General features: G+C 38.9%; 7 protein-coding genes across 16 annotated transcripts; 4 read left to right on the forward strand and 3 right to left on the reverse strand.

Moving 5' to 3' along the window:
* Window positions 1-17,425: 17,425 nt before the first annotated feature.
* mdh1 (malate dehydrogenase 1) lies at window positions 17,426-32,368 on the forward strand. Of its 2 annotated transcripts, none has more exons than XM_011492737.1 (9): window positions 17,426-17,787; window positions 26,772-26,870; window positions 28,122-28,218; window positions 28,902-29,077; window positions 30,554-30,676; window positions 30,993-31,169; window positions 31,254-31,367; window positions 31,471-31,560; window positions 31,933-32,368. In XM_011492737.1, exons 1-9 carry the CDS (start codon window positions 17,734-17,736, stop codon window positions 32,053-32,055), a joined length of 1,053 nt encoding a protein of 350 aa, XP_011491039.1. In that variant the 5' UTR covers window positions 17,426-17,733; the 3' UTR covers window positions 32,056-32,368.
* A 1,748-nt stretch (window positions 32,369-34,116) lies between these two features.
* On the forward strand, window positions 34,117-45,589 carry LOC101169415 (UTP--glucose-1-phosphate uridylyltransferase). Of its 2 annotated transcripts, none has more exons than XM_011473219.3 (10): window positions 34,117-34,350; window positions 36,837-36,952; window positions 37,891-37,998; window positions 40,673-40,858; window positions 40,933-41,066; window positions 42,468-42,765; window positions 42,843-43,040; window positions 44,129-44,371; window positions 44,509-44,613; window positions 45,278-45,589. In XM_011473219.3, the coding sequence occupies exons 2-10, from the start codon at window positions 36,854-36,856 to the stop codon at window positions 45,383-45,385; spliced, it is 1,479 nt and encodes a 492-aa protein (XP_011471521.1). In that variant the 5' UTR covers window positions 34,117-34,350; window positions 36,837-36,853; the 3' UTR covers window positions 45,386-45,589. The 2 variants fall into 2 exon arrangements, with proteins under 2 accessions (XP_011471521.1, XP_004065721.1); XM_004065673.2 differs by lacking the exon at window positions 34,117-34,350 and adding an exon at window positions 36,297-36,474.
* Window positions 45,590-45,744: 155 nt separating this feature from the next.
* On the reverse strand, window positions 45,745-72,496 carry vps54 (VPS54, GARP complex subunit). 3 transcript variants are annotated; one of them, XM_011473287.3, is made up of 24 exons: window positions 72,299-72,496; window positions 68,201-68,375; window positions 64,342-64,583; window positions 61,854-61,932; window positions 60,282-60,316; window positions 59,972-60,103; window positions 59,462-59,847; window positions 59,189-59,315; window positions 58,551-58,580; window positions 57,548-57,655; window positions 57,414-57,469; window positions 55,793-55,889; window positions 55,317-55,645; window positions 52,318-52,447; window positions 52,059-52,240; window positions 51,836-51,948; window positions 51,419-51,482; window positions 51,238-51,343; window positions 51,036-51,123; window positions 50,840-50,961; window positions 48,358-48,438; window positions 47,436-47,543; window positions 47,246-47,340; window positions 45,745-46,799 (listed from the first exon to the last, which is right to left on the reverse strand). In XM_011473287.3, exons 2-24 carry the CDS (start codon window positions 68,343-68,345, stop codon window positions 46,694-46,696), a joined length of 2,961 nt encoding a protein of 986 aa, XP_011471589.1. In that variant the 5' UTR covers window positions 68,346-68,375; window positions 72,299-72,496; the 3' UTR covers window positions 45,745-46,693. The 3 variants fall into 3 exon arrangements, with proteins under 3 accessions (XP_011471589.1, XP_023810988.1, XP_004065822.1); XM_023955220.1 differs by lacking the exon at window positions 72,299-72,496 and adding an exon at window positions 71,124-71,250; XM_004065774.4 differs by lacking the exon at window positions 58,551-58,580 and having other exon boundaries at window positions 72,299-72,495.
* Window positions 72,497-73,196: 700 nt separating this feature from the next.
* LOC101169661 (E3 ubiquitin-protein ligase pellino homolog 1) lies at window positions 73,197-84,981 on the reverse strand. Of its 2 annotated transcripts, none has more exons than XM_011473463.3 (7): window positions 84,758-84,981; window positions 80,219-80,396; window positions 76,645-76,774; window positions 76,321-76,422; window positions 75,471-75,668; window positions 75,183-75,371; window positions 73,197-74,578 (listed from the first exon to the last, which is right to left on the reverse strand). In XM_011473463.3, the coding sequence occupies exons 2-7, from the start codon at window positions 80,356-80,358 to the stop codon at window positions 74,012-74,014; spliced, it is 1,326 nt and encodes a 441-aa protein (XP_011471765.1). In that variant the 5' UTR covers window positions 80,359-80,396; window positions 84,758-84,981; the 3' UTR covers window positions 73,197-74,011. The 2 variants fall into 2 exon arrangements, with proteins under 2 accessions (XP_011471765.1, XP_004065722.1); XM_004065674.4 differs by having other exon boundaries at window positions 84,754-84,981.
* A 2,520-nt stretch (window positions 84,982-87,501) lies between these two features.
* On the forward strand, window positions 87,502-104,267 carry LOC101174399 (equilibrative nucleoside transporter 2). 5 transcript variants are annotated; one of them, XR_002293176.2, is made up of 16 exons: window positions 87,502-87,713; window positions 90,270-90,327; window positions 90,401-90,482; window positions 90,561-90,721; window positions 90,975-91,114; window positions 91,231-91,365; window positions 92,110-92,207; window positions 92,334-92,406; window positions 92,493-92,602; window positions 93,243-93,348; window positions 97,879-97,964; window positions 98,035-98,231; window positions 100,373-100,499; window positions 102,121-102,233; window positions 102,336-102,390; window positions 104,155-104,209. XR_002293176.2 is itself a non-coding variant. In XM_011473530.3 (13 exons), exons 2-13 carry the CDS (start codon window positions 90,287-90,289, stop codon window positions 100,482-100,484), a joined length of 1,341 nt encoding a protein of 446 aa, XP_011471832.3. In that variant the 5' UTR covers window positions 87,503-87,713; window positions 90,270-90,286; the 3' UTR covers window positions 100,485-101,438. The 5 variants fall into 5 exon arrangements, 1 of the variants encoding a protein (XP_011471832.3); XR_002293172.2 differs by lacking the exon at window positions 102,336-102,390 and having other exon boundaries at window positions 104,155-104,267; XR_002293169.2 differs by lacking the exon at window positions 102,336-102,390 and having other exon boundaries at window positions 104,128-104,234.
* On the forward strand, window positions 104,203-110,636 carry LOC101169908 (galectin-related protein). The gene is made up of 5 exons (XM_004065675.3): window positions 104,203-104,419; window positions 105,615-105,701; window positions 106,840-106,928; window positions 107,567-107,750; window positions 109,936-110,636. Exons 1-5 carry the CDS (start codon window positions 104,381-104,383, stop codon window positions 110,077-110,079), a joined length of 543 nt encoding a protein of 180 aa, XP_004065723.1. The 5' UTR covers window positions 104,203-104,380; the 3' UTR covers window positions 110,080-110,636.
* A 4,194-nt stretch (window positions 110,637-114,830) lies between these two features.
* LOC101170152 (myelin and lymphocyte protein) lies at window positions 114,831-120,584 on the reverse strand. Its single transcript, XM_004065676.4, has 4 exons — window positions 120,328-120,584; window positions 118,119-118,286; window positions 116,471-116,605; window positions 114,831-115,593 (listed from the first exon to the last, which is right to left on the reverse strand). Exons 1-4 carry the CDS (start codon window positions 120,415-120,417, stop codon window positions 115,519-115,521), a joined length of 468 nt encoding a protein of 155 aa, XP_004065724.1. The 5' UTR covers window positions 120,418-120,584; the 3' UTR covers window positions 114,831-115,518.
* Between the last annotated feature and the right edge of the window lie 4,947 nt (window positions 120,585-125,531).

Genomic DNA, 125,531 nt, shown 5'->3' on the forward strand with positions numbered 1-125,531 from the left:
AAATATTTCAATTTTTTTGCTGTAATATTATTTAAAAAGGGGGTAAAGGCCAAATTGGAAATGTATGCAGAAGGAGGAAGGAAAAAAAAAAAAAGGCTCGCTTTGTCCAAAATAAAGACAATATAGGAGATGGGAAGCAGATTTAGCAAAAGGCTGTTTAGAGCACTAAACAAATTTACCTTGGGCTTCTTAGACGTTTTGAACACTTTTTTTTTACTTTCTATTTGCTTCCATTCATTTTATTTTTGATTAAAATGTAAAGCTGCTTTTAAAGTTACTTTAACTGATCAAAACCATAATGGCTAGAGCTGTGATTCTCTGGATTATCTGCAGAACGTTTGCTGCAGCAGCATTTTTGATGGACGTGACGTCGGTTTAGCTCTGGAACAGAATGATCTGCAGCCACTTTAAGAAATGGATGACGACTTTGCATGAGGCTGTTCAACTTAAAAATCCTACTATTCATATGGTTTACAAACAGTTAAATAAAGATCATGAAGCTTCTTTCACCAGGCCACATTGATGCTAGTTAACCAGTTGGTTCTGAGATGTTGGATCATCGCCTTCTTTAAGTGATTTTGCAGTATTGCTCAAAACAAGCTCTAACTCTAGCTCTGACTGAAAAGCAAAAGGATGAAAACCAGCCAATCCCTGCAGAACAATAACTATTACTCATGATAGCACCTGAACCACATTAAATGATAAAACATTTTCCAACTTTCATGACTGACATGAAATAGATGTTTTTCTTTTCTTTCCCTGCTTATCTCCATGTTTTTAGTCGATAGAAGTCTTTCTGCTTTCTGTTTCTTTGGAAGTCAAAGAGAGATCTTTGGCCTCCAGGGTTCTCTTGAGGTTCTCTTCTGCACCAGAGTTAAGGTGAGTTTTCAAGTCCGGACAAACTATCAGATTGTCCAAAGAAATGAGCTCATGTGTAAAGTATGGTGTTGTTTGACAACATTGTTCATGCATTATTAAAAGAAACATCTTCTGTTTCAAACGTGTTGGCAAAGATAGAATCAAGGAATACTCAAATAATTGTCATCAAGGAACATGAACTTGTTAAGCAAATATGTAACATAAAAACTTTATTTCCTTTTTTAAAGGTTGGGTCAAAAATGCCAAACTTACATGTTTTGACCCCGGTTGACACAGGGATGTGACCTGAAGTAAAAGACTGAGAATTCCTTACATTGTTGTGCTTGTTGAAGATGAAACTTTTCTTTTCTGACAGACTTTAAGAAGCAGGGCTTAGATAAGCAAAGAGGTGAATAATTAACACTTTTATTTGTCTGTTTTAACCATTAATCAGCAGACAGAGAGGCAGCATTGGCTTCGGACCAATACTTTAGGGCTGTTTGTCTATCAGTGCCATTACAGGCAGATGGTTTGAGAAAGCGTGATTGGCCGGAAAACCGAGGGGTGAAAAGAGAGAGGATACTGTTGCCAGGAAGCGTTGGGATGAGGGATAAGAGGGTGTGGTGAATGGGGAGTTGCAGGGCATGACTAGTCTTAATTATCCCAAAGGTTTGCCAAGTACTGAAGCTCTTACGAGGTTTCAAAGATGAGCAACGCATTTCCAGCTCCACCTAGCCCGCAGAATGTGAAAACAATCCTTGTTTGTTTTGCTCAGCCCATTTTATAGCATTTCCCATGATATGCAGGAGAAGAATAACCCGAAGGAGCCAGCAGTCGCTATCTCTGAGTTTTAATCCTCGGTTTAGATGAGTTTGTGCGATCCACTCTGCAAATCCCCGTTGGAATGTGACAGCACACACACACACTGCCCTCGCTAAGATACGGATCTATTGATTTGGCCTGCAGAGTGGCCCGAAGGAGCCCACGAACAAAGCCAGCTTGGATATCGCAGGTGCGGTGTAACTGACTGGAATGGCACCAAAATGGTGGACGGGTGTTGTATTTATACGGGCAAAAGGCATGAAATCGCCATGCTGTATGGAGTCACGCAAGGGGAGGAGATAACTAACCATCGCGGGTCAGATCGTGAACATTGAGTTCAGTCTGAGATCAGGTAAAGCTCCCTTATTTCTACAACACAGAAGAATTGGTGCTCCGATGCAATCGCTTCTGTCGTTTTTGTCTGTGTTTTTGTTGTGGCGCTCCAAAGTCTGTCAATATTTCTAATCCCCACACAAGACGCAACAAACAGGACAAGATATTGTGGCGACGCCAGCCTTAGACAGCCTCGATTGTGTGAGATCGTCCAGTGGACACGTACTGTACGTCCTTGAAGTTTGGCATGAGAAATATGGCAGCAGGCGTTCATGTCCACCTCAGAATTCCCTACATTCCTCATCCAGAGTGACAAACTGAGGTGCCGAGAGACGTCCTCAGCGAGGAGTGCAATCATGGGAAAGGCAGTCATCACCAAGTCTGTGTACCCAACATGTCTTTCTGCTCACAAGCCCTTTGGTAAGCCTTGTGGTCAGGTATCACATGTGTTTGGTCATCCAATAATACAAACATAATCTCTTGTGAGTTTTTAATATTCAAACTGAATGTAAATTTTTCCAGAAGGGTTGCTGGTGAATAACTTCTTGAGTTTCTGAGAGATTCCTTATTTTTATTAATTTTCTTTTTATTTAGGTGCTACTGTTTAGATGTTAAAGTTTTAATGTCTTCAGATGATTACTCATTTTATGAGTTAAACTTTTTATGAGCAAGTGAAGTGTCAAAAGCAAACAGCTGTTCTCCAGTACACTTTGAAGAACTTCAGGCTGCTTTTTTACCTGGGATTGTCCCGTTAACTTGGATCCAATAGGTTGTGAATGCTAATTAACCCCTGTGCTATCCTATGACCCCACCCTTGCATTGACGTGTTCTCCCTACCATGACAAAGGTGGATAAAGGTGAAGAGGATTTCATGTAATCCATGGACACCAGTGAAGATCACAATTCATTGAAGAAAAAAGGTTCAGGGCACTGTCTTGTGGGTCTAAATGACCCAACTCCCAATGTTAAAGTGCCTAGGATAGCACATATGGATCATTTTTTATTATTTTTTATTTTATTCCCAACTAATAAATCTGCATTGTTTTAGGACCTAAAATGGAAATAACTCTTTACGAGTTAACAAGGAAGCACAGAAACATTTTAGTAATGAACTTGTTATACTTGTGTTTCTATCTGCACATGTCCTGTGTGTGTTTGTGTGTGTGTGAAAGAGTCTGCCACTTCCTAAGGCATTTGCCAATGACTGACAGTTAAAGCGGAGGGCAGAGATGACAGACAATATGGGGTAATGAGAAATGTGGCAAACAGGCTGAGCCATGCCTCCATCGCACAGGTTACAGCTAACGTGTCATGTCAGCTCCCCACTATTGTGTTTTGTCTCCTCGTCAGATGTCAAAGATGGAGTAGGAGCATGAAGAGGAAAAAACGACACTCATTATGATTGGCTCATCATTACTGTACCTAACACAGACTCGAGTTAGTCTTAAAGGGCCACTTTCAATTGGAATTTGGAGACCATTAATGTGAGCTACAGCTGAGTCCTCTTTTTACATCAAAAACCATGAGAGTGCAACTTTTTGTAAATGCAATGCTCAGGTAAGATGAGAAGGTTTTACTACACAACAACCAAACGTCTGTCACAACCGTAGAAATCCTTTCCTCCTGAAGCGGTTTTAAATAATTAAAGAAGAGGGGAAGTGAAGAAAAATACATAAATTTAGTTACTTTGGCATAAATGTTCAGATGTGCACAACTTTCTCTACAAAACTCATTAAAGTGAACTAATTGGTTTATGGACAAGCTGCAGAGTGGTTGACCAGCGATTGGAGGCAGGTTTGGTTCCCACCTTGCCTCCCCATGTGTTGAAGTGTTTTTGATCAAGACTGAACCCCACATTGTTCAACGTGGTTATAGGTTGGTGCCATGTATGGCATTGGAGTGTGTGAATGTGTGTGAGAGTGGGACTGTGACTATAAAGTGCTTTGGGCCTCAATGAAGGTAAAAAGGCACTATGCTAGTATACACCATTTACAAAGAAATCAATAGAAACTCTACAGTATAAAGACACTCTGGGTTTAACTCTTTAACGTCTTACATTCTTTCAGCTACCATAAGTATTCAACCATTTACACAGTTAACGCACAATATTTTTTTCAGTGTAAGTCGCGTTTTTTGCATGGTTTGGCTGGGGGTGTGACTTAAAAAAACGCTCATATGATTGTTGTTTTCCCAGTAACAACCACTAGAGGGCACTGTAGCTGTGTATCAGTAATTGCTACTCACAGCAACGCAGAACAAATAGCGCCGCTCAGTTTGATCAGTAGATGGATCTAAATGTTCTCCTCATAAACCTTAAGATATTTTTCTTATTTGTAGACTACAATAGTAGACTACAATAAAAAAATTCCTCTAATTTTGTTATTTTCACATGTTTACTGATGCTTTTGTAGAGCTCTTTAAAATAAATAAACGTGTAAATAAATAAATGGATGAATAAAAGTGTAGGCTACGGTCAACGTTTCCATATAGCAATAAGGTTAAAAGCTTTTGACAGTAACTTCTCTGACACGTGACACCAGCGTCTAGTTTATGAACACATTTTTTGAACAAGCGTTAAGCAGCGGATTTGACACACAAATTGCCTTTGGTGTGAACGCACAGTTATGGTGGGCTTAGCTGAGTTGTTGAGTCAACCAAGTTGAGTCGCAGTTTCTCCCCAAACTGTGACTTAGAGTTGATGCTTTGGCTGCTGCTACTGATACTGCTGAACGACTTATAGACCAAAAAATACTGTTCTGAAGAGGAGAAAAGCAACTTTATGCAACACTTTACAGTAGTGAAGTGTTTAAACAGTGAATGTAAATCAGCTTATTCTGTTGCAGAAAAAAGCGGCTTTGCGATGTTATGCAACAGTTTAGGTTAGCAATGTGTATCATATCGGCGCAAAACCAACATGAAAAGCTGCTTTTCTCCACCTCAGAATGCGCTGATTCAGGTTGATTGCATGAACGTTCGAGGAGTTTTGGTTGGTCAGGGAGTGAGTGTTTCTTTGGCGACATCTATGATGTCAGACCTCAGATCGTTGTTCCTACAGTGCATTTCCCCAACTAGCCTGTTCTGCCAGATGGTAGTGAGATGGCAAAAGCCACCTTAAAGATTTCAGAGGGAGAGAAGGAGGTTTTCAGTGAAAAGAACTGAAACAATAACTGGTATAAACTGGGTTTTCCCAAAAACATACATTTCACTGCATATTACATGTATTTATGCATATATGTATATGTATGTACAAATAAAATTTGAATTTAAATTTAAAATCATTTCAGGGGAGGCAAGTCACGTTTGTTAGGTATAGGAAAGAGTAAACCCAAAAGACCCCAAACCCAATCCCAGAACCCCTTAAAATGATGACACATGAATGGAACTGTCAAAAATTAAAAACAAATCCTAAAAAAAAACATTTATTAAGTAAACAATGGTAAATTAACAATTTTAGGTGAAAACAAGGAAGTATTGGCCAAACCTATTCAGTGTTAAACAATGTAGAAAGCCCCTAAATGACCTCAATTAAGGTCTGGACCAAAAATCAGGAAAAACTTAAGACCAGCGTTCCACCAAATAGAGACGCAGAAGTGGGCATGAAGCTGCACATTCAAAGAGTGGACTAGATGCATTCTGCAAGGTCACATTTAAATAGTGTTTGAGGCGGAGCTTCTTACAGCTCAGCTTGACCTACTTTTTTGATTCTGGGAGAACCATAAAACTTGCAGGAAATGTGTTTATGAAGAAAACAAAACAGACGAAGGAGAAAAACTTTAATATATTCATTAATATTTGTGCTGTTGTTTACTTAGAGAGTACATATGGTTGTTAATATGTTCACTTATTTGTATTTATGATTCTTATACAGGGTATGTAACAAAGTATTGAGTATTGAGCTGAACTTTTTTTGTTATTGCAATCTTCTTTCCTCATTTTGTCCATCATACCTATGATGAAAAATACAGGCCTCTCATCTTTTTAAGTGGGAGAACTTAAACTGTCACTGTATTATTTTCAATGTTGTTCACCTTTTGGCATTTCCCTTCAGGGTTCGCCACAGCGAAACATTCTACACTGATTCGCACAGGTGGGACACACGTCACTCCGGATGCCCTTCATGACACAACCCTGTATATTATCCAGGCTGGGGACCGCACAGGGAGACCCAGACTTGGGCCCCATTGTGGCTTCATAGTTAAGCAGTAGTAGGAAGGGTCTTGCCAACTACCCAAAATGAATGAAGCTCATTGCGCATTCTGGGGATTTAACCCTGGTTTCCCATGTTCCACTCTTATGCTTAACCATCTGAGCCATCCAGCTGCATATTATATTTAGTATACTTATACCTTTTCCTTACATATTCATTCATTTTTACTGCTTCTTGTTATATTTGGGGAAGGGAACAAATGCTTCAGTTTAGATTAGAAAGATATACTATTTATCCATGGAAAACATTTATAGTCTACAGTAAGGTGTAAACTAAATATATACATGGAAATGTGCATTTTTTATATTTAATCCAAAGGTTATTTATCAGAAAAGCACATTATCCATCAACTTTCTACATATTTTGGTGTTTGCTAACTTTATGCTTCTGTTTGAGGTTTTAATGTTTTTGTTATTTTGAATTTCAATTTTAAACTGCTTTTATTTATTTAAATTTTTTGTTTTCATAGAAAACTAGATCGTAAAAAGGGTGCAGGACTGTTACAAGCTTGTAGTTTCATTCAGTTTATTCTCATATACTGCCGTAGTATTTTTTACGTCACAGCTGGAAGTTTTTGTAAGCTGCATTTTTTCGTCTGCTCCTAATTCACCACATTTTGAATAAGGAAATACTCAGAAATGAAAATTTTAACTTGTTTTTTTTTCATATATGTCCTCCATCATCAGGAAAAATGCCACAAGAACATAGTTAAAAAAACATTATCGGCGTCGGAGTGGGCCTTTAAATAATGATAAAAGTTGATTTATCAATGAAAAATTTGAGTAGATCTTGTGCAAGGCGAAACAACTCACTTGTGGCTTATTAAAAAACTACGACTGGTCAGGCTAAAGTATGATGTGTTCTAACAGGTGGACTAATCTGACTGTGGAGGTTTTAATTTAAACCAACAACAATTTTCTTCTGCCCTATTAAAGTTCATTAAACAATTTTGTTTTTTGTTTGTTCATTTTGGGAAGCAGCAATTATCAGCAGCCAAAACATTAAAAATAAAATCATAAAAATAACGAAAAGAAAAGATTACATAGACATGAATAAATAATAATAGTGGGAAGCAGTATTTTGTTATGAAAAATGACTTTGAAAACTTTTTTTAAATTTAGTAAACATAAAATTAAAGGTCTTTTCTGTTATTTATATTTTTCAAATGTTCATCCTCAAGTAATTATTATCAGTGAGATCTGAACATTACATTTATTCGGGTAAATTCAACTATGTGGATGAGTTTAGTATGAAAAATCTGTTTTCCTTTTGATGTTCATCGTCGTGAAGTCAAAAAAACTAGAATGCTTTTTTTAAAGTGCTGTTAAAAGTGGGCGGAACCACGTTAAACTGGTACCAGCAAATAAGAAGGTACCTTTAAGACCCACCCATGAAGAAGTAATGAGTGTGAAATTTGTTTTCCCAACAAAAGCACCTTTGGGTTTTGTTAATTACAAAAGAGTCAAGCCTGGCAGACATTTCTTGGTACTAACAACTGACTTCTGACTATGTCACCGTTAAATCTGTTGTTTTACAACATGGGTGGTCAGAGTGGAACCTGCAAACACCTCATTGTGTTGATAATCTGGTTTAAACAGCAAACAAAAACTCATTTAAGGAAAGAAAAGTCTGTTTATGACAAAAAATTATGTTTGACTTCTGCGCCCGTGTCCCTCAGCGACCCAGCAGCCTGTCCCTGCTTGAAACCCGCCGGTGACTCGTCTGACCGCGAGGTGAATTCTGGCATTCCTGGCACAGACAATGCATGATTAGGCAGCCTTGAGTGATTTGCACAGCAGGTCCTAACCTGCTAAATAACAGCCAGTCAGTCAGTCGGTCAATTAGAGCGTGCAACCCAGACTGTGAAAACTGAACACGATCACACACTGCAAAGCGATTCGGTTGAAAGGTTGAACTAAGAAGCTCTCATGGTACTGTCAAGTCCTTTTAGATTACAGATAATGTGATACATTTCAGTAAAATTATAAAGCAATTTCTACCATTTTTGAAAATCTTTTCTATTTCTCAAATGTGAACTGGATTTCACTTGACTGCAGATGTTTTTCAATCACTTACATTCCTCCCATTCTTGCTTCTGATCATTCTGGAATCAATCCAGTGAACTTCTCACCCCTTTTTGTTTATTTCATTAAGGTTTTTGGTGCATAGTGAGTTTCAGGTCACTCCTGGGCCTGAGAGAGAGTCCTGGTTCCACTGAACACGAAAGCCTTAAGGCTAAAACAGCGGTGTCAAACTCATTTTCACCAAGGACCACATCAGCATAGTGGTTGTCCTCAAAGGGCCAGATATAACTTATACAGGTAACTAAATGTAATGAAAAATAAATGTAACTCCTCCTTACTGTTAAATAACTATTTAGTTATTTATTTATTCTAACTTTTTAAAGTGACAATAACAGTTGCATAGAAAACATATGTTTGCTTGTTACTCTAGCATAAATCCTTTTAAATTCTTATTAAAACCCACATAACTCCATAAATGAAGGATCAAACTGTCCAAGTGAATAAAGAAAAATAACATAAAACTGAGCTAGAAAGAGCATGTATTACACGTGTAACATTTTACAAAAAAAGGCTGCACACAACCTTGCATCCAACTGATGGTTTAATGACAACAATTTGTATGCATACGCACATAAGACCTGCAAACATTGCATAATTACAACTGCAGCTACACATAAAAATATGTAATCAACTAAAAAAAAAAACATTTTAAGAAATTAAAAACTTTAATGCTCTCACGGGCCATGTAAAGTGACATGGCGGACATGGGCTAAAACGTCAGACGTCACCATAGATGGAAAATGAAATGAATGAATTTAAAATTGATAAAAGGTCTTAAATTATATTATAATGGGACACAGAGAAACAATAAAAATAATGTTTTTTTAAAACTAATTATTATAGGATGAATAAAAACAGTACTGCTGTCATTCAACTTTACAGACTTTTATAATTTGTTGGTATTTTTTATTTTTTTATGCATTAAATGATCAACATTCTGAAACTCTTTTGTGTCTGTAGGTTCGAAAATCTGTCATGATCAAAATCAAGATTTTTTTTTAAATACTTAAAGAAAACTGATTGAGTTTCATGCATTAATGACTTTAAAAGTTATGTTTGCTAAATCATTTATTTATTTATTGCCATGACTGCCTTTTGGTGGAGTTTTCCATTGACACTTGAAGAAGTGGAAAAAATATAAATGAGGTGCATTAAAAATACTTGCATTGTGTGGAGCTGCAATGAGAAGAATGATCCTCAACAGAGCTGGGTTTTACTCTGACTATTTGTGGGGAATGCCCACAGCAAACCATGCAGAGTCTCTGGGCTTAATAAACCTAGAAGAGCAGTTGTAAATCAGTCTGAACAAAGACATGTTTGAGGAAGAACCGAAGCACAAAAGGCCAAAAGGCATTCAGCATTAATGCGCACAGGATTGGAGACATCGTGTCGAAGCACAAACTAAAACCAGTTCCGCAAGACTGTGTCTGACATGCAGAAGTTTTTTCTGCTCTCAACTTCCTTTCAACCACCTGCAAGAAAACTGAGGTTCTCAGACCAATTAAATGTGCATCTGGTGACCTCTACTGGCCGGTGTCAGTATATCTGTTGTTCATAAAACTGCTTCAAGTGTGTTTTACGAGTTATTTTACTGTTTTTGTCTTTTCTTTTACTCCTCATATTTTGGTAAAATGTTATCAGATTTATTGAATGGATTCTTGTCTTTCATTCTGATCAACAATCATAATTTTTAAAAGTAACAGAGGAATAAAAAGCTAAAAAAGACCGAATTGGACAAATTGTGCCTATTCCTGACTTAGAAAAGTAGAATAAGACAAACATTGCCAGATTTTGGGATATTCTGGGTTTTTCTAAGCAAAATACTTTGAAGTAAACTACAAGCATACCTATATGCTATATTGCAGAAATGTATACATTTAAAAATGTTTAAACATGTTTATTTTTTTAATTATAAATATATATTAAAAAAAAAATGCCCCTCTCACCCTCCGCGGGTGGTTTCTCCTCCAAGCTCGGGTCCTCTACCAGAGGCCTGGGAGCTTGAGGGTCCTGCGCAGTATCTTAGCTGTTCCTAGCACTGCGCTTTTCTGGACTGAGAGGTCTGAGGTCTTTCCAGGTATCTGTTGTAGCCACTCCTCCAGCTTGGGGGTTACTGCCCCGAGTGCTCCAATTACCACAGGCACCACTGTCACCTTCACTTTCCATGCTTTCTCCAGTTCTTCTCTGAGTCCCTGGTATTTCTCCAGTTTCTCATGTTCCTTCTTCCTTCCTGATGTTCCCATCGCTTGGCACTGCCACATCCACCACAACAGCTTTCCTCTGTTCTTTATCCACCACTACAATGTCTGGTTGGTTCACCATTACCATCCTATCAGTCTGGATCTGGAAGTCCCACAGGATCTTTGCCCTCTCATTCTCTACCACCTTCGGAGGTGTGTCCCATTTTGACCTTGGGGTTTCCAGTTCATATTCTGCACACATGTTCCTGTATATTATTCCAGCCACTTGATTGTGGCGCTCCATGTATGCTTTCCCTGCCAGCATCTTACACCCTGCAGTTATGTGCTGGATTGTTTCAGGGGCCTCTTTGCACAGCCTACACCTTGGGTCTTGTCTGGTGTGGTAGATCTGAGCCTCTATTGCTCTGGTGCTCAGGGCTTGTTCCTGGGCTGCCAGGATGAGCGCTTCGGTGCTGTCCTGTAGGCCAGCCCTTTCTAGCCATTGGTAGGACTTCTTGATATCAGCCACTTCAGGCATGGTCCGGTGGTACATCCCATGCAGGGGTTTGTCCTCCCATGAGGATCTGTCCTCCAGCACTGTATCCTCTGCTCTCCATTGCCTGAGACATTCACTGAGCACACTGTCATTTGGGGCCTTGAGCTTGATGTACTCATGGATCTTGGATGTTTCATCCTGGATAGTGGCTTCTACGCTCACTAGTCCTCGGCCTCCTTCCTTGCGGCTAGCATACAGTCTCAGGGTGCTGGATTTGGGATGGAACCCTCCATGCATGGTGAGGAGCTTTCGTGTTTTAACATCCGTGGTCTGTCTCTCTTCCTTTGGCCATCTTATTATTCCTGCAGGGTATCTGATAACTGGCAGTGCGTAGCTGTTAATTGCCCGGGTCTTATTTTTGCCATTGAGCTGGCTTCTCAGGACTTGCCTTACTCGTTGGAGGTATTTAGCTGTTGCAGCTTTCCTTGTTGCCTGCTCCAGGTTGCCATTTGCCTGTGGAATTCCAAGGTACTTGTAACTGTCCTCGATGTCTGCTATTGTTCCTTCTGGGAGTGAGACCCCCCCTGTGTGGACTACCTTGCCTCTCTTTGTCACCATCCGGCTGCATTTCTCGAGCCCGAATGACATCCCAATGTCAGTACTGTAGATCCTGGTGGTGTGGATCAGGGAGTCAATGTCACGCTCACTCTTAGCATATAGCTTGATGTCATCCATGTAGAGGAGGTGACTGATGTTGGCCCCATTTCTGAGTCGGTATCCATAGCCAGTCTTGTTGATTATTTGACTGAGGGGGTTGAGACCTATGCAGAACAGCAGTGGGGACAGAGCATCACCTTGGTATATCCCACATTTGATGGACACTTGTGCAAGTGGCTTCCCATTGGCTTCAAGGGTGGTTTTCCACAGCTTCATTGAGTTTCCTATGAAGGCTCTTAGAGTCCTGTTGATGTTGTACAGCTCCAAGCATTCAGTGATCCATGTGTGTGGCATCGAGTCATAGGCCTTCTTTTAATCAATCCAGGCTGTGCACAGGTTGGTGTGTCGTGACTTGCAGTCTTGAGCGACTGTTCTGTCGACCAGGAGTTGGTGTTTGGCTCCTCTGGAGTCTCTACCAATGCCCTTCTGTGTGTTACTCATGAATTGATCCATGTGCCTATTTATCTTGGTTGCAATGATGCCTGACATGAGCTTCCATGTTGTGGACAGACAGGTTATTGGCCGGTAGTTGGATGGGACTGCACCCTTTGAGGGATCCTTCTGGATCAGGATCGTTCGCCCTTCCGTTAGCCATTCGGGGTGAGTCCCATCTCTTAGCAGCTGGTTCATTTGTGCTGCCAGGCGCTCGTGGAGTGCGGTAAGCTTCTTTAGCCAGTAGGCATGTATCATGTCAGGGCCCGGTGCTGTCCAGTTCTTCATACCTGAGACTCTTTCTTGGATGTCTGCCACTGTGATGGTTACTGGATTCTGTTCAGGGAGGTTGCTATGTTCTTTTCTTAGAGAGACCAGCCACTGGGCATTGCTGTTATGTGCTGTCTGTTTCTCCCATATACTTTTCCAGTACTGTTCAGTTTCTAGCCTTGGTGGGTCTGCTCGGCTGTTTTGACCCTGCCACTGAGCGTACACTTTTGCAGGTTGAGTTGCGAATAGCCTGTTTATTCGTCTGGCTTCATTGTCTCTTGTGTACCTCTTTAGGCGGCTGCTCAAGGCTAGGAGCCTTTGTTTGGCAGTTTCCAGTGCCTCAGGTATGGGCATCTGGCTGTATCTCTTAGGTACTTGCTTTCTCATTGTACCTCTTTGAGCCTCTGTCAGCTTACTCACATCCTTCCGAGTTGCCTTGATTTTGGCCTCTAACCGTTGCTTCCATGGTGGCTACTGTTTTCTTCCATGGTTGCTCTTGTAGCCAAGCATTTCAAGGATCACTGCTGCTGAAGTGTAAACCAGTTCATTGGTTTCTGAGATGGTTGTGGTAGGAATTGCCCTCAATGCTTCATTCACAGTTTCCAGTAGACTTTCAGGTACGTCACTTAACCGTTGTAGTTGGTGTCGGGGTTGCCTAGTGTTCATTGTAGACATGATCTTGTCTTTCAGGTCAGTTGCTGCCTCGCTCAGCGTAATTGTGGTTGTTGGGGCTGTGTACCCAATCTCAGGGTGGGAGTGTGGTATAATCTCCTCTCTGACCTGTTGTTCTGGCTCTCCCGTGGCATTGTATTGTATCGCTTCAATTTCAAGTTGTGATAGGAGTTGCCGTTTGTGGATGTTAGAGCACTGAGCTACCAGTTGTTTGGCAGTTAGCCTTGATTGTGGGTTTCGAAGCATCCATTCATTCCACATTCTCTGCATGTAACCCCTCTGGGTGGGATTACTTGAGTAGTAGCATTCTAACAGAACCTTGTTCTCACATCTAGTCCATTTCCGTCTTGTTCCAGTAGCCCACTTTCCATCAGGGTGCTCTGGTTCCTCAGCACCTGACGCAGACCTTGTTTGGCCGGGCGACGTCTGAGCCGGCATGACATGTGGTTCATTGTCTCTCATGTTGTGAGGTAGGCATTAACGTTAAGGGTCTTGCCCAAGGACCCTCACTGGGTGATGTAATTGCCCGTCTTTGTTATGGTAATTGCCCCATTTCCATGGTAATTGCCCCATTTCCATTACCATTAATTGTTCGTTCCGCCCTGGGAATCGAACCCGGGTTTCCTGCATGACAGTCCTGCACCTTACCAACCGAGCTACCCTTTTGTTTTTGTTGATTTTCGGAAATTTAAATCTATACAGATTAAAGTTTGCACTTTGTTCTTTTTTTTTTGGTTTGTTTTGATGAATTTTCTGTCTTTTTTGTGATTTTTGTTCTTATTTATAATCTGGTTTTAGATTTAGCTTATATTTTGGTAAATAAACTTTTCTCTCATTGTTTTTTTGGCTTTACACGTCTTTACAGGTTTTACAAGTAGTGATTTTTGAATGACTATTTAAGGATTAATTCAAAGGTCAGTTGAAAATTTAAGTAGTACAACTTGGAAAGAAAATGGATCCTTTTAAAGTATCTATTAAATCTTTACACCAACAATTATTTTTACAGTTAATTCAACAAGCCCATAATATTTTTCTCCCTCCGATAATATGAGCAGTGTACTGTAAAGTGATTCCTTGCTTTTGCTGAGATCAAGTTTCTTTTAATTTGTCAACGTTACTTGTAGGACTAACGCAAACACTTGCACTGCAGCGTTTTAATTGGCTTATTGTTTTAAGGTGGGAGCTATGACCTTGTTTGTGCTCAGGTGCACGGGCAGATGGTTGGAGATTTGAAAGTAAAGGACTGGCGCTACAAAGTATTCTGCTTTTTCAGGTAAAACTATTTCACCATGAGTCCATTGTCACATCTCAATGAATTTCATGGTTAATAAAATGATGTGGAAAAGAACTGATCATATTTTTTATTACTGTACTGAACTTTGCTTGTGCTGTTTGTAACAAACGCTATTTTTTTTTCAGTAGAATGCTGGTCAGATCAAGTGTTTACTTTTTTAAGAAGCAGTTTTGTGACAAATCCAGACTCAAAAGTATGCTAGTTGATCAAGGTTGCAGCTGCTTTTCTGTCCAGAAAAAATAAACTGCATCCACTGCTGCTGCAGCAAAAAACTCATTTGACAACCAGAATTGGTCGTCTTCAATCTCTTGAGCATTTCAATAAATCAAAACACTTAGAAGATAAACGAAGCACTGATAATAATCAAATAATCTTAGAAAACTAGGTGACATATGCAAACAAATAGAATGACCAAAATAAAAACTTAAATAAAAAAAAAAACGCTATTCTAAACAGTTAACCTTTAAGATTTATTTTTAAAACATGAGTCAAATCAAATGTCCTTTTAAAGTGACAGCTAAAAATAATTATGTTTTAATGTAAGACGTGTTAAAATATGCGATGAGTAACAGCAAAAGAAGATCAAAAAGACTTGCTGTGTTTTTAGTGATGTACAACAGAAGGATGGTCTGCTCTGAGGCCATTTTCACTCTTTTTCTTTTCTATCAGGTTACTTTTGAGTAAACTTTATTGATCTGTTTTCTGACATTTGACAGATAGACAAAGGACCATCATTTGGGAACCAAATCTTTGCTCCAGACAGTATCTGAATGTTAAACTAAAAAAACAAAGAACATTACTTCACTGCAAAATACTATGTTCAGTAACTGATGTCTGGCTTACCACCATTACTGTCTCATTCATTAAGAAATCATAAAAGGGTTTTGAGAACAGCAAGCCTCGTGCATCCAGCTTCGTGCCAGTATTTTTTATGTCCTTCTACACTGAATCATGCTGGCCCCTAATGACAAAATAAACAGGGATCTGTGGATTAATCCACAACATAAACACAGGCTGTGCACACAGCATCTGCAGGCATCAGCGCATCAGAGTACTGGGACTTGCAGGAATGTATTTTCAATGTATAGCTTCACTTCAGACATGAAATAAATCTCTTAACCAAACAATTATTTTGTTATTCCCTTTAAATATAAAAAAAGATAGATTTTTCACAGCTGAACTAATTTTACTGAAAATGCCAAATTGTGCCTAAAGGGAAAAAAAGAGAGTTTTAAAATCTAAAATACTGCTTTTATTTCTTCTCGTCTTGATTTTTGCAACTCCATCCTTACATGTCTAAGTAAAAAATCTCTCGACCGGCTCCTGGTTGTCCAGAATGCTGCTGCAAGGCTTTTAATCAAATCTTCTAAGTTTTTTTTCACACGTCACCCCGTTACTAATCCAGCTGCACTGGCTCCCCATCCATTTCCGTGTGCATTTCAAAATTTTGGTTTTAACATACAGAGCACCGGTCTATATAAAATACCGTGTCCAGCCGTACACTACCAGCAGGTCCCTGAGATCATGTGACCTTGGGTCTGCTTGCTGTTAAGAGAACTCAGCTAAAAACTAGAGGTGACAAAGCTGTTGCAGCGATGGCTTCATCCTAGAACTCCCTTCTTCTCAGCCTCAGATCTGTAGACTCAGTGTTTTCTTTTAAAAAGAAGCTGAAGCTTTTCAATTAGATTTTTCCTAATTCTGTTTATTTTCTGTATTTTACTTTCTTTTTCATTGTGAAGTCTTTTGTGATTTTTGTCTTGAAAGGTGCTATATATATATATAAAGTTTATTATTATTATTGCTAATTTTAACCTTTTGTAGAGATTTTTTTTGTTAAATGTTAAATAAGGACCAGTGACAAATAAAACATAGATCTTGATTGATCACTCAGTTGTTTTAAAAGTTAAAAGTGACACAATTTTAAAATTGTATTTTTAATATCCCAAATTAAAAAAAACAAATCTAACAGCAAATATCCATGAATCAATACAGTCATACCCACCTAAAGCTACGGACACACCAAAAATGTGATGTGTGTTCAAGAACATGCTGTTCACACTGGTCAAGCAGGGAGGGGCTTTCTTCTTTTTCTACTGTTTACTAGCGAATGTCCGTCACCTACAGTTGGTGGGGCTTGGTACAAAATATCAAAGCGATGCAAATCTCCCAAATCTAGCTCCGGCCTTTTTCTTTTACAGCTCTATTTATTGTAGGAACGACTTGATGTCAAATAATTCCGCCCGGGAACAAACCAGAGATATTAATTTCTCCTTCATGATGAATTTTAAAACACTTGACACTTCTGTGAATTAAAAGGGACGTCATCCATATATCGCTACCAAATCTGAGTCCTTCAACCTGGTTCAACCTGGTTTAACTTTAAGCATGCGTTCAATGGCCACACGTTCAGAACATAGAGCCTAAAAACGGTCATAGCAACTTACGTGGCTTTGTGTGATTTCGAGTTTGGAATGCGGAAGCTCGAAATGCGTATTTATGTCCGTTTACTTGGCTTTTCATTTAAAGTGGCCGCTTGACCGCACAATGCCGAGGGTGGTGTGCACGTAGCTTTAGTTGTACATCCTAATGCTTGTAATGTAGGGCAGGCAGAATGCAATACCAGCAAGAAGCCAAACAGAAGCCCTTTTAGTTGAAAATTGCTCTTGTTATTTAAGTTTCTTTGTTTCATGGACACTAATTAAAGAAAGCCAGACTTTTTATTGCAACCTTAAGAAGCTTTTTATGACACAAAATTTAAATGCCTCTTTCACTTAAAAAAGATTTATAAATGTATTTATTCATCCTATATAGGAATTATTCTGACCCAAAGTAATAAAAAAATAGATTTGTTTTGCCCGCCTGTTAGTTACTGGTTCATTTGAGGCATTTCCAGATCGTCAACCCTGCATCACCATCCTTCCAAAATAAAAGACATGAAATTGTTTGGTGACGTCATACATGCCTACCCCCCCCCCCTCCCCATTTATTTATCTATTTTTTTCTCGCAATTCTTCCGTTTTCCTCCATCAAGTTCACCTGTGTCACACCTGAATAGCTTTAGCCGCCGCTCAGAAGCTATTTGCGTCTGCACAATCTTATTAAGGGACTAGACTGACTGCAGCAGGGTGCGTTTGTGTGTGGAGGTGTGACTTGACTAGAGGACAGGAGGCACCTGACGCCGTGGAGGTGGGACTGCGGCGCGGTGACAGTCGCATTTTGCTCCACGGCGATTACGCGTCCACCCCGCCTGTCTTTTGGTGGTGTCCTGACTCGCCTTCAGTCCGCCCGTCTCTGCATTCGTTGGGTTAACCCACTATTTCTGCACCAGAGGTCGCCGGTTTTGAGGACAACAAACTCCCCGCGGGACCATGCTGACGCTGCTGACGTCCATGTACATGGTGGTGCGGGCCATTTCACCGCAGGTGAGCTAAAAGTGGCTCATCCGGCGGCGGCTATGTTTGACCGCCGTGGCGGACGGAGCTCATCGCACGTCCTTGAACGCACCATCTCAGAGGAATCATTGGGGCTGTTATGAGTTTTGAGTTTAGAGTTACGTTCGTGTTATTATGGCGTGTTTAGGGGTAACACTGCTAAACGGTGTCTTTTATTCTCATTAACTTCGTTTTTAAAAATGACTACCGAGAACCAGCGAAGTAAACTAACAGGTTGCGTACTCTTCTTAAACCTCTAGTTATTATTTCACTAAAAGGCTGCAGGTCTGATTAGAGTTTGAAGATTCCTTGACATCTAAACAGCAATGGATTATCAGCTTCCGCTAAGTTTCTTTCAAAATAAAAGATTCCATGGCGTACTCCCTGTGTTTTTGTGCTTCTTATTATTAAACGTTTGTTGATTAAACTGATCGCAATTATACAAGTTAAAACTGTAAATTATTTTTTTCAAGAATAAACATATGTAGAAAACCTAGCTGGCTGAATATCTCAATGTGTTTAAGCAGAAAGTTTTTAGTAATAGATTAAACACAAACAACGACAGAAATCATGAACTGTTGAATAAATCAAGGAAAAATGTTAAAAGCAGTTAAATAAGCAGCAATTCTTAAAAAGTGGGCCTTTCTTATTTTTTTTTATAAATCAAAACAAACAAAAAGCTAACATGTCCTAAATTTGGCCATTTAAAAATATTTTACAACATTCTACTTTAATTTATTTGATTTTTTTTCTTCTAGCATTTTTCTTATGTTACCATTCAGTTATATACTATATTTCTAATATACTTTTCAAAATGACACTCTTACTTCTAATTTGCTATAAATATTTTTTATTGAGACATTTTCTGTTGATTTTTTAAGTCTTGATCGGGTTTTTTTAATTCATTTTTATTTTACTTTTAAATAATACAGATGTTTTATCCTTTTGATTTTTAGCTATCTAAATATCTTACCTATTTAACCTATTGTATATCTATTATCTATAACTGTTAAATATACATTTTCTATCAGTTTTGGAAGTTTTTTGTTCAATTACTGATTTTTTTTCCCTCTTTTACAACAACACGTAAGCAGCATCCAAACAAAGTGTAAAAATGTTCATTACGATTTAAAACTATAAGGAAAAATCTGTAAAGTATAACTCAAAGAATAAGAGTTATTTTATTTATTTCTAATGATTGATAGGTTTGATGAATCTCGGTGTCTGATTATGTTGATGTTTCTTGAAGCTATCCTTTGCTCAAAAAATGTTTTATTTGGGATTCCATCTAGTCAGTTTTATAGGTCAGTGGGTTAAAACCCATTTTTTTTAGGAAACTGTTTTTCTGAATGAAGACAAAGCCCCATATTGAAACTGACAATATTCACTGTCTTTCAACCCTGCAGTTGGTACCTCAGTGCCTCATGAACAATGACGCCATGGCAACTGTCTGTCAAATCAGTTGTGGAAAAAATATGTCCTTCCACCCACAGAGTAAAAACTGATTCACATTTGTGTAAAAAAAACAAACAAAACCTCTGACCCTCAGGAGGAATGAACCAAGAACCACCGTTTTTTTCTTTTGCATTTTATAGGATTAAATCCGCAATTTGTCCAGATTATTCTTTAGGTTTCGTCCATCAATAATAATAATAGTAAACAATCAGAATCCTCTAGCTGTATTTGCAGGTTTTGATAAAATGGCGGTCCTTCAGTTAGATGAGAGACCTTCACAACGCACAGCTGCTTTGTCTGATCTGCAGACTGTAAAAGATAAAAAAATCGTCTCTAACTGAATTTAAACATCTATCAGGTTGTACAATCTGCACATTTCTGTGGCTTAAAAAAATTGTTGATTAGCTAAAACTGAATTGCAGTATATTTCCTTCAAGCCTAAATTTCTTTTCAATTATATAAAAAATGTTCTTTCATGTTTTTTTCCTTAGAATTGCAGAAAAAAACATAGATGTTGGTTAACATCTGAATGTGACTTCTCTAGCATTTTAGCTCTACTGCCTAGTCTGATGATGGAACTGATTGACATGGGGGGGGGTCGTTTTCTTGAGCTGCTAAGTAGAAAGCCTCTCAACTGTACTGTTTAATTTGGGGTCAAACTCCAACTTGAATCTTTACAACATTCTATTAAGCTTCCTGTAGGTGATGCGTTTGTTCTGTTATTTCTTTAGATTCGTGTGTAATAACTGTTCCAGCTGCATAAGAACAGGTGTTGTGTCTGCATAGACACCAGTGGAGTGGGGTTTCAGTTCATTCCAAAGGTGCTCTAAAACATATCTAACTATTTAAGGGCTTCTCGTTAAAGAACCACTCCAATGAAATTCATGTTTTGGTGTTTTTAAAAAAAAACATTTTTCATGCATTTTTTTGATGACTGAGGACGTATATTTAAAAAATTAAGCTCAAAATTGCATTTCAAAGTATTTTGTGTATTCGGATTATGAATCGAGCAGAAAAAAAGTCGTTTGTAAAAAGGATATTTGTGTTGTAGAAAAATTCACTGGACGGACCACAAGCTTCCTTCTCTGCTACGTTCTGAGGTGTCAACTTGTAGATGACTAGATCCATGTATGTCTTCTTTTTCCTTGTCTGAGCTAGACTTTGGCCCAAAACTGCATGGCTGGATAGCTCAGATTGTTTGCCATTTTTGTAGCACTGGCGAGGGGCTGTAAGATGTAAACAGAGGTCCCTCAGTTATTGGTGATAGAAAGGGGGTGAGATGGCAATAGTCCAGCCCACAACTCAGTTTTTTACTTTGCCTAAAGATCTGCATGATCATAATTAAAAAAACACTTTTACAAAAGGTCCAAAGATGATCTGAGTGGATCATTATTAGTTTTTACAACTTTGAAAACATGTTATGGTTCTGAATGTCTTCGATTGTTGATTTTTTGCTCTTTTGTGGACATAAATAAAAAAAATCCCATATTTTGCCCTCCTCTACCAAACCTTACAGCAATGCTGTCAGTCATCTGACTGCCATTGTTTTATTTTCTTTATTGGTCACTTTTGTTCACCAGCTTCTGAATTAGCATGTTTTTTACACACCACAATGCAAAGTTCGCATTTTTTTCTTTGCCAGCTTACTCTTAAACAGGGCTCTCCAACTCTGGTACCACTTTGTTTTCCAGACATTTCTGCTACTGATTCTGTAGATTTCTCGGTCACAGCCTGGAATCGCCAAATCCAGCTGGTCAGCAGCAAGTAAAGCAGGAATACCTGGAAAACCATTGATAGATTTTGAGGACCAGAATCAGTTTGCAGTAAAACAGCTAAGAAGTTTGGTTTTTACCAAACTTTTCAAAAGAAGGCTTTTACCAAAGTGTGGGTGATGACAATGTTTAAACATCAATTATAACTGATGCTGACTGATTTGACTGGCTGCTCATTTGGAACAAGGTTCACTTTCTTATTGCGTCGTCTCTTATTTTTTTCCTTCTTTCGTTTCCAACTCCAAACTAATTAAGAGCTAAAAAGGCAACAAAAGTGATGTAGCTCCACAATCTTGCTTTAAAACGGGTTAAAATGTCCACATTTATGAAACCTCTTCTTTCTAGAATCAACCTAACATTACCATAAGATTCAGCTTTTTTCTTGCCAGAAAACACAAATCTGCATTTTATCCGTCACTGCTATTCTGGCTAATGGCTTGTGCATGTTTTGACTTTTATTCTGAAGGCTGGAGCGACTGGCTTCCTGCTGTGTTGCTGGAGTTTGCTGCAGCAGAATGTGCAGCAGATTATCAGCACCACGGTCAGTTCCTGTCAGGGTTCCAGCTCTGTTGAACTCTGCAAACGGCACGAAGATCAACATGGCTGCCGGTGTCCTTGACAGGTGACTGTAACTGAAAACCTCACCTGCCTGAAACTAACCCCCCCGCCCCCACATGTCTTTTCCATTCAAAAGGACATGAATTCATTCATGAACCTTTTCTGTGTACCTTTAGCCCCTCTGTAAACTTGGCATTGGAAGCAAAATTCAAAAGTTTTTTTCATTTTGGTCTCAGGGTTCGACAAAATTGACAACATATGAAAAAATTATCCACCTCTTTTTACCCCCCCCCCCCAAAAAAAAAAAAAAAACAAACAATAAAGAAAACCAACAATTGGTTCCTCGTGTGACATCCTGACTGTTGAATGCAATTAAGGTGCTGTTCTACTATATAACCTTAATCAGATCAGACAGCTCTAAGGAGATTAACCTCCCCCCATACTGCAGATAACAAGCTAAACACTTAAACAAGCTAGCAGCTGAATTGTGCAAAGACAAGTGAACTTTGTTCTAAATTACCTTTCAAACTTAGTTAAAAAGAGCGGTCTATAACTGTTAAAGATATATAAATATCACTATTATTACACATTATTAATTACTCATATTATTATTCTCTATATATTATATTATCTCACTAGTGGCTCTTTTTGATTGGTCATGCTGTAAAAAAACGCTGATTTTTGACAAATCTTACTCTATATTTAAATTCTGATGCTAATCTAGTTTTAAAAAGTTGATATAAACTTCAGTTTCTGTGAATAGAAAAAAAAAACTAATAAAAAGAAACTATTTTTGCAATTAAGTTACAAAAAAGGTTTTTCTAAGGTTACAAAAGTTTAATTTTGGTGTAAAAGTGGGGTTTTCAACATGGAACTAAACGGGAAATTCTTCTTTTCTGAAACCAGCCCCCAGTGGTCATTTCAGGAACTGTAACCTGCGGTATTTCCGAGGTGGGTTAAACCTAAGATTTTTGTGATTTACAGTCAATTAAGTTAACTTCAGGCCTCAAATGGCTGACTTGGGACATCTTTTTACTTTATCTTCTGGGTTGTTTGTAAGCAGTTTTTGCTTGTTCCCTTCTCAATATAATACAACCACATATGCTTAGGAACCACAAGAAAACTGTTGGTGCAAATATGTTGTATACCTTTTAATGCATCATCCTAAAACAGCCCACCCCCCAGACAAATGTTTAGCACGGCAAAAATGTGCCCGTTAGGTCACCCGGCCATATCTTTTTCACCTCACAACCTGGTCAAAGCAACATTTGTGGAGTTCTGTCGCAGTTTTAATCATGTTTTTGCTCTCATACTACTACTAATTTGTTATCATAGCTTCTTGGGAAGTTAGATTGTGCGTTTGAAGATAGCATACTGGGTGTGAGGGACTGATGCCTCGTTCACATTCCCCTGTTTGTCAGTTCTTAGACATAATTCGAATAAATCTGCTGATCATTATAGACTCAAGCCAGCTGCAAGAACATTTAAGTTACTGCAGACCATAGGATACATCTGATCTACTCCTAGATTGCGTTTCATGTAAGTTGACAGACCTCATGAGTTAATTTGGGGTTTTGAGTGATTAAAAAAAAAGGTAAGCTGTTTGCATAATGCAAAGTTACCTGTTCTGTCTCGTGCTCGATTATTTGTTCAGCTGCCGTGATGTGATGTGATGTGTTCGGACACAGTGAAGTGAATGTGTTGAAGCCGGACTGCAAACTTGGTTTAGAGCACGGTGCAGTTGACTGGTAAAGTAGAAATCAGCTGTGATCTCTGAATGGATGGGATTCTCCAGATATAATCCGTCATGCAAATGGCATTGTCCTCTACAAGACAAATCATAGTGGCACATATAAATTGCAGTTATAGCTCTAAAATAAATTACAAGCTATGAAACCTCTTTAATAATTTATAGTCAATGAAAATGGCACAGATTGCCACGCACTGAATGGGGTGAAACGGCTGCACCCGTGCTCAGCCCCAAATCAGCAACAATGTAAGACGGAACAGTTTGGTATAAAACGAGTAATCACTAACTGCTTTACAGACCACTGTTAGGAGGGTTTTTATTTAGTATGAAGTACTTTTGTGTCTTCTCTTGATTTGTGTGCTTGATTCAGGTCCCATTTTACTGTTCTCACACAACTGAAGGCATTTATTCTCAAACATTTTTAAACTTCTTCTCTTCTTTTTTTTTTTTTTTTGCATATTTCCTCTCCAAAAGACTGAACATTTCTTTACAACATATATGATATGAATAATTCTGATCAAAAAACAAGAAAACAAATGTAAATCTCAAATTAAATATACCTTAAACATACATTTTTGTTGATTACAGTTTAATTAAAACTGTTGGGAAAAGGAAAACCAATCATTATTTGATGGAAAATAATGAATAAATCATGCATGTGCTCTTCTTGGATTTGTTTATTTACTACAGTCATTGTCGCGACCTGTCCAGGGTGAACCCTGCCTTCATCCTAAAGTGGACAGGTTAAGCTCCGGCACCCCTGTGACCCCGTAATGGACAAAAGGGGTTCAGATAATGGATGGAATAGAGTTTGCAGTCTGAAAACTGTTGTTGTGTGGGTTGGGATACTTTTATTATTCTTTTAATATGATGTCTCCCTGTCATTTTGGTATTCTGGATGATGGGGTTGGATTTAAAGACATAGGAATGTAAAAAGTAATTGAATCAAAATGCCTCATCCCTGTGGGTTCTTATGAAGACCCCCCCCCCCCCCCCAAAAAAAAAAGACATTTGTGAATGTTGTAGAGATTATACATATGTTGTACAGCAATGAAAGGTAGATTATTCTAAACATATTTCTAAAGAAGACAAATCCCTGGAATTGTGCATGTTAAACAAAAACTTACAAATTTCCGATAGTTTTAGTTTGGGAATTCATTTGAATTTATTGAGCTGCATACAGAGATTTCTGGGGTGTGGGAAGGTGCATAATTATGTTTTCCAACAATGTGGAAAAAATCCAATAATCTATAGATAGAAACGTGGGGTGTTGTGGTTTTTTTCATAGATTTCTTTTAATAAACTGTCTCTTTTTATGCAATTATTTGCAATTGTATCAGTCATTAAAATGAGTTGAAAAAGTCTGTGTTAAGTAATCGTATAACTTTTTCCATTGATGTTATTGTAACTTTTGTTTATGATTTCTTCTCATTTTCCAAAATATACAGTACAGACCAAAAGTTTGAACACATAACTTCTCATTCAAAGAGTTTTCTTTGTTTTCATGACTATGAAAATTGTAGAGTGACACTGAAGGCATCAAAACTGTGAATTAACACGTGAAATTATATACATAACAAAAAGTGTGAAACAACTGAAAATATGTCATATTCTAGGTTCTTCAAAGTAGCCACTTTTTGCTTTGATTACTGCTTTGCACACTCTTTGGATTCTCTTGATGAGCTTCTAGAGGTAGTCTCCTGAAATGGTCTTCCAACAGTCTTGAAGGAGTTCCCAGAGATGCTTAGCACTTGTTGGCCCTTTTGCCTTCACTCATCGGTCCAGCTCATCCCAAACCAGCTCGATTGGGTTCAGGTCCGGTGACTGCTGAGGCCAGGTCATCTGGCTCAGCACCCCATCACTCTCCTTCTTGGTCAAATAGCCCTTACACAGCCTGGAGGTGTGTTTGGGGTCATTGTCCTGTTGAAAAATAAACGATGGTCCAACTAAACGCAAACCGGATGGAATAGCATGCCGCTGCAAGATGCTGTGGTGGCCTTGCAAAGCAGTAATCAAAGCAAAAGGTGGCTACTGTAAAGAACCTAGAATATGACATATTTTCAGTTGTTTCACACTTTTTTGTTAGGTATATAATTCCACATGTTAATTCATAGTTTTGATGCTTTCATTTGAATCTAAAATTTTCATAGTCATAACTCTTTGAATGAGAAGATGTGTCCAAACTTTTGGTCTGTACTGTATGTACGTTTCATTTGTTAGATAGTTGATAGTAAAAGAGAGGGGAAATCCCTCCTAATTGTTGTTACATCGTGGATAATAATTTTTGGAGAAATGTTAAAAAATAAATGATTTGTAATTCAAGTTGTGCTCGAGCAGCGCAGTTTTTCTACCAACCACTAGGTGTCGCAAGCGTTGAGCTTTCTGAGACAATAGCGGGGAAAAGGTTCCTTTTTTTTTTTTTTTTTTTTTTTAGAAAAGCGTCGTCAACATGTGGGCGGTTGGAACCAGAGCGATGCATTCTGGGAGAAAGAGTTACTTTAAAAGCAATCAATTTGCCTATCCTGCTACATCAGCGTGTTTTAGGACTACAAATCCCAAGCGTTATGGGGCGGGTCTATTCACCGCCTAATTTCACAAAACACGGATAGAGGTGACCCCCGCCGTCCAGTCCGACTCTGAGCAGGGAGCACAGCCGCATCCGAAACAACCTCCTCCTTCTACTAGCAAAAAATGGTAACGACGACGACATTAGGCTTTATTTCTTGCACTTTATATTTAGATAACCTCCTAAATGTTTATCTGAACAATGGGAATGCAGAGTTTTATAGTGCATTACCGGATGACATTGAGGCGACAACGTCACCATTGCATCTTTTTTAATGCTAAAAATGCTAATATTTGTTTTGGTTGCTAAACACGCAACAGCGTTCAACCCGCGGTGTGAACTTTAAAAATGAACTGAAACGAGACGATGCAACGTTTAGTGAAAGTGCACAGAAGTTCAACGTTCAACTGCTCCTTCTTACTTTTAATTCATCCATTTTTTTAAAGTAGCAGGCGGCGTGGCAGCGACGTCAGATGACGTCGACATCCATTTTCTTGATACTTTCTCGGTCAGCCAATCAGAGCGAGTCTCTGAGGTGGAATCCTGTTTAAATTAAGAAAAAGTCACCTGACGAGCTAGCTTATATTGGCCTTAAAAAAGGTGTATGCCATTGTTTTTCTTAAAAGGTTGAACTTAATTTATTTGAAATAGTTTTGTAGAGTTGATCTGATCATTGATGGCAGAAAATTACTTGATATTTGTCCAAAAATAAAGGCCATGCCACGTGCTCTGGCAGTGACGTGCAAGGTCATTCTGCCTGTTACTGATTGGAGTGGTGGGGAATCTCCTTTCAGAGAAGACTGACCTGCAATTCCTGGTGTTGACCTTTAGTGTTCAGTTTAAATCAGTGACCTTGGGTTTGCTTCCTCTGCAGGCCGAACCAATCCGTGTTGTGGTGACCGGGGCTGCCGGACAGATCGCCTACTCCCTGCTGTTCAGCATCGCAAAGGGGGATGTGTTCGGGAAGGACCAGGTAGGCGATCGGCTGATGTGTTCGTGTCGTGGTGCAGCTGCAGAAGGAGACCCTGTCCTCCTGTTCATGTCAGCTGCACACAGCTGTTACGTAACGGCATTACCACTGGTAGGATGCCCTCAGCTTCCAACCATCCAGCTTTTTGATGCAGGGAAAATCCAGGGAAAGCCCCATTATCTTAAAGCACTTGATCTTTGTATTTTCCTTAAAAGATTATAATCTATTTTGGTTCAATTTGAAGTGAATTGCAGGATTCTCACACATAATGGCACAAGTATCTTTTTAGTGCAGGTGTTAAAACAATTAAAATAAAGATTTAGTCAAATCTGAATATGCCCTGACCCCATTTAAATAAAAGACAAAAACTTCAAATAAAATAAAAAATCGGAACAATTTTGACCTGTTTTATAGGTTTTTTTAATTCTCAAAAAGCCGGCAAAATTTGTATTTAAAACCACATGTATTTGTTTCAAATAAATGGTAAAAAGAAAAAAAAACTTTTTAAAAAGCTTGATTTTATGTTTTGACATTAATCTAAATTTGCACTTGTGTGTAAAACTTTAAAGTTAACATTGCTGTCTTTAAAATTGTGGCTCCTAAAAAAATTAAATCTGACAACAGAGGCTCTAAAAATGTAAAACCCGTGCATAAAGTATTTATGCAGGGCATTAAAATATTGAATTGTTGCATGTATTTTTGCAAAAACTGCAGTGTCACTAATATAATAAAGCAGATTGGATGTGGAATTTATAATTATGATTTTTTTTTTTTTTTTTTTTTTTTTAGAAAATTACTTGTTTAAATTCCTTGTTCATGTCTTATCCAGAGATGGAAACATTTGATTGTTTATTGTTTTTTGACATATGAATCCTAACCAAGCATGCAGAGCTGTTGCTCCTAATTGAGAATAATTTGCAATAATTATTCAAATTATTCCAAAGTCAAAGTTGGAATTCAATATTTAAATTAAGCTAAATCCATATTTTTTTGTATAATGTATACGGTACTTTCTTTGCATTGAATTTTTATGGCATTAAAGATGATTTAAGAAAAAAAAACATGAAATCAGATTGGCTTGTTTCTGAAGAAATTCTGATTTACATTTTTTGGTTTTTGGTTGAAGCTATTTGTGTGAAAGTTTGGTCATTTAGGAAAAACTACTCACTGAATTTGAATGTGTTTTATAAAAAAATAAAATAAAAAACCCATCAGAAAATGACTTCTTTCCTTGTCTTATTTGCTTTTCTTCAGCCAATCATCTTGATCCTGCTGGACATCCCCCCCATGCTGCCGGTGCTGGACGGAGTGGTCATGGAGCTGCAGGACTGCGCCCTCCCTCTGCTGAGGGGTGAGTGAATTCTTATTTTTAAAAGTTTATCTTGAAAAAGAAAAAAGACTTTACATGTTTTAGTTTTTAGACTCGGTTTGCAAACACAAATATTTATGAGCTGTTGAGTTACATGTTACTGTGACATTACAAAACTACATATGAACAGTCTTTTCCCATCTTTATTTACATTATTTAGCATCTGTTGACTGACAGATTTAAAAAAAAGCCTCCTTTTTTGTTGCCTCTTCCCCCTTAAAACCATCAGCTGTTGTAAAAACAACATTAAGTGGTTTACTGTGAATATTACACCTCTGAACAAGAAATATTCTGTTCAGTGCAGTAAAATAAGAATAGCATCTTGCCCTGAAACATAAATACATTAAAATTGTGTTTGATTGTTTCTCCTTCTGAAGCTCCTTCAGCCTTCCTCCTCCTCATCCTCTGCCACTGCATGCAGGAGGAAGGAGTGTCTGAAACAAACCTCCCGATTGGCTGCTGGTTCAGACACCCCAGCAGCCAATCAGATGAGTGCACGAGCAGAACTGAACTCTGACTGAAGTCCAGTCTGATAGCAGCAGCTTCTCTCTAACAAGCAAACGGTTCACCTTTTTCGTCAGCATCTGCTGAGGCGGCAGGAATTGATCATGAAGACGGACTCGTTTCAAACATGAACGATGAACACCTCCCTCTTCTCCACACAGAGGTCATCCCCACCGACAAGGTGGAGGTGGGCTTCAAGGACATCGATGCTGCCATCTTGGTGGGCTCCATGCCCAGGAAGGAGGGAATGGAGAGGAAGGACCTGCTGAAAGCCAATGTGGCCATCTTTAAGACGCAGGGACAAGCCCTGGATAAGTACGCCAAGAAGACCGTGAAGGTGACGCCTCCAAACATCCCACTGTTTTAGTTTTGGAAGGAAATCACGCGACGGTCACTGCAGTCAGGAACCGCTTCCTCCTTGCTGATCGATTAAAAACAAGAAGTGAAGTTGCTTATGTAGCATCCACACACAAACGGCAGGTTTTCAGCTTTCCTACAAGCTCTCCACAATTCAACAGCTTTATTATATCTTATTTGATGGAACTAAAATGACCACAACAGTCACAAAAAATCTGTTTATTTTATCTTTCTGACAAAAGTAAAACTGAATAGATGCAGAGAAAAGGGGATTTTATTGACCAAATGTATAAACTTTTCTATTACCATTTTGAATAGCTTAAGAGCGTAGTTAAAATGAAAAACGTCCAATTTTTTAGCAGCATATTTTCATTTGAATATAAAATCATTTCCTGTAAATCTGCGATGTTTTTATATCAGAAGTTGATCAAAGTGTGTGGAGATGTTTGGCATTTTTTTCTAGCAGTGTTTTAAGGAGATGTGTTCCTCTTCTCTCCTTGAAAAATATTAAGAAAGAAATGAAAGTGTCTTTATACTCCTAGACTCTAGATGGCGCCGTTTGTGAACTTAATTTTTTAAACAAAAGTTTTTTTGTCCTTTTATAAAAACAGTTGACTAGTATTGTTTTATTTCAAGTGATCAATATATTTTTAAGTGTTTCATTTTGCTGCAATTACCTTAAGTTACTGTCGCTACGGTTACATGAAGAAACATATTTTGTTCATTAAGGTTTTAAGATTTGTTGTTTTTACTTGGTTATGCTTTGATGTTGTTTTGTTTTTGAGGTTGTTTTTTTTTTAAATACGATTGTGTAAATTTGTAAAGTTTGTTAAATGTCAGCCTTCAGCTTGAGGCTCTAATCTCTCCTGAGGTCAAAGTTCATGCGCAGATGCACTGTGGAGACTTTGGCTCCAAACATGGCTCAGAAGATAATTTAATCTAAAACATTTTTGTCACTTTTATTTTTTAATTAGATTTTACTTGAATATTTGAGCTGGTTTTAAAATTCTTCAGACAAAAATGGAATCAAGGTTTGGCATAGAAAATGGTTCAATGGTGTGGACCTGCACAGTGCAGTTCCACCTACATGACGGCCCAAAGAGCTTTAGTCACAATCACATTTACTCACATTTACAGCTGCCATGCAAAGGTGCAAGCCAGCTCACTACTGTTGTGTTTAGTGCTCAAGGGCATTGGGCAGCAGAACAGGAAACACCTGGGACTTGAAGGTCAGAGGTCAACTGACCTCTGGCTGACCCTGCATTTTTTTTTTTTCTTTCAAACAAAAAATATATGTTTTTAATGTAAGAATTCAGAATATGTATTAGTGAAAGTTTAAAGAAACAAAACAGTTTTGTGTCTGACTATTAAATTAATCAAAACCACAAATCCCAGCCAAATAGTCGCTCATGTTAAAGCAGTGCAGTGACCGACACCTCCATTTTATCTTCATCAGGTCTTGGTGGTTGGAAACCCAGCAAACACAAACTGTCTGATTGCCTCCAAGTCGGCTCCATCCATTCCCAAGGAGAACTTTTCCTGCCTGACCCGGCTGGACCACAACCGAGCCTGCTCCCAGGTACGCCCAGGTTCCCCTTGACTGCAGCAAACGCTGGAGCGGTGGGCTCTAGAGGATGCGGAAGGTTGGGTCATAGTTTTCACACTTGGAGGGCAAAAAGCTTTTGGACATTCTCAACAAACTTGTGCATACATTTAATCTATATTTAGTTTATTTAATCAGGTAGGCGAATGTGGTTTTAGATTTCTGGTTTCTCTGTATTCTGACTGACTTGATAAATTCCCCCGAAACAAGAGAAAAATTGTTTTGGAGAAAAAGTTGTCCAAGAATACGACCAGAATTGTTTCTTGCTGCCGTGTCTGCGTCTGTCCTGCAGGTGGCGATGCGCTGCGGTGTTTCCTCCGACAAGGTCAAGAACGTCATCATCTGGGGGAACCACTCCTCCACTCAGTACCCCGACGTCCATCACGCCAAGGTGAACGTCAGTGGCTCGGAGGTGAGCGCCTACGACGCCGTGAAGAACGACGCCTGGCTCAGAGGGGACTTCATCTCTGTGAGTGCGCCACCTGCTGGTAGAAAACGTTAAGGCGAAACTCGTCTCCACAGAGTGTGAAGTTTGTTTTTGTCGGTTCTGCAGACCGTGCAGCTGCGAGGCGCCGCTGTCATCAAGGCCAGGAAGCTGTCCAGCGCGATGTCCGCGGCCAAAGCCATCTGTGACCACATGAGGGACATCTGGTTCGGCACGAAGGAGGTCTGTGCAGAATTTAGGAGCTATTTTCAAAGAACAGATTCTGTTGAGTCCTTTCACCTTTTCGGCATTATCCGAAAAACTGATGTTTCATTGACTTAAACAGGGGGAGTTCATCTCCATGGGAGTTTACGCTGCAGGAAACTCTTACGGCATCCCAGAAGACCTCATCTACTCCTTCCCCATCCAGATCAAGGTGAGAGATGTCTGAGGGCTTTTCTGCTTTAAATGAACGAGAAGAAATGTGAAAATGAAGCAAACAAGATCATTTTGTGGCCATTTTCACCTGTAAAGAAGAAAAAAAGCCCATCATGTCAAGAGTTTTATTCTTTAGGATCATTAACAAAAATAACTGCTTACAGGTCCAAGTCCAAATCCCAAAACAAAGAACTGTTTTTTTCAGATCAGCAACACATGATCTGATTTAACTTTGTTTACATCAGAGAAGCTGCTTTTAAAAGTGAGCTTTTATTCCACTGTTTTGTTCATTATTTTCTTTCCATATATTTTGTTTGTTTATTCTGTTACAAAATAGTTACAAAATGCCACAAATTTTTTGTTTTAATAGAACAAGACCTGGAAAGTTGTTGATGGACTCCCTATCAACGACTTTTCACGGGCCAAGATGGACGCCACAGCGGCAGAGCTGGTGGAGGAGCGGGACACCGCCATGGACTTCCTTTCTCAGTGACTATCGCCCCCTGCTGGCCAGCAGAAGCTCCCAGATCCGCTGCAGACGCACTGCTCTCGGCTCTGAAGTCAAAGCCCTCCACTGTTCTAACTGTTGGAGCTGTGTGTGTGTGTGCGTTAGTTTGTGTGTGTGTGCATGCGTGAATGTGTGTGTGTCACCAGGCCACTTCTTCAGATTCACTGAGAATCTGTCAAAATTTCCACACCTGGCCTCCTCTGTTTGCGGGACAAGAGTCTCCGGTAGATGAAAACAGTAGTTGTGCAGAAACTGTAACAGATCATTTTATCTGCAATAAAACAAACACGAAACTTCATTTGTGAGTCTTCAACTTTTATTTATGGTGTTTAATATTGAGTCTTTAAAATGGAAATCACTGTCAGATCAGCTGTGCTCTCTTTAAAGTTCTAAGATGAAATGGGGAAAAAAGCATCCGAAGCAGCTGCTTCAGGCCCTTCACTCTGCCACACTGGTCAGAGCTCTACAAGACACATTTATGAAATAACATACTTTTCTTTTGTGATTGGATCAACATGGCAACCAATTCATGTTTTGGCTGCCTGTGGGTGACAAACAGCTCTATGTAAATGTTAGAAGAATTGTCAGAAGTTAATTTTTGGCTTTCCTTTGCAACTGAGGTTTTTGGTTGACCACGCCCACATTCCTAATATGTCTGCCAAATGTCTTATCGTTTTATTCACTTTGAGCCAGGGATTCACAAGTTACATTTTCACAATGTTTCCAGTAAAAATGTGAAAGCAACAAGTGCCATTCAAAATCTACAACTACTAAAACTTAACTGATGCATCCACTTAGACGACTAGATCCATGAACGTCTTTGTTTTCCCCGTCTGAGCTGGTATCTGGATCAAAACTGTACAGCTGGATAGCTCCAATATTGCTCGCCATTTTTGTAGCACTGCTAATGTTAGGTTGGGGTTGTGAGGGACTGTAAGCTAGCTGGCGAACGTGCAAACAGATGGATGACGGGAAGTAGGGAGGGGGTTACTCCACATCGACTGACATGTTAAACATAAAACTAAATGTTATGTTCACATCTTTCTGCAAAGTTGTGCACAAAGTATTAATTTGTGCACAAAACTTTGTCTTTATGGCAGATTCCTTACTCCATACTCTTCCGAGAAAGGTATTTATTTATTTTATTTCTGGAGACGCTTTAGAACCAAAAAGATTCTGTGTTAAGGATTGATTTAGAAGTTTTGCTGCACATCTGATTTTGGCCAAAAACGCCACAAAACCAGTGAAGATCACAAATCATTGAAGAAAGAAGTTCAGGGCACTGTCTTGTGGGGGTCTAGATGACCTCAGTCCCAATGTCAAAGTGCCTAGGATAGCACAAGGGTTACACAGACTTAGCTGTCAGTCTTTACCAAATTTTAGTTCCATATTACAGAATTATTACAGTTCTTGTATTGATATGTGGGCCAAATATAATTGAATAGTATCATAGTTTATTTTATCGAATTTGTTTAGCTTTTTTTATTTTTCATCCTAACCCTTGTGCTATCCTAGGCACTTTAACATTGGGAGTTGGGTCATCTAGACCCACTAGACAGTGCGCTGAACCTTTTTTCTTCAATGATTTGTGATCTTCACTGGTGTCCATGGATTACATGAACTTTTTCCACCTTTATCCACCTTTGTCATGGTAGGAATAACACGACATATTAAGGGTGGGGTAATCTAAGATAGCATAAGGGTTAAAAATGGGAAAATGTTTGAGTTATTAGTTATTTGAGCCGATCTGTGTCTTGTAGTGTCAGCTTTTGACCACAAGGAGGAAACATTGAGCCAAGTTACCCTAACCAGGTCTGTTTTTAATAAAAATCCTTTTAAAATTTTAGCGATAATATTTTGATTTTTACACAATTTAGTTCAACCCAAACCACAGCCTGTACTTTCTCATTTAATTATTTATTCTAGTGTTGAAGATTTGATCAAAACACAGGGCTCGTGCGTAACAGGTGGATCAGGCAAACTGCTGGGTGATTGACAGGTTTCTTAGCCAATCAGCTGCTTGTGTCGAGTGAGCTCCTTAGCGTCACTTGCCTGCGGGAGGTGGGGGTCTCGGTTGACCGGACCTACGTGCCCTCTGCCGCGGGGGGGTCAGGGATGATGTTTCAGTGCGTTTCCTCCGTTTAGGTTCACTTTATTTCCCGGTTTCGTTCCGTAGCTGAGTCCACCGGGAGTGAGCGGCACGCTGCCCCGTCCCAGGTTGTCGGTGGGGTCCTGAGGCGGGTTCTTTAGGCTGTCCCGTTATTTTGCCTGTGTGTTCAGGTGGGTAAAACTGGTGGAAGTTTGTCCTGTAAAGCTCTATCAATCATTTTTGTTTGTTTACGTCTTAATGGAGTAAAAAAACAAGATTATTTGGGATATTTCTGACATTAATGGTTGAAGCTTCCTCAGCTCAGCGCGTGTCTCTGTGCACTTTGCAAACAGTCATTAAGCATGAAAGCTAATTACTTCTCAAAAAGGCTTTTGAGTTACAATATTTATACAATCTCAAATTTGCCTAAAAATATTAGATAAACTGCTTATTTTGATTGCAGTTTAGGAGTTTTTGTATTTTCAAAACTGCATTTTGTTTTTATTTTAGTGGAACATGTTTACTATAAAAACAGTGCAGATAAAATGTATACAACTACATTTTTTATAAGAATTTGTTCGCAAAAGTTGCTAGAATTTCAGTTTTTAGAAGTAATATTTATTTTCTCCAAATATTTCAAAACAAGAAATGCAAAATTAGAAGTACACAGGACCTCACCCATGTTTAAAGTTTACACAGGTTTGCCCAAAATACAAGACCTTCCCTTAACATAAACACACCAAATATTGAACTTTCACCCAGAATCTAAAAACTTCTTAAAAGATGATGAGTTTTAACCATGTAAAAACAAAAATAACACAAATAAACCATGTTCAGTAGAAGAATTCATATGATGGTATAGTTTTATTGTCAATTAAGGTTAAAATTAAGGTTAAAAACTAACATCAGCCAATTTTCCAGACAGATATAGCTTTCAATTTATTTTTATTGTAATACCATAGTTATTTACATTGTTTGTGTGTTTTATTTTATGTAAATAATAATCTCTCTTTGAGCATTCTCTGTCCCAATAATGTGTCCTAAAATATTAACCCTTGTGCCATCCTATGACCCCACCCTTACCTTGACCTGTTCTCCCTACCATGACAAAGGTGGATAAAGGTGGAAAGATTTCATGTAATCCATGGACACTAGTGAAGATCACAAATCATTGAAGAAAAAAGGTTCAGAGCACTGTCTAGTGGGTCTAGATGACCCAACTCCCAATGCTAAAGTGCCTAGGATAGCACAAGGGTTCAAAGTAAACTCTGTTTGAGGTATATATTTTTTTGGTCTTCTTAATTTTTATTATCTTTTTAAATCACATCAAACTGTCCAAACTAAAAACAAGAAACTTTGTTTTTTACTTTATTTATCTCCTTCTTAGCCTCTTTCACTGTTTTCACACATTTAACTCTTAATTTTACATTTTAACACACCGTTTTCTTAAGCAGTCTGCCTTTTAACTTCACATTAAATGTGTCATTATTTTTTTGGCATCGTTTGGCTCTTTTCAGCTTTTCTGCACTTAAAAAAATCTTTTTTTTTTGTACTTGATTTTGAATCTTTTACCACGATTAAATATTTCTCTGCATTTTGCCATTTTAAATAGTTTTAGGTGACTTACTTCAGAATATTTGTATTTGTTAATGCATTATTTAGAATTCCTCATCCTCTTGTTACTTTTTGGTGCTGCTCTATCCTTTTATTTTTTCTGTTTTTATTGCTCATTTGGCATGTTTAGCTCTACATAACATGACTAAGGGAGCACTGAGGAGCCAGTCAGACACTTAAACATCTCACCCACTTTATTTTTTTAGGTGTATTTTTAGAGTCATTTATAATCTGCTGTTTTTAATAGATCTATGGTAACAAGGTCATTTCCTCTTTGTGGGTTCCCTAAAGTTCTTTTCTGTTCTATTCTAAAACAATGTACAGCATTTTTGTCATAGTTTAGGTTTTTTTTTTCTTTTGTCGTTCCCCCATTTGTCCCTAGCTAATTAGTATGTAGCGTTGAATTTTTAAAAATCTTTTTATGCTTCATTGCATTGTTCTAATGTAGTTTTTGTGACTGAAACAAACACACACACGTGCTCCATGGGATTGGTTTGTCTGTTTGTGGGCGGGTCCACATTGCGGCTCAGGGCTGAAGCCGCATTCTCACGGGCTTCCTCTGAGCTGAGGATGAGGAGGACGAGTGTTGTTCAGTGAGTGACAAGTCTGGAATCTGCTTTGGGACCATCGTTGCTCTTTGTAACCCGAGTTTGAGCTTTTGAAACCGCAGATCTTTGACAAAATGTCTCTGACTGTAGCAGGTGAGTTTCACCTTCAGCGTTGATCTGTGACCAAATATCTGAGTTTGAATTATTGCAGGAAAGATGAGTTTGCGTTTAAAAGGTTAAATGGTCGTGTAACCATTATTTTAAACGCTGAAATGACTCTAGGCTCATCTGATTTTCACGTGTTGTAATTGATACGGAGCTGCATTGTCCTGCAGTTCTCAGATTCCATCAGACCTTGCAAAAAAAAAGAATAGAAACCCAGCGTTCGAGCGCCTAACACCTGTTCTTTCTCTCTCTGTTCCAGTCACTGATGTGCATCAACAGCGTGGAGATTATACTTGTCTTTCCTCCAACATGTCGCTCAGGACTCTGACCTTACATCTGTGTGCTTCCAGATCTCGCCAGAGGAGCCATGACAGAGTTCCAGGAGAAGCTCCGCCAGCAGCACGAGGAGTCGATGCATCGTGAGCTGGAGGCGCTGCTCGCCACCGCCAACAAGGAGGAAGCGGAGGTGAGGGGGAGCCGTCTCCGAAACCGGCTGAGAAAGTCCCAGCCGGGAGAATAAACTCATGAATTGAGCTTTCAGCACTTTTGGAATAAAGTCTAAGCCTTAATTGTTTCCTTAAAGCAAATGAATAAATGCTTTAAAAATAACCTGCAGCTTTCATCAAGGCCACACTGTTTTTCATCCGTTTGGAGACTCTGGACTCACTGGGACAAATGCCACTGGCCTGCTTGTCTGTCGTTTGTGCTGAGTAAATATTTGAGTGGCTGATTTCTCCGAAAACTGGAGATCAACCTTTACATGCAGCAAATCAGTGCACAAAGCTAGGAAGCACAAATAGGGTTTTTTTAAGAGCAAAACAAAAAGAAATAAAAACAATTAAAAGGACAAGCAGAATCTCGACATCTTTGGATACATTAAATATTATTTTTTTAATAATTTAGAGAAATATTTGCTCAAAATATCCAGAAAGACAACTTTTTCAGCCACAATATTTGTTTTATGCTCTAAAAATATAAAAATAATACTTTTCAAATAAAATAATATAGTAAATCATTTTAAAATAGTATTTTAATTGTTTGCTTTTGGCTGTCTGTTTTGCTTTTTGTTGATGTCTGCGATTATCATGTTTTCTGCTCCAGATTTTTACATCATTGGATCAAAGAAGTCTGATGAGTTAAAGTCCAGTCATTATTTATTTAGGAAAATTTTACTGATTCAATTTACCCTCAGCAAAAAGGAGTAAATAAATGTACTACACTTATACTTAGTCTATACTAAAGGTGATGGAGTATACTTGAAGATTATATTTGATATATTGATTTTTCAAGCCTTCCCTGATGTTCTGTCACCTGAAATGTAGTTAATGGATTTTTTGGGCTTTTATGGTTCCATTTATTTGCTCAACATCAGCAACTAGTGATGGCCGACTCCTTCTCTTTCAGATCTCCAGGAAAGACTTTGACGGCTTCAAGAAGCTCTTCCACAGATTCCTGCAGGTCAAAGGTCCCTCAGTCAATTGGGCCAAAATCAACCGTCCACCCGAGGACTCGGTAAGCGCCAGATAACCCGTCACTGTTTACCGGGCTTCACCGGGGGGCCCTGAGTCAACACGGATCCCGGTTCAGGCGTCAGAGCAGCGGAGTTGAACTGAGTTTGCTGCAGAGTTATGTAACAAAAAGGAGAGAATTCCACTGATTTAAAATTGAATCTAGTTATGTAGTTATGTAGTTATGTAAAAAAAATTCTGATGTTTTCCACTAAAAATCGATTCTCCAACTTTTTCACTTTTATTTCTTTGTTTTCTTACTAAACCGTTTGGATCCATTTCACATCTGTTAAAAAGGAAAAGAGAAATTCTCTGCAATAATAAAAGATCTGCTTCCAATTTTCTAGTTTTACTGATACTGGATTAAATCAACATCAAACATGAGTTTAATTTCCACAAAAAAAATAGCTACATATTTTATTTATTGGTCCCTGTGGTTCTGGTTGGGTTAAATAGACCCTTAGAGATTCTAGTGTAAAAGGTGTTACATAACAATAGTGCTGCGATATAGTTTGGAGGTCTGAGGAAACACAAACTGAACTAACATGAATCCATTTTTATGCCACAAAGGACAAAATAAGAATAATTAAGATGCAGTGAAACTTAAAAAGTAGTCATAAGCTTTTTTTATATGAGATGATTACTTAAAAACAGTTAAAAACTAAACTCTAAAAAGCAGAAAACTGTTTTTAAAGGAGGCGGTTTTGTTAAAAGTTAAACATGGTGGCCTCCTTTGGAGAAAGAAAAGAGACGGTAATTGACATTTTTCTGTATACAGTTTGCCTTCATGTCTTATAGTTTTAGAATTTACACATTTATGTGCTTCAGACAAACATAAAATAGCAAAAACCTTATTAATTTAAGCAGTTTTATTCAATCAGTCATTTTTATTTGTGCAGTACTATTCATCAACATGCTGTCGAACCCCCCCAAAAAACTCACATTTAGACATAAATTTGAAGAAAATACATAAGACACATCAGATTAAAAGCAACAACAATATAAAATAGACATAAAAAGGGAGTAAACAATTATTTTTCTAGATCAGAAAACAAAGAAAATCTTGAAGTTTGCAAACAAAAACATCCCGTTTTTTTCCCCCTCCTCATGAAATCTCTCTGTGGTCTGTGAACTGCAGCAGCTTCCCTTCAGGAAATCATGACAAGAGAAACCTGAGCGCACGTGCAAACCATGTTTTCCGTCATATGACTTTTTATTTAAATGATTCAGGAGAGCGTACGTCGTCACTAAAGTTTGTAACCAGAGCTGACAGACGGCACTGCTCAACACCGCTCGCCTCCTTCCTGCAGCTCTGCAAAAATACCCGGCAGAGCGAAGGTTACCACCCAGAATAGTCTGACCGCTGCAGCATTCGAAAGCTGTCGGACCGTCGCTGACATTTGTCTCCTGCAGACGCCCCCCTAGTCCTCTCAGCTGCTCTGCAGTGTCACATGACCGCGTTCAAAGAACATGAAATATGATATCCCAAGTGTCCTGAGTTCAAACATGCTGGTGAAGTTAAGGCCAACTCTGAGATGGATGTCTAGTATGAGTCTCCAGAGGTGTGGGGGTTCTGCTACTGCGCTTCAAGTGTGCTTTACTTTCTGGAACACGCGTGTGTCACATGCCCAGAGATAAACCCTAAAGCGTCCTTCAAGACCAGAAGAAAAACTAAACATAAACGCAGTTACAGTCTCACTGCGATAATCCTTTGATCTATTGTAAAAGCTTTCCTAGTGGTGATGATTATGCTGATTTAAGGCAAAATCCAAAAACCTGTGTCGTTTTCTAGGACATAGTTTCTGCAGAGCGGCAGCAGTTCATTTGAAATTCACCTCTGAGTTGAAGGTGGGACCGTTGGCGTGGTGCAACCCCCCCCCCCCCCCTTCCTGTCACTCAAAACTGAGAGTTCTCCATTTACGCACTGTCCTGCTAGCTTACAGCCCCTCAAACCCCAAACCTAACACTAACGGTGCAACAAAAATATTCAACAATATTGGAGCTGTGCAGCCGTACAGTTTTGAGCCAGATTCCAGTTCAGACGAGGAAAGCAAAGTCGTACATGGATCCATTTGTCTACAAGTGGATGCATCCGAATGCAGCGGAACAGGACACTTGTGCCCCGCCCTTGTGCCCCGCCCAGCGTATTTTTTCGACCTAACAAATAGGATCAAACAGCAATTTTTCATCTGCTCCTGATTCAAAAGGATTTGAATAAAGAAATATTTAAAAAAACAACGTTAAGCTTAATTTTCTTCAGATATGTCTTCTATCATCAAGAAAAATGCCAAAGGAACATGCTAAAAACACCAAAAACACGATTTTCACCAAAGTGGGTTTTTAAAGAGAAGTTCTTTTACTTAAGCGCCTCGTTTTCAGTACAAAATCTAAAAAGAGTTTCACCGAAAAGGAAGAAGATCAGGTCATCTGTGTTCAGTAAATGTTTCAGGTTCTGTGTGTCCTAAGGAGCAAACTAAATATGAAAACATCTAAAAATAAATACTACAACTTTATTTAAATATCTTAGAATTAAAGAAGTTTCACCAAACCACTAAAAAAAAAGTTAGGCAATCATTGCGGTGTTTAGATTGATCACATCTGAGTCAAATATGAGCAGAAAAAGCAGGTTTTTGGAAGTGTCTATGATGTTGAGTCTGCTTTCTTTGATGCTCCATCAGATCCAGCCCTATGACAGGATCAAGGCCAAAGGACTCCCTGATGACATCACCACCAGTCTCAACAAGCTGGTGGTGGTCAAACTGAACGGAGGACTTGGAACCAGCATGGGCTGCAAGGGCCCCAAGAGCCTGATCAGCGTCCGCAATGAAAACACCTTCCTGGACCTGACGGTGCAGCAGATCGAGGTGCAGAAACACAGAAACCAAGTACGAGTCGTGTTTTTAACTCCCGTGTGAGACTTTTTCCTCTGATCTTCCAGCATCTGAACAAAACGTTCAACACAGACGTGCCGCTTGTTCTCATGAACTCCTTCAACACTGACGAAGACACCAAGAAGATCCTGCAGAAGTACTCGCACCACCGAGTCAACATCCACACTTTCAACCAGAGCAGGTGCAACACACATTCATGTCATCACTTCCTGAAGGGCTACTGTGAGAAACTGGAGAAACTCTTCTTAATATCATTAGAACTCTTATAGCAGCTTTTAGAATCAGCTGAAGTCTCTTTAGGAGTGGAACCAGCCCGTGCATCACTTTGTAACAGGCTGCAGACTAAAAAAAAAAAAAACAGCTAAATGCAAAGCCCAAAGCTAGCAAAAAAAAACAATTTGAAAAGGTTCTCTAGGTAGAAAAGAGCCACTGAGGAAACAGAAAAATCCAGATTTCAAAGGAAACTTACTTAAAATGTATTGGGACAATTGTTCCCACACACCATAGGAACATAGGAGAATTCTGACAAACGCAGGAACTGTCTGTGACGTCCCAAAGGCAAACTCGCTCTGCACAATATGCGTCAACCAGCTCTCCAATGTTACAAGGATGCTGCTGATAAAGTTCCATTCACTTTGAATTTAGGTTTATTCTTAAGGGTGTAATGATTTTGATTAATCAACAAATAGATTTACGTTCCGACGATCCAACCAGATCAATCCGTCTGAGACAAGTTGTTAATAAAATCAACCGATTCCATTTAAAATCATTTCAAAATGAAATTAATGTAACCCTTGTGCTATCCTAGGCACTTTAACGTTGGGAGTTGGGTCATCTAGACCCACTAGACAGTGCTCTGAACCTTTTTTCTTCAATGATTAGTGAACCTCACTGCTGTCCATGGATTACATGAAATCTTTCCACCTTTGTCATGGTAGGGAGAACACGTCAATGTAAGGGTGGGGTCATCTAAGATAGCACAAGGGTTAATTTAACTGATATTAGAAAATACCATTTGGATTGAAGTATAGTAGGTTTATTTTAATATAACGTAAAAACAAAGCAAAACAAAGCATAAAATGATCCGTGCATCATTCCAGTCCAAAGTGTGGAAACACTTTAAATTTAGCAAAGACATGTGACCATACAGTGTGGTAGAATATTTAAATAATCTTCTCTTTGGATTACCGTATTTGGATGTGGAAAATCAACAGCAGGCTGAACTTTTGGAAACTAAAACGTGAATGGATTTTTTTATTAATTCTGGTTTGCTTGTTTGTTTGTACACATTTATTTACATTTGATTATCTTGCAAGAAATACAAGGAATCCTGGAAAACTTCACCTGCTCTGTTCAGTAACAGGTACTGGTTGAGGTTTTGAATGAAGATGTACTGAATCCATTTTAGTGATCATTAAAAGGAACCATCATCAACTATGAATCCAATCAGCACCTACAAATAATGATAGGAATTAAATCGTCGGTGAAAAGAATCATTACATCCCTATTTATTATTGATCTTCCATCTGATCTTCACCCGAACTTCAGAGGTAAATTAGGATTTTTGTTTGTTTTCGTGCAGATATCCAAGGATCAACAAGGAGTCTCTGCTCCCGATTGCCAAGGGCATGGGTCTGAACGGCGCCAACACGGAGGCCTGGTACCCACCGGGTCACGGAGACATCTACGCCAGCTTTCACAATTCAGGACTGCTAGACAAACTCCTCGCCGAAGGCAGAGAGTACATCTTTGTTTCCAACATCGACAACCTGGGAGCCACGGTCGACCTCTTCATCCTCCACCATCTGATGAGCCTGCCGGCCGACAGGCGCTGCGAATTTATCATGGAGGTCACGGACAAGACCCGTGCCGACGTAAAGGTCAGTGCAGAGCTCCTGGTTTTCCAACAGAAAACAGAATCCATTGTGGATGGAAGCTCAGGCTTTCCTCTGTGCAGGGTGGAACTCTGATCCAGTATGAGGACCATCTGAGGCTTCTGGAGATCGCTCAGGTCCCAAAGGCCCACGTGGACGAATTCAAGTCTGTCACCAAGTTCAAGATCTTCAACACCAACAACCTGTGGATCTCTCTGCCCGCCATTAAGAGGCTACAGGAAAAGAACGCCATGGACATGGAGATCATCGTCAACCCCAAGGTGGAAACTGTCCCAATACCTAAATTCATTACCAACAAAATCACACAGAACATTTTTTTAAATCTTTTTTTTTCAAAACCTTTATTGTGCTTAGAAGGAAGTCAACACATGGCACACTCCTCCCCTCTGGTTACTTTCAGAAAAATCCTGTTTTACAGACATTTTTCACAAGATACTTTTATTCTCCTGATGCATACTTAAAAAAATTGAGCTTTTCCAAGGGTAAACACTATTTTACTTGGATAAAAAAAGTTAACAAATGTTTTGAAATCTAAAATATATATATTTTTTAATTTAATTTACATTTAAATGATTGTTAAATAAAAAAATACTACCCCAAAAAAAAAAAAAAAAAAAAAAAATCGCCTTCTTGGCATCAAAAAGAAAATTTTTAAAATGTAAAAGGGAATTAATTAAAAACGGGCCTCCTTAATGAAGGTGATGGTCCTTTGCAACCATTTCATTTTCTTCACATCTGAAGCTGGTAAATATTTGTGTTGACTTTAGTGTCTTTACAACAAAGTAAAATTTTAAATAACCCTAGCAACCAGCGTTCCCAATTAATATGCCTCCAATGGTTACCACGACTACAGTAAATGATACATTGATGCATTAGAATGGGCATTGTTTTAGAGATGAGAAATACAAGTTCCAACTAATTTACACAAAAACCACAGTGACCGACAGACCAACATGACAAGAATTTCTGATTGGTTGGTTTGAGCCTTAAAATTAACTAACGTAACAACTTTTACTGCTGGTATTGCTGAAAAATGTAATTGAAATGATACAATCTGCTAATTTAGATGAACATGTTTGAATTAAAACTGTTTTCAGAGGTGCAGCCATCTTGATTTATTGATCAATGAGGCTGAGACAGTGGTGTTGCTTCTTCAGAAATTTGATAAATGTTTCAAGTATCAAAAAAAACAACAAACATGTCAGTGGATGTTTTCTCATACCTCGCCTGTGGAAAATAAGGACTAATGCACTAAAAATAATTCTGGTGCGAATACTTTAAATAAAGTTTCGAAGAACTTTCCTTTTTTTTTAAGACACTTTGGGTTAACGGGTTGCGCTCTCCGCAGACGTTGGACGGCGGACTGAATGTCATCCAGCTCGAGACAGCGGTGGGCGCCGCCATCAAGAGCTTCAAAAACGCCATGGGGGTGAACGTTCCCCGCAGCCGCTTCCTGCCGGTGAAAACGTCGTCCGACCTGCTGCTGGTGATGTCAAACCTGTACAGCCTGGACGCCGGCTCGCTTACCATGAGCAAGAAGAGAGAGTTCCTCACCACGCCACACGTCAAGCTGGGGAGCTCCTTCACCAAGGTCAGCCTGAACCCTGCTGGTTGCCATGGTGATTTGAAGCAGGCAGGGTCACAAAGTATCTTGAGTTTTGAAGGTCAAAAGGGAGAAGCTTTATCCCTTCAGGAGATGATGCTGAGCGTGTTTGTTTCCTTCTGCAGGTCCAGGAGTTTCTGAAGAGGTTTGAAAACATCCCAGACATGTTAGAGCTCGACCACCTCACGGTGTCTGGAGACGTCACCTTCGGGAAGAACGTCTCTCTGAAGGTGAATGCCCCCGAAAGAATCCACGTGTGAACGAAAGGTTTCCCGCCCGTCAGCTCTGCTTCCAAACGAACTCAAATACAAAGCAGCAGCTGAAACTAGAAGGAATATTTTTCAATAATGTTGATGTTTTTTTGTTTGTTTTAGATTAACCCAAATGCCCCAACAAAAACTAATTTTAAATATTGTTTCAAACCCTTCAGAAAACTTAAAAAGGAAGATTTGAAAGTAAATAACTGAAATGAATTTTAGGCAGAAGATTGTAAACTAAGAATACGTTTGTCGCCCCCTTGTGGTAAAGTAATGGATTTCTTCTTGCAAAAACCTTAAACTACTTTAAATCTTGTATTTGAGCTCATTTTAGCTTTTTAGCTAAGTGTTTGTGAATTAATTAAATTAGAAGAGTTTTCTTCTGTTGGTGGTTCACAAATGGCTCATTCTGAGGCAAACCATCTTCAAATTAAAACTTTGTTACAGAACCATCTTGGAAGCACGAGTCTTCCAAAATTTTAGAATGTACAAAAGAAGTCCTTTTTAGAAAGTCTAGGTCTTTCCCCCCCCTTTCTCACTTGCATAGTTTTTTTTCTTTTAAATTAATGAAATATCTTCTTGGACAAATCATAAAATCAGCCAAAATCATCATTTTTTTTCCCCTCTCCACCTTTAGGGTACTGTCATCATCATTGCAAATCATGGCGACCGCATCGATATTCCCGCCGGAGCGGTGCTGGAGAACAAGATTGTTTCAGGAAACCTGCGGATCCTGGACCACTGAGGATCCCCAGAGAAAACTGCCATCAGAAACAAAACCGCGAGCACTCGAAGAAGAGACTCGAATTCTTCTGAGGACTGTTTAAATGTAAGAAGGTCAGCCTGTCGGGTCTTTAATGTCTTCTCTGTAGACCTGAAGCTCCTTAGAAGGAAACTGGGTTGATCGCTGCTGTGGCCTCTTTTTTAATAAAGAAGGAAGTCTGGGTCAGCAGAGCCTCTTGTGGTTTGTTCAGGATTCACCTGAGAATTAAACTATTGAGCACAAGGGTTAAGGAATTCAGATAAACATGTTTGCTAAATCTAATGCAAAATTTCAAAGCTAAATAAAAGTTGGATGGTACAGAAACAGACAGACAGACAGCAGGTTTCTCCCTCATCCGGTTTATTCACAGCAGCGCTGAAGTGACTGGCTTCACTCGGACACACAGTGGAAAGTCAGGCACACTGTGGGGAGAGCTCACGTCTCTGACAGCAGATCCAAAGTAGGCACTTCTGAAGCAGACAGTGATGGGAGTTAATGCCTCTGTCGCGTCCGGTTCACATCTGCGTGGGAATCAAACTGCTTCTCAGCAGAATTTTCCTGATTCATTTTTTCCTTCAACTTTTTTAATTCCTGGTTGTGAAACAAAATCAAATCAAGGAGAAAATAAGGAACATTTGTGTTTTGTTTTGTTTTTTTGGGTGGGGTGGGGCAAATTTCTTCAAGCCGCAGCATCCGTTAAGAGAGAAATCTGACATTTGGAGCTGCTGCAGACCCAACCTCCATCATGCGGTTGATTTGTAGCTGCATCGAAACAAAGGATGGAAGAGAACGTGTGCATCTGGAACAGATATGTGAAGAGCTGCATTTGTGCCTCGTGTTCTGCAGCCCTCCAGCATATAAAAAATTACCCCCAATATGACCTTCCTGTCGTTTGTGGATCATCACAAAAGAGAAACAACTCTCCTTCAGCGTCACGAAGCCGATCGCTGTAAACCCCAGAACAAAAATGCAATTCGAGTATAAAAATGTACCAAAATCTCCTCAATGTTGCAGCCTGCTGAGGAAAACGTCCAGTAAAGATTCAAAGAGGACAGAAAAATAAATTACCCCAAAGTCTCATCACCATCATTCCATGGAAATAATTTACTAGTGTTCGTCTGTGATTGCACGCAGAGATGGGGAGGCAGCAGCAGCTTTTGGAAGCTTCTCCGTTTCTGCATACAGCTCCGCCCTGCGCAGTCAGGTGCGTTTTTGGTCCCCAGTGGACCGCCTCGGTTGGCGGTCGGACGGCGCCCGTCTGTCCTTCTGCCCATCGGGGCTCTGTCCACATCACCTTTTCTGCTCCCAGATCTCAGCCATGTTCAGGTCGAGCCGTTCGAGGCTCCGGAGAGCCTGGATGTTCTCGGTGTAGAAGGCCACGTCCACCACCACCAACCTGCAGACAGAGCCGCCGTCAGTTCTCAGGCCCCGCGGGTAAACATCAGGAAAAGGTCATGGAAAAGAATCCACTCATGACCTCTTTTAGTCCATGGTGTTTACACTGGACAAGAGAGAGGAACTTCTTTTTCTTTTTCTACTGTTCACTAGCACATGGCTGCACCTACAGTTGGAAGAGGCTCGGTACAAAATATTGGCACACTTCGTTGGCCATTAACCCTTGCGATTTTCGCAGATTTTTGCGATATGGGTATTGCACAGCTTGAAATTGCGATGATGATAAATTTGCGATTAATTGTGCAGGCCTAGTTGACGTGAGAATCTGTGCTCTAGTATCAGGAACAGGTGCTTTTCTGGGGTCGCGCTCAAGTCATTTCATGTTTTTTCGCTCTCCTGTTTGGGTTCATGAATAGAAAGGTTAGCTTGTGTGTATACATCTGTTACCCGTGCTGTGGTCCGCCGTCATTTACGACCCCCAGTCTGGCCAGCTGCCTCTTAAGGTGCATTTTGAAACTGGCGTTGATCCTCAGGAACAACATCTGTGCAGGTCAACACACCTGTCTCTTAGTGAAACTTCCCCAGACTCGGAGCTTCTGACACATTCGGTTTGAGACAGGAAGCGGCAGATCCTCACCTGCGTTTGTTCTTCCGGCAGAAGCTCAAAAATGGCTTCGTGCATCTTCGCCATCTGCTTGCAAACGTTCCTAAAGCAGGTTGACGGCATTGGAGCCTTCACCTCGTACTAAGGAAGGAGATTAGTGAAGCAGTTTGGAAGAAAACTTTCTATTATTGAGAAGGTAGAATCACAGCAAAGCAAGCAGGACAGTTTTCCTCTTCCTTTCATCTCTTCATGAATACTATATTTCTTTATGGTATATATAATTAAGAGGAACCACAAAACAAAAGAAATAATGAAGAACATCCAATATTTACATGATAACATTAATTATTCTGAAAGGTTTTACCATTGCTGTCTTAATTAATCAATCATGTCTTTGAGCTTAGATTATCGCAGGTGTCCCGCAGGGATTAATACTCGGTCCTCTACAATTAACACTTTACAATAGTGAGCTTTCATTGTCCAAACTGTAGCATTAGAATGGAGATAGATGATAAAATACTGTTAGTTACAAAATTAATTTGATAAAAAATAAATTAACTTTACCAAAAATACCATATTTTTTTAACACATCATGAAAATACATGTAGAAAAATATTTGTCAAAACAGGTAAACTGTATAATAGCTAGATACAAGTTTTAATTGCTTTTTTTTTTAAAGATGACCCATTCATGTACTTTACAGCCACAGGAAAGCTGAAAGATTAGATTTGTGTGTATTTATACAAAAAATGGCTTTGTATAGAAGCATTTGAAATTTATTTAGGCAAATATTTAAAAAAAAAGTCAAATAATTTCTGGTGTTACAGTTTTTAAAAAGTCAACATGCCCATTAATTTTCTTCTAAAAAAGCTGCAGTTTGATTAAAGAAAAGCAGTGGAACATAGACTGTAGAACAGACAGCAAGCATGTGATGACGATCAGGAAGTTCTCTTACCCTGGATAAAACCCTCTCAAACAGACTGTCCATGATGGCCACCAGCTTGGCAGAGATCTCTGCAATGTGATCGTTATAGTCCTGAAAAACATGAGACAGTCTCAACTGCATAACCAGGACAACTGCACCACCTTCAGGTCTCACAGGTTTCAAAAGCTTTTCCTAGAAAAAAATAAGTGCGTCTCATTTCCGACTACATGGAAGCAGCCATCTTTGGAGGAAAGTGGCATCACATTCAATGAAATCCCTTCTTTTGTTCCTAAAGTCTCACTCTAATCATCCGTTTGATCTACTGTAAAAGCTTTATCAGTGGTCTTTTAATTATGATTATGCCGGGGTTTTTTTGGCCAAAGTAAAAAACTCTGTGGTGTTTTCTAGAGCATAGATTAGGAGCTGCAGTAGTTCGTTAGAAATTGTAGGTGGGACCACTGGCAAAAGTAACTCCGCCCCATTTTCCCCCTCACCCATAAGTGAGCTATTTGTTTACACGCTCTCCCACCTGGTGCAACAAAAATAGCAAGCGATGCTGGAGCTATCCAGGCGTACAGTTTTGAGCCAAATGTCAGCTTGGATGGAAAAACAAAGACCTACATCGATCCAGTCGTCCACAAGCAAATTTATCTGGATGGAGCGGAGTGGGCAGCTTGTGGCCCACCCAGCCCATTTTAACGTCACAAATGCAACCTTTTTCAAATGTTCTTTTTTTACATGCTCCTGATTCACAAAGATTTGAATTCAGGAAAACTCAGAAATTTTAAGCTCAACTTTCTTTACATATGTCCTCCATCATCAGAAAAATGGTACAAGAATATCTTAAACACACCAAAATGACTATTTTTTATCATAATGAGTCTTTAACATTTTAAATCTTGATTGAATCTTCGTAGAGAAGCAAAGTTTCATTTAAAGGTTCTTTTGATGGCGTTGTTTTCTACACTGCCCCCACCAACACCTTGTGCTTTATGAAACCCAGTTATTTCCATGGAGACCAGAATCGGTTAGCAGCCCAGAAAGAGGAGAAGGGGGAGGAGAAGAAATAAATGTAAAAGTAGAAGTATAAGATTAAGCCATAGGAAGGAAAGAGCAGGAGAACAAAACAAAGCAAAACTAAAAGAGAAGAATAAAAAGATCAGAGCACAGGTGTGCCGCAAACCTCACAAACAAACCCTCTGAGAAAAGAAAATCTCCATGGAACTAGGGCTGGGCGATATTGAATTTTTCATATCACGATATTGTTTTTTTCATATTGTGCGATAACGATATTAAAAACGATATCAAATAACTATATTTTTCAAAGTAATCTTTATTGCACACAGTTTTAAAAGACCACAAATAAATTCAAATGTTTGAACTTTCAAGTTTAACAGAAAAATAGACAAAAAATTGACACACAATTATGTCAATATAAAAAAATGTGCAATAAACTAAAAAAATTCCCAAGAAACTCATCAGTTTCTTTAAAATGCTCTTCAAGAAATTAAAGAAAGCTTAAAAAAAATGTTCTTATTTAAATACTTTGTGAAATTTCGAATAGCTTTCAAGACAAGTCAAAAAAGAACAACAGATCAACTTAAATGACCTCCTATTCTGTGAGGCAACAAATAGGCACCTTGGTCAGTGTGATTTCTGCTAAATGAACAAAAGCCTACAGATTGCGGGCAAGGAAGACATGTGTATCAACCATTTCAGGTTTTAAAGCTACCCTTTGACAGGTTACAATATTACCCCCTGTACTAAATACCCTCTCAGATGGGGTGCTGGTCGCAGGGATACACAAATAGCGCTTTGCCAGGCAGCTAATCCCCGGGAAACTTTTCTATCCGACTTAGATAACCGAAAAACGTCCACACGGCGGAACTTTTCGGGCCGGTCCGTTCTACAATGCCTCTTGAACCTTCATCTGCGCCCGCTTGGCTCGAGTTTGTTAACTTCTCTTCAGACGGAACATTCATTTTCTGCAAGTGTTAGGATTTGCAACATATGCAGATACTAGCTTGCATCCTAGCTTGTAAATAACGTTCACTCTAACTAGACGTGGCGCAGTTTATTCAGTGATTGGTCTAGCCCTGTGATACTTAATTCTGATTGGACAAGAGGGCGGGTCTTCCGGGGGTTTCTCCCGTGTTCATTTAAAACGAAAGTTTATCGCAATAGACTCATTTCACTATCGAAAAAATGTAATATCGCAATAACGATAATTATCGTTTTATCGCCCAGCCCTACATGGAAACCAAACAAGCAGGTGTGAATGCACCCTAAATATGTATCCGTGCCTCCTTATCTACCTCTAGACCAGGGGTGGGCAAACTTTTTGACCCGTGGGCCACAAAGGCTTCTTAAATTTGTCAAAAGGCCCAGATCAGGAGCAGATCTGTGTAGTGTTTTGATAATCCACCTTATAAAATTGCGTCTGGACAAATGAAATAGTTTAACGGGCTGCATATCGCCCAACACTGTCCTAGACTCTTCAGGAGTTTGTTACCTTGGTGATGTGGTCGAAGTGTCTGAGGACGCTGAACTGTTTGGGCTGCAGTTTGGTCTCAAAGTGGGCTCTGATGATGGGAATGTAGTGAACCACCAGCTGCAGGCAGCGGGAGGCTAAAGCTGCACAGAAAGACAGCGTCAACAGGAAACCTTCCCTCCGGAACAACACAGCTGCTTCGGGAGCTTGTGTTTACCCAGGTTTCTGGTTGTGATAGTCTTCAGACCGACGACCTGCAGAGCTCCGGCTCCCAGAACCAACTGGCAGCAGCGCGAGTTGAAGTGCTGCCAAAACAAAACAGGAGTTTTCTTTAACCAATGATTTCTGCTCGACAGTTTGTGACCTGAAGACTTTCCGTCAGATGATGAAGAGTTTACAGCTCTGCTGGGAGCTCTCACCTTCAGCAGGTCTGACAGACGCGTCAGCATGTCTGTGGTGATGGACGGGATGTCGTTCACACACCGGCAGTATTCCAGAAACATCCGTATCAGCAGCAGAACCGTTCTGAACAAACAGAGATGCCGCCGTCACAGACAACCTCATCAGAGAGAAGTTCCTTGTTTGTAGAGGAAGACTTACCCAACGACGGCGTACTTCTGTCCATTAACTAACAGAAACTCAGCAGGTTTCCTGTCATCTGGACCTGAAAGGTCAGTTTTACATCTGTCAAGTCTTTTGGTTTTCAGTAGAAATGGATGAAGTTCAAATCAGCAGATAAAAAAGAACATAATCTGAATCACAAAATCAAAATCAGATAATTCTTACAGAAAGTGTTCTGCTTTAAGTACAATAAATAAGAGATCTGTTGTTGTTAGTCTTCAACTAAAAGAAAAAGAAAAGTCTCTTTATTTTTAATTATTTTAACCCCCCAAATAATCCGTTTCAAAATAGAAATGAAAAAAACATACTTGTTTATTCAGTCACAACATATTGCTTCCTCAGAAAAGAGTTTGTTTGGTGGATAGTTGTAGAAATGGTCAAAGTGTTTGCAGTTACCTGAGGTTTTGCGCTCTGGTAGTGTAATTTTGCCATCAGCGATGGAGTTTACCAGATCCTGAAACTCTGTTGGGACCTCCGCCTGCTTCCAACGCTCGTTATCCAGAAGGAGGCTGCAGGAGCAAAACCATAAAAGTAATTTCAATTATTCTGGTTTTGTACATTTGCTCCCAATTTTACCATGAAATCAGAATTCAAGTTTCCAATCTGAGCGTGAGGATACCCGAGTTTGGTTTTGCGTTCTTCGTGGAAGCGGTGGACGAAGCGGTTGGCCTGGCTCTGCAGGGCTCCCCGCAGGGAGACGCTCCTCCTGCCGCAGAGATCCTCTGTGTCTTTGACGAAGCCTTCAATCGTCCGTGACAGAGACACAAACTCAGCCGAGCTCAGGCGCTCCAGGGAGCCGTCCTGTTGGAAACGAGAAAATCTAAAATCGAGCAGAGACTCCCCTGAATCTGAACAGCAGTTGGCGATGATCGTCCTACCCGCGCTCTGGCCGTGAGCACTTTGACGCAGCGATCGTGGCTGATGTCAGACGCCGTGTGCAGCAGCTCCTGGATGTGGCTCATCACACGGTTCAGCTCCACCTCTGTGGGCATCAAGCTGTCACCCGACCTGAACAGAAGCACAGAAAAGAGGTTAAAAAACCAACAAAAAAAAGATTCACTCCATCCACCTTCTCCTCATTATTGTGATTAAATGCTTAACATTCCCTGATCAGCACCATCAGTTGATAGTGGACTGCTGGCTTTACCTTATTTCTCTATTGACTTACACAAAAGCTGATCGCATCATTTGAGGAATATGTTTTAGAATTATTTTTAGTGGGCCTCTTTTGCAGTTTAAAGAGTACCGATTTAAAAGATTTGGTCATTCAGATATTTTTATTCAACAACCCTCCTTAGAAATTCAGGTTTCCTTGTTTTAAGTTTTTGTCTAATAACTAAACTAAACAAAGTGCTACCTGGACCTGAAAACAGACAACTGTCTGTAGACTTTAGAAATAAAAAATAAGACCTTTTAGAATGTTTGTGTGTCTTGTGCTTCATGACCAAACTCTTCCTTTTGTATGTGGCATCCATTAAACTTTCCTTTGTCTATTTTCTTCCTCAAAATCCTCATCCAGATTACCTGTAACGTTTATGGTCCGGTTAAGATTCAGGTGTGGATTTTCAGGAAACATTGATTTGCACCTCATAAAAACAGAAAGTCAGCAGTACCGTGATGGGTTACGCACACATTCTGACCAACACAGAACCAGCATGGCTGCCATAAGAGGAAAATACATCCCTCTGCCACTTTATTCAATAACATTATGTGGGAGGTAGTCAAGCATGCATCAGTTTTTTCTGATCCTGAATGTTACAAAGCTTCCAAAAGGCCTTTATCTAGTGTTACTTTAATTGATTTTTACATCCATCCATCTTTTGAACCCGCTGATTCCCCAAATTAGGATCATCAATTAACATTTTTGGACTGCGGGAGGAAGCGGGGTGCCCAGAAAAACCCCCCCACACATGCATGGGGAGAACATGCAAACTCCACACAGAAAGCACCCAGCTGGGATTTGAGGGATTTTTACAAACAGTTCAAATCAATGATGTTGCTGCTGTGACACCAAACAACAGCCATTTCTCCTGCAGTGTCTTAAATACTGAGCTTTTACTTATCAAGTTGTCCATTTTATTCATTTATTCCGTTTTTTTTTTTAACCTTTTAGTGCTGCACGTCTCCTGCATCAACAGAGCATTTTTGTTGTTGTTGTCTGCAGTAAAACAAATCTCTGAAGCTCAGACAGTTTCATTTTCTAAACTTTGCAGGTCTGATGATCAGCTGCAGCAGGACAGACTCGTCTTTACAGCAGAAGACTGATCGTGCATCACGTGTCCTGTGTGTGTTAGAAGTAACTTTAAACATGGTATGTGGATCAGTTTTTCTCATTTTGTTCATCAAAAACCCAATTTAATGACAGTTCCTTTTAAATATCTTTCTCCCTACTAACTAAAAGTTAGGAAAAAGAGGTGGTGCTACAAATATAAAGATTATGTATTTTTGGTCTGGATTCTGACTCTACATCAGTGTTTTTCAACCTTTTCTGAGCCGCGGCACACTTTAAGCTTAAAAAAAATCCCGCGGCACACCAGCATCCAAAAATGAAAAAAAAAAGGAGAAACTCATAGTCTGTATTGATCTACAGCCCCTCCACAATCTCACATGCATTTTTGTGATAATTATTGCAAAAAAAGCTGGAAGCTGCAGCTGTTTTTCTAAAAGATGCAATAAAAGTTAAGTTAGAAGATTTAAAAAAAAGTTTGAAGTGTGTTCGTTGTTTTCAAGACGTTTAACAACAGAACTCCTTTTACGCTGTCACTCTCACAACCCAATGCATCATGGGAGATGTAGTGCATAAAAACGGCCGGCGGAGATCGCTTTTCGGAGCTTCATGGTTTTGTTCACTTGTTCCACGGTCTGATACCGGATTCTGTGGAAAGCTACACCGCTAAAGACGAGCTTTAGCTGGTATTTTTGTTAGAACTGAGCGACTTTACGAGCTAAATCGAGACAAGGAAGTGAAGACTTTAACCACTTCTGATTGGGCAGACTGATGACATGTGATTAAGCCTTCAAGAATGATTGGTGGAGACAGGTAAAGGGGCGGGACTTTTCCTAAATACAGCCGGAGCTGCAGCTGAATCGCGCTGCCGTCATTCTTATCAAAATGTCTTTAATAAAATAAAATAAACGCAAAGAAAAAGTATTTTACGATCTTTTATATTCCTAACTCCTCGGTGTTTTATCAGGGCCTGTTTGGATGAACACAGAGCTGAAATCCTGGAGATGGGAAATGTTTTTAGATCAGTTATTGAGGGCAATTTCCCACGGCACACTAGTGTGCCGCGGCACACTGGTTGAAAAACACTGCTCTACATCATCAGTTAATTCGATTTTTCATTTAATTTTCTCTGAATAGATTAAATGTGATTATCACCTGATCCATGAGTGTTCTGGATTTTATTTTAGCATAAGAAACATCTTCACTAAAAAGGAGACATTTATTATTAGGAGCATGACACCAGAGAAAATCTGCATTTCTTTCTAAGCACATCCAAATCACTTTAACCTGGCATCACAAACGTTCTGAATTCTGAGTTTTTCAGTCACATTTGCTGGGTTTAGCATTTTCTCCACCATTTCCCTTCTGCACTTAAAAAAAAAAAAGTGGTAAAGTTTTCTTTCTTTGGGACCTGCCAGCCAGCGAGCTCCCAATCGTTTCGTAGTCTGACATTTCTGCACAAAGCAGCTCAAAATCATATTTTAGGAAATTTAAGGTGTTGTTTTTTCCTAAATCTAATAAATTACTAATAAATTACTCTCAGGCAAGAACCCAGCAGGTCAGCAACGTCACAGCACTGCAGTTTGACATCCGAGGACAAAGAAAAAAAAAAAAAATAAAAATGGAAAAAAGAAAAAAAGAATCACTCACATCAAGCTTTGCTCTCTGCTGACAGAAATCTCTGTGACCCCACAGGCCGGGATACTGCCGGCAGATTCGTCTCGGCTCTGCTGGACCCTGACGCTAGCTGCAAAGTTCTGATCCTGACCCGCCTGCTCCTGTCGGGCTTCACTCAGGGCATCACTGATGAATAAGCCCTCATGGGTGAGGTATGCCAGCTCAGCCTCCCCCTTTAAGAGCAGGGGATCCTGGGAAACCTCACAGCTGGATGCTGCTGAACTGGCCTCTGCCAGGAGCCGGTTCTTATGGTTTGAGTCCAAAGCCTCCAGAACCACATTTCTGATCACATCTGAAGTAGCCTGATGGACAAACATGAAAACAACAGACGGAGCAAAAAGTTTCACAAACGGCTGAAACTTTCAGGTCATACATCATATTTTGCTTTGTTTTCAAGAGTTTTAATGCATTGGTGCAGTTAAGGAGATTGTTGTGGTGCGTTCACTGACCTTGATTCTCTGCAGGAAGAGAAGGAAACAGTCAAAGATGTTTTTCAGCAGTTCGAACCACTGAGGAAACGCCATCAGACGCATCTGGTCGGCTAGCCTGAAAACGGCAAACAACCATTTTTTCATCAGATCCGTTGGAGGGTCTGACTATCTGAATAAGTTTATTCTGTTCACCAAGACTTTCAGTTTTTCTACACTGCAAACAAATGTTTATGAAAACCGTCAACATTATCTAACAAGAACTTAAAAGTTTGGTTGAAAAACAGTTTTATGGATGAACAGAAATGTATGAAATTAAACAGCTCCTCGTGAAATCAACTAAAAACGTTTGAGGGGAAAAACTCCACCTGTGTGAACAAAGACATTTTCCTTCCCTTTTTTTTTTTTTTAATAGTACAGTTCACACTGATGTTGCCTTCAGGTGAAAAAAAAAAAAAAAAACTTAAGTGCCTTTTTTCTCAAAGAGGATGTGTGTGAAGAAAATGAAGCCCAAAATTGCTTTTCTGAGTAATTCTTTTATTCAAATGATTGTGAATCAGGACCAGAAGAACAACATGCCGTTTGAAAAAGAGCTTATTTGTGACACATGCTGCTCCGAGCTCTCAGCAACGGGGAGGAGAATGGGGGTGGGGTTGCTCCACGCCAACGGTCCCGCCCACAACTGAGATGGGAATTTCTGATGAACTACTGCCACTCTGCAGAAAACATGCTCTGCCAAATGACAGTTGTTTTTTTTTATTTGGGCTACAAACGGCATAATCCTTATTAAAAAGACCAATGGAAACACGTTGACTACAGATCAAAAGATGATCGGAGTGGGACTTTGACTAAAATAGATCAATTTTAGAACAGAGAGACAGTCGGCGTTCTAAACGTTAGATTTAGTATCGAAAGCATTTGCGCAGCAATTTATTTTGATCAATTTTGTTTTATTTCATTTTTTTGAAAACTGACAGGTGTGACTGTTCCATTTTGAAAAGGTAAGGGGATGAGTTGAAAATATGACCATAGGCCTCGCCCATTTTCAAACATATGTCAAAGACCAGGCTCACCATTTTGACTGTGAGGGGTTTTTGAAAGCAGATCATAAATGCATGTATTTCTGTTACAAAGGTGGGCCACTCCACACTGCTGTGGACAAGAACCTCTTGTTCAACAAGTGGTTACCTGGTGACCTGGCCTGACTCCAAGGTTAGTGTTTAAACCTCGTGGGGTTACCATTTAACCAAAGATCAAGCTGTAAAAACTTTAAAAACTGAGGATGCAAGAAATGAATGATTTCCTTTTATTATGTCTGATCTGCTGGAACTTTGAGAAATGGCAACAAAAGAAAGTATGAGCATAGAATCGTGTTAAAGCTTTGAAAACGTCAGCAGACTGACATGCCAGCATTGATTTGTTTAAATGAGTTTATGATGTGTAACATTCAACGTTAACAGGATCTAAACTATGAAAAATGCCTTAAAATAACAGAGCCATGACAAGATTATGGCTAAGCACTCATTAGAATAAACTCTGGATCAGTCATATCTGTGATAATTCTATTACCGGTACTTGTGTATTTTTCTATTTGAGGAACATTGTGTCTTTGAGATGTCAAGGAGTAAAATATGAGACTTACTTAGTAACGACTTCAGTGTCAATTTCTTCAATGTTCACAAGACTGTCTGCCACACACTGCAGAACAGACAGATTTGGTGTCATTTATTGCTCTGAAACCAATTCCCATGTGCCGTTTAGCGTCTGCAGGAGCACCTGTGCGACGATGGCTTTAGCAGCAATGATCATCTCTTCACTGTAAATATCCAGAAAGTCCAGCTTCCTTTGTCGCAACAGACCAAACACCAGCGACTCCAGACGCTCCTAAAACAAACAATCATAAAATGAACCTTAACGACGGCTCAAATGAGGTAATAGGCTTAAAAAAGGCAGAGAAAAGGTTTCTGATTATTGACAAATTAAAAGTCAAAGTCATTAGGAAACGTACATCGAGATCTCAACCTTTTCTGAAGATCTAAACATGTAATAATTCAAATAATGGTACTACATCTCCAGGTCAACAGATGTGTTCTTTGGCAATGAGACTTATCTAAAACCCATCATAAAATTCACACAAATGCTCTAAATCTTTGATTAGAAAACAGTCCATTACTTCACTTTGTTTGTTTAAATTGTCATGGCAACCAGACACTTTTAGAAAATTACAATTTTTGTAAAAAGTGGTGATAATAGGGCCATGCTACAAAGCAGCAAACTGTCCAGGATGTACCCTGCCTTCACCCAACAGTAGCTGGGATAGGCAGAAGAAACCCCATATTCCATATGGAAAATGGATGAATGGTGAAAATAGCTCCGCCACCTGCGGAGGCCGCCTGGTTTAGACAGATATAAAGGCGCTGCTGCGACACTGGATTTGGATCTAATAGATGTATCTGTGGACCATTTGAATAAATCAGAATGTGTCATGGTGTTCCACAGGGTTCCAAACTTGGACTTATATAATTCCTCCAAAACATGCAGATAACACCCAGCTTTGCATAATAAAACTCACCAATTTAGCTACTTTTAATTACCGGTATGTTCCTATGTAAAATTAAAGCACTCTTGATTTATATATATAAACAATCGGAGTGCTTCACAGTCAATCACTTTGATGGATTAAACAATTAATCCCACAAGAAGTTTGATTAATGAAGAAGGAGGTTGGATTTTTCATTTGATTTTCATGAACGACACATCTTTGAAGAGTACAGCCAACCTTTTGTGAGACAGCATTTGGTTTGGGGACCTGTGATGAACACAACAGTAACATAAAAGTGGTTTCAGTGCCAAGCAAGATTTCCATAGAAAATAGACTACAGCTACTTTTTTTTTTAAACCTATTGTTTTAAATATAGATACATTTAAAATAATTTCAAATGTATACATTTTATGAAACTACGTGGAAAATGTAACAATTCCCAAAATCTCGTTTTTAACTGATATTTTTCCTTAAAACTGACAACTAAACCTCACAGATCTGAAGGCAACAGAAAAATTTGGGTCATTTAACATTGAAGTCAGTTTTTAAAGTTTCTGTTTTTTTCTAAATTTAGATTGCAAACATTCTGTATTTAATAAAAAAAAAATTATTAAATTATTAAAATCAGATTAAGTCTGAATTAGCATGAATGCTATTAAATTTGTTAAATAGGGGCGAAATAAGTACCAAGGTTTCTGGATTTTTTCATACAAATGTGTAAAGCGTCACTTAAGTCAAACTGGGGGACCCGTTAAAAAGCTTTCAAGGTGGCATCTTCTTAAGTGAAACTTTTTTTAAATTCAGGCTTCAATGGATTAAACTGATGCCTCTATGGCAGAAGATGAAGGGTAAGAGTGGTAAGGGAACACTCAGACCTTCTCCAGGACCTGCTGCTCTTCCCTCAGACTGCGGCTCAGGTCGCTGCGGGCGTACATGCTGAAGTCCTCCACCATCATTTTATCGATTAGCTTCTCCAGCTCACACAGCTGGGAACCCAGATGCCTGAGGAAAAAACACTTGGCGTCAGTGTTTTTCATTCATGAGCTTCTCTTCAACTTCAGTTACCTATCAAATATTGCTTCTGCTTTGTTGAATTTTTTTCAAAATACAACAAGAATATCTGACAGTTATTGAAAAGCAGACTCTACCTGAAGCTGTGGATGCCCTGCAGCTCCTGCTGCAGCACCTCCTTGGTGGTGGCGATGAGCTCCAGTGCCCCAACAAACTCTGAGGTGGAGAGCAGCAGCTGCACGGTGGGCTGCGTCTGATGCACTGCGGCCATCAGCTTCAGCTTGTTGTGCAGCTTGATGCAGTTGTTGCGGGTCAGAGTAGTGCGGAGGGCCTGCAGAGGCCCCTTGCACATGATCCGATCCATGGCAGCGGTTTTGCTCCGAAGGACAGCCACTGCCTGCTGCGTCTCCTTCAGGCGGTCCTGCAGCTCGTGCTGCGAGGACATGGCGTGGAAAAAAGCATCGGAGCGCAGAGAGATCTGCCGAGCGATGCTGACCTCCACGACATCCAGGTAGTGACTCAGCTGGAGGGAAGAGTGGGGGAAGAAAAGTCAAAACAAACTTCCAAAACCATTGGTCTCTTTATATCAGAATTTTTTAAAAAGCTTAAAAAAGATGTGCTATAGATGTGCTTAGCAAAAAGCTCACCTTCTCCTGCAACAACTTTGAGGAGGCCCCATCTCTGCTGCTCTTTCCTCCAGCACTGGGAAAGTGTGACCACGGAAGGACGGCGTTAAAAGTTGATGGATCCTCCAGAGCAAAGTTAGGTCTCATAAAAATCTTAAACAAATCAAGGAAAACCAGCAAAAACCACATTAGACTTTGCTAATAATTACTGGCAGGAGTCCTTTCCTAAAATTCCGTGAAATCCTCCAAACAAATGATTCTTGGTCCCAACAAAAACAACATAATTTCATAAGGTATTGACGTTAAAAATCCATGTTAGAGAAAAAAATACCTTTGGGACTTGTTCCAGCTCAGCTCTGGATTTGTCTGCAAAACAAAAACACTCACAATGAATTATTCGCAGTTTCAAGAAGCAACAAACATTAACATTTTATTTTGAACAACATGTCCAAACACTAAGATTTCCACATTTGGAAGCCAATTACAGAAACGGCATTTAAGGCAATGTTATACAGTATAATATTGTCTTTAATTACATGTAAGTTATGATGTTTATTATTCAGACTTTGCATCGCATCTCTTATGAAAGATATTCCTTTTTTGATTCAAACTAGGATTACGTGGTTGAGGTTTATGCAGTAATCTCAACACGTCTGTGCTTTGATTCACAGAACGACAGCCTCTTCCTGTGCTAAATTTAATCTTTAGTTTCAGGTAAAATCGTCTCCTTCGTACTTTTCTCTGTGAATTTATTTAGTAGTTTCTGTAATATAATCTAGTTGGGGGAGATATATTTTAAAGATGAATAAAAGATGGAACATAATAAAGTAAAATGAAAAGCCCACTCTTAAAACATCTTGAAAAAATACAATCAAAAACAAACACCTCGCCTAATTTGAAAAATTAATTGAATTATGAACTAGGCTGTTTGAGGACATGTATAAAATAATTTAACCTCTTGAGACCTGGCGTCCACATACGAGGACATCAAGTTCTGGGTTTTATTTTCACTTTAGTTCATTCTGATTTCTGTGACTACAAAAAACCAAAAGAGCTTGGGGTCTAAAGAGGTTAAGATTAAAACTGCGTTTTTGAGTATTTCTTTATTCAAATCTTGATGGATCAGAAGCAGACAACAACCCCTGCTTTGAAAAAGCTCATTTGTGACGCAGCAACTACAATGGGCAAGCCAAAGTCTACCTGCTCCGCTCCAACTCTAAACGCTTCACTTAGACAAATTAGATCCGCTAACGTCTCGTCTGAGCTGAATTCTAGCTCAAAACTGTACAACTGCATTGCTCCAATTGCTTTCATTTTTTTGCTACGCTAGTGTTAGCTTAGGGTTGTGAGGGTCTGTAACGCTAACGGGAAAGAGTGTAAAGAAAGGCATGCCAGAATATCAATGTTGGGGCTACTTCCACACCAACCGTTCTGCCCGGAGGCGAATTTCTAATGAAGTCCTGTTCTGCCGCAGAAATTATGTCTTAAAAAAAACACATTGGCTTTTTAATTTTACTAAAAACTTCATAATCATTAGTAAAAGACCCCCCCAGGAATGATTATATAATGGAAAAAAATCTAGTTGGAGTGGGAGTAAAAAAAAAAATTAAAAAATGTGTTGCCAGGTAAAAATAGGAAAAAAAAATGACTAAACACTTCATGATTTAAATGATTCTTGAAGAACCTGAGTTTTACAAATCCTGTTAGTGGTTTAACAATTAAAACTGCTTTGAACTGCTTTTAAGTGGCGAGCACAAAAACAAATATTTTAAAAACCTATAATAACATTTACAGAGCAAAAATTTGTCATTTTAAGGACATCTAGCATCATGTTCTCCTGTTACTGAATTAATGAGGGCTTCAGGCTGGTGCAGGCCTGTAGCATTAAATGATTTATTCATACCATGGTTGATACTGGAGATGGAGTCAACGTCGTCTTTGTTGGGGCAGATCGTCTTACAGCGTTCATGAACTCGTTCCCTCTAAATGTAAACCAACCACACACACAAATCTTTAGACTTCAATATTAATCAAATTTAAGCCTTGTGTTTGTTTTTGGTGGAACAAAAAGACACAAAAGCAGAATTTAAGCTCAACAGTGTTATCAATTGAAAGATTTAAAAAAAGTCTGAACACATCCATGGTCAAATGAGAGATTTAAAAGGAGCAAGAAGCAGAGAAGGAAATGTTTTAAAAAGTCATTAAATATTGTGAGAATGCTGGTCTCATTCTTTTCTATTGTGAAACTTGAATGAGGAAATTAAACCAACCCTGAAGACAGAAAGTCACATGATTGGAAACTACACAACTAACAGAAACTGAAAGATATTTTATATCAAAGGGAATTCATAGAAGACAAAACATCCTGGTTTAATCAGGGTTCTTTTAAAGATTACAAAAATTAAAGCTTCAGATTTTTTTTATTTTGTTTTCTTTAAATCGAAACAAAACAAGATGCAGCTTGTTTAAAAAAAAGTGTTAAAAGATAAGGTTAAATAACTAACATGGATGAATAAAATCAACAAGACTTGCATTCAGAAACCCATTTGACAGCAAATTAAACTGTGGTGAGTTTTTCTAAGTGTGTCTGCTGTGCTGCTCAGAAGAACCAGCACCGCAATATATCCAGTACAGACCAAAGGTTTGGACACATCCTCTCATTCAAAGAGTTTTCTTTATTTTCATGACTATGAAAATGGTAGAGTCACACTGAAGGCACCAAAACTATGAATTAACATGTGGAATTATATACATAACAAGAAAGTGTGAAACAACTGAAAATATGTCATATTGTAGGTTCTTCATTGTAGCCACCTTTTGCTTTGATTACTGCTTTGCACACTGTTGGCATTCTCTTGATGAGCTTCAAGAGGCAATCACATGAAATGTTTTTCACTTCACAAGTGTGCCCTGTCAGGTTTAATAAGTGTGATTTCTTGCCTTATAAATGGGGTTGGGACCATCAGTTGTGTTGTGCAGAAGTCAGGTGAATACAGAGCTGATATTCCTACTGAATAGACTGTCAGAATTTGTATTATGGCAAGAAAAAAGCAGCTAAGTACAGAAAAATGAGGGGCCATCATTACTTTAAGAAATGAAGGTCAGTCGGTCCGAAAAATTGGGAAAAATTTGAAAGTGTCCCCAAGTGCAGTCACAAAGACCATCAAGCGACACAAAGAAACTGAATCACATGCGGACCGCCCCAGGAAAGTAAGACCAAGAGTCACCTCTGCTGCGGAGGATAAGTTCATCCGAGTCACCAGCCTCAGAAATCACAGGTTAACAGCAGCTCAGATTAGAGAGCAGGTCAATGACACACAGAGTTCTAGCAGCAGACACATCTCTACAACAACTGTTAAAGGGAAACTGTTGGAGTCAGGCCTTCATAGTCAAATATCTGCTAAGAAACCACTGCTAAAGAAAGGCAACAGGCAGAAGAGACTTGTTTGGGCTAAAGAACACAAGGAATGGACATTAGACCAGTGGAAATCTGTGCTTTGGTCTGATGAGTCCACATTTGAGATTTTTGGTTCCAACCACTGTGTCTTTGTGTGACGCAGAAAAGGTGAACGGATGGACTCTACATGCCTGGTTCTCACCGTGAAGCAAGGAGGAGGAGGTGTGATGGTGTAGGGGGGCTTTGCTGGTGACACTGTTGAGGATTTATTCAAAATTGAAGGCATACAGAGCCAGCATGGCTACCATAGCATCTTGCAGCGGCATGCTATTCCATCCGGTTTGCGTTTAGTTGGACCATCATTTATCTTTCAACAGGACAATGACCCCAAACATTCCTCCAGGATGTATAAGGGCTATTTGACCAAGAAGGAGAGTGATGGGGTGCTGCACCAGATGACCTGGCCTCAGCAGTCACCGGACCTGAACCCAATCGAGCTGGTTTGGGATGAGCTGGACCGCAAAGTGAAGGCAAAAGGGCCAACAAGTGCTAAGCATCTCTGGGAACTCCTTCAAGACTGTTGGAAGACCATTTCAGGAGACTACCTCTATAAGCTCATCAAGAGAATCCAAAGAGTGTGCAAAGCAGTAATCAAAGCAAAAAGTGGCTACTTTGAAAAACCTACAATATGAAATATTTTCAGTTGTTTGACAGTCAGCATTAAGGGGTTAAATCCACCAAGTGGTTCCCGAGCGTGGCTGTGTCTGCAGCTCACCGCTTCCCCAGGGGATGGGTCAAATGTGAAGAACAAATTTCACACACCTAGGTGTGTGACTGTGATTTAATTTAATTTTGACTCTTTCCCCAAAGTACCCACCCACCCACATGGACTCTGCCCCTACCCCATGTACTCTGGCCTTCCCCAATGTAATCTGCTCCCCGTGAAGTCATCTACCATTTTCTGATTCAGCTTACAGAGATGCAAAGATGTTACCTGGGTCATCTCCTGTAGGTAAGGCCCAAACTGTTCTCTGGTGATGATGGGGAGGTAGAAGGAGGGCATCACCTCAGTCTCTGTGAAGTCCAGCCCCCAAGTTTTGGTGAAAAAGTCGGATTCCCGTTTGGCAAGCCGCGGGTCGTTCAGAGCAGCAGGGAGGTTCACCTTCGAGCTGTACACAGTCCACCGGTCGTGCTCCTCCACCACAGAGGGGCCGTTACACAGGCTCCGCCCCTCACCTTACACAAAGACAAAAATGTTTTTGTTTGGATCAGAAGATGGTGATCAGCCTCCACTGTAATTGTTTAAGCCTGATAAGCATGTGACAGTGTCACATTACACTGATGTTGTACAAAACGTAGTTCGAGAGAAATTCTTAAGACAAGGTACCGTCATGAATTTATGTTTTGTATATTAAATGTATGAATGTCCTCCTGCCATGGAAAAAGTGGTTGCCTGTTTTTTATTTTAACATAAATTATTCTTTAAAAGAAAAAGAACTAAAACAAAATTAATGGGGAAACTTCATTAAGAGACTAGACAAGGCGGTGGTGACGAGACAGCGGCACTTCCTCGGAAAAGCCAGTGAGGGGTGTGGCGCGAGGATTTCCCCATTCACACCTACTGGCCGCGAATAACAGTTCCATAGGGGGATTTGTTTGGAGTGAGCTCAGTGATTTTTTCGGACGCTGAGTGCTTTGACGGAAAAAGGAAGAAACCCACCGGGGCCGGGTCGTCAAAAGTGGAAGCATTACCGGGAGGTGCGATTCCCACAGCATGAGACCTGCTTTGTGATCAAGAGCAGGAGGGTTTGCTGCGAAATGTGACGCCAGAGATCCCGGATTCAACTCTGGTGAGATCGAACCATTTTCTTTTAGTTACTGGTATACCAGAGCACAGCGATTGCTTTAGGGATGTTCCTTTTTTTGACTCTCCTCATTATTTTTGGAATAACTTTCTGAGTTCGGAGAGTGGTATTGAACTCTCTTAGACTGAATTAAGACTGGGCACGCTTCATCTAAAATGTTTGCTCTCGAACTGACCAATGATCATTTTGTTTGAACTCTCTAATTTAAGTGAAGGTATGGAATGATGCAAGGGTCGTATCTGAAAATTTCTGTTGTGTTTACCTGCAAATTGTTTCTCTACATTAAGACACTCTTTATTGTTTAATCTCTTTTCGTGTATTTATTCTTTAGTAACAGGACTGGTTATCCAAGTGAATTGTTAAAAGCTCTGGCAATTTTCTTGTCTTAAATATTTTCTAAAAACCAACACTTCTGTAAGCTCACCTGGCAAGATTGTCAATAAAAAAAACCCACAACTGTTTACCGTTTGGTCAACGGTAAACAGTTTAAAAAAAGTTTTTAAAAAAAGAGAGAATTTTCTGCCAAAGAAGTCCTGGTTGAGGGCTTGTTGTTGCGTTGCTAAAGAACATTGTTGTACGAGTTGGATTTTTTTTAGAAAAAACCCACAGAACGGGAATTTTAGCTGAAAATAAAACTAACAAGTTTCACACTGTTTGTTGCCTCAAACAATGTACAACATTTAAAAGTCTATTGAGCTACATTTTTAAGTGGAACTAATTTATCCTTTAGTGAACTGTGTCTATAAAGACTCTCATTCATCCAGGTTGATTCCATCATAGTAGTAGGTTTAGGGGCTGTCATCTGGACTTAGTTTTTAAAGTTAGAAGCGTTTTTCACCTCTTATCCAAAAGCAGGGCTTCAGACTGCGACCAAATGGTCGCATTTTGGGACCCAAATTTGAGAGTGTGCGTCTGAATTTTACATCAAGTCGCACATGTGCTACCAGTAAATTTGCCTCCCCCACCCTCCGTATTTTTTTATACATTAAACGTGGAGGAGGAACGTCAATGATCAATGAAATGATCGATGAGACGTGAGCGCATACGCATGCAAACACACACACACACTCGCACACATACTCATGAGACGCGAGCACACACTCGGGGGAGGGGCCTAGAGATAATCGAGCGCGCGTAAACATCTGTGGGAATATCATCACAAGCCGATTGGGCGTGCGTCTGAGCTATGAGCAAGCGAACTATTGATTCGCTCTTCCGACCGGCGGCTAGTGTACACCTTTTCATTGTCGTGCGCGGAGCTGACAAAGCAACCAATCACAGTGGGGTAAATGACTCTTGGGGGCGTGACATTGACCGGGCTTGAAAGCAGGAGAACATTTAAGGCAGGACACCTGACAGCCCCCTCCCCGGACCACATTAAGGAGTTCCTTAATTTCCTTTTTAGAACGTATCTATTCGATCGTAATTTTCTAAATACATGCAGTCCGTGCTGAACTTTTCTCTGGGCCGCACGGAGCCGGAGGAGTGTTACGGCTATGGTGCCGGTTTGGCGCGCGGCGGCACGGCTGTCACTGCAGCACACTGCTCCCGCGGGAGATGGTCAGCTGAGGAGACACACCTACATGCGTGACAGCTAACGGAGCTTGAACATTGAACATGTGCGAGCAACAACAAGATTTAGTCTTAGACGCACTTAAAACACGTGGGGAAAATGCAACGATAGACGTGTTTGAGGTGAACCAGCACCGCGCCTGGATCGTTAGCGAGACCAGTATGACCTTAGTATGATCTGTGTTATTATATATTTTACATTGATTTGAATGTTTTGTAATGTATGTAGCCTTTTTTAATCAATTGGTATTTTAAACTATTTTAATTGATCACCCAACTACAAAAACCCATCAGGACACATGTCCCATAATGCATTGTTTTGTAGTCATTAGGGCCGCTTTTCAGTCAGCACATTACTAAATTTCCAGCTGTGTTCACGTAGGTTGGGGCCTTGCTCCCGCCCCTTTTCTCGTGATATTTTTGTGATGATTGACAGGTGATGTTGGAGCAAAAAGATACGTCACACACCAGGTGATCTGCTCAGCGTTTCCTCCACCTGGGTGATCTCAAACACGCTTATTGTGCATCTTGGCTGCACTTATTTGATGTTACCAACATAAATTTCAATCAGTTTTGGAGCTTTTCTCAAGCACTTTTTTTTTTCATTCTGAATGTATGGTATTTTTTTTACTATTTGTACTGTCATGACAGCGATGGTGCTGTCAGTTTACCTTGTTGCATCACTGTATTATTAGTAATACAGTGGAAATTAGTAGATTTGGTTAGCATGTTGATTTACGGTATGTGCCCCTAAATTTTCTGGTTGTGCCCCTAAAATTTTCATTTAGGGGCCACAGTGCTCCTAGTGAAAAAAGTTAGTCTGGAGCCCTGAAAAGGCTTTGTCCATTCTGAATTAGCTGGTAAAAGAGCTGGTATTTATGCGCTCATTGGGGAGGAGTCAGACCTGAAACTGGATGGAATTGTCAACTTAGCCTACATGGTTTCGGGTCATTAAGAGTCCTCAGCTGGGGGTTGGGGAGCCAGTGACTCCCTTTCCAAACTGGTCATCTCTTTCAGCCACTTACTTTGAAGTCATTTTGGGGGAAACGTTACCGTGAACTGCTGATTTTTATTTGACTACGCAATGAGGAAGTGAAACAAAACCAAAATTAAAAACCCAACATGAAGTCCAGCTTTAGCAGTAGACTCAGGCTGGTGGGACCAAAAACGAAGGCGGAGAAAGTGCCATTCAGAGCTGCTTAAAAATTTACAAACATTATTTTTAAAGCTGAGGTCAGAGGGCAATTTTAACTATGGCACCTTCTTAGAGCTGCAGTGAATAAGTTCTAGTTTTTTTTTTCCTTTTATTGTAGGAGAAATGCTATTGTTTCTTAGCAGCTGTATTAGTCTGAAGTCATTTTCTGATTTGAACAAGATGGATGGATGTCAAGAAAGGAACAAACAGTTGATCCTCACCGGTGGGTTCCTTGGGGCAGACATCAGGCAAGGAGCGGATGGCCCGGATGTGAGGGGCGGAGGGACCCTGCTCCTTGTGGAAAATCCCATCTCGACCTTCACTGCTGGGACGAGGCACTGGGGAGGAGCTGTGACTGGAGGCCATGGCATTGGGACTTGCCTCCTAGGAGGCTAGCTGGAGGAGGAAAACGAATCATTATGAAAAACAACACATTTTAATACCAGTTTGGCTCGTAGTTTGATCATCTATCAAAAGATGAGGACCATCCTAAAGCAGCTTGAGGCTGTAACCTTAAGGATGTTCTGACATTAAATGTAGAATTTACCGCTACCAAAAAGGGTGGCCCTCCAGAGGAAGGAAAATATTCAGACCCTTTAAATCTTTTTAGATTTAAAATAAAAGTTTTCTTTTAAAGAATGTATTTAAACATAACAGAGAACCTACAGACAGATTGACTTGTACTTCTGGTGTTTGCTCTTTGAAAGAGAAAAGGTTCCTGGTTTAAAGAAAGTAACTTCAGTTCATGTCTGCTCATACTTTGCTAAAAACACAAATAAATGAAAAAGTTTAGCAGCAGTTAGGCCTGCACAATATACCGCAAATTTATCGTTATCGCAATATCCAGCTCTGCAATATGCATTTCGCAAAAGACAGTGAAAATCGCAATAAATCGTAAACCTTAAATGTGTTAATACAACCTTAAGGCAGCTTGAAGCATTTAACGAATCAAATAAATCCCTTTATGCATTTGACCAATCGGATGGACGTCTTCACCTTGTTGACCAATCGGATGGAGGCCTATTATATTACATGTTTGTTTCCTATGTCAACGAGGGTCATTTGGAGTATAATTTTTAAACTGTTGCAATGAAATGGGAATGATGTTTTGTTTATTTTGTTATTTGTTGGTATACCGCAAATTATACCGTTATCGCAATATTAATCTTAAATATCGCATATCGCGAGTTTTCCTCATATCGTGCAGCCCTAGCAGCAGTTCAAATACATTTTCCCTTTTGTTCATCCCTAGAGTGAAGTATCCCTCAACCTTTACCATTTCTTCCCTGGAGGACCTTCTTTCTGTGGTTTAGGGTTTTTGTTGGGGCTACATGCTCAGGTGAGTTGGTTGTTTTCAGGTGATTTTCATCAGAATAAAAAAAAAAAAAAAAAACTTAAAAAGGCTGTTTGTTTTTATTAACCATGCGATTTAATTTACATTTTAGTTCAGGAAATGCAGTAACCAAAAATATTCATTTTAAATGTCTCGAAAGGCTCGTTTCCTTTGTTTGTTTTAGTCGTTCTGGTTTATTAAAAACACAGCAGCTCTTATTTAGGATTCTCAAAGCCCCACTTTTGACTAACAACACATAAAGTTGGTGACATTTTTGTTGGTGGTTGGAACTTCCAACATAAATTATTTTGAGATGATTTTCCTGATATTGTGCTGACAGTAATGAGACGGGAGATTTTTCCTGTAATCCCCTCATCTCTGTGATGAGATTAACAGCAGAGGGTCTTATACGTCTGTGCTCTTAGTGGTCAGCACAAAACATTAATGCTTCAGTCCAGCGTTAGTCTGCAAGATGCTGCTTCAACGAACCGCTTCAGTGAAGCTCCAGAATTTTCATAGTTTAAATAAGTATTATATCATACTATAATAGGTCAACAGTGACAGTTTTTTATTGCATCTTATTTATATTATACATTACAGAAATGCCTTAAAATAAAATGCTATTTCAGGATATTTTGTTAGGTAAATAATAATTCCATGAGCCTTTATATTTTATTTTTCTTTAAGGCAAGTGTCATCCTAAATGAGTAAAAAAATAAATAAAACCATCAAGTCACAGATTGAATGATTTTAAAGTAGCAGCGCTGTGCGAGTTTCGGTGCATCAGGACTATTTCTGCACACTTTCTTTGCTACATCACAAACATTAATGAGCAAAAGTCTAGGAAAACAAAGTGATGTAATCGAGTGCATAAAAGTGCAAGTGCTATTTTTGACTAAGAATATTTGCAGGAAAGGGAGGAGATGGTTTAGGGACAGCAGCACTGAGTAAAAGACAAGAGAGCGAGCTGAAAATGTTTAGATTCTCTTTGAGAAAGCTGAGGATGGATAGCATTAGGAGGAAGAACACTGGAGTGAGTTCATGTTAAACGTTTAGGAGAGAAATTCAGGCAAATCCAGGCAATTCTGACAAAAGAAAAGAATTAAGGCTGCAGTGAAGAAAACATGAAGATGCAGACTTATTTACCTGGTAACAACCTTTCATTCAACTCAGTTTATTTTACTCTAAAAAGTAGTGACAGTGGTTGTCTTAAAGCAGCAACTCAAAGCATTTAGGCATGTAGACATGATCAAGATGATCTGTGCAGTTCAAAGCGAACACAAGAATGTGATTTAAGTGACTTTGCATGTTGCATTGTTGTTGGTGCCAGATGGGTTGGTCTGAGTGTTTCATTCACTGATGATCTACCATGTCTAGGGTTTATAGAGATTGGATCGAAAAAGAGAAAATATCCAGTGATTGGATAATAGAAGATGGGAAAAACAATAGAAGATTGAAAAAAACGTTGTCTGGTCTGATCAGTCTCCATTTCTGCTGTGACATTCGGGTCTGAATTTGGCATTAACAACATGGATCCATCCTGAATATTGTTGCTGACCATGTCAATCCCTTTATGACCACAGTGTACCTTCTGATGGCTACTTCCAGCAGGATGAAGCGCCATGCCAAAATTAGTTTATGTTCATTGGACTCAAATGGCCTCCACAGTCACCAGATATAAACCCACAGAGCACCTTTGGGATGTGGTGGAATGGTAAATTGGCATATAGATGTGCAGCCAAAAAACTTGCAGCAAATGCATGATGCTATCATCTCAATAAGGACCAAACTCTGAGGAATGTTTCCAGTACCTTGTTGAATCTTTGCCACAAAGGATTAAGGCTGTTTTGAAGGCAAAAAGGGGGGGTCCAACCCGGTACCAGTAGGGTGTACCTAATAATGTGGCTGGTGAGTAATCAAGCATACTGGGAAAGGAACTGATAAGAAATGAAGTGAATGTGAACCAAATACATAACTAAAACAGAAAAACTACATTTACCATCTGATGTGATCAACTCAGAGAAAAGACAGGAAAGAAACAGTAGCTGTGATGCAAAGGTAGGTGGAGGGCCCATGTTTCGAAGGTTGCAGGTTCATTTCCTGCCTTTCCTGCTCGAGTGTCCGTGGGCAAAACACTGATCCCCTCAACCTTTCCACATGGTTAAAGATTATTATTGTAATGCAAAACACTTTTGACCTTAGAAAAGCCCTATATTGATATATAAATAAGTAATTAACAGCCATCATGGCTTCAACATTCATGAATGTAAGAAAGCAGACAAAAAAGATCTGGAGTACAAATGTCCAATGTGCCCTGAAGCTCTCACCACTAGTATCTGTTTTAGTCTGTTTATAGCAAGATAACCAGAAGCATAGTGGGTCACCTGAATTAACCTTAACAATCATCTTTATAAGATTGGTTTTATATAAAAAAAATTCCAGAACTAAAACGGGAAACTGTTTTAGAATTTAAATTAAAAAAGAAAAACTCAAAATGCTAATTTTAGCATTTTAGCTTTGACAACTTTAGAAGACAGAAGCTTTTAACAATGTCTTGACTTCAACTGTAGGCTGAAACTAATTATATAAATGAATACAAAGAGAGTGTATAAACCCACTTTTTAACTATCCCATGAAAGATTAATTAGACTTTTGTGTTACAGTTTAAATGCTCCGACCTGAGCTGTCAGATTTGCTCTGCTGCTAACTAGCTAGCATGAGCTTGTTGGTAACTTTCTCATTTTTCTGTTTTTAATAGAGTTGACATGAAAGTGTACCTTACACACCGATACAAAAACTCGATTATTTTTTAATTCTGCGCTGAAAGAGAAGAATATCGCAGAGTTGCTGTCAAAGCTAAAGCTAATGTTGACGGTTACAAACAGAGCACAGGGCTAATGCTAGCAGAGACAGAAGGAGGTTCCGCGCAGACACCAAACAAGCCGAGATTCGTTTGGCAGCCTCGGAGTACCGGTCGCTCGCCTACCTGTCGTGTGGAGCGCAGCAGTCGGAGTTTCCCTTCTTTACCATCCCAGAAACTTCACAGGAGCCGGGAGGAAAACAAGCTGGCACACTGTGCAGTCAGCACCGGCACTCCGACCATCATGCAATGCGGGGGAACACAGCGACGCGGCTTCTCCTCTTTCACATTCACACACAGACTGTTAAAACAACGCACTCACACCAGTTGTGTCTGTGATTTGAAGCCCAAAGCTCTCTGCTGCCACCTGTCGACCATACCGGTAACAACTGTTTTTCCAGAAAAAAAAAGTTTCAATTATACTTTTCTTTTTTTTAAACCAATTTAGATGCAAATATTGAACAGAACTCAAATATTTAAAAAGGCCTCCTTCTAAACTAATATATTTTTACATATGTCAGTAATTTTAATATAAATATTGGACAAAGATCACTTCAGGTAACAGAACATGCAGTTTTTGATCATTACATTGATAATTGTAATCTGAACTGTTGGAAAAACAGCCTCCATTTTGTTTTACTTTCTTTGTTGACTTTAGAAACATGTTAAAATCTCTGTTTAAATGCCTCTTCTGCTTCTGCTCTGATGAAACAGGATGCAGTTTCTAGAAAGGTCCCGTTTTGTGACAATTCTTTTGCTTAGTTGCGTCTTGGAGTCTCCCATGGATCTATTTTTGCCCAAAAGTTTATGTGAACTTTGACCTGAGCGAGTCATGTTAGGCCTGCCCTTTTGCAGTTTCTTTTATAACTTCCTGGTTGAGTCTTTGTGTAATTGGGCCAGTCTGCATATTTCTAGGAAAGGTTTTCCATCCTTTTGGGTTTATTTCATGTTCTGTGTCTTTGTGATCTTTCATGCAAAGAAACAAACAAAATGATAACGTTTATCTAGAAGGAAACAAACTGTGTCAAAACCTCAGCAGTGTTTTTTATTGTTTTCCGTTGGTACAAAAACAGTCTGAGGCAAAACTGCATAGCTGTGATAACAAACCAAGAGTCATACATAAACGCATTAAAATGACAAAAAGACAAAAAAGTCCATTAACTAGTGGTTAGGTCAAGAGGTGCCTGTTTAGTTAAAAAAAAACAATCTATCTTACTTTATTAAAAAGCTGAACTTCTAGAGAAGAAACAGTCACAGTTAAATGAAGATGAGTATCAGGAATGACCTCATGGGGGCTACTAGAGAACACTATACAGAGTTCAAAACTAAACAATGCTTGTTTAAAACACCTTTTACATTTTTGATTTGGTTGGAAGAAACAAAAAAACTCCTTTTCAGATACTTCCAGTCGCAAGCAGCTTCACAAGTTTCCCATAATGCACTTTTCATATGAATTAAGGTCAAAATGAATAGACAGATTAGGCAACAGTTTACCTGATTTCAGAGAAAGAAGATCCCAGAGTTTTGAGTTACATTTCACATTTTTTGACACTCCAGTGTTGTCCAGAAAATAGATTTTGTCAGATGTTTAGGAAAAACACAGGCAACTTTCCTGCTGTTGAACCGATTCACTAAAGAGGCACAAGAATAAATAGAGGAATTAAACTACAACTTTTGCCAAAAGGGCTTCCACCTGCAAACTGAGTTAAATAGAAGTACAAAAAAATCTGTCAGGAATCTACCAGATGAATGCACTTATTTGGAAATTTAAAAAAAAGGTTTACTTAAGTTACAGCCCCCTCCCTTTGTTGGTTAATGCTGTGAAGTCACAGGAGTTTTCTAGTCCAGCGGGCTTTGGAAGATGAGTCTGATGCAGGGCGTGTCGGCGCTCAGCGGCTGGATACAGAATGGGCAGGCCTGCGTGCCGTGCGGCAGCGGGATCTGACTCCAGTACGCCGCTGTCTTTTCAGAGCAGACATGTCCACACGGGACGAAGGCGTGGGTGGGGGGCTCCGCGTCCACGTAGAAGCCCGGCTCGCAGCCGAGCCACAACGGCACGTAGGGCCCCCTCGCCCGACACATGGGACACTCCCAATCCTGATGCTCCGCCTCATCCGCAGGGCTGCGGCGCCCCGCCCAGCCGTGGTACCCGTGCACGTGGCCACAGCGCAGATACACCCAGGGCTGCTTCTCCACCACCACGGCCTTGTGTCGTAGACTGGGGAAGGCCAAAGTGTTGAAACCCACGGGGCACTGCGGACGCCCGGCGTTGAGTTCCTGCCGCAGCGCCTCCAGGTGTTTGATGGTGGGGGTGAGGGCAAGTCCCTCCGCCGTGCGCCATAGCAGGGTGGCTCCACAGAGGTCGATCAGTGAGCCGTCCACCAGCTCATTGGACTCTGACTCCACCTGGATCAAACAGATCATGTAATTTACTCTTTAAGCCTCCATCCATCAATCTTTGGAACCATCTGAATCCTTTTCAGTGTCTGCGCCAACAGTCCCACCCACTAATCAGAGGCAACTTGCTAAAGAACTACTGCCGCACTGCAGAATCTATGTCCTAGAAAACAACAAGTTTTTGGTTTTAGCTAAAAACAGCATAATCATATTTAAAAAAACACTGGGAATGTTTTTTTTAAAATAGATTAAAAGATGATTAGAGTGGGTTCTATAAGAAAAAAAATGCAAATATGCCAAAAGTCTTCTAATTCCAGGACAAGGTTTGCAAAAACAAACAATAGGTTCACATAAAGATCAATAAAACAAATAATCAAGAATGAAATCTCAAAGGAGAACAGAGTTTTCCAACTTGCCTTCAGTTTTCCTATAGACCATGTGCTGAAAATTCTATTGTTCTGGCACAATTTGGTTCAGTATCAGGAAACGCAACTTTTTTCTGCAATTTTCCAAATCATGTTTTACCCCAAAACATAAGAGGGATTTCCTATTTGATTGTCATTTTGGACAATCAAAACCCCACAAACTGCACTTGTCTGTGCGTACCACTCACCATCTTCTCTCTGTGCTGTGATGATCTGGTCTCCCGGAGCGCAAAGACATTGCCGCACACAGAGATTTCCCTCCACAAACCGGGTTTGGAGTCCTGACTGAAGCCGTTGTGAGGATGCATCACCAGCACACCGTTGGTGGTCAGTCCATCCATCTGACCGTCCCGCATCCTCCACTTGGCTGCCTTCTCCTGTGAGGAACAAAACAGTTTTTTTCTTTTAGCACCATCAAACAGTTGATTAATTAGTAAATCACTCGATCGTTTGCTGCAGTGATCTGTTCGTCTGACCCCGAGGAAGATGTTTTTGGAGGAGTCGAAGCCTGCAGCGTAGATCCGAGCAGAGAAGGGAGGGTTTCTCTGGCAGATGATGCGGCAGGCGAAGCGGGAGATGGTGCTCTGAGTGGTTTGGTTGTCAGTGAGGATCTGCCCTCCAGGCAATGTATCAATCACCACGAAGTCAATAGGACTCTCTGTGGAACGACCGATCTGTAATTATTAGAACAGGAGAGCAAAGGCCTCACGTTTCTGTGTTTTAGTGGCATCTTGACAGGAGTTTACCAACCATAGATCTTCACAAATTACTGTTTATGCTCCAGAGACACCAGGAGGTTAAAACACTGTGACCCCCTGCGGACCCAGTCTTCACTTTCACATTCATGAGACCACGACGACACCAGCGCTCAATGTCAGTTTCAAAAGCTTGTAACAGAGATGAAAGTTTGTTTTCAGACAAAGAGCTTCAAGATTTCACCTTCCTCTAGTAAAGGGGCAGAGGTCAAAGTGTAAAACAAAGCCTAAAGAAAGGCAAACAGCTCTAAGGAAAATAAAAATGATAAAAAAAAAAAAAGAAAAACACAAATTATTAATCAACCTTCAGACGCAGAATCATGCTAAACGCACGAAACAAAATGCTTCTAACACTAAACTACATGATAAGGTAATTTAAAAAAGGCCAAACACTACGTTATTAATGCTAAAATCCTGAAATGAAATGCTAAGCTACATTCTAATGTGTCCTTCCTCCCTCTCCTGTCACACACTACAATCATGTAAATGTACATTTTGCATGCCATGCTAATAGAATGATTTTAGCTCAATGTTGGCATTATCCTCTCATGATGACCTAGATGCATCTCACCTGGAACATGTCGGTGTTGCTGTCATGTGTGTACTCCACCACCACCGTCTGCACTCGCGAGAGAGTGTATGAAATACTGTGCTGCTCCTTGTTGCTGACAGCCTAAAAAAATAAAAATAAAAGAGGGGGGGGGGGGGGGCACAAAACTTCAAGATGTTAAAAGCATGAAACACACGAAGGGGTTGTTTTAATGTCTCACTATTCTTGTTAAAAATTCCATAGGCAGTTAGTGTGTAACGTAGCTTTCTACAGAGTGGTACTGATGATACATCTAAGAGCAAAGTAGAAAAACATTTCAGAATTCATTTATCAGTTGAGTTTTACCTTGACAGCCTGTGGCGTGCTGGATGTGTGAACTGTGCTGGGCTTCACGCCGTTGGCCTTGGTCCTACGACACAGCGCGAAGCGACTTTTCTGCCTCCCTTTTTCGCCACCGGGCAGAGAGCCGTTACATCTAGAGAGAACAGGCGCAAAATATTATACGGTTAAAAATGTGAAAAGGAAATTTGGATTTTATTCATCAAATTGACATTGTTTTTTTTTTCCTCCTTCAATTCTTAAATGTTTTTAGTCTGAGAATTACATTTACAGGCAGAGCCTGATGTCTCCATGAGTGTGTATGATATAGGCAGAATTTTTCTATGTCTGTTTTGGAGAAGTTTCAGCTTTGACAGTGTTCGTACATCCATATTTGGCCGTTAGCCTAAATTCAGGCTGACTAAACATACCTTGGACTGGTTAACACTTTATTTGAAAGAGTTTTAATCCGTTTCTGAAGGACTTTAGCAGTGTTTGGGAGGGCAAAAAGAGGCTACGACCAGAATTAAGAGCCGTGGTTATGAGGTTTACTATTGCTCAACTGGACCTCACTTAAATAAAATTGAAACAAAGATTAATACTTTCATTCTAATACTTTGAGCCCGTCTTAAAGTGCAGCGAGATTCAGCTGGGAGTGGATTTAGCTGAAGGTTGCCCTTTAGAGCCAATCTGCCGCCAGCCGAGGGTTGAACAAACACAGCTTCAGTTAAATATGGAGCCTTTCTTACTCTGGATAAGCACACTTCCTGCATTTGAGATACAGAGGCAAGCCCAGACCTCTGGAACAAGCTCTACTGCTAGACACAAAACTGGTGTTTTCACAGCCTACAGGCTCTTCAACATGAAACCAAAATGAGCGCGGTAACTGCAGGTTACAGTTTGTTTAAATCCACACGTAGACACAGTCCTGTGAAAGCAAACAAAAGGTTTGAAACCAGAGGAGCCGCAACTTTCCTGATGCCCCCTGACCTCCTGCAGCTAACGGGCTTCAGCCAGGAAGTCGTTTGGGGTCAAGTTTCTGAGCACTTTCCTGAGTTTAGATCGAAGGCGCCAAAAAAGAGCTGACGCTGAAGGACACGGCTCAGATCGACGGTTGTTCTCACAGTTAGGCGCTTCGTGCGGACTAATCCCAGGACTAAACTACCAGGTTTCAAACATGCATCAAGGTGTGGAGTATTTAGGTGAAAAACAAGAGGATCATTTTTTCTGTTTGAAGCCTGCTGGGGGGTTTCACCAGGAAAGAAGAAACGCCTTAAGACACACACTGTGCTAAATGATCAGACATCAAAGAGATCAACATGAATAATGTGATTTCCTGCCGAGCAGCACCACAGACATGAAGTCAGTCTGGGCTTTTTTTTACATTTGCCTGAAGTTTTTTTTTACCTTTGCGTCTTCAGGTCCGCAGCCTTTGCAGCACAAAAACCTTTTGTGAAAAGGAGTTTATGATCCTTGGAACTCACTGGAATAAATGAAATCATCTTTTCTTTTCATAGTTCTTGGGTTTGTTGGATAAAGTTACAGTTTTAATATCAATTAATCAAATCCATTCATAGTTTTTCTTTTAATTTCTTTAGTTAAGCAGAAGAATTACAATTTAGTTTATTATGAATAAAATAATTAATCATTGTAATAATATAAAATAAACCTTTGTTCATTTTAATATAAATACTTAAGTGAAAACTGTTTTATTGTAAAAGCCTTTCCAATGGTCTATTAATTATTATTATGCCGTTTTTATCCTCAAAAAAACCCTGTGTTGTTTTCTAGGACAAAGTTTCTGCAGAGCGACAATAATTAAGTAGAAAGTTGCATCTTGGTTGTGGGCGTAAATGTTGTTGCGGAGCAATCCCGCCCCCCTTCCCGTAACCCATAACTTATTTAAGCAGTTTCTTTTGTATTTTATTCTAGGATTTGAGCATTATTAGGCAGTGTTTGGCCTTTTTTAGTTACATTATGTAGTTTAGCATTGAAAGCATTTTGATTTTTGCATTAAGCATTATTCTGCACCTGAAGCTAGCTCGTCTGCTAGCTTACAGCCCCTCGCACCCCCAACCTAACATTCCCAATGCAATATTGGAGCCATCCAGCAGTACAGTTTTAAACGCTTCTGAAAATGGAGCAGAGCAGGGAGCTTGTGACCCACCCATCATAGTTTCTACGTAACAAATGTTATTTTTAAAACTGACTTTTTTTGTCTGCTCCTGATTCACAACGATTTGAAAAAAGAAATACTAAGAAATGCAATTTTAAGATTAATTTTTATTACATATTTCCTCCATCGTCGGAAAAATGCCACAAAAACACAATTTTCTTCAAAGCGGGTTTTTAAAATCTGATATTGGATAAACCAGATTGATGTTTAGGATCAATGCGTTAAGACGTTTCTGCAGATCCTGATGTTCTGTTGTGAGAAGGTGATGACCGGTTCTCCACCTGCTGCTGCTGTTCAGTCGAAAATGGGCGGAGCTGCAGCAATTTTTTGTTGATGTAGGTTGAAGATGCGTTCTACTGCAGTGATTCCCAAACCACGGGCCGCAGACCGGTACCGGTCCATGAGACAGTTGGTACCGAGCCACGAAGGGGGAAAAAAATAACTCAAATTTTTTATTTTGGAAAACTACTGGACTCTCCACCACATCCAACTCATTCTTGACATCTGTCAAGTCGCTCGGTAGTGTGTTGAAAATCCATCTGCTTCTTTCCTAAAGCGGCCGCCAAACTCTAAAACGACCAAGCTAGCAAAGTTTAGCTGAAGAGAGCAAGAGAGGAAACAGAAGAGCCTTCAACTTTAAAGAAAAAGAAAACTGCCTTTAACAGACAAAAACCAGGAGTCTTTACTGCAAATATGGATTTATTGAGACACTTGTTTCCACTCACTATGATAAAACAAATGCATAATATTCAGCTACTAGCTGTCTAATGTACGAGGACGCGGCTAACAAAGCTGTTCAAACTCTGGAAAATACCAGGTTTAGTCTCTGTTTTTCTTTGTATTTATCCGTCACACCTTAAAACTCTGAAAAGGCTGAAGTTGGCATCGGATTTTAGCTTCAACTTTGACAATTATGGGTAAAGGGAAAACTTGCGTCACAATTTAGGGATTCCTACATGAAATCTGGTGAACAAATAAACTTTAAACCAACTGTATTAACAGAAGATGGACTTTACCCTCAAAAGTTAAGAGAAATTAGAAGCTAAAATAATTCAAATTAAAATTAAAAAATCAGACGGCCACTTTAGCCTCATACAGGCCAGTCTGTGAGAATATTGTCCGACACTAAACCGCTCCGTGGCCTAAAGAAGGTTGAAGACCACTGTTCTGCTTAGTTTCTACAGGTGTACTTCCTCCTCCTCTCTCTTCCGAATTTGTTTAATTAAAGTTTAAACTTCATTTCCATGTTTGTGTTTGATTTTCTCGACCTGGATAACCAAACACTTTTTAATTGATCTAAACATCTTTGAGAAGTCAGAGCTTGCAGCTTCCTGTTCTCATGTTGGAGCCTCCTTATGTATTTTAATTTTGACAAAATAAGACAGACAGTGCGAAGTGGTTTAACCCCATGAGCAGCAGTCTTACCCCAGCACGATGAGCTCGCCATATTTGACTGGTGCTTTGGTGGACACCTTGGAGGTGGAGATGTTTTCCTGACCCAATGAGAACATCTGTGAAGCTTTCTCAGTGAAGAAAGTGTGAGGACTTTCCTGTGGCGTCACCATCAAAGCACCGCCATCAGCTCAGCTGCACAGCAGATCACCTGTGGACAAACATCAGATTCAAAAATCAACTCTCATGGTCTTAGCTGCTGACAAATGAGACATAAAACATCTTCATCTTTAGAGAACGTCACTTTAAATATTCTATTCAGAACTTAAAAATCGTCTTTTTGCATTCATAGAGGAGAACAAGAGGCCTTAAACACAACACCACTCAGAGCTACAATACACCCACAACGCCTTTGTGCGGCGAGCAAGCGGACCAAACAATGTAGGTATTCACTCCAGCACACTGAGTGGGGTTGTTAGGTGTAAAACAGTCGTTTGCATCCATGACTCACACGAGGAACACTGCAACTGATGTGAAAACACATTTATGTCCTCAAAAAAACAAACAAGCAGAGCATTCATTTAGCGACACGGCTCCACGTCACAAGGCTGAGGGGAAACCGTCACAACGTTAAACCGCGTCAAACTCTGCACTCATCTTAACCTGGGTTCAAATTTGTTTCTGGTTATTTAAAAAAAAAATTAAAAAGTCACCGCCAACAGGATTTTTAGAAGAGTTAGTTATGGTCAAATATTGAGGCCTTACTCTGTACTTTATTCTGAAAATATTGAGCTGATTTTCGACATAAAAGCTACTTTAATCAAACCTTTCTGCAAGTCTTTACCCTGGAGAAACCATGGGGTCAAAATTGTTTGCCATTTCCCCCCCCTTTTTAAATTTTTTGGCGACTGTAAATTGCTGCCATCCAGAATGAACAAAGAAAATGATTGTTCTTGGGTTCTCCAGGGAAAAGTATTACTGACAGAAAGTTGATTCCAAAACCAATTGAAATACTACAATGAGCAGATTCAGAAAAAGTTTCCTTAATGTCGTCCAGACAATCATTAAAGAAAGCGTGTCTTACAGGAAATGAGACCAACAAACTCAGGACATTTGATGTGTCGACAAAAAAAGGGACAAAAGCAGGCTTCTGTTTTCAGGAAAAACTGAAACATGATTACGTTATTTACCCATAAATATTACCTTTTATCTTTTATTGCAGATAATTTTAGAAAACACTCAACTGATACAATCAGATTTTATGATTTTAATCCAAGAGAATAGATTCCCCCCCCCCCCCCCCCCCCCCCAATGTACTGATCTGCACAAAGTTCGTAAGTGCACTGAGAAAGTTTCCAAACGTACTTTTGCTGCTCTAGATGTTTTTGTGTTCCCAGAATGTTCGACTTGTGGTTTTTACTGGTCTTGCTCAATATGTGCACTAAACACTGAACTGAGATTACCTGCAAGTAAACTGAGATCTTTGTTTTTAATGGAAATTGGGGTTTTTTAAGACCCACACCGATGAAAATCATGCTTTTGGTGTTTGTAACATGTACTTATGGCGTTTTTCTGACGATGGAGAACACGTCTAAAGAAAATTAAGCCTAAAATTGCATTTCTGAATATTTCTTTATTCGAATTGCTGTGAATCAGAAGCAGACGAAAAAAATAGTGATGGAAAAAAGGAGCTTATTTGTGACGAAGAAAAAAAGCAGGGCGGTCAACCTTCCCTCATTCTGATGCATTCGCTTGCAGACGACTAGATCCATGTATGTTTTTGTTTTCCTCATCTGAGCTGCTATCGGGCTAAAAACTGTAGGTCTGGATAGCTCCAGTTGTTGCTCAGCAGTTTTGTTGCATCGCTTATGTTAGGTTGTGGGTGTGAGGGGCTGTAAACTAGCCAGATAATGTGTAAACAGAGAGCTCTCAGAAATGCGGAGTTGAAGGGCGGTGGGCGCACTTTGTCCCAACGGCCCCGACTATCGGCAACAACTCAGAGTTGAATTGCTTTGAATAAAAACAGAACAATAATAATTAAAAGTAGGCCTGCACAATATACCGCAAATTTATCGTTATCGCAATATCCAGCTCTGCAATATGCATATCGCAAAAGACGGCGAATATCGCAATAAATCGCAAACCCAAAATGTGTTAAAACAATCTTCTAGCAGCTTGAAGCATTTAACGAATCAAATAAATCCCTTTATGCTTTGACCAATCAGATGGACGCCTTCCCATTGTTGACCAATCAGATGGAGGCCTATTATGTTAACCCCTGGTCCTGAAGAGCCTCAACCCTGCCTGTTTTCCAGCTCTCCGTAACCAGCTTGCTGTTGATTGGCTGACTCAAGTGATTTCACATCCTGATTGACTGATTTTGGTTATCATTATCGAGCAGTCTAGGGAGAATTGGAAAACAGACAGGGTTGAGGCTCTTGAGGACCAGGGTTAGCCACCCTGACGTTTGTCCCCCATGTCGATGAGGGTCATTTGGAGTATAATTTTTAAACTGTTGCAATGAAATGGGAATGATGTTTTTGTTTATTTTTCTATTTGTTTATTTACCGCAAATTTATCGTTATCGCAATATTGATCACTAATATCGCATATCGCAAGTTTTCCTCATATCGTGCAGCCCTAATTAAAAGACATTTGGATTTGGATATTTAGCAGCTTGTCAGAGTCCACTGCAACTCCTCTGCACAACAGTATATTTCAGGAAACTAAATAGGGTTCTTTGTCCACGAAAGAAAAAACACAAATCAATATCTGAGGATCAAACTAACATAAAATCTGCTTTGAAAATTGAAATTTTTTTAGTTTAAATGTGGTTTACCGTATGTTTTATAAGAACTTGAGAAAGTCTTGGTCTTTTTTCAGCAGCGCATCACAAACATTTGTTCAACTTACGTTCTTTATGCACATTTAGCAGTTACATTTTAGTCAGCAGTCATATGAATACTGAAATTAATTATTTTTTGCTCTTATTTTAAAGGCTTACAACAATAAAACTTAGGAGGTTAAGATAAAATATTTTACTTTAGTAGTAAAAAGTTACTTCTATTTGAACTTATTTATTATAAATGCTTTTGAAGACAGCTTGCTTCAAGAATGACCTTTATCATAGCCGAACAAAGATGAATAAAAATGAATAAAAAATGAAGTGCTATTGTCCTTTAAATCAAACGTATGCATATAAGACTTTAGGAATGTCTGACTACATTTTTTAGCTTGAATTTCCCTAATTTCAGCTCATTTTCTGGGACATCTTTTAGCTGAAACCTTTGTCCTAGCATGAGTAAACAGCAGCTGATGACGCACAACTGTGAGTACCATAAAACAGAGCAATCAGCCCAAAACGCCGCCTCCTCCTCCACCTCCTCCTGTGTGTGCGCCTCACACACATCCAGAGCCTGACCAGCTCTCCACCCACACGATGACTGCAACTCACCACCGCTCTGAGAAACATTTGGTGAACCGCTGTTTTACTGCTCCGATTTATGGCTTTGAACCGTCATTGGGTTCACAATTTGCTTCCTGAAGAATTCTGGGAAATGCTTTTAAAGCATTTCCATCAATTGGTCTCAAAATGACAAATTGTTCCTCTCCATTTTTAAACAGCATAATTACTTTCCCCAGTGGATTCATAAGAAAGTGGGCCTGGAATTTCCTGACAGCTGACAGGTTGAAGGTCTTCACCCTTTTTTTGCTGCTTCGTTTAAAACCACTTTAGTTGTGTTGTAGGTCAATCTTTAGTTAAGCTTGGCATGCCAGCCTAGATCTGACTTCTGCAGACAGTCAGACAAAAGCGCAAAGGCCAAAGTTTTAGAATAATAAAAAAGGGGACAAAAGCAGCATCTGTGGGGGCAGATGCTTTGGTGAGGATGGGGTGTTAATCATTTTGCTATGCAGAACAAAGGAGACCAGCTGGGCTCCACAGACAAGGCAGAGCAACCACAACCGAGAAGGATCAGCCAAATAAGAAACCCATAGGCTTTAAAACCCAACTATTCACATTCGGAATCCCCAAATAAAGCGTAACAAAATGTTGTTGTTTTTTTAAACATAAATATACTTCACATTCACAACTACTTTACACCTCAAGTTTGATTCAGAGTCAGTTGAGAAGCAAATACAAAAGAAAGTTTAAGCATTTCAGGAAAAATAACATTCATTAAAATTTTGATTTTATAACAGCTATATAATAAACCTGTAGGAAGGAAAATGTGTAGCTTTAAGAAACATCACGGTTAATCGAAACTACAAAGACGTTTTTACATAAATCCCCTATGAAAATTTTAAAACGAAACAACTTTAGGGATCCAAAGGAAATTAAATAATCTCCCGTTTACAACAAGTTTATTCTTGAATTAGTGTTAATAGACACCAGTAAGCTAGCGTTAGCAACTGACAAAAACTAAGCTAAGCTCTGAAAAGTTTTTGGTCCAGTACAACAGCAGCTAAAAAGGACATTTACACAATTTTTGTTCTTAAAGCCACCAACATTCTCCCAAAAAAAAACTTTTAGACAAACAAAGAATAAGAAACTTAAATATTAAACTCACCTACGTTTTTTTTAATGTTCAAAGTACTCCAAATTTCTTCGGTGACTGAAGGAGCGATAAAGACGGTGCTTCAATTTTAAAAAGAAGGTTTAAAAAAGTCGTTCTTCATGAACAATTTTAAATGCACGCCACAACTAAAAACAAAACAAATAATAAACTCCGACGTCCTTTCTTCTCTTTGAGCGGCTGTAAGTTTCTGTCCCGTCTCTGCTCTTCTTCTTGGTGTTTACTGGCGGCACAATGCCAAACGGAATGGTGCACTTCCGCCACCTAGCGGTAGGAGTTGGGACCGAGCTTACCTCGTCAGAAAGGTTGGTTAATTTTTGAAAGATTTGAACTGAAAATATATTTTTAATTTGAACAAGAACACCAATAAAATAATACAATTTTAAATCAATCAATGACTTATATTAATTAATGTATTTTTTTAAAAAGTACTTAAAATAAAAAATTAAGACATTTTTGTTATTTTTTTAAATGGAATAACATTTAATTGAACTTGAATAGAAACAGAGAGATCAAAGCTGACATTTTTTAAATCAATAAATGACAATTATTGATTGACAATTGACAAATGATAAATAAAAATAAACATTGTTAATAAAGAAAAATATATAATAAAAATAACACATTTTTTTACGAGAAACAGCAAAACTAAATTAATAAACGGTCACCATACCAAGGGTTCCAGTTCAAATCATGGCGGGTGTAGACTTTGCATTAATATATATGAGTTTCATTTGTGGTACTTCTTCTGTACAGTAAAAAAAACAAAAACAAAACATGTTTCATAGTTTTAAATGGGTTTTCTAACCTCCCACCCATCCGTTCCACAATGCCAGCTTTTGCTCTTCTTTAATGGGGTTACTACATAAGTCTATTTAAGTTGACCTTGAAGAACACTGTGTAGTACTTTTACATCCTAAGTATCAGTGTTAATCACTGTCTTGTATTCATTCTGCCCAGAATTATGACATTTCACTGAATCACATTTAGGTTTCCTCTCGCTTAATTGTGTTTTCCTTTTTATTTTGGAGGGAAAACTGTGTTTTTCTTTGACTAAAAAGAAAGTTGTCATTATTTCCAAACATAAATGTTTTTTTAATTGTCCACAATAGACTAACACATAAGGGGGGGGGGGTAATTTTTTAACTCAGCCCTGTCTGTTTTTGCTCCCGTTTGACCTTCCATCTTGCCAGTAATCACTGTTCTAACAGAATTCCCACAACTGACGAGCTTCCTGATTTTTTTTTTAGGAAATTACAACAGAGGCTGTGTGGATGTTTCAGGTTATTGTGACAAAAGTCATCACAAGATCATGAGCCAAAAGAAAACATAGGAACCTGAGCTGTAGTATAAAAAGCAAAAATGCTTTGGTGTTGTGCAGTAAACTGTGTGCAAACATGCAGAGCAAGAAGAACCAGCGTGGCAACAGAAAACGTCACAGCAACGGACTTACGTACCTATGGTGGCATGAAGAATACACAATGTTCCACAAAGATCAGATTAACATGATTAACTGGAGAGACAGAAAGCAGCTCAAATATTACAGTTTAGAAAATCGACTTTGACTTAAAACTATTGAAATTGAGTCTGGCTAAAAATAGACCTGAACAGTTTAAATTACTTAGATATCATGCTTGGAGAAAACTTTTCTAAATCTTAATTTTTCCAAAACATTGACCAATAAGTGTGATTCACAACATAATTGATGTCTGACGATACGATTCATTGAGATCGGTTCTTTTCGAATGGTCCCCTTTGATCCGAGTCAGTGACCTAAAATCGATCCAGGACATACTGAACAGTGCATGTGAAGTTTTCCAGATTACTTCTCTTTCTTGTAAGAAAATCAAGTGTAAATTAGATGTCTGTACAAACAAAATAATAGTTTTTTGAGGAAAAAATGCACCTTTGCAATAATCTCAAACAACAAAAAGATTTTTAATATTCCATTTAGCTTTACTTGAACTTGTCAATTAAAAATGCAACAGTGTTGGAATCATATATTTTAACATTCAATTTTCATTGTTGCTTTATTTATTGCTTATTTATGGCTGACTTTTTTTCCGGCGACAAGTTTATGTTAAACCCATCGATCGGACTCTGTCTCCCCCTGCTGACCACAAATAGAAATGCAACTCAGGTTTCTAGGTGTAGTTTTGTTTTGCCTTAACCCTTGTGCTATCTTAGATGACCCCACCCTTACTTTGGAGTGTTCTCCCTACCATGACAAAGGTGGATAAAGGTGGAAAGATTTCATGTAATCCATGGACACCAGTGTATGGAGTCCCATACTGTTCATATAGGACTCCATGTAATCATAGTACAATTATAGTCTTAAAGAAATGTGCATGCCTAGCTATGAGGAAATATGCTTCTTCATCTCTTTTCTCCTTTTCTTTTTCATTATTGGGCGCCAGATGGCTTTGACCTTTTTTGCTCAAGTTCCTGACGTTTTAGGCATTTGGCAATAAACTTCCCCACCAAAGGCGTCAAGTCCATCGACTAAACCAAATGTCTCCGTTTTGTGTTCTTTTCATTTGGCCATTTCACACAAAATGTAACCCAAAAAAATTATTTTTTTATACCTATATTAAAATTTAGATCATATAATGTCACGATATGACTGACTTTAAAAAAGGTTTCATAAAGTAGATTCCCCAGAGTTTCCCCAGCCTGTACACTGAATTTGGACGAGACCCACAGTTGGATAGGCTCCCTCACCCCTCCCGTTTTAGCTCAAACACATTTCCAACAAAAGCCAAGCGCATGCAGCTGCAACTCAAGGGGCGCCAAGTCGGCTCAGGACGTGACGAAAATCCGCGAAATTTGCCCGCCTTTTTTTCTTTTTTTCTAAAGAAGCCGCCAAAAAACGGGTTCATACATTAAATTGTCCTCCAGCTTCACAGCACCGACCCGGTCCTCAGAGCACACCGAAGACCGACCGGAACCTTCGGGTGAGTCTGTGTTTCTTATCAACAAGTAGGATGTGAGTCGGCACGTGCTTCTTCTCAGTTTTGCAATGAAACATTCATTATATGTCAGGTGAATAAATGGGCATTTACATTCTATCTACAGAAATTGATACATTATAAAGATACATTTCAACTCTAAACTGTCTATTTAATCATAAAAATATTGTAAATCAACTAAATTAAATGGTGGAAGAAAAAATATGGAAAAAAGTAGATTTTCTTTGAAAGGTATTTTTAATTATTCAATTAACATTTCAGCACCTAAACTGTTACAGTTCGTTTTAAATTGGATTCTAAATGATAAAAAAATAGTTTTCCAGACTGAATCTGATTATATTTGCTTAATTAAAATACATGTTTTTGTGGAAATAGTATACACACAGCAGCTGACATGTATGATAGTAGCATAAAAAATATTCAAATAAATTTTATTTTGTCTTAAACCATTAAAATTTAAGGCAATGTTTAGCCGTTTCTTTGTTTCATTTAATAAAGTTGTACACTTCCTCCTCTAACGGCATCGTGAGTCAAAGTGAAAGTGAAGTCAAGTTACAATGAGAAGTAGTAATTGTAGTAAAGGTGACCTTCTTGAGGACTATCACATTGTGTACTTTTATACATTTCATGCCATTTTAAGCTGCATTACATGGGTAGGGTCTAAGAAAGACACATAAATGCCATATAAATGCTATTTATGGTGTCTAAGGGGTTTAGGTGGGCGGTATTTACAGTAATCATCTATTGATGAGTTTTTCTGCCATGGAAATGACTCATGTCTGACCAACTGTTATGTGGATGCTTTTAAAACGACAAAACTCATTTTTACAGTCAGTGATTCCAGTTTTTAGCTCATGTATGAAAAAGATCCTCATGCATGTAACTGTAAAGCATCTCACTAAACTGCTTTTGAAGCCTAGACATAATCTTTTGCACACAAAAAATGATAAAAAAAAGCTTCTGATTTCATAGTTTTTCTAAATGCAATTTGAGATTTAAAGAAGTATATTTGATAAAAGTCTATATTTAATGGCGAGAAAGTGACTTTCCTAAAAAGAATTCTGTAAAAACAAATCTTTAGAATAGAATAGGGCTGCACGATATGAAGAAAACTCGCGATATGTGATATTAGTAATTAATATTGCGATAACGATATAATTTGCAGTATATAAACAATTAGCAAAACAACCAAAAATATTATTCCCATTCCATTACAACAGCTTAAAAATTATACTACAAATAACCCTTGTTGACATAGGAGGCGAACATACAACATAATAGGGCGCCATCCGATTAGTTAACAACGTGAAGGGGTCCATCTGATTGGTCAAATGCAGAAAGGGATTCTTTCGATCCAATAAACACTTCAAGCTGCCATAAGATTGTTTGGCCACATCTAAGGTAACCATTTATTGCAAATTTGCTGTCTTTTGCGATATGCATATTGCACAGCTTGATATTGCGATAACGATAAATTTGCGGTATATTGTGCAGGCCTAGAATAGAACAGAAAAAACTTTATTGATCCACAAGGGGGAAATTACCTTGTTACCATAGCTCTGTTAACAAAAAGTAAATAGATAATTAACTTTAAAATATTAATTTATAACACAGAAGAGATTTAATCAATAAGATATTTCTGATGTAAAACTGGGAGAAGATGCAACTAACAAAGAGATTTGTTTTTCCTTAATCTCTTTTTTTTAAATGTGAAAATATGAATTACCAACTAATAATTGGTTGCATCTATTTGGGGTTTTATTTCTATGAAAATGAAGGAAAAAAAGGGGGCTTTCTCTGGTTTAAATCTTTTTTTAAGATAAACTTTCTAGATTTACTGGATCACTTTTTTTCATTCTTGAGGTTTGTTTAGAGAATTTTTTAGAGACCCACTCCGATCATCTTTTGATATATTGTAAAAGTCTTCCCAGTGGTCTTTTAATTATGATTATGCAGTTCTTAGCCAAAATACATAAAAAACAAACCTGTATCGTTTTCTAGGACATAGTTTCTGCAGAGCGGCAGTGGTCTTTTAGAAATTTGCCTTTGAGTTGTGGGTAGAATGTTGGCGGAGTGAGCCGTCATCCATCTGTTTACATTCTCTCCCACTAGCTCTACCCCTCACAACCCTGGTGCAACAAAAAAGACGAGCAGTATTGGAGCTATCCAGCAGGACAGTTTGGATCAAAATGCTAGCTCAGATGAGGAAAAAAAAAGACATTATTTGATCTATTTGTCTGCTAGTGGATGCATCAGAATGGAGCGGGAAGCTTCTGGCCCGTATTTTCTACAAAGCAATTTCAATCTTTTCTAACATAATTTTTTTCGCCTGCTCCTGATTCATAACGATTTGAACAAAGATATATATTCAGAAGCGCAATTTTAAAATAATTATTTCTTCATAAATGCCACAATTATATGTTCACCAAAAACAAAATTTCCATTGGAACAGATCTTTAAATTTGCTTTGAGACAACAGGGGGTTCAACAGGATAAAATGCTGAAGGATTTGATCTGAATGTTTCCTTTGATACAAAAAAGGAGCCAGAAGTCCCAACATGTTGAGCGAAAAAGGAGCCAGAAGTCCTCCCTGTGATCGGTAAGTGTTTGTTTCGCAGAAGCGTTCGGTCTAATTTGGGTGAAATCTTTTCTAAGTTTTCTTGTTTCCACAGAGGTCAGGCTGTTGCCATCATCTTCTTCATTCTGGGGGTGGAAACATTACTGCCCTGGAACTTCTTCATCACGGCATCAGAGGTTCCTTCATCCCCCGTCTCTCTCACTTATATCGGTTTTGGTTTGAAACATGCTAAATGTTTACCCTGTTTTTGTTAGTATTTTAATGGACGCCTCAACAACAACAACAACAACAGCAGCAGCCGAAACGCAACAATGATGGACGCGTCAAAAGGTTACAACTATGACTGCTGGATGTCTCTGCTCTCCCAGCTGCCCCTGCTGCTCTTCACTCTGCTGAACTCTTTCATTTACCAGTGGTGAGTGCTGGAAACTGACCATGGAAAAAGTCTGAAAAGAATGTTAGTACTAAAACTTACTCAAGAGTGTTTGATGAGCTCTGTCGCCCCCTGTTGAGCACTCTTTGATATGACCTCACTAAACACCACTCTATAGTGGTACAGGAAAGTTTTATGTTATGTTATGTTATATTACCAGTACATGTGTTTGGTCCAGATCAGAACGTCCTCAGAATTCACTCAAAAAAAGTTCTTCTGTTGGTGTCGTCATCAGGGTGAAGGAGCATCTGCGCATGGCCTTCAGCATGGTCGCCATCTTCATCTTCTTCTTGCTCACTGCTGCTCTGGTCCAGGTGGACATGCAGCCGGACACTTTTTTTTCCATCACCATGACAACCATCTGGTTCATCAACAGTAAGTTTTGTGCACGCCTCCAGAAGCTCTTTCGATTTCTATCAGATTTACCTTATTAGACTTACTGTTTTTGGTGAAATGAAAATAAGAAAATGTGTGTGTGTGTGTCTGTCCAGTGTTTGGAGCTGTTCTGCAGAGCAGTTTGTTCGGCGTCGTCAGTCAGTTCCCTCCACGCTACAGCACTCTGTTCATGAGTGGTCAGGGTCTGGCGGGGATCTTTGCTGGAATCGCCATGCTCTGCTCTATCTTCAGTACGTAGCTCCTCCTCCTCCCTTCAGTTAACTTAAACTCATGTCGTAAGTAAAGTTCACCTCCTGCCAGTTCGGTTAGCACACCCTAAACAAGGGCATTGCCACATGTTAAATATAATTTAAGGGATTTAAGATAAACAGGAACAAAAGTGTCTTTTCATGGCACTCGGATATCTCATGACACAGACAAAGGCAAACAAAGATGCACACACTCAGTGCAAATGATTTTTTTTGCGATATCATCCTATTTATGAGATGTAAATAATATCAATTATGACATGTTGGGGGATTTGGTATTTTTTTGCTCAGAATTATCTTAATTTAGGGTTTAAAATATTGAGATGACTGTTCAGGTAAAAGCACCCTATTTACCCATTGTCTCAAATTTGATCCATACCATTTTTCCCTTTAAGAATGGAAAAATGTTAAGCAGATTCTCAATCCAAAATACATGTATTGGGAGTCTTGATAGTTGTGACAAAACTATTTAACAACACAGAATATACATTTATAGCATTCACTAAGTGACAGAGGCAGAGAGAAGCACAGCAATGACTGATTTTGACCTTTCAACCCATGCTTAATGACACACACTACATGTCGAGTAAGTTATTATACTACTTTTACATGAAAATCATGTCAAGACCTACCTAGTCAAGAGTGGAAGAAGTATGAAAGGACAGTTAGAACAAGTACAAACTGCACATAGATTTATTATTGACTGAACTAAATGTTTGTATACAGGTAATCCAGATAGAACATCGGCTGCACTGGGATACTTCATCACACCGTGTTTTGCCACGCTGGTGTCTTTGGTCTGTTACATGATGCTCCCACGCCTGGTAAGGACACTCCACTCTTCAGACACATGAAATCCATGCCACTTCACTTAAATCTACAGTTAAAAACCTATTAAAGAAACCTTTTTAAGGTGGAACTGTACCTAATGTGCGGAACTTCTCTTTTAGGAATTTGCACGTTTTTATCTGAGTAGAAATCAATCCGATAAAGGGGAGGCAGCACAGGAGCTCATCAGCTCAGGTAAGTTTAGTTCAAGTGTCCTTTAGCTTTAAGCTTATGGTTAGGCAAGTTTTTTAGTAATATTTTTGTTGTTTCATGTTTCAAAGACCAAAAAGTATTGAGCTCTGAGAAGAAAGACTTGGAGGCCAACGGGAAGATCACGAGTCGTGGAGCAGAGAGGGAGCAGCGCGCTTCTGTCTTTGCAGTCTTTAAAAAGGTGAACATTAATACTCAATTATTTTAAATGATTTTCATCTTAAAATGTTTTCAGCTGCACTTTAAAATATAAGAACGATTTGAATAAAACCCACAATACAAATCAATCACTAATGATTGAGAAAAAGTCAAAACAGATTTAGAGTAAACCCCTTACCTTTCTGGTAATTTAACATCTGCTTGAAAACAAAAACCCCAGTGATTTTTTTTTTTCATAGCTCAAAATAAATTCAAGCATTAAGTAGCCCACCACATCAAAGAATTGACAGATGAGTCAAACTTTTAGGGAATTAAGATGTTTTCAAACCCTTTAATGAAATCCACAAACTATTTTTTGCAATATCATCGTTTCAATCAATTATGATACTTTGGGGGATTTTGTATTTTTTTGCTCAGATCAATCTTAATTTAGGGCAAAATTTCCAAACTTTTTCTTTTAAACCCCCCTTTGGAGTAGGGGGTACTATTAAACTTTGCTGACAATTAATACATTTTCAATAAAGACAATAGTTTTTGAAAATATATATTTTATATAACTTGTGTGGTGTTTTTTTCTTATCAGCTCATCACGGTTTCTTTGTTGTTGTATGTTTCTCCGAAACACTTTTAATTCTTCAGCATGTCTGTTGTGTGCCTGTCAGATCTGGGTGATGGCTCTGTGTGTAACCTGGATCTTTGCCGTCACCCTCGCTGTGTTTCCAGTCATCACGGTCCGCGTTCAGACGGTCTACGTGGGTTCCAAATGGGGTGAGCCATCATGACACTGTGGTCCAGAATGGAAAAAAGTGTTATTTGTGTCCTAATTTATTAAAAGCAAGTACATAACGTAGCTGATTATCCAATGGGCTTTATTCTCCCTAAAAGTCTTGACAAACCTTTTTCTTCAAATATGAATTCTAAATCTTGTTGCATGTAAAATTTCAGGATGAGTGGTTTGACAGTGGTGGACATGAACCCTTTAACACCGGAGATGTCGCTGCCAACAGCAAAATAACACACTCCTAAAGCTACTGAAACTCTTTTTCTGTAATTCCAATAGATTTTGGTGACACCTCTACAGCTGACTCTACTGCTGTTAGAAACCTGGGGGCTATTTTTGACAGCTGTTTTAAATTTGACAAACAGATTGACAATATCTTCAGACCGAGCTTTTATCATGTGCATTAAAGCTAAATCTTCCCTGAGTCGCAGTGATCTAGAAACAGCCATCCACGCTATGATCACCTCCCGGATAGACTATTGCAACTCTCTGTACTTCAGTGTCACTCAGCGATCACTGAACCGTCTCTTCATTAGTTCAAAATGCAGCAGCACAACTGCTAACTGGAACATCCAGACGAGATTACATCACTCCAGTACTCAGTTCACTTCACTGGCTCGCTGTTAACTTTAGAATTTAGTTTAAACTTTTATAGCTCATCATGGTCTCGCACCAATTTACTTAACTGAGCATTTAACAGTCTGCAGCCATACTAGAGTTTTATGGTCTGCAAATCAATATCTGCTTAATTTGCCCAGGTCACTGGGGTGACCGTGCTTTTTCCTTTGCCGGCCCTCAATTATGGAATTACATTTCTGCAGAACTGCGCACGAACCCCTACCATATCTGGACCTCCGGCCTCGCCTCGGTCATAGCTCCGTCAGAGCCTCCAGCCACGCCAACTCACAAGAACCTCATCGGATCACAAAAAAATATTTTATTACTCACCCAATCACTTACCTGTCTCCTCCTTCCGGGTTACAGCATCTGGGTCGGTCTCGTTTTTCGGATCATGACAGAACGAACTGGCCAACTTCCCGAACCAGCTGACCCGGAGGGCCTACCCCCAGCAGTCAACCAGCAGGGCATCATGTTGGGACGTCAAGCGGATGCCTTAACCCAACTGGCTTCCGCCCAGCAGGATCTTTTTCGACGCCTAGAGGGTGTATTAGAATTAACGGGACAATTCCTTAATTCCACGGTTTCAGCTCCACTTCCTACTTCCGGTAACATCCCCACGTCTACTTCCGCCTCAGCCCCGGAAAACTACCGTCTCCAGCCGGAACCTTTTTTGGGTGACGTCGAATCCTGCGGAGGGTTCATTTTACAATGTCAACTTTTGTTTCAACAAGCTCCCAGATACCACCACACAGATCACAGTAAGATTACATGAATTGTCAATTCTCTCAGGAACAAAACTCTACAATGGGCCCAAGCTTTCTTAGCGGGCAACCCCATCATGCACCTCCCCTTTGTACGATTTATCGAGGAGTTTCATCTAGTCTTCGAACAACCAAAAAAGCAGGAAGAAGCCACCAGACGATTACTGAGCCTCAAGCAACGTAATCGATCTGTCAGCGATCACGTGATCGACTTCCGGATTCTAGCAGTGGAGGCAGGATGGTCCGATCCAGCTCTGAGGTATCTTCTACCAATCTCTTAATGACTCTATCAAAGACCATCTATGTACTCAACCTGAAGCTCCATCTTTCGAAGAACTTTTCTCTGCAGCACTCCGTTCCGACACCCGCCTCAGAGAACGCCATAATGAACGCAGTCTTTAGCCCCGTAAGCCATCGCCAAACCTGTCTCAGCATTCCTCCGCCACCCATGCATCTTCTTCATCCGAAATCCCACGTAAACCTCCAGAAGAGCCAATGCAGATCGGGCATTCTAGATTATCTGCCGAAGAGCGTCAAAAACGCAGAGAGGAGCGGTTATGTTTCTACTGCGGCAACCAGGGTCATCAGGTTTCACAATGCCAACTACGTTTAAACTTTGGAGCCCCCCGCTAGACGACAGGCCGCGGGAGGGTCAGTTGGTCGTTTCCACACGAAAAGACTTTTTATGTATTCTTGTCAAGCTATGCTACAACTCAGAGATCACTGAATCCCTAGCCCTCATTGACTCTGAGGCCGAACAGAGTCTTATCGATCACAGCCTGGTCAAACAACTTGCTTTGCCCATTGAACCCCTTAACTCCCCCATTAAAGCTACCGGTTTGGGGGGACAACATCTCTCGCTCATCACCCACCAACTAGCAGACGTTGTCACCAGAATCTTCAATCAGTCCTTACAACAGTGCAGCATCCCAGCCTGCCTCAAAACCTCCACCATAATTCCGGTTCTCAAAAAGCCAACAGCAGACAGTCTCAAAGACTACAGGCCAGTTTCCCTCACGCCTGTAGTCATGAAGTGTTTTGAAAGACTGATAGCAAAACACATCAAAGATAATCTTCCACCCACCCTCTACCCGCTCCAGTTTGCCTACAAACCAAATTGCTCTACACCACTCTTCACTCTGCCCTGAGCCACCTGGACCACCCAGGGAACTACGCAAGGCTGCTCTTTCTGGACTTCAGCTCAGCCTTTAACATCATCCCAGACATCCTGACAGAGAAACTGCTTTACCTGGGCCTTTCTTCCCCCATCTGCTCATGGATTAAAGACTTTCTGTCAGAACGACCACAATCTGTCAAACTTGGACCCCACCTTTCATCCACCATTACCATCAGCACAGGATCACCACAAGGATGTGTACTGAGCCCACTCCTCTTCACGCTCTACACATCGGATTGCACGCAGACCCACACCTGCAACACCATCATCAAATTTGCTGATGACACCGCTGTGGTCGGGCTGATCTCAGGGGAAGATGAGAATTTCTACAGGGATGACGTCAGCAGACTGGAAAAGTGGTGTTCAGGAAACAACCTCCACCTGAACACCACCAAGACCAAAGAAATAATCCTGGACTTCAAGAAGAGGACAGTGGACCCACCCCCACTTTATATAAATGGGGTCAGCGTGGACAGGGTCCACTCTATCCGCTACCTAGGTGTGCTGATCACAGAGGACCTCTCCTGGACTGCAAACACCACTGCGGCAGTAGGGAAGGCCCAGCAGCGTCTCCACTTTCTGAGAATACTCAGGAGGAACAACCTTGAGAAGAAGCTGCTCGTGACCTTGTACAGAGCCACCATCGAGAGTATCCTCACGTACTGCATCACAGCCTGGTATGCAGGATGCTCGGCCGCAGACAGTAAGGCGCTGCAGAGGGGGATCAACACGGCCCAGAAAATCACAGGCTCCCCCCTGCCCAGCCTAGAGGACATTGCTAGCCTTCGCTACACGAGCAGAGCCAGGCAAATCATCAAGGACAGATTTTTCTGGCCATCTATGGACAAAGACGCATGGGAGTATGTCGCCGCCTGCGCCACTTGCGCACACTCTAAATCTTCAAATTCTCCCCCTTCTGGTTTTCTGCATCCTCTGCCCACACCTAATCACCCCTGGTCTCACATTGCTGAGATTTTGTCACCGGTCTTTCCCCCGGGGGGGCAAGTACAGTTATATTGACCGTCATTGACCGTTTTTCAAAAGCTGTTCATTTCATACTCCTTCCTCAGCTGGCTACAGCCACAGAAACATCCGACATCTTGGTCCATCATGTATTCCGTCATCATGGGATTGCCTCAGGAACTTCATGCCACGAGTCACCTGAGTCAGACGCTACCTCGAGCAGCAGCTACCCTCCTGAATCCTCACAGGAAATCACTCCTTCAAAATCTGCAGCCGTGCCGCTCGCCAAGAACTCCAGTCACGCCACTCGCCAAGATCTCCAGCCGCGCCAAGAACCCTTACCACATCTGGACCTCCGGCCTCGCCTCGGTCATAGCTCCGTCAGAGCCTCCAGGCAATCCAACTCACAAGAACCTCATCGGATCAGAAATAAATCTTCATTACTCACCTAATCACTTACCTGTCTCCTCCTTCTGGGTTACAGCATCTGGGTCGGTCTCGTTTTCGGATCATGACACTCTGTCTTCCTTTTATTCTGAAGCACTTTGGTACCCTGAATGTGTTCAATATAAATAATCACGAACGCTGAAATCAGGATTGATTTTAAGGCTCTTTTGATTGTTTATTAATGTTTTTATGGTCTTGAGCCTTCATATACGTACATCTGATATGATTTTAATGTGTGACCCTTTGCTGACCCTGAGGTTCCTTTGGTGTCTGAAGTTATTCCTAAAGTCTGAACCAAAACTAACAGGGAGGCTTCATTGAGTTATGAACTTCAACTTTTTCTTTTTCTAAGAAAGTCTGTTTTGCTTTTCATTTTTAAGTTTGTTTTTTATTCTGTAAGCACTTTGTGTTATTAAGGTATGAAAAATGCGTTATTGATCAAGTTTGATTTGATTTGAAGCATTTGATTTTGGAGGGGAATGTTTGTCAGCATTCACATTTTTATGACATTTTTGAGGATTCACTTGTTATCCCTCTGTGTCCTACAGCTGATGTGTTCACCTGTGTTTGCTGCTTCATTGTTTTTTACATCATGGATCTTCTGGGTCGTGGCGCTCCATCTCTCAAACAGTGGGTGAGTCTGTAGGAAATGATCAAAGTTTGATTTTTAAAACTCATCTCTAACACTTTGAAAATGTTTGCAGCCATCAAAGGAGAGCAGCCTGTTTCCCATCGTCGTCTTCCTCCGTGTGATCTTCATCCCTATGCTCATGATGTGCAATATCAAGGACTCCAAGCTGCCCATCTTCTTCAGGCACGACTCTGCCTTTGTGGTCATCATGGCTCTGTTCTCCTTCACCAACGGATACTTGGCGTGTCTATGCATGTCCTACGCTCCACAGTGAGTTTTTTATTTTTATTTACTCTGAACAAATTCATACTTAATTACAGACTGGCTTTTATTTAGTGAAACGTTTTTGGAAATCTTAAAACTATGCAGCTTACACAGCATCACTATCAAATAGAATGACTTTATCTTGGACAACCTTTGCACTGACTTTGCACCTGGCTCCCGTCTTACCAAACTGGCATTCACTGACAATTTGAATCTGGCTCAGGGCTTTATAGAGATCCAGTCTTGAATTAATTGCTGCACTAAAATCTAAAAACCCCAAGAAAGAAAATCTACCTGCACCTGGAGAACTGACACATTTAAACAGTAAGTGACATTGCAGGCCTGGAGAAAAACAAGCTTCCAATAAACCATCAGTTATTTCAAAGCCAACATAAATTATGCAATAAAAATGCTAAAAAATACCAGGAATTCATGTTCACCTGTAAAAATAAAAAATATACCTCCTATCCACAATTGTTTATTTAAATAACTCTTAAAGGCCAATTTCCACTTTGTATTGCAAGACTTGACCTTGACCTGACCAGGTCAGGAACAAAACTGTTACTCAGCAGTCTTGCATCTACACCAGAGGATTAGGTTTCTACCATTAGATGTTTTCACCCATCTACCGTATTTTCCATTTTACAGGGCGCACCGGGTATTGAATGGTCTATTTTCAAACTTCTGTAATTTGTGAGATCCATCAAACTAAAATGCACATTGAGACACAAGAGTCAGAGATAAGTCAGTCAGACTTTATTGACTGCATTCACACCAAAACATCCAACTTTATTTGCAACACGTAAAACAGACTGATGCCACTAAAGCAAACATTACTTAACTACAGCCCTTCTCACACAAGCTCAGTTCCTCTACCAAAGGCCTGGGAGCTTGAGGCTCCTGCAGTATCTTAGCTGTTCCTAGCACTGCGCTTTTCTGTACTGAGAGGTCTGAGGTCTTTCCAGGTATCTGTTGTGGCCACTCCTCCAGCTTGGGGGTTACTGCCCCGAGTGCTCCAATTACCACAGTCACTACTGTCACCTTCACTTTCCAGGCTTTCTCCTGTTCCTCTGAGTCCCTGGTATTTCTCCAGTTTTTCATTTTCCTTCTCTATGATGTTTCTGTCACTTGGTACTGCCACATCCACCACAACGGCTTTCCTCTGTTCTTTACCCAATTCTCAATGTCTGGTTGGTTCGGCTTTACCATCCTGTCAATCTGGATCTGGAAATCCCACAGGATCTTTGTTCTCTCACTCTTTACCACTTTCTGAGGTGTTTCCCATTTTGACTTTGGGGTTTCCAGTCCATGTTCTGCACACATGTTCCTGTGTATTATTCCAGCCACTTGATTGTGGCGCTCCATGTATGCTTTCCCTGCCAGCATCTTACACCCTGCAGTTATGTTACTTGGTAGAAGACTTTCTGTCCTTAACCTTCTGTGGACTGTGTTCTCTCTTGCAATGAGTCTCATTTAACAGGAATGCAAACGCTCAGGTTTGAAAGTGTTTCATAATTCAGTGTCAGGTCACGACTTGTTCTTTCCCAAGAACATTCATAGGGGTGTTGTAAGTTCATCTATCTACCAAGTTTCCTGAAGAAGAAAAAAACAATGGGAGAAGGAAAACGTGTCAGAGATCAGGCAGCGTTGAACCTGCATGTGATCAAGGCAGATTTGTGCTCCTGCCTCGCCCCTCCCTGCCCATTTGTGGTATTGCAGTCTGGTCATTGCACATATCTTCTTTACCTTTCAGCTGCTCCTTTTGAGATCTTTTCCGCATCCCTCTTGCTCACTCCAAACACCCTCATGTCCTAGCCTACATCCATGAAACTCTTCTTTTGGCCTTTCTCTAGGCCTTTTTCCTGGCAGCTCCAACCTCAGCATCCTTTCGCTGTTCCTAATCCTTAACATGTCCAAACCATCTCGCTCAGTTTTCCTACCACCATTTAATAAAGTCAATCATTTTTGGACAAACAAAAACAACTCTGTCTGCTCTGAAGAGAATCTGTCAAGAATAATTGATAGGGTTTCGGCTGTTAAGCCCTAATGAAGGTGCAGCACAGCTCAAACATTTGCTGAGCCTCCAGAGTCCTTCAAAATAAAGCTTTTGAGACACTGATGCATGTCACTGTGTGTGTTTGTGACAGGTTGGTGAGGTGTAAGGACTGCGAGACGGCCGGCTCCCTGATGACCTTCTTCCTTGCGTTGGGGCTGGCTTTGGGAGCGGGCTTCTCATTCCTGCTCGGTGGATTGGTTTAGCCAAACTCACCAATGGTCAAGATCAAAACCACATTTGAAATTTTGTTTTTATTCTTTTATTTGTATTTTCATTCATTCATTTTTTTTACTTGAATATAATGTCAGATTTGTTAAGTGGCAGCTAAATCAAAGCTAAACCTGCTAAAAGCATAACAGTGTTGGGTAAAACGTGTCATACACTCACTCACAAAGCTCCACTGGTGTATGAATGTGTACGAATGTCTCATTATGGTAGGCGCAAACTGGCAGCCACACCTCTGTCAGTCTGCCGCAGGGCAGCTGAGGCTTCATCAGTAGTTACCATCACCAAGTATGAATGAGGAGTGAATGACGAATGGACACATTGTAGGCACCAAGAAAAAGCGCAGAGAAATCTAATCCATTATAAACTAAAAAAATAAAACAAAAAAGAAGTGATATTTTCTTAGTATTAAGACATAAAAAAATGAACCTGGAGCACCACTGAGGAAAAGGTCTGAAATTACTTCGAATAATTCTGGTGCCCAAACTTTGTAATATTCTGAAGGCCTCTCTAACTGTTCCTGTTTCCTGTGGAAACCTCAGGTTTGTTCTTGCAGCTTGAAAACAATTTTTGTGACTCAGACACATCACTTTATGGATGTGAAAACCCATGGTGGTAAAGCCCACCATTTAAAAATGTATTTCAAATTGAAGTTAAAATTCGGTATGACATGGAATCGTAAAAATACCTACCCACGTATATAAACTCCTGATATTAAAATTTGTCACCTTCACAGACACTGCCATTTTCAATCCAAGTTTGTTTTCCTGTCAATGTATATGTTTTTTTTCTTTTCCATCAGCTCCTTTCATTTTTGTTAAGGCAAACATCTTGAACCAACCAAAAGGGAAATATGAATGAACTGATGTCAATTTTATGTTCTAATTTTTTTTTTTTACTTTTTTAATAAATAAAAACTGATTTTAGTTTTATGTTTGTGATTCCTTTAAAAAAAACAGTTTGTGACCATTAAATGATAACAGATTCTGCTAGGTATACATACACTTTATATTCTCAGTTAGGTCATTGACTGTTGCAGGAGTAGGTCAATAATTTAAAAAGTTAACATTCAATTTAACAACATATCCCTTTCTATGTAAGACCCACTAAACCCACTAAAAATCATGGTTTTAGTGTTTTTTCTCATGATGGAGGACATATATAAAGAAAATTCAGAATTAAAATTGCATTTCTGAATATTTCTTTATTCAAATAGTGAATCAGGAACAGAAGAAAAAGTAAAGAACGAGCATATTTGTGATGTAGAAAATACCTGGCCACAGGCTCCATGCTCCGCTCTTTTTCAATGCACCCACCAAGCAACAAAAGCTACAGGTTTTTGATATTGGCTAAAAACGGCTTAATTATAATTAAAAGACCACTGAGAAAGCTTTTAAATAAAATGTCATCTATGGTATTACAATAGTTTTGCTTTGATTAATCTTGAATAACAAAATAGACATTTGGGTCTAAGTATAAATTATTTCTTTGCTTGAAAAAGACCCCAACAGCTTTAAAGTGCTTTTAACATGCTTTTAATGTGACTGTAAATGTCTCATTAAAACACACAATGACATGCTTTTAAGCTGCTCTCTGCATTCCTCTGTCATGCAGTGGCTCCGCCCTTTCCTCTGAGGACTTCCTTTCATTCTTTCTCCATCACAAAGTCATGATGAAATAAAAAAACAACACATGAAAATGAGCTTCTTTGTTCAGCTGCAGACTTGGTGAGTAGTTAAAGGTTTAAATTCAAACTATTTGTGCATGGAGATGTGTCTGGATTTCTTTGGTTTCATTGATTACATGCTCACATATCTAATTCACTGCAGTCATGAGTCTAAAGTGTGGAAACGCGTCGACTGCTGACCCGGAAAAATCTGTTAAGTAAGAAAAACAAATTGGCCTTTTGAAGATAAAAAGTTGCTTTAGTTTACTTCTGCTGATATATTTTAACAGCTTTTTTTCACCTAAAGTGAAGTAAATCAATGAACAGGAGTTGAGGAGAAAAATGTATTTTGCAGCATTTTAAGCTGTCCTGGCATCTTAATAGAATTTGTCCTTAGCATTTCTCAGTTTTTTTAAGTTAACTCTTCATCTGTGTCTTTTTTTTTGCTGCATTCAAAACATGAAATTAAAATTAGCATCTACTTTAACTCACTTTAGTTAGCCTATCAGATGTTTCTGTTGGAAAAGTTTTAGCTGTTTCCTCCAGTATATGGAGTCTCACAATTAATTTGTGTAATTTTATTTAGTTTTCTTTTATTTTTTTTAGCATTTTTTAATTTGTTTTTGGCTTTATTATCCCATTTTTGCATGCAAATTGTATGACGTTTTTCTAACATTTAGCTTTGTTTAGGCAACAGCTGATGGTTTGCATAACATGATGCAGGTTGCCCAGCCTTATTCATCTTTTTTGTGGATAATTTCAGAGTTAAAAGATTAAAGTAAGCAGCATTTACAGCATACAGTTTGTTTTTTTGTTTTGGCCTATCTGTCACTATTCCTAACATTTTGTAGCTGAAATTGTAGCGTTTTTTTTTCAATGTTACTTAGCACTTTATGTAGTTTCTCCAACCATTTTTCTACTCCTTACGTAGTTTAGCACTTAACTTTTAATTATATCTTGTATTTTTAGCTCTGGTTTTGATCAGCAGCAATTTTCACTATTTTGAGATGTGTTTAAGTGATGTTTTGTTGTTGTTTCTATTTACATAGAAAGAAGTGAAGTGAAATAATACTACTACTAAACCTTTTTTTTCTCTGGGCTTGTCTCAAATTCAGCACAGATGAGATTTTTTAGACTCAATAAGGGCTAGAATCCACAAATAAGGAAATTATAATCAAAATGAGTAAAAATCTGTTTGCTTCATACCCTCGACAACAGGAAAAATGTGATTTCAGACTAAAAAAAACCCCTCAAAGTACTGTAATGTTTGGTACAGTTTTAAGGATGTTTTTCTAAAGTTAATTAAATATTGATAGTTAGAAAAGCATTCATTATTATCATTTTGGAATCAAAAAGTTGGATTTATGCTCAGAGAATAAGTGCTAGTTTTAGATTTTATGAGGATTTATTAAGATGGACCAATTTGTACTAAGATATTATTCTAATTTTGTTCTTAAATTTGTCATTTCAGATAAAAATGAACTATAATTAGGTTCATAAACATGTAAAGAACACAAACCATTTGCTTAGAACAAGCAAAAAAAAACTACCTATTATTGGGCTGTATAGCATTCACTTTTAAGTAACTAAAAGTTTTTGTAATTTATTTTTCCCTCATTGAATGTTTGTGTTGAACTCCTTGTTTTTAGTTTTTGATATTTCTTATCAGATTTGTTGTTTAAAAAAACTACAAGTAACATGAAAAGATACTTTTCTAGTGGTTTTCGTCTTAAGATGAATGTTCTTTTCCTCTTTTTACAGTGTGTTTTATTATTTAGCCACCATGATCCTAAGCTTTCAGGTCACTCTTTGATTACGTCACATCTTTGGCATCATTTAACTTTTTCTTATCTGTTGTTTCGCTCACTTTCAGTTTAAAGAATGAAACAGTTTTAGATAAAAGCTGTCTGGAAGATTTTATTGTTGATTCAGATCAAACCTTTCCTTTGGTCAAGTTTTTAGGGAATGACCTGTTTTCCCAGAAGGATCACAGCAGAGGAAGTGGGGGTTTTACTGCAGTTGCAGCTGAACAAAGAGTCTGCTTGTTGGTGACCTGAGCGAGAAAGGCGTGCAGCTGATTATCACAGCCGGGTTCCCGAGGGCTACAAGGCAGCTTAAAGCTCTGCCATAACAGCGGTTCAGACAACAGCGGACGTCAGAAGTGGAAAAACTGGAAATGAAGCTTCCATCTGCTGGCTTTAGGTGAACATGGCTGAATCCCAGAGAGTGACAGCGCAGGGCAGGAAGGTGAGTCCACACAGCTACAAGCAGCAGTTCAAACCAAAACCAGTAGAAAACATTTTTACAAACTGCTAAAACTTTCACCTTTTGTTAAAAAGTACTTCTTTAGTTTTAGACACAACTTGAGGAATATTGGTTTTTAAAAGTGTCAAGTTGGCAAAAATAAGCTGCACCTATTATGGGTAAACATAAAGTTACCCGGTGTACTATCAAAATAAAAGTCTTTGTCGCTTAGAGGAGAGCTGGCTTGAAACCTGCTTACGTTTTGTTCATTAACTGACGACTACTGTATTTTATCCTAAAAACACAACGGTCATTTTTTAGTAATATCTAGTTTTTTCTAGTATTATGATTTTTGAATGTTGATGATGCTAATGAGCTAAAGTAAAGAGAATACCAGCATTAATATCATTTTGGGAGTTTTAGCTCTGTGAGGAGTGTTAGGGGGAAAAATCTTTGACTATGACTAAAGTAACTCAACATACATGAAACGGTTTGACTTCTCTAATTATTTTCGCTGCCTTCCAAGTAGAATTCAAAATTCCCCCCCTAAACATTACAACAAGAAAGCTAGAAAAGGAAAAAAAAACTTAAATGAATTATTTAACAATGTTGACATTCAGAATATAAAAATGCAGGATGTATTTAAATACAATATGAGGTAAATTATTCAAGACAGAGCTGTTTAAAGAGTGAAAATTCAGCTTTCTTTTAAAGTTTACCTTGTACAATAAATGTCTAAATTCTTTTACATATTTTATTAATAACTTCTTAAGCCTTAAACTCTCTGTGAAAAAGAAGGTTTACTTTATGTTTCAAATTCCTTTGATTGTTGCACTCCAATTCTTAAAGTTTGAAAACAGATTTAGCACATTAGCATTAGCATTAGCATGCTTCATCAGCTACACAGTTAGCCTTTTTCAAATGCCAACACTGTTGGAAGTTTTTTCGATTTGTTTGAGTTTTATTTTGAATTACATACCTGCAACTTCCAGTTTTGCTTTAACATGTTTGAACTTGACTCTGGCTTCATAGAACGGCCTCACAAGATAAAACAAAGGATTCTGGGAAATGTAGTGAAATACTAACTCATTTGCTTTTAATTTAGAAAGCCATATTTCCCAGCTGAAATCTGATAAGGGCTCACAAAAAGACAACAAGAGTTTGACTGAGAATTTTATAAACCCCTGTTCTTTTTCAGAGGTGGAGTTTGCCACAGAGAAGAGAGACTGATCAAAGCAAAGCGAGTTCGTGCTGCCCTGACCAAGAAGATCCAGGAAGAAAACTGGTAATTCAGGCAGCCTCAGCAATGAAAGGACAACCTCTGAGGGGCTAACTCTCATAAAGATGCATCACTATAGATCCTAAATCATTACAGTTCCAGTTCAAGAAATACACAAAAAACACATTGCTTGTATTTTATGTTTCACAAGCATATAGAGATTTTATGATGAAAAAAAGAAATGGGCTATAAATATGAATAAATAAGCAAAAATCTGATGTTACATTCGCAATAAAATAACAAATTAGTACATTTAAACCAGCATTTTATGTACCTAATGCAAATGTTTTGAACTGTGTTCTCTAATTTTTTATATGTTTAAGTTCTAAATATACCAGTAAAATTATGTTTTTCAAACAGCATTTTTTCATATGGTCCTGATTCACAATGACCTGAATAAATAAATACTCAGAAATACAATTTTAAGATTTTTTAATACATATATGTGTCTTCCATCATGACAAAAATGCCCACATGTTAAAAACACAAAAAACAAGATTTTCTTAGGAGCGAGTCTTCAACAGCTTACTGTGATTTTCTAGTAATTAGAAATAGAAAATTTAATTTTAAACACATAAGTTACAATTGCTTCAGCATCTCTAGCAGCCACATCACACCACATACCAGTTTAGTTACTTACAAAAATCAGTCAGCAGTCATCTTTTCTTGCCTTAAAACAAAATCCATTACAGACAATTACAGACAAATGCAGATTTATAGTATTGATGACAATGCTCAACTAGTTTACATTTTTGAAAGAAAAAAAAAACACACACACAAAGAAATGCATTTCAAATGTACCTTATATTCTAAGTATTAATTTCTGCCCTAATTTATTAATTAGGTCTGCATGTCTGTTTATGCGTTATTAACCCATGAGAACCCAGACTCATTTTTCCTGAAAAATAAATAAAGTAAAATACACCACAAACAAAGTGGATCACTAAACACATTTCTGATATTTTTCTGTTACACTGATGTCACCATGGGTTCTCACGGGTTGCATTTCTCTGGTGTTCCATACACAGAATTATTATTTTTTTAAATGTTCTGAAAGTCACATCAGTAATTTTGTCAATTTATTGTATCATAATTTTATTTTCAGCTGTTAATGCTCAGGTCCCTTTTCTCTGTTGTCCTCCAGACGGTTCCTTTCCGAGGTCAGATCTCTGGTGGGTTACATCCAGGGAAGAAGATTGTTATTGTGGGCATCGTGGATCCTCACCCTGATCGGTACAGTCATGACTTTTACTGTCTTTGATTAATTTAATTAATTTGCACATTATTTCATCTTTTTTTTCTGAATGGGTTTAGCGCGTCATTAAAGATGATTAATCATAAAAATCCTCCTCAGAATGAACAATATTTTGCTTGGTAACCACAACTATAACATGGACTCCCACAGTACAGAAGCTTGCTTTGTGCTACATGGATGGATACTTTCATGGAAGAGTTGGGTTTCCATCACTGGTGTCTACACTCTGCTTATAAAGTTGTAATTTTTAGCAGGTGAAGCATTTTGGAAACAGTTTAGTTTAATAAAAATTTCAAGCAACTTCAGTGTTGCTTAAAATTGCTTTTAAAAGAATTCCAAAAGAGGAAATCTCTTAACTTTTGTAACAGTGTTTTTAAGGAAAGTGTTTTTTGTAATAAAAATTTTTTTTTTTTTAGAATTTCTTATAAACAACTGTTACATTTGTGTTCAAATTAGGCCTTTTTCCCCATTTTCAAAGGTTTTTTCTAGCTTTGTTCATTGAGTTTCTCTTCTTTTGAATCATACTTTATAAACAAACTCCTGTTCTTTTTTGTTGGGAATTTTAAAATGCTACTAAACAGATAAAACGGTTCAGATTTACACCTTCTTTTTTTAGGTTTTACATAGCTCTGACATGTGGCCGTGGGACATCCAGAGAGCCTCCACCCAACGTTGCGCTGGAGCTGTGTGTTCGATTCAAGGACCAACAAGTTCTCCGAAAAGCTTGCATCTCTGGGTCCTGGGGAGAGGTGGAGAAAGCTGTTCCTTTCTTTCCATTCATCAAGGACCAGCCGTGTAAGGTACCAGTTGAACCATTTAAATAATTAGAAATGACAAGAGTGGCAAAAAAGTTTATGCATGGATGGATAGGAAAGCCATCAAAGTTTAAAAAGAGCTTGTACTAATGTGCTGCAGTTCTAATATTTCTATGAGGCTTTTGTTTCAAAAGAAAGTAAGAGCTGAAAATTAGTTAACAGTTAAACAGTGCGACCACAAGAATATTTGTGATCAAGACAATTTTCCATCAGGTTTTGTGCTTGATTGCACGAAAATACGTCCAAATAACATCTGCCTCAAAAAGGAATTGCTTTTAAAATCCAGGGCACTAGATAGTCCCTTAAGATTTAGTTTATTAGTAGTTAGCAGGATTTCTACATGTTTCTTCTAGTAAAATATATGACTTGTTAAGACCTTTTTTATGACCTTCAGTATGAGAAAATAAGACCAATGGAGGAAGAAAAAAATAGATGGATTGATAGATAGATAGATAGATAGCTTAATCTTGATGATATGTAAAAGGTTATATAATCTAGTCTTTTTATATCACTTACCAACAGCAGTATTTTTTAGATAAAATGATTCTGCCTTTCCTGTTTGATACAATTTCCTTTTGTTGGTTCATATTTTTAAGGTATTACGCAGTGGGCGTTTCTTCTTAATACTGGTTTTAAAATTGCTGCATTGGTTCCCTGTGTGTTTCAGGGTTGACTTTAAAGTTCTCTCAAAGGTTTATAAATGGGCCCTGAGCTGCTCTGTGTCGGACGGGCGCTGTGGCGATGACCCCTGTGGTCGGGCTGGGCCTTGGAATAAATGCATCCCCATTATACCGTTTCTGCACAGCAGTACCGAGTCAGACTGCTTTTTGAAGCTGTAGTTCTTACGTTTTTGTTTCAGTTTTGATATAAGGGTTTTATTTGGGGGAACCGGGTGGGTGGAGGGAGGAATCTGTTGAGGAAGTGGCGCCAACTTTCTGTGGTTGTCCTGTGTTTTCTGTTTTAATTAATTTTCGTTTTTAATGACTATTTTATTGGCTTTTATGTAAAGCGCCTTGGGTGTTCAACTTGAATGACAGGCGCTATACAAATAAATATAGCTTAAAGTTTAACTGGCTAAATATTGAAAGGCGAGACCCATCATGGGCAGGGTGCACAGCAACACTGCTGGGAGGGGGGACATATAAAAAAACAATAAGCCTAAAATTGCATACCAGAGTATTTCTTTATTCAAATTGTTTTAAATCAGGAGCAGATAAGAAATGTTTCTGAAAGATTGTATTTGGTGTGTACAAAGTACTCTGTTGGGGTCACAAGCTCCCTGCTCTGCTTCATTCCAATGCATCCACTTGTAGATGAGTAGAACCACTAGTCTTCATTTTCATTGTCTAAGGTCGTTTCTGGCGCAAAAATGTACGGCTGGATAGCTCCAACATTGTTCACCGTTTTTGCTAAACTGGTAATGTTAGGTTTGGGCTGTAAGCTAGCTGGAGAGAGTAGAAACAGAGAGCTCTCAGTCATGGGTGACGGGAAAGGGGGGCCGTGTTGCTGCGCGCCAATGGTCCCGCCTACAACTTATAGGCAATTTTTTTAATGAGCTACTGCTGCTCTGCAAAAAAATGACACAGGTTTGTTTTATATGTTATTTCCCCCTTTGCTGACTCGCTGTTTTGCTGATTTCTTTTCAGAGCAATTTTGCCTTTTTGTTGGTTGTTGTTTTTTTGTTTTAACAGTGTGTTGTGTTCTGCATCCTGATTGGCTGTAGGCCTTGTTAACTAATCTCTTCCATGCCGTGTCTCCTTTTCACTCTAAAGGTTTGAACTTTGAAGAGTGCTTAAACAAAAGAGAATGTTACCCCTCGTGCCTACATTTATTTCCCATTATATAATATGACATTCTTTAGTGATATATTCATCCTAGGTCACTTTCACTGGACATTTTTTTTAAAGTAACTTCCATGTAACTTCCGTATGCCATAAATGTGTTTCTTCTGTCCACATGGGCATGAGTCTGTGATTTCACAAAGCAAGAAATATTGATAAGGTCATGTGATTGCCCCGTCAGGAAACCCCAAAAAGTTTTGCAAATGTTTTAACGCTCTTAAAAGTTTGGTCCTAAATACACCAAAAGCTCAAATTAATATGATTTTTTTAATGAATTGTCTCCTTTAAATCTTCAAACTGTGAACCCAAATGCTGCCGTCTGTCCACAGATTGAGCTTCATTGTGAAAACGGACGGTTTCGCGGGATTGTTGACGGCCATCGGCTCTTTGATTTTGAGCACAGACTGAAGCCGCTCAGCAACATCGACACTTTATGGATTAAGGGCAACATAACTCTCACCAAGCTGGCTTGAGGAGGAAGCTGCTCCCAGATTCACCTGTAAAAACGGAAAAATCCTGTTTTATTTCCCAACATGCACTTGTTGGCAGAGACTCTTGATGATCACAGATGTAATCAGATGGACGCTTGTTTTCTGTTTCCCAACTAAAAGTTGGCTTTATTTTGTTACTTTGCTATTTTGAGAAGCCAAATCTGTCCTTTAAATTTGTTATGTTTTTGTTCTCAATCCTCAAAAATATGATTGTATTATGAGATAGAAATATTATTATAATATATTATTAATATATAAATATATTATAATAAATTATAATTTAAATATTGAAACAAATATTGTTATACTTTGAAAAACAAATTCCTTTTATGTGTTTTATTATTGGAATTTTGTACATTTATTTAGGCTTGAAAATGTTTTGTAAATATTTTGAAATTGAGAGGTTTTAGGCTTTTATGATTTCAAATAGACATTTTAATGACAAAAACTACCTCACATCCTGCTGTAATGTTGCCTGTCATTACTTAAGATGTGTAATTTAATTAATATGAACAAATAAAAAGCACTTTTTTGTACGATTTTGTTTTTGAAAACCAATTGTTTTTTTCTACCCTTGATCACAAAAATTCAAAAACAAACATTTTTGTAAGTGTATTTTAATGGGAATACATTCCAGCTTTTTTTCCTTATTAATATTTATTTAAATATTATATTAAATTTGTATTAATCTTACTTCTAAATGCTGCTAGTGCAAAATTTGCCTTTGTTGACGTTAGACCTATATTGCAAACAATGAGTTATCTTTTTTGCCATTTGATCATCCTAATATTTTTAATTAAATGGTTTAATTGAAATAAAGTTGTGTTAAATTAGATGTATTAAAAACTCTTTGGTTTAATTGAAATAAAGTTATTTTAAATTGATTTATCAAAAACTCTTGAGATAGTTTTTCATATAAGATTTTGAAAGTAATTTCCTAGATTATTTTTTTTTAGCAATTCACTTTTTTAGTCAAGGAAAAACTGATTTCTAAAACAGAAAAGAAAGATCTGTTTTCTATTTGTTTCTGTCAAGATCATAGCTGTTAGGAAACACTGGTGTTATATCACAGTTTGGCCCACAGGGGGCAGCAGAGTTTGAACAGATGAAGCACATGAAGCTCTGAAACAAATTTACTTATAAAATCTAAAATATTAATATAAATTTTGCTGAGGCAAAGATATCAAATAAAATATAAAAAAAAGATTACATTTAAACGCCTTCGTAGACTGAGCTACGTGAGACTACTAAAAATAATTAGCAATCATCTGTTAATGTTTGTGACTTTGGTGTTCAATCGCCTCACGCTAGTGTAGTTTTTACCAACCCAACTGGAAAACTGTGACAGATCTTTAATATTGTGGTGAATATTGATGAAGTTCAGACAGTTCTCTTCTTTGGTTTCATGGAGATGCTCCTCTTCGCTTCCTGCTTATCCTCATCAATTATCCATCACAGCCACAATTCACTGACCTGCTGCGGGCCCAGATTAACAAAAACCATCTCAGTTTTTGTAGAAGTCATGCATCTCCTAGGATGCAGTTTTGCTTTGTCATTTGTTCTAAAGCCTCCTCCACTTGTTTCAGATTTGCTGCAGGGTTTGAGAGGCTCTCATCTGGAGTAATAGAGAATAATTAAGACTCAAAGAACACAACTATGGCTCAGTCCTCATCTGAAGTACAAGTTTTTGTTTTACTCAACATAAACCTCATGAATAAACACCATTTAAACTGTAAACAAAGGTTCCTGCAGTTAAATTCATAACAAAAATTAACTTCCTTGGATATAAGTTGTCATATTATTCTATTAGATGCTTAATAAAACTTAAATGAAATTTGAATTAGCTGAAGAAAGCCACAAGCGCATGAGCAAACCAGAAAATAGGCAAGGAAACAGAGTCAGTAACTGAACAAGCTAAAAAGAGGAAACTATGAATTAATTCTGTCATGTTGTGTTTGGTGCTCAGTTATAAAAGCACCACTCTAATAGTCTTTAATCGATTTTTAAAGCGTTCTCAGTGGTCTTTTAATGAGGATTACAATGTTTTCAGTAAAGATCCAAAAACCTTTGTCGTTTTCTAGGACATAGTTTCTGCAAAGCGGCAGCAGTTCATCAGAAATTCACCCTCTGAGTTGTGAGTGTTGGTGGGAAGTAAGCCTCCGCTAACATCCCATCATCCCTTTGTTCACACTCTCTCCGACTAGCTTACAGTCCCTCACAACCCCACGCTAACAGTAAGAGTGCAACAAAAATGGCAATTAAATACTGGAGCTGTCCAGCTGTACAGTTTTGAGTCAGATGCCAGCTCGGATGAGGAAAACAAAGACGTTCCTACGTCGTGGTAAACCGCTGATAGTTTCTTTGCCCCGCCCTCATAATACCCGACCAATGAGTGAAGAGAACTTTAATCATATGGTTTTGTTTATAAGCTATGGTCCTAAACAGGAAAGTCCCCTCGGCAGCAGTCTGAACACGGACTAAGGTTCAGGACTCGGTTGGGACCAAACGATTTTCCTGGTCTGAATATGCATTTTTTATTCAAATATGACTAAAAAAAATCCCAGTGTAATATTATTTTAAATTAGTTCTTTGTTTTTCCTCCATGAATAGATTTGACATCAAGAGGTGATACATATTCACAAAAAACACTAATGTGACCTTGTTGATGAATACTTGCTCTTGTTGTGAATATGTATGGTCAACCATTACGCCGTCACAGATGACTGCAACGCATTGCCAAGTTCCGAAAGCTCAGAGGTGCACAAACCTGCTCGTTTGTGTAAAGCGATCAGGTCAACAACTAGAACATGAAACCAGTTTTGAGTTTAATGGAGTGAAACACTGAGTAAACACAAGACAAGATGCCACACACACAGAAACACACACATTCAACCCCCACACACACCTCACTAAGATGGCTTCGGTGGCCAGGCTTCTTAAGCGGGCGTTTCTCCTCTAGCGATATAACTCATTGGTCATCTACACCCCACAAGACAGTGCTCTGAACCTTTTTTCTTCAATGATTTGTGATCCTCACTGGTGTCCATGGATTACATGAAATCTTTCCACCTTTATCCACCTTTGTCATGGTAGGGAGAACACGTCAATGGTCATATTGACCCCATCAGACAGAACAAGTGTTAATGACCATCCTCTGAGTCTGTTTAGCTCCAACTCTTCCTTGAGGTGAATTTCTAATGAACTTCTGCGGTTCTGCAGAAACTATGTCCTAGAAAAAAAAAAAAAAACGTTTTTTTTTTTTTTTTTGGCAAAAAACGGCATAATCATCATTAAAAGACTGATGAAATGCAGTCTTTTAAATGCATTTCATAAACAAGCACAATGCTTGTTTACGGCTGCATTTTTATGTCCCAAACAAACATTTGTATTTGCAACACATTTGTTGTTCAAAGATGAGCTCAGGATCTGTTCTGGTGCACTGCCACGACTACATCACATTTATGATATGGGGAACTGAAGCTGACCTCCCATTTAGACTCCAGTCCGAAGAAGACCCAACAGAGGGTTTTTTTCCTGCGTCACTTAAAGAAGTTCAACCTGCCTCACGAGCTGCTGGCTATCTTCTACTCAGAAATAATCCGGTCTGTCCAGATCACATCCATCGCGGTCTGGTTTGGATGTGCAACCAGACGGACCAGGTAAAGACTGCAGAGAACCATCAGGACTGCAGAGGGGATTACAGGTTTCAACCTTCCCTCCATCCAGTCTGTACCAGTCCAGGTTTATGAAGTGAGCTCCACAGATCCTTCACTTCCAGGGACTTGCGGTGAGATTCACGGCCAGTGAGGTATTGACGTCATCAGTGCTCCACTAGTAGCTTTTCCACCATTTGATTGCCCACCGGAGCCGGGCATTATGCGATGTAAACAGAGTGGCGGAACAACAATGAGACAATAAAATGTGGTCGGATGAATGCAGTCTCATTAAAACGACTTTTCACATGATACACATTACTTTTCATGTTTCCCCCCCCCAACAATCTATATGTAATAAACCCTTATCAGTGTACCCCTCCCCAACAACCACCTTGCAGCATGCCTCCGCCGTACCAATATAGCAATTACAAAGTGTTGTATCTGACGTTGATACAAACAATCAAAATTGGTCGGCAAAATATAAAGTACTCCGACAAGGATTGCAAAGCGTAGGACTTCCATCATTACTATCACCCTAATATGAGCAACCCCTTCAGGTCTTGGTACTAGTTTTACTGGCGCTGCAGGAAGTGTGTTTGGATCTTAGGTGTTTTTCCTTCTGCCTTGAATAAAGCATGCTAACAGACCACTGAACCAACACCATTCCTCTTTCCTGACTGACAAAGGGCAGTAACCCTTGTGCTATCTTACATTGAGGTGTTTTCCCTACCATGACAAAGGTGGATAAAGGTGGAAAGATTTCATGTAATCCATGGACACCAGTGAAGATCACAGACCATTGAAGAAAAAAGGTTCAGTGCACTGTCTAGTGGGTCTAGATGACCCAACTCCCAATGTTAAAGTGCCTAGGATAGCACAAGGGTTAAAGTCCATAAACAAAAGCTCTAAATGTGTTTTTAAAAATCCTGTTGAGCTCGTTTAACAGGAAGTGAACTTCTGAGGCGTTCAAGTGTCTTTTTTAGAGCCAGTTTTTTGTGTCGTTCTTTTCTTGAAAGGCAAGTTTAGAAGGACTTAAAAAGCGTCGGCTGTGATAGAAAAAACAACTTGCACACAAAATTATTTCTACTTGTCATTTTATTGGCTTTGTAAAGAATTACAAAAAAGTCAGCAAAGGATCAAAAAGACTTTTTTGCTTCCAATCATGTTATTTTACAATAGAGTTTTCATTTTGACCATTTTTCTTGTATTTGACAGCACAATACTTTTATAAAAATATAAAAATAAATACCCAGAGCAGCTTAATCAATTTAAAGTGAAAGAAGAATTTTAGAACAAAAGGATTTAATAAACAAAAAAACAAACAAAAAAAAAATCCAGAAACATCTGAGCTGAAAGGAATGCACCTGATTGGTGAAGCTTTTAGGAGCTCTTGGTTGTAAACTGTAGGTTTGTTCTTAAAGTGAGCTATTCAAAAAAACACAAAAATACAAAAAGAAAAATAAATTGACCTTTCAAATGGAAAGTTAAATGAAACTAAGCTTCTTTTTATCTTAACCTTTTAATTTAAACCTTCAGGTCTTCCTGTATCTTTATGAACCAATGATCAAATAAACTTTTACAACAGTTAATGAGGCTTTCAGAGGAAAGTGAATTCCTAAACTTCGTGTTCTTGAGTCATTATTTTAATGATATTCTCAAAGTCCATGAGTCGTCCAGCAGCAGATGGTCCTGAAGGGATGAGCTTCATGATTTGTGCAGAAAAGATTAAATTGATGTCTGATGCAGCTCAGGAAGAAGGAAACTTTTAGAAAGACTTCCATCGAATGGCGGACAGGATGGTGTGGACAAAGTACAGGAGTGTCGCTGTGTACGAGAACACCTAAGAGGAAGAAAAACAGTCATTTCCTTAGGAAAAGCACAAGTTAAAATATATTGTCTTTAATTGTCACATGCTCTGCTGCACAAAGATAGGACTCTGAAGGATTAGGTGTATTTACTTTGATAAAACTGGATAGAATAGTGAGGAAAAGCACAAACTAGGTATATATATTTTTTAATTTATTAGGTATGGATACTTTTTGTTTACTGATGAGTTTTGTGTTTGTTAGCAACAGAAATGTGGAAATCTAGTGCTCAAGGTGGATGTAAACTGGACTTTAATAACTGACTAAAGATGCATTATAAAATTTCAAGTTTGCATTTTATCCAGAAATCCTTTATTATGCCACCTAGATATGGAAAAATCTTTTTTTTTTGTTATTTTGACCATGAAATACACAAGATGCTCAAAAATTGATCTAATTTTACTTTTCCCTGGTGTAAAACAACTAAACAGACAAAAGGTAGATGTGAGGTAATATAAAGAAGACAGGTTGCAGTTATTTCATACAAGTCCAAGTCTGATAGTAAAGCTGGTGTGAACGGTTACAGTGGTGTTTGAGTTGAGATTTCCAGTAAATTTGCAGTATTTTTTATGTATCAATAATGTCATAAAGTTATTTAAAAGCAGTCAAACAAACAATCGCTGTTCACTGGTCCCAACCCACAAATCTGAATTAAAATTAAATTGAATTTAATGGGCAGAAATCTGGTTTCTGTAGGTAGCAGATGTCTGAATGCACGAAAAATTATAATTAAATGAGGAAACTAATAAAGGAAACCTAAAAAAACTCAAAAACCTGCAGTTTCTTTAACAGTTTTGACCCTCTGTTTAACCAATATGTAGTGGGTAATGTCAACTGCAGAAGCAGACTCACCACAGCAGAGATGTCCAGCTTGTAGTTCTTTGAGTCTGTAGCTGTTTGGGGGTTGTTCATATCCAAAGTCACTTTAGCCAGGTGCACTGAAGCGCTGAGGTAGAGCATGGCTGCAATGCCATGGTAAACAAAGTCCTAAAAAAGGAGGGGGAAAAAATAGAAGGAATGTGTGAGCAAAGAGTTTTTTTAGTAAACCATTCACAGCTAAGTCACAGGGTCAGTTCAAGCATCGAAAGTCAGGTTTTTCAAAATAAGAGTTTTTAGTCAGTACTTGAATAACTCATGAACACAGTTTTGTTCTAGTCAAGCATGTTTTTTAAATTTTATTTTATGCATGACTATTATTTATCTGCACATGTATCAGGTTCTTCAGCTAATTTTTATATTTTTAAACAACTTTCTTATTTTCTTTTACTGATCAAAATTATTTTAACACAAGACTAAAAAAATGTGGTTCTTTCAATAAAACCTTTTAGATTTGCCTGTTATTTAACTTTTCTTAAGTTGATTAAGCATCTTAATGTAGTATTGTCAACATAGTTCAGCATATTTTAGCAGTCTATTGCTGTTATGCATGTTTTATATTAGTTTTGTCTTTAGCATTTAATTTGAAGTAAATCAGCATAACTAACGTTTGTCTTTGTTGCAGCGTTTGTAAAACTATTTTGTGTTTTCTTCTGGTATGTCAAATGCTACTTTGTGTTTTATATCATTTTTTGTGGTCTGAAATTGGATTTGGCTAAACAGGAATTTATCATTTTATTTTAACATTTCTTGTATTGTTAGCTCCAAAATGCTTCTTTAAACTATCTTTTGAACTTTTTAGGATCAGTGCAGTTACATTTTGTGATATTTTACCTAACTTTCAGCAACATTCAGGTTTTAGTTTTTTTTTACTGCCACGTATTATTAAAAAAAAACCCTTTTGTTTAATTAATCCTATATACATGACACACTGTACAGTTTTGAGTTTTTTTTGCAAATTTAATGTAAATCAGCCAATGTAGCATATTAGTATTGTTCTGCTACAACATGCTAGCTTTTTTGAATTAATATGTTCTATTTAAATATTTATTTTCTCATTTCACTTTTTTTTAAAAGAATTTAATAAAGTTTGTAGCAAGTTTTCCATCAATTTTTTAAACTTTATTCATTCAAAACTTTTAAATGAGCACATTTAACAAAGTTTAACATCTTAAAGCTACTTTGAGGTTTAGAATTTACTCTGAAATTTTCCTCCTAGTTTTAAAATGGGAGCTTTAACTGGGTAGATATTTTAAGCGCCATTGATTTTACATTTTTTATTACAATGAGAAAGGATTTCAACGTTTTGTACTGTATGATTAAATCTTTATTCTTTTGGCATTCACACTGCAGCAAACCCAAGTTTTCCTGATGGAATTGTTGCTGTACACAAAACGATATAAATAAGGAATCTTTTGCCCCTTTGTAGTTAATAAGCATTTTTAACATTGAGATATTTAGATTTGAATCAAAAACACTTTAAGGTTTCCAATAAATAAATATATGAATGAATAAATTTACCTTAAGGATTATTTTGGGTAAATATACTAAAAATTAAATACTAGAAAATCATAAACAACTATTACTAACGTGAACCAATAAATGTATAAATAAAAACACTTACCGCTGCTGCCCAGTTGCCCCTGTTGTTGTGAGTACCGCAGGCGAATATAAACAGCCAGATGAAAGTCATAGTAAAGCAGAAGATGGAGACAAACATGACCCAGGCCTGGGGATTGTGCGGCACCACGTATGTGCATGCAACCAGGATCCACACCAAACCACCAAAGATCTACAGGAACAGCAAAGAGACAGGAGAAAACGGTGAGAAACTAATCTCATTTCATCTTGTTTTGATGCAGCAGGGCTGCAATAGAAGGCTGCTGCTGTGTCTTCCTGTCTACCAGAGAAAAAAATTTTTTTGTCCAGTTAAAATTTATTTAGATCCACCAAAAACTTACAATTCTAAGAGCCCCACCCCTTTACATTTCGTGTCATTGAAAAGCCCCAGATGTCCTCTGTAGATACCAAAAGGAGTTAACTCGGTAGTATGGGGGGTACTCTGGTTTAGAAATGTCTTCAAGAGAGGACTAATTTGTACTGCTGGTAGTCCGGAGGACATTCTGACTTTAAGTTTAAGAGTTTAAACTCCAACTTTAATGCTATAAAGATGACATGGTCTTTTAGAGGGAGAAGAATGGCCACATCCGTAGACTAACCTAATCACACAAGGATTTGTAGAGAGCTTTGACATCACAAATCCAGATCAGAATGACACTTTTCATCAAAACCATCTTTACATCCCTGAAAATTAGTAGTATTTTTTTTAAAGTACAACTTGCAGAAAAGATTGGAGGTGCTGTAATGGAGTATAAAAACAGCTGTTGTGTAAGTAGAATTTAAAAAGTAAATTTCTTAAAGTAAACATTTCTGCCGGATGTTCGGCAATCATTTTAGCTTTAAAATAAATTTATCACCTTCCATGTGACATTCTAATATTACTTTCCAAAAAAGAACCATCCATCATTATCTTCCCACTACTCTGATAGTGAGCTCACAGAGGTGAAAATGATACCCATCTGGACCAGGCGACTCAACAGGGGGCCAGTGATCCACAAAGCTCTCATTCACGTTTAGCCCTTGGAGGTCCTTGTTTAACGGCAGACACGTGACCGCAGCTTGTGTTTCCCCTCATTTTGTCCAGCCTGCATTTTCAGCTTGATCGGCAGGGAAGAGCGGAGTGTCGCAACCAGCGTTCACTCTACACCTCCAATGACTGACACGCTGCATTATTCACACGGCTCGACCCTCCTCCACCTGCTAATGTTCACTTTCTGCCTGAGTTCATGTGGGAAAACATTCCAGTACTTTGTAAGAGTTTTATTTTCCATGCTAAACGAAGCAATCAGGCCACGAGTCTTAGGTTGTCCTAAAAACTGCAGCTCCAGAGACAATTTATAAAATTGGGAGACATTTGAAACAATGGACCTGTATTACTGCTTGAACCAAAACTAAGCTGAGGAAATAAAAATGGTCTGAAATGAGGAAACATTGGCAAAAAAGCATGTAAACAATGCAAATTCTATTGGAATATTGTAAAGACTACAAAGCAATGGGGCTGACAATCATTGTCCAAACTGGTGTAAAGTGGCAGGACACAGATATATATGTGCACAAAGGAAAATAAAACCAGAAAAACAGGAACAGAAACGCCCAAAAAATGTGAAGAAAAGATCCTCAAGTCTTGATCTCATGTAATGATAACTGCATTGCTGCACTAGTTTGTAACTTGTAGATTCAATGGTTTGCACCCATGTAGCTTCATCTGTGGTTTCTTAAGGCACGCAAAACAAACAAGACATCATTTTTCATTAAAACTTGCTTTGGAATAAGCTTGACTTGACTCTGATGTCTACAGCTCGAAAGTTGCTGGTTTGATTGCTTACAATCACAAGAAGCAGCACACACCGATCACATTTGGTGAATCATTGCATGCGTACAAAACGGACAAAATTCCCTCCTGGTTCATGTTTCCTTTCAAACATCTCATTAGTTTCCCAGAAAGCAGAAACAGATGCCAAAGAAAGTGATTGACCTTGTCTTAAAGAATGAGACCAAACCTGTTCTGCTTCTTCTTTTATGCAATTTAGGTCTTTAAAATATACCTCTGTAGTAATCCACATGGTTTATATTTGAGCTACAAGTGGAATCATGTTTAATTTGTTCAAAACAGAGTCAAACCGAGTAGTTGAAGCCATTATCTATGGTGCTGTCACTAACTGATAGATTTTCCTCTTTAAAAAATCCAGCAAAAATATTCTGAAAGTCTTTACCAGTTCAGGGATGTAGAGGATGTCGGGTATGGTTGTACAAACTGCCGTTCCGCTGGGAAGGTTCCCCATGGTTGCCGTGTTGGATGCCATCCTGATGCTCTAGTTGCTGCTCCTGCCGCTGCTGCCGCTGACACTGAAGAGGAGTCAGACCTCCTGCAACTTAAACAGGGAGGAGACGACTGGAAAAACCGGAATCCCCATCAGTCGAGCGCAGACACGCCTGGCGGCCTGAACACGCCGGGAGATCTCAGGTAGGACGAGGAGAGCCAGAATAGAGTGATGGAGGGTGAGTGAGGGGAACACTTATCAATGTTTGACCACAAAAGCCTTTATCACCATAGCAACCCAACACACATAACACCACCAAAGAGACGGACAAACAACAAAACACACAACTTAATGTGCATTTATTTTTCAAATCACACTTTTTCACTTCAACAAACAATGGTCTGAGACGCAATTATGATCATACTTTACTTTTTAATTTCTGTAAGAACAAAAAAAAACAAAATAAAATAATAATCTACCTTCTCAAAATCCCAACATTCTCAATCCAAAATCTTTAAGAAAAAAGGTCACAACTGATTTTATGATTTTGGAAATAAATAGACAAACATTTAAAACATTTAAGGTTGGTTAATTTTTTTATTTGAGAGCACAAACAAGTCCAAATCTGTTTGTGACTCCACTTTTTTACACCTTAAACTGTAAACAACAGAGCTATGGAAACTTCAAACATCACAGACTGGGCAAGGTGAGCTGCCAGCCAAACACCTCGAATAATCGCCACGCTGGATCGAGTTTCCTGCTGTTATCCTATCCTGCGGCCTGAGATGTTTCTCTGAGTGTTTCTCAGACCAAACTTCAGTCATGCAGGAAACAGTTGCTGTCAATTCCTAGAGTCTCAGTGCAAAGTTTCCCATCTCCTTCTATGATAAGACTGCCCACCAAGCCAGTTTTTCTCTGGAGCTTGAGATTTCAATATGAAAACCATTTTCACGACATAGTTCCATTTCATTTTCAAGCATTGCAAGAGGGAGAAGACCAATCTACCAATCAGCTGACATACATTTGCCCCCAAACTAAAAAAGTAAAGCCGCAAATATAAAAAAAAGTGTTCAAAACCAGACTGTACATGTAAAAGGTTTACCCTGTAACCCTTGTGCTATCCTAGGCATTTTAACGTTGGGAGTTGGGTCATCTAGACCCACTAGACAGTGCACTGAACCCTTTTTCTTCAATGATTTGTGATCTTCACTGGTGTCCATGGATCACATGAAATCTTTCCACCTTTATCCACCTTTGTCATGGTAGGGAGAATACGTCAATGTAAGGGTGGGGTCATCTAAGATAGCACAAGGGCTAATTGTTTTAAAAACCCACTCCAATGAAAATTGGGTTTTTGGTGTTTTTTTAACATGTCTTTGTGCCATTTTTCCTCATGATGGACGACATATATGAAGAGAATTGAGCTTAAAATTGCAATTTTGAGTATTTATTTCTTCAAATTTTTGTGCATCAGGAGCAGATGAAAAAATGCCATTGGAAGAAGTTTGTAGGTGTGATGTAGAACTTGAATCAGCAAGCCACAAGCTCCCTGCTCTACTCCATTTTGTTGCATCCACTTGTAGACAAATAGTTACATCTTGGTTTTCCTGATCTGAGCTGGAATCTGGCTCGGAACTGTGTTTACTTTACATCTTAAAAGTGATCAAGAAAACTGCAAATATTCATTTTTTAGCATTGAAAATGATTCATTCTTGACAAATATTTATTACACATCAGGATCTTCCATGAGACAGACACAAAACTCCTGTGAGCCCAACCTGGAGGATGATGAAACTTCATCCTGACACACTCCTCCTCAGAGGTGGCTCCTTCCTTCCCGTGGGAATGTCTGCACAGACAATGAAGGTTCACTGTGTGACGAACTTTAATTAAAAATTAGTTGTTCACTTACATTGTCTGAGGTTTTAAAGGATAAGAGTGGGTGAGAGGTTGGAGCTGGCAGCTGCATTCTGCAGGGTGTGTCTGGGTGAAAAGTTAGCAACCTGAAGGCAAAAATGAAAGAGTGCAGAAGGAGTCAAGACTAAACCAGAAAAACTAAACAGCACTATTCTAGCAGCAAAATAGTTTCAGGGTGATGGATTACAAAGAAATAAAAACAGATAAAAAAGGGGTTCCTGGCAAATTTTGTGACAGTTAAACGTTAAGAGCTTCCGTCATTGGGTGAATTTTTTAGTGATTCACAGGGTGCAGCAGTGTTCACGTTCAGACTAAAAACTGTCTAATGAAAAAGAAGAAGTTCCTTTTTCAAATACTGATCATACCAGCCAAACTCCTTTCTCTGCTTTACGTCAATGTCTTAGGAATGATGCAACTTGTGCAGCAGGTAAATCACATTTCGCCCTTCAGATCTTATCTAATGGTGCAGCATTTTTTCAAAATGTAAAGATTTTAGCGTTAAGTCTTGAAGGAATGAAACCCTGCAACAATGGTTATCTCGTAGAACTACTGGACGTCTTTACGGCAGCATTACATGGATGACAGACGCATTTAACTGACGAGACACAAAGGAAAGCAAATCTTAATCTGCAGAACAACCAGTTGAAGTAAAGATGTAGATTTGAAAGGTCATAGAGTCGACATTCGGGAGAGAAAAAAAACGATTTTCAGGAACCAAAATGATCACAACAGAAAAAAGCACCTTAATTGTCATCATACAAAATGACAAACTATGAGAAAAAAAACACACAAGCGAAAAAACAGCAAAAACCCGAACACAATCCTGGTATCACAATGCAATTTAGAAGTGAATAAATATATGAATATTGAATAAAATAACAACACTTGTGTCAGTAAGTATTTGAAGACTGAAGATTTAACCGGCAAAGAGGCTGGTGGCCTTTAGGGTATAATCAGTCTGTTAGTGTTTCCTTAGAAAGCTTTTCCTACTAGAAACCTTAAGAAACTGGTTTCTGGGAGGCAACGACACCCAGGCTTAAACTGGATTTGCATTTGTTCAGTTGATTAACCTGTGAATGAAAACTTTCAAAACTTGAGATTCATTTTGTTAAAGGGGGCTATAGGTGCAGATGTAGACGCAGATTTAGATCTTTTTCTTCTGTTTCCTCGACATCAGCACGTTTTTTTCTTGTCGGTTCATCTGGTTCACTGCCTCCTTGACGGACAAACCTTCTTTGGAATCTAACGAGCGTCCCGTCCAGAGATCTTGTCTCTGGACAACGTGATGGCACGGTTTGCGTTTTTCAGATCGATTAAGTCTGTGAGCTCACGAAACCATTATGTACTCTGTGACGCCTCTGATACTAAGATTGAACTAATAATCTTCAGATTCCCAGTTGTTTGTTAGAAAAAGACGCCAGATTTTCTGCTGTCCCTGATTAATGATCTCCCCGCTTTTGTTGTTGTTTAACTTTGTAAATGGCGTTTGACCTTGAGTAGCACAATGCTGAACACAAACTGGAGGCTTTCCAACATTCTGCAACACTCAGATTTCATGTAATTGTTATTATTATGGATTAATAGTGTTGACTGTTAAAATAGGCTCTGTTCCATGAAATATATTATATTTAAAACGTTTTTGGAATGTTTTCTGAGCTTTGAGCTGGAACAAATCTTTTTTCTATAAAAAAATGTGGACATATATCACAACTTCAGCTTTTGCTAACGTTTTTCAAACTTATCCTCCAATTCTTGAAGTTAAAAGAAGTTCCATTCCATTCCAAAATTCCATTGAAAATGGAAAGGGAAGAGGGGCGAGGTTGCTCTATGAAACCAGGTTTTGGGATTTTGGCTAAAAACAGCATAATCATAACTAAAAGAACACTGGAAATGCATTTAAAATAAAATAACTCAAAAGATGATCTGAGTGGGACTTTAAGCTCCAAAAAAGAGAGAGGCTCTGCACAGGAACGAAGAGAAAAACGTCACTTAAAGGTTTTTGCAAACATGTTCCTATTTTCTGCCCAACAGTTACAAAAGAGCATTAATGCAACTCGAAACACTTACCTTGAAAATTTATAACACTGCTGTTTTTATGGAAAAAAATATGTTTGATTTCTCTTAAAGCAATAATTTAAGGGACAGTGGAAAACAATTTCATAATCCAGGAAGAAACAACATTCAGTGTATTAATAGAAACTGTGGGTTCTTCCTCTACCATATATGCCAAGTATGGAAGCATCTCGGTCTCATATTTCGAGATTAAAGTCTGTACCGGAAATTCTTTTTCATTTTCGCAATAAAGCTGCTTTCATTGACTCAAAAATAAAATGAAAAATCAATCCGCGAAAATGAAAAAGCATTTCCAGTATAGACTTATTTTGAATTATGAGACACGTGCTTCCATAGCCAAGCAAACAAACAACCAACCAACCAACCAAACAAACAATCAAACAAAACCAAAAAAACAGTTGTTTTGGATTTTTGGAGTTCAAATAAGTACAACGTTAGAGGTCCTTTGTAGATTGGGAGGTGAAACTCTCTTTACTTTGTTCCACCCAGCCACTGGTGACATATGGTTGGGTGCGTGTGGAAAAGCATTTATAATGCCCATCCTACCTCTGGCTTCATATGCACTTTGGATGAAATCAGAGATTAACCATTCAGTGCATATGTGTCTATGATTTATGCATAATTGAGATAATGGAATTTAAAAGAATAAATGTTTGTTTTCGTGCAGTCTCTGGGTTCATCAAATTTTCCTTTTTTTAATTTAGTAACTTGACTCAGCTAGATACAACTGGATGAATTTAATTTTTGAATTAATCTATATGAATGTCTTTAAATGTCTGAACTACATAGAAATGCAGCCAAAATGCAGGCTGACACGGACAGCAGATTTTCTGATTGGTTAACATTTTCTTTGTGCTACATAGCTATGCTATCATACTTCACTAATTCAATCTACTACCACAAAACTCCCTTCTTTGTAATTAAATGTACACACTCAGAAACTTAGATTACATTTTAAAAGCCTCAGATTGACATACTGTCCCTGAAACTTAATTTGCTCATAATCTGCAGCCACATTTAATAAAAGTCCTCAAAATAGGGTTATCCATTTACAAACAGGGAAAAATTATTTAATTCAGATCAACAAGTGCAAGTGTCAATCTTCTCGCTAAAAAAGAAAAAAACACTTCAATTTGCAGAATTTTAACTAGTTTAGTACCTTTAGT

The sequence above is a fragment of the Oryzias latipes genome, chromosome 1 (genome assembly GCF_002234675.1).
Source record: "Oryzias latipes chromosome 1, ASM223467v1".
NCBI lineage: Eukaryota > Metazoa > Chordata > Actinopteri > Beloniformes > Adrianichthyidae > Oryzias > Oryzias latipes.

Coding starts and splice junctions, on each gene's coding strand:
- LOC101169908 (XM_004065675.3), top strand. CDS start 104,381: ATGGCTGAATCCCAGAGAGTGACAGCGCAGGGCAGGAAG. Junction 105,702..106,839: donor AAGATCCAGGAAGAAAACTG/GTAATTCAGGCA, acceptor GTTGTCCTCCAG/ACGGTTCCTTTCCGAGGTCA. Junction 107,751..109,935: donor TCAAGGACCAGCCGTGTAAG/GTACCAGTTGAA, acceptor GTCTGTCCACAG/ATTGAGCTTCATTGTGAAAA.
- LOC101174399 (XM_011473530.3), top strand. CDS start 90,287: ATGTTGAGCGAAAAAGGAGCCAGAAGTCCTCCCTGTGATCG. Junction 91,366..92,109: donor CATGCTCTGCTCTATCTTCA/GTACGTAGCTCC, acceptor GTTTGTATACAG/GTAATCCAGATAGAACATCG. Junction 92,407..92,492: donor ACAGGAGCTCATCAGCTCAG/GTAAGTTTAGTT, acceptor CATGTTTCAAAG/ACCAAAAAGTATTGAGCTCT.
- LOC101170152 (XM_004065676.4), bottom strand. CDS start 120,417: ATGGCATCCAACACGGCAACCATGGGGAACCTTCCCAGCGGAACGGCA. Junction 118,287..120,327: donor TCCTCTACATCCCTGAACTG/GTAAAGACTTTC, acceptor CTGTTCCTGTAG/ATCTTTGGTGGTTTGGTGTG. Junction 115,594..116,470: donor AGCTGGACATCTCTGCTGTG/GTGAGTCTGCTT, acceptor TCTTCCTCTTAG/GTGTTCTCGTACACAGCGAC.
- LOC101169415 (XM_004065673.2), top strand. Junction 42,766..42,842: donor AGACCCGTGCCGACGTAAAG/GTCAGTGCAGAG, acceptor TCCTCTGTGCAG/GGTGGAACTCTGATCCAGTA. Junction 43,041..44,128: donor AGATCATCGTCAACCCCAAG/GTGGAAACTGTC, acceptor CGCTCTCCGCAG/ACGTTGGACGGCGGACTGAA.
- vps54 (XM_011473287.3), bottom strand. CDS start 68,345: ATGGCCTCCAGTCACAGCTCCTCCCCAGTGCCTCGTCCCAGCAGTGAA. Junction 51,124..51,237: donor GTCTGTCAGACCTGCTGAAG/GTGAGAGCTCCC, acceptor TTGTTTTGGCAG/CACTTCAACTCGCGCTGCTG. Junction 50,962..51,035: donor TATCACAACCAGAAACCTGG/GTAAACACAAGC, acceptor CTTTCTGTGCAG/CTTTAGCCTCCCGCTGCCTG.
- LOC101169661 (XM_011473463.3), bottom strand. CDS start 80,358: ATGGTGACGCCACAGGAAAGTCCTCACACTTTCTTCACTGAGAAAGCT. Junction 76,775..80,218: donor GGCGAGCTCATCGTGCTGGG/GTAAGACTGCTG, acceptor TGTTCTCTCTAG/ATGTAACGGCTCTCTGCCCG. Junction 75,372..75,470: donor CCAAAAACATCTTCCTCGGG/GTCAGACGAACA, acceptor TGTTCCTCACAG/GAGAAGGCAGCCAAGTGGAG.
- mdh1 (XM_011492737.1), top strand. CDS start 17,734: ATGCTGACGCTGCTGACGTCCATGTACATGGTGGTGCGGGCCATTTCA. Junction 26,871..28,121: donor ATGTGTTCGGGAAGGACCAG/GTAGGCGATCGG, acceptor GCTTTTCTTCAG/CCAATCATCTTGATCCTGCT. Junction 31,561..31,932: donor CCTTCCCCATCCAGATCAAG/GTGAGAGATGTC, acceptor TTGTTTTAATAG/AACAAGACCTGGAAAGTTGT.